The sequence below is a fragment of the Malus sylvestris genome, chromosome 5 (genome assembly GCF_916048215.2).
Source record: "Malus sylvestris chromosome 5, drMalSylv7.2, whole genome shotgun sequence".
Classification (NCBI taxonomy): domain Eukaryota; kingdom Viridiplantae; phylum Streptophyta; class Magnoliopsida; order Rosales; family Rosaceae; genus Malus; species Malus sylvestris.
Genome location: NC_062264.1, coordinates 13,546,591 through 13,690,769, shown reverse-complemented (window position 1 = coordinate 13,690,769; position 144,179 = coordinate 13,546,591). Strand labels below are relative to the sequence as shown.

Sequence of the window (144,179 nt, the reverse complement as noted above, 5' to 3'; positions counted from 1 at the left end):
GCAGTGGAATTTACAGTATCTTGGACTGTCGGTACGATTCATCTCTTCCGGCTGTCTGCACTCAGGCAAACTGATCACCTTCTTGTCCAACAGGTCATCCAACATGGCAACCACATCAGAGTCGGGGAATGGATAAGTCTTCTCTTCAAGCTCATTCAAAGTGCGTCTACGCATCTCTTGATCACGAAAAGCTTCGGTTTGAATCGCTTTGCCTCGTGTGGAGATTTTGACGGGAGCTGTGTTGACCGTCATTGTCTCTTTGGTGGGTTTCCATGCAGCCTTTTCCACCTTTGTCCCAAGAACTTTGTCGTCCTTGTAGTCGGCGATCGGTTCTTTCTTCCCATGATGGGCGATGCTCAACTCCATGTCATGGGCGCGAGTGGCCAATTCCTCGAAGGTCCGTGGTTTAATGCCTTGAAGGATGTATTGTAAACCCCATTGCATGCCTTGGATGCAAATCTCGATTGAAGAGGTTTCCGAGAGCCTGTCTTTACAGTCGAGGCTTAGAGTGCGCCATCTGTTGATGTAGTCAATGACTGGATCGTCCTTCCACTGCTTTGTGCTCGTTAGCTCTAGCATGCTCACAGTGCGGCGGGTGCTGTAGAAGCGGTTGAGGAATTCCAGCTCCAATTGCTCCCAGCTGTTGATGGACTCAGGCTCTAGGTCCGTGTACCACTCAAAGGCGTTTCCTTTCAGTGAGCGCACAAACTGCTTGGCTAGGTAGTCCCCTTCGGTCCCGGCGTTGTTGCAAGTTTCAACAAAGTGGGCCACGTGCTGTTTCGGGTTTCCCTTTCCATCGAATTGCATGAACTTTGGCAGTTGATAACCCCTCGGTATCCTTAAGGCATCAATCTTCTTTGAATACGGCTTCGAGTACAACCCGGAGGTATTTGAGCTCCCTTCGTACTGTGCCTTGATGGTGTTGGTGATCATCTCCTGCAGCTGCTGGATAGAAAGAGATCTCATGAATGCCGCTGCTTGGTCTGGCTCCGGCTTCACATCGATTCTCTCCACCGTAGGCTCATCTTCTGGGTTAGGGTTCTCGCCATCCTGTGGCTCCAGTCGGTTGATGAGTGCAGCGATTTGCAAATCTTTTTCTTCCACAATCTGTGTTAGCCTTGCAATCGCTTCATTCATTTGAGCCAGTTGTTTTTCAATGGAGGTAACGCCGATAGTCATAACTTATGCGACCAATAGACGTGACTTTCCTTTAGACATCCAGGATGCTGATGAAGAACGTCGTTGGCTGCTTTAGGATGTCATCTTATGTGCCTCAGCATCATGCTTCGGTGCCCCCAGCGAGGTCAGGTTGATGACGAACTCGCGCCTTTGATGCTCCCCTTGCTCCTTTAGCGGCACCAACTTTGAAGTGGCATGTTGAGGAGCGGTTGTGGCGCCAATGGATTGTCCTTTTGCGGCAGAAGTGCTTAGGATCCTTCCCTCAGTGGTTGCGAGAATGACTTGTCCCTTGCTTGATGCCATTGACTTTGAGGTGTGTTTGGATTCCTTGAACGGAGAAAGAGATGAGAGGTAGAGATTGTCCCACTGGGCGTGCCAAATTTGTAAACACGAAAATTTCCTGAAACGAAAGAGACAAGAACAACGTGCACAAAATAATATTTTGTATTTGATGATTTTGGGTTACAATCTCTCTCTATTTTGATCCTCTGATTCGATCTCCGTAAGGTGTTGATTTGTGGATGTTTCGTTGATCCAAGGGCCGTCGAGGCTTGATTTTGGATGAACCGTTTGAAGTTTCTTCAAGGGCCGTGGACTTGATCTTTGAAGGTGGATTTGAGCGAATCTTCAAGGAGCCGTTAGGGCTTGATCTTGAGGATGAGTGTTTCTTCAAGGGCCGTTGAGGCTTGATCTTGAATAACGGTGATGAGCGGATCTTCAAGGGCTTTTGGGCTTGATCTTGAAGATGGATGATTGTTGATCCAAGGGGCCGTCGGGGCTTGATCTTGGAAGAATGATGAACGAAGAACGAAGAACGAAGAACGACTTTCTTCAAGGGCCGTCGGGGCTTGATCTTGAAGGAGGATTTGATGAAGAACGAAAAGGGCTTTCTTGATCTTTTGGGATTTGCTTGAGAGCTTCGGAGTTTCAGAGCTTCAGAGCTTCAAGGTGTAATATGAATTCCTCCCCCAAATGAATGAATATAATATTGAATTTTCCAAGGCCTAATTTTGAATATAATATTCCAGATGAAATAAGTCGTTTCTACCAGGTGTTGACACGTGTCCTGTTTGATGACTTTTCCAACTTATTTCGATTTTTTGTTTAGATACACGCTACATGTAAAATTTATGTAATACATGAGCGTTGAAACTTTGATTTATCGGTCAACATTTATTTACCGAAATTTCGATGTCTACAATAATATCTATACCTATCAAAGGATTCTACATGAGAAGAACCCCAAATATCAAAGTGAACAAGCTCAAAAAGTTTACTAGTTCTAAAATTAAAGGAAACAAAAGGAAGTCTAGTGGCTTTTGACATTTGACAAGTTTCACACTCCAGTGTATTTTTACAAAAAAAAAAAAGGAAACAACTTGTTCATCACATGTTCTGAGGGATGGGCAAGGCGTTGATGCCAGAGTTGGTGTTCCTGAACTTGACTTAAGTTGACACTGAGCTTTTTGACAAAATTGGACTCCTTTGAGAGATAGTAGAATCCATTCAAGAATAACCCTTCACCAATCTTCTTCTGAGTAACTCGGTCTTGAAACGCAACATTATGAGGGGAAAATATGGCAAGACAGTCTAAGGTTTTTGTGATTTTTCCTATTGACAAGAGATGAAAAGGAAAAGAAGGTACATAGAGAGCAGTGGAATCAGTATGCTCACTTAGCAATCTAATATTTCATTTCCCTAGAATAGGTTCCCCTTTCCCATTTGCGACAGATACATGAATTGGATCAATAGTTCTTTGAAAATCGTGGAAACTAAAGGGTTTATTAGTTATATGATCAGTGGCACCAGAGTCAATAATCCAAAAATCATGTGTAACATTTGCATTAAGAGCAGTGGAAATGGCACTGATAATACCTGGAATATTGCCTTTCGATGTGTTCTCCGAGTCAGCCAAGAATCCAACAAATTTCCCTAGCATTGTAGTAGGGTTTTCAAGTGTCATTTCATCAGGTTCAGTGCTTCCTTGCTTCTTTTGAAGAAAAGCAGCAAACTCGTTGATCAAGGACACATGATTTGTTGAGAAATTGGCCATCTCATCAGTTGAGGAACAAGCTGAATGAAATGCTTTTGGAGTGACTCCACTCTTCCTATCTTTGATCATCCTGCATTCCCTATCAAACATAGGCTTTAACTCCGGATGAAGAATCCAACATTTTTCTCTCAAATGTCCCTTCATGTTGCAATAAGAACATTTCTAGTCTGCTTTCTTGCCAAGCACCCTATCACCAGTTGCTTTGTGATTTGTCATGAAAGACCTAGCTTTAGAGTTGGATTTGGGCTCAACGTTCATCATTCTTCGTCGAGTTTCTTCTCTCTGGACTGCATGACACACAGTGGTAAAGGAGGGCAGCTCTTGAGTCATTAACAAGTGACTACACAGGTCTTCATACTCCGCTCCCAAGCTTGCTAAGAGTTGAAAAACCTTATCTTCATCAGCCCTCTTCAGTAGCACAGCGGAATCAGTCGTGTGTGGACGATACATATCGAGTTCATTCCACATGGATTTCATACTTCCAAGGTGTTGAACAAATGAGTGATCACCTTGCTTTAAACTAGCCACACTCTTCTTCAGTTGAAAGATGTGAACTGAGTTGTTTTGGCTGCCATACATGTCTTTGAAAGATTCCCATAGGAGAAAGGAAGACTCTAAGTAGCTGAAAAGCTCAGACAGTTTTGGCTCCATGGAGTTAAGTAACCCGGAAATGACCAGCTGATCAGTAGTATGCCATGCATCGTAAGTTGGTGAAGTGGATTCTAGGGGCTCAGAGCTTCGATTGATAAACCCTAGCTTCGATCTTCCTCATAGAGCAAGTGACACAGCTCTTGACCAAGGAAGGTAGTTGAACTTATTCAGTAGCACCGAGCAGAGTCGTTGATTTGGATTGTTCTCAACCCTTTGGGTTAAGTTTGGGGAGGAGGATAAGGCACTGTCGGCACTAGACACATTTTCTTCTGCCATCTCTATCGATGATGAGCAAATGAAGAAGTAAAAAAAAGAATAGAGTCCGGACCCTATGGTTCCTGCTCTGATACCATGTTGAGTTTTGGTTTCAATATTTGTTGTATATTTCATTATGAATGTTACAAGAGAGTGAAGGCAACTCTTATAGAGAGCCAAAAGAAAGCTACAATATATTATATGATAACTATTCAAACACAATCCCTAAAATCTGCCCTAACAAGTGGAAAAGCAAAAACCAAATTACAAGTAAAGAAGCTTTTACAAGCAACTAAGAAAGGTTGATGTAAGGTGAATGACAAGCTATGGAAATGTTGATGTAAGGTGAATGACAAGCTATGGAAAGTGAGGTTGATGTAAGGTGAATGACATAAGCTATGGAAAGGTTGATGTAAGGTGAATGACAAGCTATGGAAAGTGACTTTAGCCTATGACTTAGCTAAAGTGAGGATGACAACTCATACATGCAACCCATCCATACAAACCGGTTTCAATAAAATCTATTAAGATAAAAGTGTATTTAAGATTGTGAATATTTTCATCTTATGTCTCTTCCAATGGGAGTGAAGGAAAAAATTGACTATGTTACTTTATTTGAGTAACATTAATGCATCCATTTAACAATTGAAAAGCAAAATCATGCTTGTATGCACTAAGAATCTAAACTTCATTCCTTACCTCTTTGCTCCATGGATTTCTTGGAGTTTGATGCTAGTGAAACACCCCCCCCTCCGGGGGGCAGCGCCATGCGGCCGGCCTCCTATAGATAAAAGGAGAGTTTTTGTTCTCTCCAATTCCCTCATGAAACCACTAATGAAGTTGGTGCTATAATTTCATTATATAGAGACTCACAATTGAGTGGCACAAATGAAATTAAGTCTAAAACCCCGGCCTCTATGCCCAGCCATGTGAAATTAGTGGGCTTTGTGCCCTTTTATGATTTAAGTTGTCACACAACTTAAGTCATTAGGCTTGACTATTCAATACTCATTCAAAACTAATCCGAGGTCTAAAACAAACGTATAATTTGATTAATTAACTTATTTATTAATCTATAAATAAATAATTAAACTATTTAATTGTCCTTATATTCAACTCCGTTGTTTTCTTCAGTCTCAACCCTAGACAATGTACAATCCATTATGCAATGGGAGTTAGAATTTCCATGATTAGCTCGTGAAGACAACTGATAAGTAGAAGAATCGTCAGAATTTACCTCATGTATGCCACCATCTTGTACCAAACTGTTAGAAGAATCATCACTGGACGAACCATCATCAGGCAACTCGATAGACATATCAGCAGCAGGCAACCGATCATTAGAAAGCAATTCGTCAGACATACTAACACGCAACTCGCTGGGCACATCTGATCCATCGTCAATAGAAATAGTTCCGGGAATAACAGGTGACCGATCAATATCTGTAGTCGACTGATCAGTATCACGCAACATAATAGGTTCTGTTCCCAACTGATAGGAGCATATTTATGCGACTTAGTTGGCTTGTTCTTAAGCATTTATGTTGTTTTTCTTTAGTTATTTTAGTGTTTAAAGTCATTTTCGTGCAATTTCAGGTTTAGAGACGAAGTATGCAAAGAAGTGCAAAATGGAGCATTTTAGAGCAAAATTGAGCTGGAATGGAGTGTATGCTAATGGAGCACAAGGAATGGACGAGTTTGAAGGTCAAAGGAGCTTAAGAAATGAAGAAATGAAAGTGAAGAACAAAGAATTCAGATTTGGAAACCAAAGTTTCTAAAGTTGGAAGTTTCTATTCTTAGAGGTTTCCATTTTCGAGAGTTTCTATTCTTGGCTTTGGGCTTTTAGATGACCTAAACCCTAATTCCTTGTGGACCCTAACCCTAGCCGCACCTAGGCCTCTAGAATATCTGATTTCCTTGCCTTGCAAGGCATTCTAGAAGGCCCATCTCTAAACCCTAAACCTAGCCGCACCTTAGGCCTTATTTCCACTAAAAATCTGATTGTTTTAACCTAATTTCTGGTGGATTTGGGCTTCTAGAAACCCTAATCTGATTGCTAGGGTTTTGAAGTGCCTATATATACTCATTAAACCCTTTTGGCCGGAGATATCACCTCCCATATACATCATTCACGTCAGAAACAAAGAAGCTCTCTTTTCCGCACCTTTCCACCACCATATTCCATATTTTCTGCCCAAAATCATCCCTAGCCGCACCACCCATCAACCCTACACCTTTCCATACCATTCCCCATCCATTCTACACCATAAATACCACCCAAAACCTGTTCTAAAGTTCTCTGCCGTAGCAAGGAGGAAGGAGAATTCTTGGATGCGCTTGCTGCCAAGTTGGAGCGTTCTAGGTGTTTTCTTTCTTTGGATTTTAATTTCTAAATTTATGTATCTTTGCTTTGCGAGTATGAGGAACTAAACCCCCCCTTGGCTAGGGGGGGGGGATTCGAAACCATGTTTATGCTTGCTATATGATTTGATTACTTCTAATTGCGTTTCATAAGTTGTGAATTCAATTTACTTATCTACAAGAATTAAAACTGATTTGTGTATGTTGGTTGAGGGTCGACACTTAATTTGCATAAATGAATTTGATGCTAGGATATAAGGAAATTTCACCTAATCGTTATGGACTTATATTCATAAGTAGTAAAGGTTGATGATCTCAATCGCGTTAAGTAAATTCTTGGCATAAGTTTCATGCAATCATAGTAACAAGTGCTTCGTCAATGCTTATGGTTTTCATAGAACTGAATGATTCTTGCTTGTATCTCTATTATGCAATCATGTAGGGGACTTGTGGGGAATGCTTTGGGTTGTCGTATGCAATCATCCAATTCAATAACGTTAGGAAAATCTGAAGGTTAATTTAAGCGGACCTAATTAACTTGGGGCGTTGAGAATTCATGGGTTATTGAAAAGCAATTGGAAATCGTTTTGAATGCAAGTATAACATGTGTGGAGATGAACCCCTTAGCTAGCTTTCTATCCATTCAATTCAATCAAATTCGTTTTAAAATCTGTTTTGATTTACAAGTTTATGTTTTGTTTTCAATTTCGTAAAAACCAAATCCCCCTTTGTTTTCAAGTGTCAAATTAGTTAGAGAGTGTGTTAGTTTGTGTTTTTAAGTGTTTTGAGTCAAGTTAAAACCTATTTTCGTCAAAATCTTGTTTAGAGTTCAAAACTGCCCAGAAAGTGGTTTTAAGGCAGTTTTGAGTGTTTTTGTGTTATTTTGAGTCTTTTGGTTTGTTTTGGTGTTTTAAGTTATAGTTTTACATTCTTTGAGTCTAGTTTAGTGTTTTAAACTTTGTTTTTACGTTTTTGAGTCAGTTTTCAAGTGATTTAGCAATCCCTCCTAATCCCCGGCCTAGAACGATCCCTACTTACATACTTACTACAATTGATAAAAAGAGGGTTAATTTGAGTGCTAGTTAATATCATATCAAATTTTGGCGCCGTTGCCGAGGATTAGCAACTTTGCTAATCCCTTGGATTGTTATTTTCGTTTTTCTTATTATATCAGATTCTTATGTTATTTTGTTTCTTGTTTTAGGTACTTGTTTATGACTCGGAGTTCTAATCCGGTTCACGAACATATTTTAGACTTTGACGACGATTTTGAGCGTGAGTTGAGACGAAAGAGGAAGAACCCGGAACCTAGTGAATCAAGTGCAAGTTCCGAGTCCGTTTCTGAATTTGAAGAGGAAGTGGAAGACATGGCAGTGGACAACCGAACGATCAAGGAGCTTTCCGCTTCGGGATTGGATAATGCCGCACCTCTATGTATCCATACCCTAGGGCGGCTCCGGACAAAACTGCCGAGTTCGAATTGAAGTCAAGTTTGTTACATCACATTCCGAAGTACCATGGGCTGTCCATGGAAGATCCGAACAAGCACTTGAAGGAGTTTGAAGTCGTATGCTCAAGCATGACTCCGGTGAACGTGGATGAGAGCATCTTGAAGATGAAGGCCTTCCCCTTTTCTCTCCTAGAGAAGGCGAAAGATTGGTTGTACGAATTGGCTCCCGGAACTGTCACATCATGGGAGAGCATGAAACGAGCTTTCTTGGAGAAGTTTTTCCCAACTTCTCGAGTCATCCTCCTACGTAAAAGGATAAGTGGCATTCAACAAGATGAAGGTGAATCCTTTCCTACTTATTATGAACGTTTTAAATCTCTTGTTGCTTCATGTCCACAGCATCAAATGAAGGAGGAACTACTTCTACAATACTTCTACGAGGGACTTCTACCAATTGAACGTCAAATGCTAGATGCCTCAGCGGGAGGAGCATTGGTGGACAAGACCCCTACGGCTGCAAAGATGTTGATTGCTAATCGAGCGTTGAACGCTCAACAATACGAAGGTGTTGGACAAAGGAGCATGCCACGGCAACATCAAGTCAATGAGGTAAGTGCCATAACCGAACTTCAAAATCAAATGGCTAACCTTACTACGTTGCTTTCTCAGGTGGTGGAAGGTCCAAAAGTCAAACCCGTAGCTTCTTATGGCATATGCTCCATGCAAAACCACAATACGGACAAGTGCCCACAATTGATCGAGAATGGAGGGTGGGAGACACTCAATGCCGTGGGATATGGCAACCAATACCAATCACAAGGTGATCCGTTTTCCAATACTTACAATCTCGGTTGGCGTGATCATCCGAATTTCAACTGGCGAGACCCCCAACAAGGCCAACAACAAAGCGGATTTAGGCAACAACCCCAGGGTTTCTATCAAAAGCCGTTGGCACCACCACAAGCCTAAGCACAACCTGCCTAAAGCAATGCAGGTAATTCAAGTGATAATGATAAGATTTTTCAATTACTTATTACCTTGACGCAGGAAGTCCAAAATCAAGCCAAAGAGAGGCAAATCCAAGACAAGAGGGTGGACAACTTGGAGAAGCAAGTGGGACAAATTGCCGAGTTCATAGGGCAATTTCGTGAGCAAGGAAGGTTGCCTAGCTCAATGGTGGTCAATCCGAAAGGTGGATTCGAATCTGCAAAAGCTATGCATTTGCGAAGTGGAAAGCAAGTCGGATCTGACCTCAAACCATCCAAGTCACGTTCCAACGAGGAGGAAAAGTTGAGAATTGAAGAGGAGGAGCAAAGGCCACTCACGGCCAAGGTGGAACCAACAATGCTGCAACCACCCAAGCATTCCAATTCGGCCACCATAGGTAAGGAAGGTCCAATTCAAGTTAATTCTAATGTCATTCCTCCGAATGTACCGTTTCCTAGCAGATTTTTGCAAGCCAAGAACGAAGAAGAGGAGAAAGACGTTCTCGAGACGTTTAGGAAAGTGCATGTCAATATCCCACTCCTTGATGCTATAAAGCAAATCCCGAAGTATGCCAAGTTTTTTAAGAAGCTTTGTACAACAAGGAAACGGATACGGGAGAAGGAGGTGGTACACGTAAGTGAGAATGTATCTGCATTGTTGCAAAGAAAGTTACCACCTAAATGCAAAGATCCAGGTAGTTTCACTATCCCTTGTGTTATTGGCAATACGAGGTTTGATCATGCTATGTTAGATTTAGGTGCATCTATAAATGTCATGCCATATTCTGTTTATGCATCTATGAATCTAGGAAAGCTTAAAAATGATGGTGTTATTATTCAATTAGCCGATCGATCTAATGCATATCCCAAAGGAGTGTTGGAAGATGTTTTGGTGCAGGTAGACCATTTGATTTTTCCTGCAGATTTCTATGTGCTTGATATGGAGGACTCAACCCACTCTCCACCATCACCACTCTTACTTGGACGACCATTCATGAAAACGGCTCAAACCAAGATTGACGTGGCCAAGGGAGCAGTAACTATGGCCTTTGGTGGTGATATGATTAACTTTAAGATTTCTGAATCGGTTGAGAATACTAATGATGTTCGTTCTTGTTGTGCTATTAATGTAATTGAAAATATAGGGCAGGAATGTTCAACACTAGTCAACAAGAATGTACCACAACCCACCATCGAGGAAGGAATTGGAGTGAACAACAAAGAGTACACGGCCCCAACCTTGAAATCACCAAATCTGGCCGAGTGCACCCCTTGTGCATATGTCCATAGTGCTACCACTTCTTTGCCGTACAAAGGTAAGCCACCTATTCCAAATTCGATTCCCATTTCAACTAATAGGTTGTTACCTTGTATGGTGCAGGTACCTAATCGAAGACAACGTGGTGGGAGAGTTCGTGTTGATTTAGAGACGCAAAACATGACAATAAGAAAGGATCATTATCCCATCCCATTCAAGGACCCAAAGAATGAAGTATTTCGTAGGACAGGTTGTGGAAAAACCCCTCCATGCCGTGGGGTTCCATAAACCTTCAATGGAGCATCGTCCGGCTGCAAGACGTTAAAGAAAGCGCTACTTGGGAGGCAACCCATGCATTCAACAAAGGAAGACCGAGAAAGCACTCCAATTCTAGATTTGCGTTCCTAAACCCTTCTCTTTGTTGCTATTTCGTTTCTGCCATATTAGGTTGTTTAGATGTTGTTTGGTTTGTTTGTTTGTTATTTGTGTGCATCTATGCTTGAAACATTGAGGACAATGTTTGATTTAAGTGTGGGGGGGTAACCAAAGTGTTTTGATGCAAATTCGTAGGGTTTATCACTCATAACTTCTAAATGTTGTTCCTTGCTGTTTTTAAGTGTTTTTAAGTGTTTTTAAGCTGTTTTAGTGTGTTTTGATTCAAAAATCCGAAAATCCCATAAAAATTTGAAAAAATTGTTTTAAAAACCCAAAAAGAGTTGTTTTTGTGTGTTTGTTTGTGTCTTAGGGTACCTTCCAACACAATGATGAGGATTCGGTTTGTAATTGCATGATTGTTAAAGCGAGTTATAAACATGGATAAAAGTTTGATTTACTCTTTGGTTTATGCTTGGTTGTGGTTATAACTTATGAATTCACATGTAATCATAAAGAAAAAAAAATTAGTTTTTGTAACATGCTTGAAGGAAGGAACTCAAACAAACGCTACAACCTTGTGAGACTTGAGCCTAAACGTTTATTTGGAGAGTTAAAATCTGTGCATTGTTGTTTTCTAAAGTCGTTGCATGATCTCATTATTCTTTGCTTGGTTATTACTTAGAAGGCGTTTCATCATTTAGTTCCAAATGCTAGAACTCATGCCAATTTCATTCAAAACATGTTATTGAATTACATAACACATATTCAAGATGAAGTTAGTAGTTACCACCATAGCCAAAAAGCCTTCATTCCATGCAGTCGTTTTTGTAGGTTTTAACCCCGTTGAGCCTTGTTTTCTTCGTTAACCCACATTATCCTCACCTAGCCTAGATTAGGACCATCCATACCTTCGTTCTTGAAGCATAGTAATGAATGACTCAAAATGAATTCCTTTTGGTCATTGTTGGCAGAAAACAAGTGTGGGGGAAGTGAGTTTTGTTGTGGGTGTGCCAAAGTCTTGAATGAGGCACGAAAAAGAAAAATTTCGTGGGAAATAAAAAGAAAAAAAAAAGAACGAAAAAGTTGTGAAAAGAATGAAAAGGAATTGAAAAGATGTGAAAAAGAGTTCTTAAGTGTTGTTTGTTGAAGGAAGGGTCCAAAACAGTGAATTCGGCCCTAATTGTTGTTGAATCTTCCCTTTGTGTTTAAAAGTTAATTTCTGCAGGCTAATGGGAATTCTGAGTACGATTTCATCGTTTTGCTTACTATTGCTTAAAGAACGTTTGTTTTCCCTATCCTTTCGTTGTTAGCCAACTCCCCTAGCCCCGTTACAACCCTTGACTTTAATCTTGAGTGTTATGTGTTTCAATTTGTGGAGTTTAAAATTGGTATGAGCATATGGTGTCACTGGTTCTCGCATCTAAGTAGTAGCATTCCATTCATGAGATTATATCTAAACATGCTTATTAACTCCGAAAAGTGCTTTCTTTGTTATACATATATGTGAGCATTCGTTTTCATATTTACATCAATCTTCTCACATATAACTAGTATAGGGTGTGTAGTCAGAAAATCTGAGTGAAAATTGAGTGCATATCTAGTAAGGAATTGAGCACATTCTCTAAGGCATGTTACTACATTCAAAATCATGTTTTAATTGGTTAAATGTGAACTAGTACATGGTGACTATGATTAAGTATGTGCTTAAGTGTGAAGATGACTAAAATCTATGGGAGTGATGATTTTTAACATGTCATGTGCATTGGAAATCCCTGAGGCAAATGTTGGAAGGTTTAGATTGTGTTTTTGTTTTGTTTTGTTTCTTTGTTTTGCTCGAGGACTAGCAAAAGCTAAGTGTGGGGGAATTTGATAGGAGCATATTTATGCGACTTAGTTGGCTTGTTCTTAAGCATTTATGTTGTTTTTCTTTAGTTATTTTAGTGTTTAAAGTCATTTTCGTGCAATTTCAGGTTTAGAGACGAAGTATGCAAAGAAGTGCAAAATGGAGCATTTTAGAGCAAAATTGAGCTGGAATGGAGTGTATGCTAATGGAGCACAAGGAATGGACGAGTTTGAAGGTCAAAGGAGCTTAAGAAATGAAGAAATGAAAGTGAAGAACAAAGAATTCAGATTTGGAAACCAAAGTTTCTAAAGTTGAAAGTTTCTATTCTTGGAGGTTTCCATTTTCGAGAGTTTCTATTCTTGGCTTTGGGATTTTAGATGACCTAAACCCTAATTCCTTGTGGACCCTAACCCTAGCCGCACCTAGGCCTCTAGAATATCTGATTTCCTTGCCTTGCAAGGCATTCTAGAAGGCCCATCTCTAAACCCTAAACCTAGCCGCACCTTAGGCCTTATTTCCACTAAAAATCTGATTGTTTTAACCTAATTTCTGGTGGATTTGGGCTTCTAGAAACCCTAATCTGATTGCTAGGGTTTTGAAGTGCCTATATATACTCATTAAACCCTTTTGGCCGGAGATATCACCTCCCATATACATCATTCACGTCAGAAACAAAGAAGCTCTCTTTTCCGCACCTTTCCACCACCATATTCCATATTTTCTGCCCAAAATCATCCCTAGCCGCACCACCCATCAACCCTACACCTTTCCATACCATTCCCCATCCATTCTACACCATAAATACCACCCAAAACCTGTTCTAAAGTTCTCTGCCGTAGCAAGGAGGAAGGAGAATTCTTGGATGCGCTTGCTGCCAAGTTGGAGCGTTCTAGGTGTTTTCTTTCTTTGGATTTTAATTTCTAAATTTATGTATCTTTGCTTTGCGAGTATGAGGAACTAAACCCCCCCTTGGCTGGGGGGGGGATTCGAAACCATGTTTATGCTTGCTATATGATTTGATTACTTCTAATTGCGTTTCATAAGTTGTGAATTCAATTTACTTATCTACAAGAATTAAAACTGATTTGTGTATGTTGGTTGAGGGTCGACACTTAATTTGCATAAATGAATTTGATGCTAGGATATAAGGAAATTTCACCTAATCGTTATGGACTTATATTCATAAGTAGTAAAGGTTGATGATCTCAATCGCGTTAAGTAAATTCTTGGCATAAGTTTCATGCAATCATAGTAACAAGTGCTTCGTCAATGCTTATGGTTTTCATAGAACTGAATGATTCTTGCTTGTATCTCTATTATGCAATCATGTAGGGGACTTGTGGGGAATGCTTTGGGTTGTCGTATGCAATCATCCAATTCAATAACGTTAGGAAAATCTGAAGGTTAATTTAAGCGGACCTAATTAACTTGGGGCGTTGAGAATTCATGGGTTATTGAAAAGCAATTGGAAATCGTTTTGAATGCAAGTATAACATGTGTGGAGATGAACCCCTTAGCTAGCTTTCTATCCATTCAATTCAATCAAATTCGTTTTAAAATCTGTTTTGATTTACAAGTTTATGTTTTGTTTTCAATTTCGTAAAAACCAAATCCCCCTTTGTTTTCAAGTGTCAAATTAGTTAGAGAGTGTGTTAGTTTGTGTTTTTAAGTGTTTTGAGTCAAGTTAAAACCTATTTTCGTCAAAATCTTGTTTAGAGTTCAAAACTGCCCAGAAAGTGGTTTTAAGGCAGTTTTGAGTGTTTTTGTGTTATTTTGAGTCTTTTGGTTTGTTTTGGTGTTTTAAGTTATAGTTTTACATTCTTTGAGTCTAGTTTAGTGTTTTAAACTTTGTTTTTACGTTTTTGAGTCAGTTTTCAAGTGATTTAGCAATCCCTCCTAATCCCCGGCCTAGAACGATCCCTACTTACATACTTACTACAATTGATAAAAAGAGGGTTAATTTGAGTGCTAGTTAATATCATATCACCAACTCTGCCTGTAACACATCATCCATACCATCTATTCGAATCTGCACTTCACTCCCCCTCTCCCCCTGAAGTGGAGAGTCGAAAGAGGGCTTCACAAAATACGAAACTTCCTTATGGAAGGTGACATCCATGGTAATATAAGTTTTTTTAGTCGGAGGATGATAACACATATAGCCTTTCTGATTGTTAGCATATCTAATAAAGACACACAGGAGAGCACATGCATCAAGTTTACTCCGCTGATGAGAGTAGACATGCACATACGCAATACACCCAAACACTTTCGGAGGAAGCTTTGATACAGAAACAAGAGAAACATGTTGTTGTAGCACATCGAACAGTGTTTGAAAATCAAGAACCCTACTTGGAACACGATTGATCAAATACACAGCAGCCAAAACAGCATGACCTCACAAATGATTAGGAACACATTTATCCAACATCAAGGAGCGAGCAACTTCCATTATTTGACGATTCTTCCGTTCTGACACACCATTTTGTTGGGGTGTAAACGGAGTAGTCGTCTGGTGAATAATACCATGATCACAAAAAAAACATGCCAAAGTGTGATTCACATATTCTCCCTCGTTATCAGACCTGAAGACCTTAACTTTGGTCTGAAACTGAGTAGACACCATTGTACAAAATTCTTGAAGAAGTAACGGAACATCACTCTTATTCTTCATCAAGAACACCCAAGTTAACCGAGTACAATCATCAATAAAAGTAACAAACCAACGGAATCATTAGAAATAACTTTCGCTGGACCTTACACATTAGAATGTATCAAATCAAATGGCAAAGTAGCTTTAGAATCACTTACAGGAAATGAAGCACGATGACTTTTAGCCATGACACATGTTTCACACTTCAACTCTGAATCACCACAAGTGCGAAACAAAGAAGGAAATAGATGTTTCATATAATTGAATGATGGATGTCCTAATCGTCGATGCCACAACCAAATTTGATGTCTGTCATCCACTTTAGCACTTAAAACTTGATGATTATTTGAACCAGAAATAACAGTATCCTCCATAGTCAAGATGTACAAACCCCCTATTCTTTTACCATGACCAATTATCTTTTGAGTTTGAATATCTTGAAAATAACAATACGTAGGGTAGAAGTGAGCAAAACAATATAAGGTATCAAGAAGTTTTCCTACCGACGAAAGATTGCACTTAAGATCAGGAACAAGTAAAGCACAGACCAATGATAAGGTTGGAGTAAGAGAGATAGTGCATTCACCCTTCACAGGGGAATGTGCTCCATTTGCACTAGTAACATACGGATCACGAACATAGTCACAAAATTCATCAAACACTCTAGGGTCACTAGTCACATGATCAGTGGCCCTAGTATCTATTATCCATTTATTTGTTCCACCAAGATGCATAACAACACTATGATTATATTGAGCCATTGAACAAAAATCACAAACAATAAAGGCACAAAAGATACGTAGCGGAATGAAAACAATTTACCAGAGACTGTAGCAAAGCACTGTTCACGGCACTGTAGCAATCACGGTTTACGGCACTATAGAGGACCATTGTTCACAAAGTAGACTACTGTTTACGCACTGTACTGTAGCGCGCCACTATTCACATTTTTTTTTTTTTTTTAAGAAGGAAATCACAAAAAATGTGGGCACAAAATTAAAGCACACAGGTCACTAAGAGCGAACTGCTTTGATGCCATATTGAACTAAACATGGTAAATACCAATATTAAACTAAACATGGTAAATGCCAAAAATATATATGACAATATTTGGGAATTTCTTATATATTCATTAATCTCCAAAGTGGAGTATATATAGAAGTTACAATTGGTATTACATATGTACTTCACCAATGTGGGACAATAAAATACTATTTACACTCTAACTAATATATAACTCGCAACAATTATGAATTATAATCAAGTTGATGGAATATGCAAATATATTGATCTAATCACATGTTCCTAATAAAATCTCGGGCAAGCAGATGCTGCTAGGTAAGATAAGCCATTATTCTTTTTCCCACTTCTTTTGTTTGACTGAAGTATTATTCTTTTCACCTTCTTCATATGCCATTATAAATTGATAAATGTGAATGAATTAGTGCTATCTGTCTCGGGTCACTGGTCACCAAAAGGTGTTACCGGGTTCTCTAAAGTTGTGTGCTAATTTTCCTATGTGCGGGAAATGTCCCAAAACGAAATTTACTATCAGAACATTCAATTTTCTTCATGTTTTAGGGTTCCATGTTTTGTAATTGTATAATATCTTGAGGTATACCGAGTGAGAGAGACACCATGAGAGTGAGCAATCGAGTTTCCTGGTTGTTTTGAGGACACCTATTGAGACCACCAAAAATCTGAGAGGGGTTGAGATGAGTGAGATTACCAATGAGTATGTGACAAGCCTCCTCGTCATTGTCAGCAAAGAGGAGATGGAAAAATATTATTCTTCTTTCTGTGGATATTTTGATTGTAAATTGCAAAAGCTTTTAAATGGCATCTCTTTGTGCATGTAGAAGTCGTTGGAATTCATCTATACTAAAGTGTAATAAATTTAACAGTATGTGTTGTATCGTAAAAGCTCATTCGTTATTTGAGTTGTACATGTATGACTTAAAAATTGTAATGATCCGATGTGATTTGTTGCACACATATTAAAGGTGGAATCTCTACTAATTTGAGGGCTTGAGATATGATTAAAGTGACTTCAAGTGATAATGAATCTCTTATCTTAGTTATTGATTTAATTCTTTATACCATTTATTTTGATGTTCTACGTAATTAAGAGTTCACATTACAAAACTTGCATTTATATTTATTTCATTGCATGAATGAGTATATTTTTCTTTTTGAATAGAAATAAAAAAATAATTGAGGTTGTCTTAAATTTCAGGTAGATGGATCATGAGCCCATTTCAACAACACTGATATTATCTTTACTTGGCTACCTGCTCAATCTGTTAGGTATGAAGTTTTAATACAAAAAGTTTCGGTAATGATTAGAAAGAGATAATTCTATTTAAAGAACTTGTTCTCAAATTTTTTGACGATGTGGAATAGAGAAATTCTAACCAGCTGTGGTAATGTACACACGTTCTCTTATTCAAAATGAGTACGTTATCTTCAAAGAAAGGGTCGGTCGTTCATCGCCCCACGTAGAAAAAGATAAGGAAAGAAACAGTGTTACTATATTTTATCTTTTTTGTCATTATGTTGTACGGATTTGTTACAGGGATGGAAGAACTGATGAAGAGAGAGAGGAGTAGTGACTCACGTTTCTGTTTATGCTATGAAAGTGATGGGAGTAGAATTCTCTCTATTCTTTTTTTTTCCTTACCTTTCCTCCTTTTTTATCTAAACAGTCACAGTAAACATTTTATATTAACTTTTTATAATAAGATAAAAATAAAATAATAGAACATGAGGGGAGGAGATGAAAAGAGAAGAGAAGAAAATTGTAATTCATCTATTTAAGCCCTTACCACCTCAAGTTCTCATAAAACATCTGATACCCACATGATTAAGTTTCTCTTTCACTCTCTCTCTCTTTCTCTCTCTCTCTCTAAATTACACTTCTGCGAATATTAGACACCACATTGGTCCCCTCCACATCTCTTTTCTCTGAGAAGATGGCCGGGCGGAGAGCTGAAGATAATGCCCTCAGCCAACAACCCGGGAGCAGAGGCCTCTCCGAATTTGACTCCCCAAAGAAACCCAAAAGAAACAAGTATGCCTTTGCTTGTGCCATTTTGGCTTCCATGACTTCAATCTTGTTAGGTTATGGTAAGTATGTAACTTCATACTTTGCTTCCTCAAATTTGTTTGGGTATTGTTATTAGCTCTCCAAAATAATAGTATTCACTTTTTCCTCTCTTATACTTTTTTATTGAAAAGAGTACAGGATAAATATCTTGCAATCCAAATCACATTTCGTTTGTTTTTTATGGTTTTTTATCATACAGTACTTGGGTGCGACAGAACATCTCAAATTATTATAATTTGTTAAAAACAATTTGTTGTCATCAATATTTTTTGCAACAATATAGTTTTGCATGTGTTGATGTCGGTTTTATTTCATCTACAGACATTGGTGTGATGAGTGGAGCTGCAATCTACATAAAAGAGGACCTTAAAATTTCCGACGTCGAAATTGAGATCCTACTCGGTATTATAAACGTCTATTCCCTCATCGGCTCTGCCGCTGCTGGAAGAACATCCGACAGGATTGGTCGCCGGTACACCATAGTCCTCGCTGGGGCCATTTTCTTCACGGGAGCTCTTCTTATGGGATTCGCCACAAACTATGTCTTTCTAATGGTAGGCCGGTTTGTGGCTGGGATAGGCATCGGGTATGCCCTCATGATCGCTCCTGTCTATACCGCCGAGGTCTCGCCAGCGTCATCTCGTGGGTTCCTCACATCTTTCCCAGAGGTTGGTTTATATGCATCCATAACAGCTGTATTATTTTGCCTGAAGCGAAACAGCCATAACTAGAGCTTATCACAAGTTCATAACCCAAACCACAGGTAGAATGTCGGCGAGACCTAATACAACCATTCACCTTGAACACTTTAAGGAAAATCATCGTAAAAGATATAAGGGCCTGTTTGGTATCCTTCTTGGTTTTAATTTTGTCATTTTCAAAAATGATGAATGTAGTTAAATTACTTAATAGTCATTAGTTTTAAAACAAAAAATTGAATTTAAGAAGAATACCAAACAACTAAGTATTTTCGATATGTCGGAGTTATTCTTTTGTGTGATTTTAAGGATTTTCTTTTTCTTTTCCTCCAAAAAAATAAATTTAAAAAAAAAAAAAAAGGTTAACATTTGTACGAGAAAATGTTGGATAGGTATAAAAAGATAACTTTGGACAAAGACTTTTTTGCACTTTTTTTCTCTAGTGCACTCATATTTTTTTAACATGTGAATTGAATAGATTTAAAAATCAAATTACGTAATAGATGATTAAAATATTTATAAAAAATAAAATAAAAATGCAAAAATCACTTTGAAAAGCTTCAATTCATTATTAGTTAAAGAAAAGCAGTTTTGGAATATACAAATATGAATTGATTTTGTTTTTAGTATGAATTGATTATGTTTTTACTAATTGATTTGTGTGAATGTATACTAGGTCTTTGTCAATATAGGGATACTGTTGGGCTACGTGTCCAACTATGCGTTCTCGAAGCTTCCAACTCACTTAGGGTGGCGGCTCATGCTCGGCATCGGCGCAGTCCCCTCCGTTATTCTCGGCGTCGGCGTCTTAGCCATGCCGGAGTCGCCGCGCTGGCTCGTCATGCAAGGACGGCTCGGGGACGCGACACGTGTTCTCAACAAAACCTCAGACTCCAAAGAGGAGTCCCTGCTTCGGTTAGGAGACATCAAGGAAGCTGCAGGAATCCCCGAGTACTGCACCGACGACGTCGTTCAGGTCGTCAAACGCAGCCAAGGCCAAGATGTCTGGAAAGAGTTGTTCCTCCGTCCAACGCCGGCGGTTCGTCACATTTTAATCTGCGCCGTCGGTATCCACTTCTTTCAGCAGGCCTCGGGTATCGACGCCGTCGTTCTGTACAGCCCAAGAATCTTTGAGGAGGCTGGGATAACCAACTCCGACCACAAGCTACTCTGCACTGTAGCCGTTGGATTGGCCAAGACCATTTTTATCCTGGTCGCCATGTTTTTGATTGATCGGATCGGACGGCGTCCGCTGCTTCTAACCAGTGTGGCCGGGATGGTATTGTCCCTCGGATCTCTCGCTGTGGGCCTTACGATCATCGATCGGCACCAGGGGGCTAAGATGACGTGGACTACCGCATTGTGCTTGACCATGGTATTAGCGTACGCTGCGTTCTTTTCTATCGGGTTGGGGCCCATCACGTGGGTTTATAGCTCTGAGATCTTTCCGTTGAGGCTACGCGCTCAAGGATGCAGTATCGGAGTGGCGATGAATAGGGTTGTGAGTGGGGTTCTCTCAATGACGTTTATTTCATTGTATAAGGCCATCACGATGGGCGGAGCCTTCTTTTTTTACGCGGGAATTGCTACTGTTGCATGGGTGTTCTTCTATACGATGCTTCCGGAAACACAAGGTAGAACCCTAGAAGATATGGAGGTCTTGTTTGGCAAGTTTCATAAGTGGAAAGAAGCCAATGCACTGCTCGAAACCAAAACCCAAGTCGATCATGGTGGTGATGGCAATAATAGGAGTGGTATGATCCAATTAGAAACAAAAGGTCCTTCTCTTTAGATGTTGCAGTGTGACATGTACTTGGTGATGGTAGTGGATATTGCTCTTGTCAAAAATTGATGTACGCATCGATTATATGTAACTTGCACGTACCTCTTTTTAGTCGATTATATAAGATAAAAGCGCTTTTGACTCTTAAAGACAAAGGAAATAAATGATGTGTATCCAATTTATGTGTCATTTGTATTCAACTAGAACATACGTCATCTTAATCTACTACTATAAAATAGGGCTTGTCCTACGAAAACTTACCTGTCAAACAAGGTTTCATTGGTTAAACAACCTTTTCTCGATGAAATCCTCAATTCGTAGGGCAAATCCGGTCAACAATTAGAGGTTGCTGAAAACCTTTCCAAGATAGACAGAATTCGTAGGGCAAGAAATTATCCGTCGAGCAAGCTTTTGACGCCGAAAGAAAAAAAATGGCGCGCAATGCATTGATGTTTGTAGGACGAACACCTAGTTCTCGGCTAAGTAACCTTTGCCCCATGACCACTTTCGTCGGCTTACAATTTTGGATTGTTGGGCAAATGATGACGATGACGTGTTAAAAAAACAGTGGTAGAACCTTTACTCCACGACGTCCTAGTGGTTGTCCGATGAACCATTCCATTGGGAAAACCACTACTTCTTTCATTAGGTCTGTCTTTTTCTTTCTCCCCATTTCTTCGTGGCGGTATGGTTTTGGTTTTTTTTATTTGTATATTAGTATAAAATATATTGTTTTATATATATTACATTTTCCAGGAAATATAAATTTTGTGTATATTATATACTTGTATGGAATATAAGAAATATTTGGAGAAGTTTGGAATTAATAGAAATTATTTTCAATTTTTTTTTCAATAGATGCCCACCGCATTGATATTAGCATTAATCTTGGTGGAAGAAAGAGGGTTGAAAACATGTTTATGGCGAACCTCTGTGTTCATTCAATATTGATTCACGAGATAATAACCCTTTTTTTTATTAATGAAATAAATTTGTTTAATATTATAATTTTAATATAATAAATTTAGTTTTAAATAAATTAAAAATATTTACTTTTTAATATTAAATAAATCTTGCCCGACCACAGAAGTCATCAGGCAAAAGATTTTTTTTTTTAAGGTTTTATATTTTGAACAAAAAATTTAAGTTTTACCCGAGGAAAGATTTTTGTCGGGTAATAGATGTTCGTCGAGTTACTTTGGTCAACACCGACTTGCCTGATGGACCGTTCACCAATGGTGTCGTCAAGAAAGGTTTAGTTGCCTAACGGATGCCCATGGCCGCACGTGTTATGAGACGAACCACTATTTTAGGGGAGAATATTTTTTGTCCCACAAGTGAGTTTTTGTCACAGCCCGTTCTGAGAATTATTTATCGTGGTTGTGAAAAGATAGATTTACCCTTAAGCGTTGGATGTGTGTTTATGTTTTGGGTTAAGGAATTGGGTCAATTAGTTCTATTCCTAACTAATTGGACCCAATTAGAACAAAAGGATTAAACAAATTTGATTGGTGCGTATTTTTGGACCACACACACATCCATACCCCTTTCTCTCTCTTCTCTCTCGTGCTATCTCTCTATCTCTCAAACTCTATCTCTCTCCCTCTCGGCATTGTGTATGGACAAACACCAAACCCATTCAAACTTCGTAGATCGAGGACGTTGAAGGTACCATCGTGCTCCTGAACACATCTAGACCATTTTCAGGTAAGGACAACTTTGTCTTCACGTCGACACCATAAACCCAATTGGGGGTACTGTTCATGCAAACGTTAAATCTTGTGTTTTTGAAAATTTCAAGCTCACATGAAGCTTAAGGAGGTCCTCACGAGTCTCAGGGTACTTCGTTCGAAGGAAATGGACGTCGGAAGGCCGAGATCGAAGCTATTCTAGGTAAGCCGAACTATCGAACTTTCCCTAGGAAAAATGTAGCAGTTTTTAGGTCTTAAAACTGTTATAACGTGATTGTGGATGTCCCTAGCTTCATTCTGGTACAAATTTCATGAAAAATGGTTAAGAAACGAGCGAGAATAGACGTTTTAAAGTTTTACCTAGTTTTCCGACGACCGGCGACTCGCCGGAGAAGATGACGGCATATTCTGTCAGTTTGGACGGAATATGTTGACGTCGTCAGTTAGTTTTAATGGAATCTGTTAGATTTTAACGGAATATTCCCTAATGACAGTTAGGGAATCCGTCAGTGCTCCTGCGCGTGAGCCACAAAAAAATTATTTTAAAAATATCACGATGTTCATGAGGTTATGTAGGTCACGTTGGTATATTCAAATACCAAAATTGAGCAATGTATGAGAAGTTATTAGCTAGTTTTGTCTATGTGCTTTAAAATAACGTTTTTATAGTAAATTCGCATATAGGTGAGACTTATCCCGAGGACGAGCGTATCCACGGGCGACTCGGGGGCTACAACCCTTCGACATACCAGTGAGTAGGCTTTTGTTTTCAGTATATATTTATATACTTGATATATTTCCTAGAAATGCATATTTAAGGAAAGTACGCTTTGAAATTTTATGCCAAATGCTTTTATATTCTGAATACGCATTTCATGGTTACATATACATATAAATGTGGTGCTGTGGAGGCACATGTAAGTTCAAGTAAGTTATGTTTGGCTATGTGAATCATCGATGATGTGGTATGTGATGGATTGATGTTGAGCTCATAAAACTGCACCTAGGGTGATTGTGATTTAACCAGAGATATGAAGTACATGCCTGTTTATTTATGTCACCTCCCGCATTATATGCTCATATTGGATCCAACTTAAGTGCACAGACTTGTCATACAGACCTTAATTATGGTTCCGACTCGTAAGTGACTAGCGATTTATCGCCCGGCTATTATGAGAGAGTAAAATTGAGCATAACTATATTACACCCAATCTTGTCCTACAAACCTTTTTAGTGGTTCCAACTTATGTGCAGTATATTGCCATATAGGTCATTGTAGTGACTCCGACTAAATTGACTTAGAGCTATGAATTCAGCCGTACAGACTACCATAGGGGTTCCGGCTAACATATCATATTTCTATGAAATTATTCTTACATGAATTGCTTACTCTGTTATATATTGGCATGGCATATATTTGAATATGATTATGTGAAGCATGAATTGAATTGATATGATTTCATATATATATATATATATATATATATATTATGTATATGCTTATGTTCTGATTCTGGGAAAAATTATACATGTTTTACAGCGAAGGGTTAGATATGTTGATAAAGAAAATGATTTTATAAAATATTTGTTTTTGCCCCCTCACGTTTTCTGTTTTGCGCCCCTCCAGGTTTTAAGTAAGCTCGTTGTTGGTGGCTTAAGGACGTCGGCAATTCTGACTTATCTAAATAATAGTAGGACATTCCTGGTACTATATAACTAGTACTTGTTCTACTGGACTGCACCTAGACTTTTATACTCTGAATATGAGTGTTTACTGTTGTAACTAACTCCTATCACTCTCTGTTTAGTAGTGCACTCTAGTAATTCAGTTTTTAATTATTCGTATAATTCTTATCTTTATTGCTTCTGCACTGTGCACATGGCTACGTGACTCTCACGCCAGCATGCCTTGATCTCGGTTGCGGTGTGTCAGTTTGGTATCAGAGCCTAGGTTTAGCAGTCTTGTATAATTCTTGAATATTCTAATCCTTGTTATGTCTTATGTCAGAACTATGCCGCCTCGTAGAGAGCCCCATCAATCAGCTGAATCTAGTTTCCTTGATATTGCTCAATTAGAGGAAGTTATAGTTTCTGCCATTCCGACAACATTCTATACTCCCAGATGACACCTCTTAAGACAGTTCATAATCTAAAGTTAACTCACTTCATTGGAAATGAAGGTCATGATGGGGTAGAAAAATGGCTGAATCATGTGGAGAAGACCTTTCAGATGATGCAGAGTCAAGGGAATCTTTCTTCTGATATGTGGGTTGAGATGACTACCTGGTTTTTAGGAGAACAGCTTGCATCCTGGTGGAGACAGGATTCTTACAAGTTGACCCCAGCAGAGATTGTGGACTGAGGAGTTTTTAAGGAGTTGTTTCTGAAAAAAGGTTTGTTCCTCCTGCGTATATTGATAGTAAGAAACAGGAGTTTACTCATCTAAAGCAAGGAAAGATGTCCGCTAATGAGTATTACAGGATGTTTACTGATCTGTCGAGATATGATCCGGAGGTTGCTGCTAATCCGGTATAGATGCTTCGCCGTTTCAGTTTGGGTACTAAGAAGAAATGGCGTTCTATAGCGACATCGACTCACTGTGCCTCTTACCAGGAGTTTTATGAGATTCTACTGAGGATTGAGGCCTCAGAGAACATGCCTAGTGAAAGTGAGGATGAGGAAGGAAAGAATGGGGGCTAGAGACAGGATGACAAAGGAAAATGGCAAGTATTTCAGGGACCTCGCAAGACCCAGAACTTTAAGAGGAATGGTGGTAGTTTTAGCTTTTCTTGCGGAGGATTGAGTACTAATATGCAGATGAGAGGTGGTAGATTCACTGGAGGTTCGAGGTTCCAGAAACAGAGATATTTTGGTGGTTCAGATGGATCTGGTGCTCCCTTATGCGCTCCCTTATGCCGCAGGTGTAATAATCGCCATAGGGCTACCCAATGCCCTCAAAATCAGCTTAGACCCCAGCATCCTTCTTTCCCACCACCTGCACTGACCCAGCAAGCTTCAAGATCTGGTGGTTATTCTTAGACTGAACGAGAAGGTGCCTACCACTATCAGGGTGACGCCACTATTTACACCTCAAGACAGCAGCAGTACTCTTAGGATCCTCAGTATCAGAGTGGGTATCCTCAGTATCAAGGAGGATTTATGTCTTATCAGCCACATTCAGCCGGTGGATCTCAGTGGTACCAAGGGGGACAGCCCCAGCAGGGAGAGATTGCTGCTAGTAGTGCAGGATCTTCGAGGCAGTCGGGTCAGCAGAGGCAGGGACGTGGTATTCATGCCAATAGAGGTCGCGGTGGACGATAGCAGAATCAAGGGCGTATCCATAACATGTCACTGCAAGATGCCCAGAATAATCCAGATTTAATTATGGGTACGTTAAATATTATTGGTCATTTTGCTAGAGTATTGATTGATTGTGGTGCTACAGATTCTGTTATTTCTCATACATTTGCTCAAGTGACACAACCTCATCCTACACCTCTAGGATATAATTTAGAATTTTCTATGCCTAAAGGGGATAGATGTTTTGTGGATCAGGTATATCCAGGATGTTATAGTAGAGGATATTATTATGCCAGCTAATCTTATACCGTTGGATATTATGGATTTTGATGTGATTTTGGGCACTAATTGGTTGCACTATAATCGTGCCAAGATAGATTGTTATGGGAAGATAGTCACATTTCATTGTCTTGGATTACCTGAAGTTACATTTGTAGGAGAGCCTAGTGGGGTGAGGCATGGTATTATTTCAGCCTTGAAAGCAATGAGATTGTTGTCGAAAGGTTGTCAGGGATATTTGGCTCATGTGGTGTTGAATGATGATGCTCCTTGTAGTGTGGAGGATGTTCGGGTGGTCAGATATTTTCCAGATGTATTCCCTGAGGATTTGCCTGGATTTCCGCCAGATAGAGAGGTGGAGTTTGTTATTGATCTGCTTCCAGGTACGAATCCCATATCCTTAACTCCTTATAGAATGGCTCCTGCTAAATTAAGGGAATTGAAAGTCCAGTTGCAAGAGTTAGTGGATAAAGGTTTTATTCAGCCGAGTACTTCACCTTGGGGAGCTTCAGTTTTATTTGTGAGGAAGAAAGACGAAACTTTGAGGCTGTGCATTGATTACAGGCAATTGAATCGGGTAACCATTAAGAACCGTTATCTATTGCCTCGTATAGACGATTTATTTGATCAACTCAGAGGTGCCTGCGTATTTTCTAAGATTGACTTGAGGTCAGGATACTACCAGTTGAAGATTAAAAATAAAGATGTCCCTAAAACCGCATTCAGGACTCGCTATGGTCATTATGAGTTTCTTGTGATGCCATTCAAGTTAACTAATGCACCAGTAGCTCTTATGGATTTGATGAATCGAGTATTCCAGCCATATTTGGACAGGTTTGTTATTGTCTTCATTGACGATATTCTGGTATATTCTAAGTCTAAGGTTGAACATGCTAGACATTTGAAGTTGGTGTTGAGCAGTTTAAGGGAACACCAGCTATATGCTAAGTTTAGCAAATGTGAATTTTGGTTGAATCAAGTGGCATTTTTGGGACATGTCATTTCTACTCAAAGCATTCAAGTGGATTCTTAGAAAGTAGCAAATGTGGAGAATTGGGAGCAAGCTTGAACCATCACTGAGGTACGTTGTTTTCTTGGCTTAGCAGGCTATTATAGACGGTTCGTTAAGGATTTTTCAGTGATTGCTTTGCCATTGATGAGGTTGACTCGAAAAGATGTTAAGTTTGAGTGGGATAATAAATGTGAGCAAAGTTTCCAACAGTTTAAGTATTATCTCACTCATGCACCTATTCTAGCACTTCCTGATGATAGCGATAATGATGAGGTTTATAGTGATGCTTCTTTGAATGGTTTGGGTTGTGTATTGATGCAACATGGTAGGGTAATTGCTTATGCTTCGAGACAGTTGATACCTCATGAGAAGAATTACCCTACACATGATTTGGAGTTAGTAGCTATCATCTTTGCCTTGATGATTTGGAGACATTATCTTTATGGTGAGAAATGTAAGATCTTCACAGATCATAGTCTCCAGTATCTGTTTACTTAGAGAGATCTTAATCTTCGACAGCGGAGGTGGATTGAGTTACTTAGTGACTATGATTGCACGATTGAGTATCATCCTGGTCGTGCAAATGCAGTGACGGATGCACTTAGTAGGAAGACTCCAGCCAAACTTAATGCCATTTATGATTGTCACATTCCTCTTCTAGTAGATTTGAGGTCCATTGGAGTGGAGCTAGGAGTGGAAGATCGAGTAGAAGCCTTGCTTGCTAATTTTCAGGTTAGGCCAATTTTGGTTGACCGTGTACTTGAGGCTCAGATGAATGATTAAGAGACTCAAGAAATAATTCAAGCTAGGAACCAAGGCAAAAAGAAAGATTTCGAGATTCGAGAAACTGATGGCATGCTTATGCAGGAAAGCAGAATGTATGTGTCGAATAATGCAGAGTTAAAGAAGGAAATTTTGGATGAAACACATATTTCGGCATATGCGATGCATCCAGGAGCTACTAAGATGTATCATACCATTAGACCATTTTATTATTGGCTAGGTATGAAAAGAGAAATTGCCGAATATGTGAGTAGGTGTGCCATTTGCCAACAGGTTAAAGCTGAAAGAAAGAAGCCGTTTGGGTTGATGCAGCCACTTCCCGTTCCACAATGGAAATGGGAAAATATTACTATGGATTTTGTATACAAGCTTCCTCGCACACAGAATGGTTATGACGACATTTGGGTGGTAGTTGATCGGCTTACGAAGTCAGCACATTTTATTCCAGTAAGGGAGAATTATTCGTTAAGCCGATTAGCTAAGTTGTTTATATCACATATTGTGAAGTACCATGGTGTGCCAGTTACTATTATCTCGGATCGGGATCCTAGATTTACTTCCAAGTTCTGGATAACATTCCAAGAAGCTCTTGGTACAAGATTGCTTTATAGTATGGCATATCACCCTCAAACAGATGGACAATCTGAAAGGACTATTCAGACATTAGAGGATATGTTGAGATCTTCAGTTCTGCGGTTTGGAGATAGTTGGCATGATTGTTTGGATTTGATAGAGTTCGCCTACAACAACAATTATCATTCAAGCATTGGTATGGCACCATTTGAGGCACTTTATGGGAAATCTTGTTGTACGCCTCTATGTTGGTCAGAGGTTGGCGAAAGAGTTTTAGTCGGCCCTGAGATTGTGTATGTGACTCTCAAAATGTTCAAGTAATTAAGTCTAACCTGAAAGTGGCCTAAGATCGACAAAAGAGCTTAGTAGACAAGCATGCCACTGATCGGAAGTATGATGTAGGTGATTGGGTATTTCTGAAGCTATCACCTTGGAAAGGTGTTGTACGATTTGGAAAGAAAGGAAAGTTGAGTCCTAGGTATATTAGACCATATATGATGACCGAACGAGCCGGTGAGGTTGCTTATAGGCTTGAGTTGCCTCCAGAGTTGTCCAAGGTGCACGATGTGTTTCATGTTTCGATGCTTCAACATTATGTTTCAGATCCTTCACATGTGATTCCTCCTCAACCTTTGGAAATTAATCCGGATTTGACTGATGATGTGGAACCAGTGACTCTATTGGATTTGAAGGATAAGGAACTGAGGAACAAGACCGTACGCCTAGTGAAGGTATTATGGAGAAATCATTCAGTAGAAGAAGCTACTTGGGAGACAGAGGATAAGATGAAAGAGTTGTATTCACGCTTGTTTTATGATTATTAGTGCATGTAGTGGTTGTATGTAATTTTGAGGACGAAATTTTATAAGGTGGGGAGATTGTCACAGCCCGTCCCGAGAATATTTATCGTGGTTGTGAAAAGACAGATTTACTCTTGAGCGTTGAATGTGTGTTTGTGTTTTGGGTTAAGGAATTAGGTCAATTAGTTCTATTCCTAACTAATTGGACCCAATTAGAACAAAAGGATTAAACAAATTTGATTGGTGTGTATTTTTGGACCACACACACATCCATACCCCTTTCTCTCTCTTCTCTCCTATGCTATCTCTCTATCTCTCAAACTCTCTCTCTCTCCCCCTCTCATCATCGTCATTGTGTGCGGACAAACACCAAACCCATTCAAACTTCGTAGATCGAGGAAATTGAAGGTACCATTGTGTTCTTTGCAAGCCCAGGAACACATCTAGACCATTTTCAGGTAAGGACAGCTTTTTCTAAATCACATCGAAACCATAACCCCGATTTGGGGTACTGGTCATGCAAACGTTAAATCTTGTGTTTTTTGAAATTTCAAGCTCATAGGAAGCTTAAGGAGGTCCTCACGAGTCTCGGGGTACTTCGTTGGAAGGAAATGGATGACGGAGGGTCGAGATTGAAGCTATTCTAGGTAAGCCGAACTATCGAGCTTTCCCTAGGAAAAATGTAGCAGTTTTTAGGTCTTAAAACTGTTATAACGTGATTGTGGATGCCCCTAGCTTCATTTTGGTACAAATTTCATGAAAAATGGTTAAGAAATGAGCAAGAAAAGACGTTTTAAAGTTTTACCCAGTTTTCCGGCGACTCGCCGGAGAAGATGACAGCATATTCCATCAGTTTGGACAGAATATGCTGACGCCGTCAGTCAGTTTTAACGAAATATGTTAGATTTTAACGAAATATTCCCTAATGGCAGTTAGGGAATCCATCAGTGCACCTGTGCGTGGGCCGCGCGTGAGGCCGTGCCCTTCCCGGCGCGTGAGGGCGCGTGAGCCACATAAAAAATATTTTAGAAATATCACGATGTTCGTGAGGTTGTGTAGGTCACATTGGTATATTCAAATACCAAAATTGAGCAATGTATGAGAAGTTATTAGCTAGTTTTGTCTATGTTTTTTAAAATAACGTTTTTATAGTAAATTCGCATATAGGTGAGACTTATCCCGGGGACGAGCGTATCCACGGGCGACTCGGGGGCTACAACCCTTCGACATACCAGTGAGTGGGCTTTTGTTTTCAGTATATATTTATATACTTGATATATTTCCCAGAAATGCATTTTTAAGGAAAGTATGCTTTGAAATTATATGCCAAATGCTTTTATATTTTGAATACGCAGTGCTCTGGAGGCACAGGTAAGTTATCTTTGGCTATGTGAATCATCGATGATGTGGTATGTGATGGATTGATGTTGAGCTCATAAAATTGCACCTAGGGTGATTGTGATTTAGCCAGAGATATGAAGTACATGCCTGTTTATTTATGTCACCTCCCACACTATATGCTCATATTGGATCCAACTTAAGTGCACAGTCTTGTCGTGCAGACCTTAATTATGGTTTCGACTCGTAGGTGACTAGCGATTTATCGCCCGGCTATTATGAGAGAGTAAAATTGAGCATAACTATAATACACCCAATCTTGTCCTACAGACCTTTTTAGTGGTTCCGACTTATGTGCAGTATATTGCCGTTTAGGTCATTGTAGTGACTCCGGCTAGATTGACTTATAGCTATGAATTTAGCCGTACAGACCACCATAGGGGTTCCGGCTAACATATCATATTTCTATGAAATTATTCTTACCTGAATTGCTTACTCTGTTATATATTGGCATGGCATATATTTGAATATGATTACGTGAAGCATGAATTGAATTGACATGATTTCATATATATATATATATATATATATATATATATATATATATATATATATATATATATATATATATTATGTATATGCTTATGTTCTGATTCTGGGAAAAATTATACATGTTTTACAGCGAGGGGTTAGATATGTTGATAAAGAAAATGATTTTGTAAAACATTTGTTTTTGCCCACTCACGTTTTCTGTTTTGCGCCCCTTCAGGTTTTAAGTAAGCTCGCTGTTGGTGGCTTGGGGATGTCGGCAGTACTGACTTATCTAAATAATAGTAGGACATTCCTGGTACTGTATAACTAGTACTTGTTCTACTGGACTGCACCTAGACTTTTATGCTCTGAATAGGAGTGTTTACTGTACTAACTAACTCCTATCACTCCCTGTTTAGTAGTGCACTCTAGTAATTCGGTTTTTAATTATTCGTTTAATTCTTATATTTATTGTTTCCGCACTGTGGACATGGCTACGTCACTCTCACATGACGGCCAGCATGCCTTGATCTCGGTTGGGGTGTGTCAGTTTTTATTGTAGTGATCGCGGCTACATAGTATTAACGGGCTTCAAACTTCATAGACGAGGAGAAAAGGGTTAGCTTTGGATATGTATTGTACAAGTTTGTTTTCCATTAGCAAGGGGGACATTGTGTTTTCCATATGTATGGTACATGCTTGTTTTTCATGAGCATGCAAAAGAGTTTGTTTTGGAGATTTCTTGGAGGGCACAGCGAATTTGGGGATCATTTTGGCGAATGGGTTGGAGACAAGTGGACACGGTGGCCGGGAGGGAAAGGGGTTGCCCCGGAGAGGTGGAAGATGGTGAAGTCACGAATTCTTTGGGAGCTTACTAGCTTTGGGTTTCATTGGAACTCTGAAGTTAAGCGAGTTTGGGCGAGAGCATTCCTTTGATGGGTGACCCACTGAGAAGTTCTCGTTTGAGTTCCCATAAACAAAACTGTGAGGGTGTGGTCGGGGCCCAAAGCGGACAATATCGTGCTACGACGGAGTCGAGCCATAGATGTGGTAGGGGCCCGGGTTGGGATGTGACAATTTGGTATCAAAGCCAATCCCTAGTTGGAAGTGTGCCGACGAGGACGTCGGGCCCCTAAGGGGGGTGGATTGTAACATCCCACATCGCCTAGGGGAGTAGATCATGTAAGCCTTATATGTATATTCCTATCTCTACCTAAGACAAGGCCTTTTGGGAGCTCACTGGTTTCGGGTTCCATCGGAACTCCAAAGTTAAGCGAGTTCGGGTGAGAGCATTCCCATTATGGGTGACCCATTGGGCAGTTCTCGTGTGAGTTCCCAAAAATAAAACCGTGAGGGCATGGTCAAGGCCCAAAGCGGACAATATCGTGCTATAGCAGAGTTGAGCCCAGGATGTGGTGGGGGCCCGTGCCGGGATGTGACAGCTTGTGTGCAACATTAGCCAATTAACTAAGTACTTACGGATTTAGACAACATAGACTGAATTGATGATTTGTAATTTAAGTTTAGAGACAACATTGATTGAGTTTCAAATTAAAAGACAAAAATGATGATTTTGATTAATTTCAATGACCATTTGTGATAAAAACGCTTGAAAACTATTATTCACACTTTTGTTATTTTTATAGGAGTAGGATTCTCTCCCCTCCTATTGCCATCCCCTTTCATCCCCTCTTCTCACATTCTTCTTTTTGCCTTATTCTCTATATAAAAAATTCAAAACAAGATGTAGACGTGGCATAATCGCAACTGTTTAAATAGGAGGGGATGGAATGGGAGAGAATCGTCCTTCATTTTTGTATGCATGTGACTGTGTATGAGTTTGATGAAACAAGGAGAGGTAGATATCACATTTCTTAGATAATCAATCAAAAGGGTCAACTTTAAGCCACTAAGGCCATCTCCAACCGAAGGGTCCAGAGGGCCAGAGGGTCGAAAATAGCCCTAAAATCGTCTCCAACCGAGGGCTAGGCCAGAGGGCTCGAGAATCTGGAAGGGCCCCACGGAATTTCAAAGGGCCAAAGGGCTGGCTGCTTCCGGCCAGCCAGCCAGCCTCGGGCTGGCTATTTTGTTATTCCTGTCGGTTACCGACAGGAATACATGCTATTATTTAATATACTAAATAATGGTGTATTCCTGTCGGTATAACCGACAGGATTTTAAAAAAGAAATTCAAATGAAACGGCTACTAGCCGTTGCATTTGATTTGATTTTTTTTTTTTACATTATTATTATTATTTTTTATTTACAAAATTTTTCATATAACTTCTATTTTTTCCTATAACTTCTATTTCACAAAATTTGGTTCATATTTTTTTTTAAATTCCATTTTTTTCCTATAACTTCTATTTCACAAAATTTGTTTCATATTTTTGTTTTCCTATAACTTCTATTTCACAATATTTATTTCATATTTTTTTTAAATTCCATTTTTTTCCTATAACTTCTATTTCACAAAATTTATTTCATATTGTTTTTTAAATTCCATTTTTTTCCTATAACTTCTATTTGACAAAATTTGTTTCATATTTTTTTTTAAATTCCATTTTTTTCCTATAACTTCTATTTGACAAAATTTGTTTCATATTTTTTTTAAATTCTATTTTTTTCCTATAACTTCCTAAGTCATTATACAACATTAAATTAAATTAAGTAACATGAAACAACATTAAACAATATGAAACAACATTAAATAACATTAACCAACATAAAAATTATACAACATGAAACTTAAACAACATTTAGTTGTAATTTTTAAATAATAAATTATGTTTGGCCCTATGACCCTTTGGCCCTCGGTTGGAGAAAGAGGCAAATATGGCCATGTACTGTTCATTAAAATATTAATATCTTGGAGAATCTTGGAGGGCCAGAAGGCTAAAACGAGCCCTTTGGCCAGCCCTCGGTTAGAGATGGCCTAAGGCCATCTCCAACCGAAGGGTCCAGAGCGTCAGAGGGCCGAAAATAGCCCTAAAACCGTCTCCAACCGAGGGCTAGGCTAGAGGGCTCTGGAATCTGGGAGGGCCCCACGGAATTTCAAAGGGCCAAAGGGCCAAAGGGCTGGCTGCTTCCGGCCAGCCAGCCAGCCCCGGGCTGGCTATTTTTTTGTTTTATAGTTTCCCTATTGCTGTCGGTTATAACCAACAACATTAAAGAAGGATTTTTTAATACTGTCGGTTATAACCGACAGTAATAGGTATTCATAGGCAAATTTTTTTTATTTACTATTAGTGTCAGTTATAACCGACACTAATAGTTTGAATTTTTTTTTAATATAACGGCTAACTAGTCAGCTACCCGTTGGGTTTCATTTGATTTTTTTTTTTCACATTTTTATTATTATTTTTTATTTACAAAAATTTTCATATAACTTCTATTTTTTCTATTTTTTCCTATAACTTCTATTTCACAAAATTTATTTCATATTTTTTTTAAATTCCATTTTTTTCCTATAACTTCTATTTCATAAAATTTGTTTCATATTTTTTTTAAATTCCATTTTTTTTCCTATAACTTCTATTTCCCAAAACTTGTTTCATATTTTTTTTTCAATTCCATTTTTTCTATAACTTATATATCACAAAATTTGTTTCATATTTTTTTTTAAAATCTATTTTTTTTCCTATAACTTCCTAAGCCATTGGATTTGACGTCATGCTGATATCACTTAGTCGTTGGATTTGAATTTAAGTTGTAGTTTTTAAATAATAAATTATATTTGGCCCTATGGCCCTTTGGCCCTCGGTTGGAGACGGTTTTTTGTGAAAGGGCTAAAACGAGCCCTCTGGCCCTCGGTTGGAGACGGAGGCAAATATGGCCCTGTACTGTTCATTAAAATATTAATACCTTGGAGAATCTTAGAAGGCCAAAAAGCTAAAACGAGCCCTCTAGCCAGCCATCGGTTGGAGATGGCCTAAGATTTAGGCCATCTCTAACCGAGGGCTGGCCAGAGGGCTCGTTTTAGCCCTCTGGCCCTCCAAGATTGTCCAAGGTATTAATATTTTAATGAACAGTACAAGGCCATATTTGCCTCCATCTCCAACCGAGGGCCAGAGGGCTCGTTTTAGCCCTATCACAAAAAACCGTCTCCAACCGAGGGCCAAAGGGCCATAGGGCCAAACATAATTTATTATTTAAAAACTACAACTAAAATGTTGTTTAAGTTTCATGTTGTATAATTTTTATGTTGGTTAATTTTATTTAATGTTGTTTCATATTGTTTAATGTTGTTTCATGTTACTTAATTTAATTTAATGTTGTATAATGGCTTAGGAAGTTATAGGAAAAAAATAGAATTTAAAAAAAATATGAAACAAATTTTGTGAAATAGAAGTTATAGGAAAAAAATGGAATTTAAAAAACAATATGAAGTAAATTTTGTGAAATAGAAGTTATAGGAAAAAAATGGAATTTAAAAAAAATATATGAAATAAATTTTGTGAAATAGAAGTTATAGGAAAAAAAAAATATGAAACAAATTTTGTGAAATAGAAGTTATAGGAAAAAAATGGAATTTAAAAAAAATATGAAACAAATTTTGTGAAATAGAAGTTATAGGAAAAAAATGGAATTTAAAAAAAACCAAATTTTGTGAAATAGAAGTTATAGGAAAAAATAGAAGTTATATGAAAAATTTTGTAAATAAAAAATAATAATAATAATGTAAAAAAAAAAATTAAATCAAATGCAACGGCTAGTAGCCGTTTCATTTGAATTTTTTTTAAAACAATCCTGTCGGTTATAACCAACAGGAATACACCATTATTTAGTATATTAAATAACCGACAGGAATAACAAAACTATAAAAAAAAAATAGCCAGCCCTCCAACCCTCTCTGATCCCATGGGGCCCTCCCAGATTCCAAAGCCCTCTGGCCTATTCCTCGGTTGGAGACGGTTTTAGGGCTATTTTCGGCCCTCTGGCCCTCTGGACCATTCGGTTTGAGATGGCCTTAGAAATGAAAAAGAAACACCACCACAAGATTACAAGGACAAATTGTATGATTTTTTCGGGTACATATGAAAAATAATATTTTGGATTGGACAAAACTCCAATAATTGTGTAGGGAAGACATTGAAAATAAAAAAGGGATTTTATTTTTACCTCGTAAAATAGGGTGGTCCATTCTTATTTCTGAGTGCAGACAAAGCTAAAGGGTCGTCTAACCAAAAAGTAGGGCTATTGACATTAAGGTAAAATGGGGCTGGATGATCAATGCGCCTCTCCATTAGATTGGCGACAGACGTGGGCAATAGAAGCATTAGTGATCATGGACATCAATGCTTTAGAACCCTTCATAATGTGTCCAATGAAAGAGACGTTGACACATGTATCCTTTAATGCCGTGATAATCTGAAGTGAGTCGCTCTTAATTCAAATATTGTGAAAGCCCCGTGTAGAACCAGCATGAGACCTTCTCTGAAAGCCACAACTTTTGTTAAGAGTCTGAAATGTTGATACTAAAACCCCAGAAAAGGATGAACAACAATAAACGAAAGGTTTATGTTAGAGAGATGAGTACAAGAGTGAATGTCCACAATGGATATTCATTCACACAGAGAATATGACTGTTAAATTTAATACAATAGTCATGTTGGCTTGTGAGCTCAATACATTCAAAAAAGACCGTTGCAGGAGAGAGTGAGCACACACTCAAATGCAATCTCAGCCCTCCATTACATCTAGCCTATGAGCTAGATACATGTGTCCAATTCCAGCTTGTACACTAACTAAAAACACATTGTGCAATGAGAAAATTACAAGTGTAAAATTTGTAAACAGGTTTATAATCCAACACTCCGCTGTAAACTCTTCACAGATTTCACTCCAAGCAAGTTTCTTAAGTAGTTTAATATCTCCTTAGCTAGTGTGCAGTGAATATGTTAGCAACTTGCTCATTAGTTGGACATTATAGAAGATCAATAACTCCTTGTTACAAAGCTTCTTTGATAAAATGATATCTTCTCTTAATGTGCTTAGCCTTTTGGTGTAAGACTGGATTCTTGGCGATTGCAATGGCTGAAGTGTTATCACACTTAAGTGCAGTAGCTTCTGTTTGCATCTCACCAAAATCTTCTGGCACAAATCGAAGTCATATTGCATATGCAGTTGCTTCATAGGCACAGATGTATTTTGCTCAGCTGTAGACCATACAACACAGTTTTATTTCATATATGACCAAGAGAACATTCCACTCCCAAAGGTGAATGCATAATCTGAGGTGATTTTCATATCATCATCTGAGGCACTCCAATCATTGTCATAGTATCCAATTATAACATTTCCCTTCCCATTTTCATACTACAAACCAAAATTCAAGGTTCCTTGTAATATCTTAGTACTCTCTTAGTTGTACCAAAATTTTTATGTGTAGGACAATGCATAAACCTGGCAAGTAAGCATGCAGTATACATCTGGCTTTGTTTCTGTGAGATTCAACAAGCTACCAATAATCTTCCTATATTGATTTTCATCAGCTACACCACTACCATCATGTTTTCTCAGTTTATCATTTGGAACCAAGGGAATACTTACAGACTTGCAATTCTTTAATCAAAACTTGTTAATGAGATAAGCTACTTTCTTTGATGGATGAATGTGGGACCATGATTTTCCAAGTCCGGAGTAAGTCTGATCCGAATACAGTTACCTAAGCACGCCAGGTGGATAATTGATAACATATTTATTTGTGGCATTATCTGAGCACACCATGTGGATAATTGAGACGGCAATTGCAGCCAGAAAATGAAAATTTTAGGGGAACCTTTTCCCCCTAAATCCTTTGATCTTTGCAAAAGACAACTAAAAAAGGATTTTAATCCCAAGTTTTCACCTAAATCCCCCCTAATTGTTGTCAACACAACTCATTAATTTTCATCTCCCATCTCTCTATTCCTAGCTTTCATTACATCTTTAATACTCCCACTCCCACATATGTTTGTCCTACACCCGATTCCAAATCTCATCAACCAATCATTGTGAATACAATCCCTTGGAAAAGAAACAAAGTCTAGCAACAAGCAGCCACACTTAGGGCGCAGTGGTTGTAGGCGTCAATAAAACTGTATGTTTTCATGTATACATCGCTCAAACCACTCTCTTTTCTTTTGCAAGAGAAAACACGTTCAGCTGGTTGGGGAAATCAAACATATTCATCATGATTTAAGAAATGTTGAAAAGGCAAACCAAGAATTAAAAACAGAGGCAACGAGGATTCTTGCCTTCCTCCACCACATGAAATACTTGAAAAAACTCAACCAATAGAGAAATCCAAGGGTTGCACCTACGCTAATGATGAAGTGGAATTGAGGAAGAAACTTGTTGTGCACGAAGGGGTTAATTTTTTAAGTTTTATGGTCTACTTGTGCCGCCCAATTATCACACCATTCATGATGTAACTGTACACGATGTCCTTACATTTGGTAATGATACACTGAATTAAGTTTCTATGCGTGGGATTAGAATAGAATATTATGGCTTAATTTTCCATGTATTGCATAATTGGGAATATATTACATACAATCCTTGTTCTCCAAGGTAAAACTAAAAAAGGACAAAAGAAATATCCTTCCTAATAAAGGACTCTAATATTTACACAATATTTACATTCCTATTCTAAAACTAACTCACGCAACACTCCCCCTCAAGTTGGAGCATAGATGTCACACATGCCCAACTTGACAAGTGAGTCACCAAAAACTCTTCTACACACGGCATGAGTGAGAATATCGGCAAGCTGTTCTTCTGAGTTCACAAATGGTACTGACACAATCTTCTTCTCGAGCTTTTCCTTAATGAAATGTCGATCAACCTCCACATGCTTCGTTCTGTCATGTTGTACCGGGTTCTCTGCAATTTCTCGTGCCGACTTATTGTCACAATACAACTTTATAGCCTCCTTTGGTTTGAAACCAAGACCCCAAAGCAACTTACGTAACCAAAGAACTTCACACACTCCATGTGCCATACCTCTGAATTCGGCCTCTGCAGAAGACCTAGACACCACATTCTGTTTCTTACTTCTCCAAGTAACCAAATTTCCACCAACGAACGTAAAATATCCAGAAGTAGAACGCCTATCAGTCACATCACCGGCCCAATCAGCATCAGTGAACCCCTCAATTTTTAGATGACCAGAATTTCTATACAAGATTCCTTTCCCTGGGGCGGACTTTAAATACGCCAAGATACGCATAACAGCAGCCATATGATCCACACTTGGCGAGTGCATAAACTGACTCACCACACTTACTGCATAGGCTATATCTGGACGGGTATGAGCTAAATAAATTAGTCTTCCTACCAGTCTCTGATATCTGCCTTTATCCACTGGTTCTTGATCCGGATAAATCCCTAAGTGATGTTTCTCCACAATAGGCGTATCCACAGGTTTACACCCAAGCATACCTGTTTCCTTTAACAAATCAAGAACATATTTACGCTGAGACAAGAAAATACCTCTAGATGACCGAGCAACTTCCACGCCAAGAAAATATTTCAAATCTCCCAAATTCTTCATCTCAAACTCGGCGGCAAGGTTTTGTTCTAGCTTCATCATCTCTTCCGAATCATCACCTGTTATTATCATGTCATCCACATAAATAATTAAGGCTGTCACTTTACCACTTCCCCGTTTCACAAATAATGTATGATCCGAGTGACTTTGATAATACCCAATTCGTCTCATAACTTGGGTAAATCTACCAAACCACGCACGAGGCGATTGCTTAAGTCCGTAGAGTGACTTTCGCAACCTACATACTCCGGTTTTCCCTCCGGCATCGTACCCCGGAGGAAAATCCATATATACCTCTTCTTCCAAGTGCCCATGAAGAAAAGCATTTTTCACATCAAACTGTTTTAGTGGCCAATTCAAATTTGCAGCTAAAGAAATCAGAACTCGTACTGTATTCATCTTCGCTACTGGAGAAAATGTCTCCTGATAATCAACACCATAAGTTTGAGTATAGCCTTTTGCTACTAACCTTGCTTTATACCTGTCTACCGATCCGTCTGCCTTGTATTTGATCGTAAAGATCCATCTACACCCAACAGGTTTCTTTCCTTTAGGTAGCTCCGTTACCTCCCATGTATCATTCTTATGTAGTGCCATCATTTCCTCATCCATCGCAGCAGCCCATTTAGGATCCTTCAAGGCCTCCTCAACTCGGGTTGGTGCTTGGATTGCTTCCACATTGTTTACCCAGGCTTGACATTCTGGTGCAAGGTTTGAGCATGACACATAATGAGCTATTGGATACTTCACTTTTCCTTCAGGAGAAAACCTGTCAGGAGGAACACCACGATTTTGCCTTGGCGGCAACTTATATGTACTCATAACATTATCTGGATTAGTTACATGAGCATCAGTAGTACTTACCTCAGAAATATTCAGAGAAGACATATTGGGTGGCACTATTGAGCTTGAGAGAGAGGGGGTTGCGGGTTCGGTAGCTAATGGTTGCTGGAGCGGTGGAACTGTTTCGGCAACTCCCTGCTGACACTCTACATCGCACTCGGCAATATGTTGTTGAGAAGACTCAGCTGGTTCGGTGCTACCTGGCTGAATGATACTCACATTCTTGGCAGTTTCTTGCTGAGAGCTTTCACAACTGTTTTTGTCGATAAATACTCCCCCTGAGCTACATATTTCCAACCACCCAAGATCACCACTCATATTCTCCCCCTGGTGATCGGAAGGTGATGGAGTCGAATCATAAAAGATCTCAGATTCAGAAAAGGTAACATCCATAGTTACATACATATGACAAGTTTCAGGGTGGTAGCACTTATACCCTTTCTGTTGAGGAGCAAAGCCCAGAAAAACACACCGGTGAGCACATGGATCGAGCTTACTACGATGAATCTTGTGAATATGAACATAGGCTACACACCCAAACACACGAGGAGAAAGAGTATTAGTTGATACTACTGGAACAAATTCTGTCAATACTTGGAGAGGTGTACGAAAATCCATAAACCGGGATGGCATACGGTTAATCACATACACGGCATAGGTGATAGCTTCAGGCCAGAACCGTTTAGGTACAGATGCACCAATGAGCAAGGCACGAGCAGTTTCCAGGATATGACGGTTCTTTCTTTCAGCAACCCCATTTTGTTGTGGGGTATGAGGGCAAGTAGTCTCATGTAGAATTCCTTGATCCCGAAGAAAGCCGGACAACTCGGACCCAATATACTCACCTCCATTATCAGAGCGGAGAACCTTAATAACAGAGGAATATTGTGTTGTAACCATTTGAGAGAATGATCGAAACACCATACCCACATCACTTTTATTCTTCATCACATAAATCCAAGTCATACGAGTGCAATCATCAACGAAGGTAACAAACCATTTAATTCCAGACAAAGTACTAACAGGAGAGGGACCCCAAACATCAGAGTGCACAAGTTCAAAAGGAAACAATCTTTTATTCATACTAGGAGGAAACGAAACGCGATGACTCTTCGCGAGAATACATACCTCACAATGTAAGTATGATTCTTTTATTTCATGAAATAAACTAGGCAACATACGCCTCAAATACCCAAACGAAGCATGTCCTAACCGACGATGCAATAACCAAACTTCATGTAAATTATTGGTACGGGATGCTCGAACTACATTAGCTCTGCCATAAACGACATCATCCACATAATATAACCCCTCTCTCTTAGTGCCACGCCCAATTATCTCCTTGGTCTGAATATCCTGAAGCAAACAAAACAGTGGATACATAAGTACAACACAATCTAATTGCTCAGTAACTTGAGGAATAGATAACAAATTATGAGACAACGAAGGAACAAGCAGGCAGTGATGAAGGGAAAGGGCTGGCGTGAGGTTCACAGTGCCGGCCCCCAAAACCGATGCTGTTGTTCCGGTAGCAGTTGCAATACACTTCCGTGAACTAGTTGTCATACTAGTAAATAAATTCTTATCAAAAGTCATATGATCGGTTGCACCCGAGTCTAGAATCCAACCCGTATTCACCATTGTAATAACTCACGAGATAGTAATACACAGCAATCACAACACCACACCAATTATAGAACCACACGCTGCAAGAAAACACACAGAGTTCTCGTTCCAAAATTGCAATTCACACGGCAGAGCAGCAGACTATCCTCAAATTGCTTAAGTACAGCAATAATTCATGTCAAAAAGAAAAAAAAATATTGAAAGTAAGAAGTCAAGGCAACAATTGAAAGCTTCAATTGCTACCAAGAATCCACGCTGCAATCCAGACAAAAGGCACAAAATCCAAGGTGCTACAATCCACACGGCATAGCCAGAAGCTAATACATGGCACGACCAAATTGTTACAGCAACTGAACACAGTACACCATACACGGAACAATTGCAAAAGCACACAGCACCACACACGACAGCAGCAAGATCTCACTGCTGCAAATCCAATATACACGGCACAATTCACAGCACCCACGATTTTTGATAAAACACAACTTACGGTAGCAGCAAAACAAAGCTGCTGCAATTTGAATAGGCACGGCAGCAGCAAAACAAAGCCTGCTATAATTCCAACAGTCACGGCCCAACTGATTTTTGCAAGAGGCAGCGCAGGAACAAGTCGGACAAGCACAGCAACGGAAGAAAAATATCGTTTTACAGTTTCTAGGGTTACGGCAACTTGGCTCTGATGCCAAATAGAATTTTACGGCTTAATTTTCCATGTATTGCATAATTGGGAATATATTACATACAATCCTTGTTCTCCAAGGTAAAACTAAAAAAGGACAAAAGAAATATCCTTCCTAATAAAGGACTCTAATATTTACACAATATTTACATTCCTATTCTAAAACTAACTCACGCAACAATTAGTACATGTTTTTTTCCCCTCAATTATTTCTACAATGTCTATAAGATTGGATGTGGTAGTGGGATAATTACATGTTTTTGGAACACAAATGTATGTACATGTCTTTAACATTAGATGTGGGAGTTGGTTGACAACATATTTTTTGGTTCTCAAATGTTCAAACTATGTGTTTAACGTTGCCTATGGGAATGGTGATATGTTTATGTGTACTTGTCAGATTTTGTGTCAATGGTCAATATGCAAATTTATTTTGTGCTTCTGAAAGGACCTAACCGACAAGACTACAGTAGAGTGGACACAAATATTTATAACTGCCAAAAAACCCACACACATCCAAAACTATCAAATGTCAGACCCCATTAAATGTGACTGTACACGAACTGAATAATTCCTAGCAACCACAACACATCCTTAATGTAATTATAGAAAATTTTTAAGGATTTCGACAGAATTTGAAACCAATTGGTTGTAAACTGTATACGAACTGAATATACCTACAACAAACCATTATATATCTATCTTGTCCATCCAGATTTTTGTTGGTGTAGATAATTTAACGACATACTAAATTGATCTCCTATAAATACAAGCCAAGGACAATATAGGTCCCAACACTTACTTCGTCACAACCATGGCAACCATAGATGTCATGTGTGATTTGGAGAGTGATGTTGATTTCGATATTTGGACCGATCAAATTGCACAAGAGAATATCAAATTAGGAAATTACTCACAATCCGTCAATATGTGGCATCAAAACTGCAACTAACAGGAATCCACTTAGGTTGCGTTACAACAAAATCTTAACGAGGCGTTGTACAAATCGGCCAAGTACCAACGCCAAATACATAACCGAAATCGTAAGTATGATGAACTAGTTCTAAAAGAGGAGGAATATCTACATCGTATGTCAATCACTTTATGGGCGACAAAGCAGCTCCAACAAGAGTGTGACTCCGCTTTCTTTGATGGGTTAGAGAAAATTTCGTTTGTATCTCCATCGGAACAGCAAGGAATATGACTGGGACTACATTTTGCCCTCGCACGTGGAGAACATCGTAAGAGATAGTGATAATTACAAGGAGCACAAGTACTTAAAAGCAACTCACAAGCCACCCAAGGGTCATTAGGGTCAAGTCTGCCTTCTTATATATTTACGACTCGTTGTTATGTACACTTTGCACTTCTTTTTTTTAAGTATATCGTAGTGTCAAGCTTTTGTAAGTAACTTATGTGTTATTGTCATAAACATTCGTAAGTTATCACATATATTCATATACATTCATCATATGTCACAATTTTGTGTAGCACAATTTCCAACACTAGTGTGACAACTTTCTAAAACAACCATGGCCACATAAAAATAATAGTTCATCCCCCATCCAATTACACTTCAATGTCTACCTGCTACAAAACTTCACAACGACAACACAATGTATCACAACCTAGCACAAGTTTTACACCTATATATTTGAATTCCAAATTTATGATTTCAACCAAGTCCAGTCCAAACCACCCGCCATTATGGATTCAAATCCCTGATTTATAAATTCCCAATGGAATCGATCCCTTCACCAGATCACAAGCTCCCTTTCTATGCCCTTCTTTCACCCCGACCACAACCCTCACCTATCCCTCTCTCTGACAAAAACACACACAATGAATTAAATAAAAAAAATCAAAAGTATAGGATTTACTGGGACCCAATTAATCGACCTAAAATTGAACTCTCCCAACCTCACTAGTTCCCTCTCTCTGCCTCTATTTCCCTCCGAAGACAACCCTAATATCCCCCTCTCTTGTAGACAAAAACACCAGTGAAGGAAAAAAAAAATTAAAGATATAAGATTACTCTCCTCCTCTCTCGTTGACCAAAACAGCCCCAATGAACGGAAAATAAAAAATTAAACGTTTAAATTACAGCGTCGCAGTCACAATGCAGTTTCAGATCCTCACCCTAGCTGCGTGTCCCTGCCTCTCTTTCTTTTCCTCTTCAATGCGCAAACATATCCCTCAACTCCCTGCCTCCTACTTTATATCAGACAAATATATACTCACCGAATAAAAAAAATTAAATGTTTGAATTACACTAGATCACAAACCCGGTTCTACCTGTGAGCTCAGCGAATCACCACCCGATGGCGTCCGCACGCAATGTGAGCTTTTAACGTCTGCACCTTAAAAACGACCATCATTAAATAAGGCCCGACACTAAGGAAGACATAACAAAATAAAAATGCCCTAAAATTAGGAGGGAAAGGCCCCAAAAGAAGGAGGGGCAAACAGCCCAAGTTAAAGGGGGAGTCCCAAACCCAGAGTACACAGGCCTAAGTTACCAAAAAGACTAACCGGGATAAAGAAGGAAAACCCTAGTCCTTCTCAACTATGTACGGTCCGCAGCTGAAAGACTTTCATAATCCATATCATGAGATACTAAGATGATAGTGTACTCGTCTCATATAAGTTATATACTTTTTATACAAGAATCTACCGAGACTTTGAATCTACCGAGACCGTCATATATTTGAAACTATCCAAACAACACAAACACGTGATGATCAAATGAGCCCCCTTTTCATTCTTCGTAAACAGTAACTAACTGTATTTTACACTTATTTCCGCTAATAAAATAATAATAATAATAATAATAATAATAATAATAATAATAAATAAATAAATAAAAAAAAAAGTTGCCTTGAACATCCATCCATATTCGCATTTTTCATTGGTTTGTGGTGAACAATACAGGTGCCAGTGCGGGCTTTACTTTATGTTTTCCTTCTTTACTTTGTGTCAATATCCACTAGCAATCATATGTCCTCAAATTTTGTCTAATTATTCGCCAAAATTGTCACATTTTAAACAAGAAAAAGAACAAATAAACATGAAGCAAAGAAAATAATAAATAAAACTGAAATTTAATGACCGACAGGCGACATTTTCGGACGAAAATTGGATGGAGTGAGTAAACGTGACAATAGAGGAAAACTGCTTTCATAATAATTCAAGAGAGAAATGGACAAAAATAAAAGTCTAGGGGAGGATTTTTTTTATTTTTATAATAAACAATATTATCTACATCAAGGGAGTGGAGGCTAAACCTAGCATTGGTGTCGTATTTCTCGTGTTTATGTCGTTTTCGTATCATATCCAATATCTTAACGGGTCGTGTTGTATAACACTTTTTTTTTAAATAAACGGGTAATATGACTCATCCTATTACTCATTTAAGAAAATATATTTTAAATTAATAAATAAATGATATAGAATCCAATGTAGCGGTTTAATCTCACATAAGTGAGACTAAATCCTATGGTTATTGTTTAAGTAGGGTGTTTTTTTTAATTATGCAGAAGTGTTAAAATTATGGTGTCGGATTTTGGAGTTGACCTTTTCATGAAAATTGTAAAGCTTAAGTGATTGTGTATTCCTTTTTTACATTTTTTTTCCAAACTTCTACAATAGTTATCATGAGTTTTATTTATTTTGCACCAAATAAAAACACTATTCATGAGGTTGGAGGGTCTAAAATTTAAACGACGATATAACTATCGTCTAAGCGTAGATGATGCATGTCACATCCTGGCTCGGGGCGAACCACTTCCCGGGCCCATTCCACCACCGTAGCACGATATTGTCCGCTTTGGGTGTTCACGCCCTCACGGTTTTGTTTTTTGGGAACTCACACGAGAACTTCCTAGTGGGTCACCCATCATGGGATTGCTCTCGCGCGCTACTTGCTTAACTTCGGAGTTCCAATGGAACCCGAAGCCAGTCAACTCCCAAAAGGCCTCGTGCTAGGTAGAGATGAGAATATACATATAAGGATTACTCCCCTAGGCGATGTGGGATGTTACAATACAATCATGAGCGTTTATACATTCATTTAAAATTTTCACAGTTGTACATTAATGACACACCCCAACCGAGGTCAAGGCATGCCGGCCATCACGAGAGAGTGACGTAGCCATGTGCACAGTGCGGAAGCGATATAGATATCAATTATACGAATAATTAAAAACCACATTATTAGAGTGCACTACTAAACAGAAAGTGATAGGAGTTAATTACAACAGTAAAGACTCATAATTCAGAGCATAAAGTCTAGGTGCAATCCAGTAGGACAAGTACTAGTTACACAGTACCATGAATGTCCTACTATTATTTATATAGGTCAGAACTGCCGACGATCCCGAGCCACCGACAACAAGCTTACTTAGAACCTAGAGGGGTGCAAAACAGAAAACGTGAGTGGGCAAAAACAAATGTTTTACAAATTCATTTCATTAATCAATATACTAACCCCTCGCTGTAAAACATATAAAATTTTCCCAGAATCAAGACATAAGCATATACATATATATATCTGAAATCATATTAATTCAATTCATGCTTCACATAATCATATTCATATGTATATATGCCATGTCAAGATATAATAGAGTAAACAATTCAGGTAAGAATAAATTTAAAGAAATATGATATGTTAGCCGGAACCCCTAAGGTGGTCTGTACGGCTGAATTCATAACTCAACTCAATCTAGCCGGAGTCACTACTATGACCTATACGGCAATATACTACACATAAGTCGGAACCACTGAAAAGGGTCCGTAAGACAAGGTTGGGTGAAATACAGTTATGCTCAATTCTATTCTCTCATAATAGCCGGGCGATAAATCACTAGTCACTTACGAGTCGGAACCATAAATAAGGTATGTACGATAAGACTGTGCACTTAGGTTGGATCCAATATGAGCATATAGTGCGGGAGGTGACGTAAATAAACAGGCATGTACTTCATGTTTCTGGCTAACTCACAATCACCCTAGGTGCAGCTTTATGAGCTCAATATTACTTAATCACATATCACCTTTCACATATCATCAACGACTCACATAATCAAGCATAACTTACCTGAACTCACCTATGCCTTCACAGCACCACATATATATATATATATATATATATATATATATATGCAACCATGCAATGCATATTCATAATATAGAAGCATTTGGCATATCATTTGAAAGCATACTTTCCTTAAAAATGCATTTCTGGGAAATATATCAAGTATATAAATATATACTGAAAACAAAAGCCCACTCACTGATATGTCGACGGGTCGTAACCCCCGAGTTGCCCGTGGATACGCTCGTCCTCAGGATAAGTCTCACCTATTTGCGAATTAACTATAAAAACGTTATTTTAAAGCATATAGACAAAACTAGCTAATAACTTCTCATACATTGCTCAAAATGGGTATATGAATATACCAACATGATCTACACAACCTCACGAACATCGTGATATTTTTAGATAAATTTTTAGGTGGTTCACGCGCTCCCACTCGCCGGGGAGGGCACGGCCCACGCGCATCATCTTCAACCTCCAGACTCCGGCGACCGTTACCGTCGTCGGAAACTGGGAAAATCTTTAAACTCACTAATCTTACTCGTTTTTCAACCATTTCCTACGAAATTAATACCAAAATGAAGCTTAGGGTTCATAGATGTTGGAAATGTGCCCTAAAACCAATCATATGATGATACTTTATGGACATTTCACATGTTAAACTAATCTAGTTTAATATCAAGGGCAAAGATTATTGTTTTAAGCCGTCTCATATAAATGTTATATGCTTAAACGATAAGTCCAAGGAATATGTAATTAGGAGAATGTAATTTAAACAAGTTAGATTTATGAGACCATTCTCTTTCGTACACATATCCTAAACGTTCCTGATCATGCCAATTGGGCATTGACAATCCGTTAAGATCAGTACGTGTTGTGTCTTCTCTCAGGGAGAGTTACTAGTCTCTAGTCATTGGTGTGTGTGACATCAAGACAAGTACGTAGGTGCTCAATAGAGAATGAGTTCACTGAACACGATCAACAAAGAGTTCTCATATTCATGTCACATGAGAACTCATGGTTGGGATAATGCAAAGTAGTCATTTGACCTGAGGCATCATAGTTGTCTTGTGGTTAGGTATTTGATCTTTGATTATGTCAAAGTCACCCCATCCGCGGGTGTCCACGGCATCGTCGGGGTTAAGCCACTTAGCCATGGAGGCAAGTGAATGCGCAACAAGGGATCTCTAACCTTCAAACCGTTTGTGGGAGAATACTCTATGATATGATTAAGAATCTCTGGCCAGAGTATGAATGAGATTTAGGAAGTCGTTCCAAATCACATTCAAGGTAATCATATAAGCACACGAATCACATTGGATAGTAGACATGAATAAACTATCAAACCAAACAATGTGGTCAAGAGTATTGTATTAGAGAAAGACCGTATTACATTTGTAATCCTAAACTGAATAGGTTCTCCACCTCTTCTGATTAGCTTGGGTAACCATGATATGCTACTAGGTGTCACTCATGGTTTGTGGAAGCCCTAAACGTGTATAATCACTAAAGGGAGAATTGAAAGTAAGTTTCAATTCACAATCGATTTGAAATGGTTCTAATCGCCCACTGCCTCGCTAAAAGGAACCTAATGGATCATACACCGTGTAAGGTGGAGATTGAAGAAACAATGGAGATGAGTAAGAATAATTAAATGGTTTAATTATTTATGGCAAGGATTAATTAATATGTTAATTAATCAAACGAATAAGTTCGTTAAAGACCTCGGGATAGTTTTGGACCTTAAGGCCCAATGGGCTTCGAACGTCAAGCCCATTGACTTAAGTTGTATGACAACTTAATGAATAATGATTCACAAAGGCCCAATTAGCCCAATAATACCCTAAGGCCGGCCATTTAGACATAAAGTGAGTTTTGGACTTATTTACAAGTTTGCCACTCCAATGAATTAAGGTATAAATATGACTTTATAGCCAAAATTCATTTAGGGTTTCTTTTAAAGAATTGGAGAGAACATATCTCTCCCTTTTCTCTCTAAGAGGCCGGCCACCCTTGGAGGGATTAGCTAGTAATCTTTCTCCTCCAAGGTCACTCATCTCTTCTTCACATCTTACCTTGGTGTGGAGACTTAGAGGTTCTCTATTTTGAGAACTTGGAGAAACATATTCTTCCATCCAAATCCATGGATCTAAGAAGCAAGGAATGAAGGCCCTCTCCTTGGGTGATTAGCCTTTGCTTATGCAAAGAGGAATCTACAAAGGTATAAATTTCTCAACTCACTTTGATTTGAGTTGAGTCTTGGTTCACCAATCTACTAGGCTTTGAATTTCATGGTTAATGTTTTGTTTTTAAGTGCATACAAGCATGATTCCGCCTTTTAATTGTTAATTACATGCTATAGATGTTGCTTAAATGAACATGTTTTTCACAAAATTTCCTTCAATAGAATCACGTTATACCTATTTGAACACAAAATCACGTCGAAGAAAGCTCGAAAATCCGGTGACCTTTGCAACTACTCGAACCTGGGCTTTCCGACGTCCAATTTTCACCAACGATGCACCCCGAGCATCGAGGGAAGGTCCTTGAGCTTGCTATAGTCCTGAAAATCGAAGAAATTCACGGGTTTAAAAGTTGGTGAATAGTGCCACCCTCGGAGGTTCGATTTCCATGGTTTCTTTACTTTCAAACTTAGCCAAAACTCATCTAAAACGCTTAGGAGGAAGAGGAGATACCTTTAGGAGCCTTGAAATGGTTTGAAACCTTGACAATCACCATGGTGGTACTGTACCTCGACAGACCTCTCGGTTTCAAGGGTTTTTCTAAAGCTCTACGTTCTAAAATAGTATGGATGAACTCGTATCACCTCGAGGAATACAATGGTGAGCTTAATACCTTCGATCCATGAAGTTTAAGGTGATTTTGGTGCTTGTCCGTACTAGTTCGAAGGAGAGACTTATCCGTACTAGTTTGAAGGAGAGAGAGTGAGTGAGAGTCCGAGAGAGATGAGAGGGTACGGGAGAGAGAAGAAAGAGAGTGTGTGTGTGTGGCCTAGGATTGGTCAACCACCAAAAATACCATAACTTAATCCTAATTGGTTCCAAACAATTAGGATTTTAGAATATTGACCCAAAACCACAATTACCACATTACGCAACTAACATCCAAGGGTATTTTCGTCAATTCACGCCGTCGATAAATACATAGTTGGGACGGGTTGTGACAATCTCCCCACCTTATAAAATTTCAGCCTCGAAATTATACATAACAAATACATCCACTAATAATCATAAAACAAACGTGGATACATCTCTCTCATCCGATCCTCTGTCTCCCAAGTAGCTTCTTCCACTGAATGATTTCTCCATAATACCTTCACTAAGCGCACAATCTTATTCCTTAGTTCCTTATCCTTCCAATCCAACAGAGTCACTGGTTCCTCATCATAAGTCAAATCCGGATTAATTTCCAAAGGTTGAGGAGGAATCACATGTGAAGGATCTGAAACATAATGTCGAAGCATCGAAACATGAAACACATCGTGCACCTTGGACAACAATGGAGGCAACTCAAGCCTATAAGTAACCTCACCGACTTGCTCGGTGATCATATATGGTCCAATGTACCTAGGACTCAACTTTCCTTTCTTTCCAAATCGTACAACACCTTTCCAAGGTGATAGCTTCAGAAATACCCAATCACCTACATCATACTTCCGATCAGTGGCATGCTTGTTGCTAAGCTCTTCTGTCGGTCTTGGACCGCTTTCAGGTTAGACTTCATTACCTGTACATTTTGAGTAGTCACATCCACAATCATGGGGCCCACTAAAACTCTTTCGCCAACCTCTGACCAACATAAAGGCGTACGACAAGATTTCCCATAAAGCACCTCAAATGGTGCCTTACCAATACTCGAATGATAACTGTTGTTGTAGGTGAACTCCATCAAATCCAAACAATCATACCAACTATCTCCAAACTGCAGCATTGAAGATCTCAACAAATCCTCTAATATCTGAATGGTCATTTCAGATTGTCCATCTGTCTGAGGATGATATGCCGTACTATAAAGTAATCTCGTACCAAAAGCTTCTTGGAATGCTATCCAAAACTTGGAAGTAAATATGGGATCCCAATCCGAGATAATATTAACTGGCACTCCATGATACTTCACAATCTGTGATATAAATAACTTAGCTAATCGACTTAACGAATACTTTTCCCTCATTGGAATAAAATGCGCTGACTTCGTAAGTCGATCAACTACCACCCAAATGCCGTCATAACCATTCTGTGTGCGAGTAAGCTTGTACACAAAATCCATAGTAATATTTTCCCATTTCCACTGTGGAACGGGAAGTGGCTGCATCAATCCAAATGGCTTCTTTCTTTCAGCTTTAATCTGTTGGCAAATGGCACACCTGCTCACATATTCGGAAATTTCTCTTTTCATACCTGGCCAATAATAAAATGGTCTAATGGTATGATACATCTTAGTGCCTCCTGGATGCATCGCATATGCCAAAATATGTGCTTCATCCAAAATTTCTTTCTTTAACTCTGCATTATTCGGCACATACATTCTGCTTTCCTGCATAAGTATACCATCAGATTCTTGACTCTCGAAATCTTTCTTTTTGCCTTGGTTCCTTGCTTGAATTATTTCCTGGGTCTCCTCATCAATCATCTGAGCCTCAAGCACACGATCAATTAAAATTGGCCTAACTTGGAAATTAGCAAGCAAGGCTTCTTCTTGATCTTCCACTCCTAACTCCACTCTAGTGGATCTCAACTTTGCTAAGTGCATTAGCCACTGCATTTGCACGACCAGGATGGTACTCAATTGTGCAATCATAGTCACTAAGTAACTCAATCCACCTCCGCTGACGAAGATTAAGATCTCTCTGAGCAACCAGATACTAGAGACTCTTATGATCTGTGAAGATCTTACAGTTCTCACCATAAAGATAATGTCTCCAAATCTTCAAGGCAAAGATGATAGCTGCTAACTCCAAATCATGTGTAGGGTAATTTTTCTCATGAGGTTTTAACTGTCTCGAAGCATAAGCAATTACCCTACCATGTTGCATCAATACACAACCCAAACCATTCAGAGAAGCATCACTATAAATGATAGGAGCATATTTATGCGACTTTGTTATCTTGTTTTCTTGCATTTACGTTGTTAGTTATTGTTTATTATAGTGATTTAAGCTAGTTTCGTGTGTTTGTAGGTTCATATGGCAATTGAAGCAAGAAAGTGCATTTTGGTGCATTTTAGAGCAAAAATGAGCTTAAATGGAATGTATGCTTATGGAGCATAGGGAATGGACAAATTTGAAGGTCAAATGAGTTTAAGAAATGAAGAAATGAAAGTGAAGAACAAAGAAGTCGAAATTGGCAACCAAAGTTTCTAATGTTGGAAGTTTCTATTCTTGAAGGTTTCCATTTTTGAGAGTTTCTATTCTTGGCTTTGGGCTTCTAGATGAAATAAGCTTTCTAGAAACCCTATTTTCCTTGCCTTGCAAGGCTTTCTAGAAACCCTAATTCATTGTGGATCTCTACCCTTGCCGCACCCTAAACCCTAGCCCATTACTTGTGCTGATTTCTCTAGGGTTTTGTGGTGCCTATAAATACATATTTTAGGGTTGAATCACCTAATTTTCGTCCATACTTCCGGCCACACCATTCTACACATCCAAAAACCTCAAAAACACAATTCTAGCCATTTTTCTTCCTTGCCGCAAGCCATCCACCACCATTCTTCCATATTTTCTAACCTTCCCCCATCCTTTTGCCGCAACACTTCCATTCCACCAAAGAGAGGAGCTTTGCCGTGACCTTTGGAGAGGAGGAAGGCTTTGTCGCATGCAATCTTCAACCATTGGAGTTTCTAGAGTTCTTTCTTTCTTTGTTTCTGTTTTCATGTTTAATTTAACTTGCTTTTCAATTATGTTAAACATGTGGAACTAATTTCTTTTTAGTTAGAGGTGAATTTGAAGCCATGGACATATGTTTTATATGATTTGATTTCTTCCAATTATGATTTCAGAAATTGTGAATGTGATTTACTTATCTATTTGATTGATAACTTGTTTATGTATGTGGGTTGAGGGTCGACACTTAATTTGCATGCTTAAACTTGATGCTAGGGTATAAGGGAATTTCACCTAATCGTTATTAACTTATATTCATAAGTAGTGAAAGTCGCTAGTCACGATTGTGTTAAGTAAATCCTAGGCAAGAGTAACATGCGTATCCCATAGTTATGAATGCCTCGTCAATGCTTATGATTTCCATTGAACTTAATGATCTTTGATATGTGTCTCTATCATGCGTATTCCATAGTTAGGGTCCTTGATAAGAATAATTTGGTTGTAATGCGTATTCCATTCAATTCAATGAATCTAGGGAAATCTGAGAATTAATTGGTGCAATCTAGTTAATTTGGGGCATTGTCATTCATGGTTTGTTGAAAGAGTAATTGGAGATTGAGTTGTATGCATATGTTCATGTGTGGATACGGAACCCTCTAACTAGCTTCTCACCATTCTATTTAATCACAATCTGTTTTGCTTTACATTTGTTTTTAAAGTTTGAGTTTTAAAGTTTTAATTTCGTCAAAATCATTCCCCCATTTATTTTAAAGTGTTAGATTAGTTAGAAATCCATTTAGTTGTGTTTTTAAGTGTTTTGAGTCAAGTCATAGTCCAAATTCGTCCAAACTAGTGTTAGGTACTCAAAACTGCCCAGAAAGTGGTTTTAAGGCAGTTTGGGCCTTTTAGTTGCTGTTTTGAGTTTTTAGTTTGTTTAGGTGTTTTAAACCCTAGTTTTGCATTAGTTGAGTCTAGTTTAGTGTTCTACATTATATTTTTATGTTCTTGAGTCAGTTTTACATTGATTAGCATCCCTAGTTAATCCCCGGTTAGAACGATCCCTATTTGCTCATATACTACAATTGTCATCCATAGGGTTTAATTTGTGTGTCAAGTTAATTTTCACATCAATAAACCTCATAATTACCGCTATCATCTGGAAGTGCTAGAACAGGAGCATGAGTGAGATAATACTTCAACTGCTGGAAACTTTGCTCACATTTATTATCCCACTCAAACTTAACATCCTTTCGAGTCAACCTCGTCAATGGCAGAGCAATCACTGAAAAATCCTTAACGAACCGTCTATAATAGCCTACTAAGCCAAGAAAACTCCGTACCTCGATGACGGTTTGAGGTTCCTCCCAATTCTCCACAGCTGCTACTTTCTGAGAATCCACTTGAATGCCTTGAGCATAAATGACATGTCCCAAAAATGCCACTTGATTCAACCAGAATTCACATTTGCTAAACTTAGCATATAGTTGGTGTTCCCTCAAACTGCTCAATACCAACTTCAGATGTCTAGCATGCTCAACCTTAGACTTAAAGTATACCAAAATATCGTCAATAAAGACAATAATAAACCTGTATAAATATGGGTAAAATACTCGATTCATCAAATCCATAAAAGTTGCTAGTGCATTAGTTAACCCGAATGGCATCACAAGAAACTCATAATGACCATATCGAGTCCTAAATGCGGTTTTAGGGACATCTTCATTTTTAATCTTCAACTGGTAGTAACCCGACCTCAAGTCAATCTTAGAAAATACACAGGCACCTCTGAGCTGATCAAATAAATCATCTATACGAGGCAATGGATAACGATTTTTAATGGTTACCCAATTTAATTGCATGTAATTAATGCACAGCCTCAAAGTTCCATCTTTCTTCCTCACAAATAAACTGGAGCTCCACAAGGTGAAGTACTAGGCTGAATAAAACCTTTATCCACTACTCTTGCAACTGCACTTTCAATTCTCTTAATTCAGCAGAAGCCATTCTATAAGGAGTCAAGGATATAGGATTCGTACCTGGAAGCAGATCAATAACAAACTCCAACTCTCTATCTGGCGGCAATCCAGGCAGATTCTCAAGGAATACATCCGGAAAATATCTGACCACACGAACATCCTCCACACTACTAGGAGTAACATCATTCAACACCACATGAGCCAAATATCCCTAACAACCTTTCGACAACAATCTCCTTGCTTTCATGGCTGAAATAATACCATGCCTCAGCCCACTAGGCTCTCCTACAAACGTAACTTCAGGTAATCCAGGACAATGAAATGTGATTGTCTTCCCATAACAATCTATCTTGGCACGATTATAGTGCAACCAATCAATGCCCAAAATCACGTCAAAATCCATAATATCCAACGACATAAGATTAGCCAGCATAATAATACCCTTTACTATCACTGGACATCCTGGATATATCTGATCCACAAAACATCTATCACCTCTAGGCATAAAAAACTCTAAATCATATCCTAGAGGTGTAGGATGGGGTTGTGTCAATTGAGCAAATGTATGAGAAATAACAGAATGTGTAGCACCACAATCAATCAATACTCTAGCAAAATGACCAAGAATATTTAACGTACCCATAATTAAATCTGGATTATTTTGGGCATCTTGCAGTGACATGTTGTGGATACATCCTTGATTCTGCTGTCGTCCACCGCGACCTCTGTTGGCATGAATACCACGTCCATGCCTCTGCTGACCTGACTGCCTCGAAGATCCTGCACTACTAGCAGCAATCTCTCCCTGCTGGGGTTGTCCCCCTTGATACCACTGAGATCCTCCGGCCGAATGAGGCTAATAAGACATAGATCCTCCCTGATACTGAGGATACCCACTCTGGTACTGAGGATCCTGAGAATACTGCTGATGTCCTGAGGTATAGTGAGTGGCGACGCCCTGGTAATGGTAGGCACCTCAACGTCCAGTCTGAGTGTAACCACCAGATCCTGAAACGTGCTGGGTAGGTGCAGATGGTGGGAATGAAGGCTGCTGGGGTCTCTGCTGACTTTGAGGGCATTGGGCAACCCTATGACCCATCTGTCCACATGTAAAACATCCATTGCTGCCTCTCCTACACTCCCCAAAATGCCGATTATTACACCTGCGGCATAAAGGAGCACCGGATCCACCTGAACCACCAAAATCTCTCTGTCTCTGGAACCTCTGACCTCCAGTGAATCTACCACCTCTCCTCTACATATTAGTACTCAATCCCCCACTAGAAGAGCTGGAATTGCCACCACTCCTCTTAAAGTTCTGAGTCTTGCGAGGTACCTGAAATGCTTGCCATTTTCCTTTGTTATCTTATCTCTAACCCTCATTTTTTCCTTCCTCATCCTCACTTTCACTAGGCATGTTCTCTGAAGCCTTAATCCTCAGTAGAATCTCATAGAACTCCCGGTAAGAGGCACAGTGAGTCGATGTCGCTATGGAACGCCATTTCTTCTTAGTACCCAAAATGAAACGGCGAAGCATCTCTACCGGATTAGCAGCAACTTCTGGATCATACCTCGACAGATCAGTAAACATCCGGTAATACTCATTAGCAGATATCTTCCCTTGCCTTAGATGAGTAAACTCATACTTCTTAAGATCGATATACGCAGGAGGAATGAACCTTTTTCCGAAACCGCTCCTTAACACTCCCCAGTTCACAATCTCTTCTGGGGTCATCTCGTAAGACTCATGTCTCCACCAGGATGCAGGATGTTCTCCTAAAAACCAGGTAGTCGTCTCGACCCACCTATCAGGGGGAAGATTCCTCTAACTCTGCATCACCAGAAATGTCTTCTCTACATGATTCAGCCATTTTTCTACCCTCTCATGACCTTCATTTCCCATGAAGTGAGTCAACTTCAAATTATGAATTGTCTCCAGAGGTGTCTTCTAAGGAGTACATAATGCTGTTTGAATGGCAGAAACTATAGCTTCCCCTAATTGAGCAATATCAGGGAAACTAGATTCAACTGGTTGACGGGGCTTTTTACGAGGCGGCATAGTTCTGACATAAGACATCACAAGGATTAGAACATTCAAGAATTATACAGGACTGCTAAACCTAGGCTCTGATACCAAACTGACACACCCCGACCGAGGTCAAGGCATGCTGGCCGTCACGTGAGAGTGACGTAGCCATATGCACAGTGCAGAAGCGATATAGATAGCAATTATACGAATAATTAAAAACCACATTATTAGAGTGCACTACTAATAGGAGCATATTTATGCGACTTAGTTAGCTTGTTTTCTTGCATTTTCATAGTTTGTTTTTGTTTATTATAGTGTTTTAAGCTATTTTCGTGTGTTTGTAGGTCCATATGACAAAGTTGGCAAGAAAGTGCAATTTTGAGCATTTTAAGGCAGTTTTGGGCATCAAATGGATAGCTTATGAATGGAGCAAGATGGATGGACGAATTGGAAGTTCAAGAGGCTAGGAATGTGCTGAAAAAAGTGAAGAAATAAATCCTAGTCAAGGAAGATAAGAAATCAGCTCAAAAGAAGGAACATTATCCAAATCCTTATCCAACCTTATCTTATCTTATCCTATCATAATCCTATCCTAACTTAATTCCAGCTACATGGGGGATTTATTTTCAGATTAGGACACATTAAAATAGGTTTCTAGAAGCCTTTATCCACTCCTACAAAGGTGCCGCACCTTATCCCTTGTTTTTCTAGGAATCAACCACAAAACAACCTTTCTAGAAGGCCTTATCCCTTGTCCTACAAATCTGGCACCTGGACCCTTTCTAGAAGCTCTAGAACCTGCAATCCTTTTCCCTTAGGATTGTACAAACCTTTTCCCTTCAGATTTTGGTGAACCCAAGTCCTTTTCCTTCATGAATTATGCCAAATACACATTCCTTTCCTTCAGAAATTTGTGAGTTTCCCTAGCCCTATAAATACAAACCTTTGTGCAACAATTAAACCACCACCCTCTACCACAATTCACTACATCATTCACCATACATCCCTTTTGTGCCGTGAGTATTGCAAGGAGAAAAAAGATGAGCCTTTGTGCCGTGCCTATGCCCAAGTCTTTGGGAGTGCTGGAGTGTTCTTAAGTGTTTTCCATCTTTTACTTTCAATGTTTAATTTAAGTTATCTTTGTTTATTTGTGAACATGAGGAACTAATTTCTTTATAGTTAGAGGTGAATTCGAAGCCATGATCATATGTTTTATATGAATTGATTTCATCCAATTATTATTTCATGAATCGTGAATGTGGTTTGCTTATCTGTTTTATTAAGAACTTGTTCTTGTATGTTGATTGAGGTGGCCAACTTAGTTTGCATGATGAATTTGATGCTAGAGTATAAGGAAATTTCACTTAATCGTTATGAACTTATATTCATGAGTACTAAAAGTCGTTAGTCACGATTGTGTTAAGTAAATCCTAGGCAAGAGTAACATGTTTTTCATAGTTATGAATGCCTCGTCAATGCTTATGGTTTCCATTGAACTTAATGATCTTTGTTAAGTGTTTCTATCATGCGTATTCCATGGTTAGGGAACTTGATAAAGAATAATTTGGTTGTGATGCGTTTTCCATTCAATTCAATGAATCTAGGGAAATCTGAGGATTAATTAGTTCAATACAATTAATTTGGGGCATTGTCATTCATGGTTTGTCGAATGAATAATTGGAAATTGATTTGTATGCATATGTCATATGTGGAGAAGGAACCCTCTAACTAGCCTTTCACTATTCTATTTCATCAATTTCGTGTCTTCTTAAGTTTGTTTTATAAATTTCTGTTTTTAAGTTTTAATTTCCTCAAAACACAATCCCTTTTTCTTAAGTCTCGTTTTTAGAGTCAAAATATGTTTTCTTTTAATCTTATGAGTCAAATTGAGTTTTATTTTCGTCCAAATCACTTGTTAGGTCTAGAATTGAGTCTTTTCTATTGTTTCTTGCTATTTTGAGTGTTTTGAGTTGGTTTTGAGTCTATAGAGTCTAGTTTAGTGTTTTTGAGTCTTATTTGTGTTGATTAGCATCCCTAGTTAATCTCCGGTCTAGAACAATCCCTACTTGTTTAATACTACAATTGTCATCAATAGGGTTCAATTTATGTGTCAACTTAATTTTCACATCAACTACTAAACAGAAAGTGATAGGAGTTAATTACAACAATAAACACTCCTAATTTAGAGCATAAAGTCTAGGTGCAGTCCAGTAGGACAAGTACTAGTTACACAGTACCATGAATGTCCTACTATTATTCCAATAGGTCAGAACTGCCGATGATCCCGAGCCACCGACAGCAAGCTTACTTAGAACCTGGAGTGGCGCAAAACAAAAAACGTGAGTGGGCAAAAACAAATGTTTTAAAAATTCATTTCATTAATCAATATACTAACCCCTCGCTGTAAAACATGTAAAATTTTCCCAGAATCAAGACATAAGCATATACATATATATATCTGAAATCATATTAATTCAATTCATGCTTCACATAATCATATTCATATGTATATATGCCATGCCAAGATATAATAGAGTAAACAATTCAGGTAAGAATAAATTCAAAAAAATATGATATGTTAACCGGAACCCCTGAGGTGCTCTGTACGGCTGAATTCATAGCTCAACTCAATCTAGCGGAAGTCACTACTATGACCTATACGGCAATATACTGCACATAAGTTGGAGCCACTGAAAAATGGTCTATACGACAAGGTTGGGTGAAATACAATTATGCTCAATTCTATTCTCTCATAATAGCCGGGCGATAAATCGCTAGTCACCTACGAGTCGGAACCATAAATAAGGTCTGTATGACAAGACTGTGCACTTAGGTTGGATCCAATATGAGCATATAGTGCGGAATGTGACGTAAATAAACATGCCTGTACTTCATGTTTCTAGCTAACTCACAATCACCCTAGATGCAGCTTTATGAGCTCAATATTACTTAATCACATATCACCTTTCACATTTCATCGACGACTAACATAACCAAACATAACTTACTTGAACTCACCTGTGCCTTCACAGCACGACATATATACATACATACATACATACATATATATATATATATATATATATGCAACCATGCAATGCATATTCATAATATAGAAGCATTTGGCATATCATTTGAAAGCATACTTTCCTTAAAAATGCATTTCTGGGAAATATATCAAGTATATAAATATATACTGAAAACAGAGGCCCACACACTAATATGTCGACAGGTCGTAACCCCCGAGTTGCCCGTGGATATGCTCATCCTCGGGATAAGTCTCACGTATATGTGAATTAACTATAAAAACGTTATTTTAAAGCATATAGACAAAACTAGCTAATAACTTCTCATACATTGCTCAAAATGGGTATATGAATATACTAACGTGATCTACACAACCTCAAGAATATCGTGATATTTTTAGATAAATTTTTAGGTGGCTCACGCGCCCCCACATGCTGGGGAGGGCACGGCCTTACACGCAGCCCACGCGCATTGTCTTCAACCTCCAGACTCCGGCGACCGTCGCCGTCGCTGGAAACTGGGAAAATCTTTAAACTCACTAATCTCACTCGTTTCTCAACCATTTCTTATGAAATTACTACCAAAATGAAGCTTAGGGTTCATAAAATCACGTTATACCTATTTGAAGCTTCAAATTCCACGAAATCACGTCGGAGAAAGCTCGAAAATCAGGTGACCTCTGCAACTACTCGAACCTGGGCTTTCTGACGTCCAATTTTCACAAACGATGCACCCCAAGCATCGAGGGAAGGTCCTTGAGCTTGCTACGGTCCTGAAAATTGAAGAAATTCACGGGTTTAAAAGTTGGTGAATAGTGCCACCCTCAGAGGTTCGATTTCCATGGTTTCCTTACGTTCAAACTTAGCCAAAACTCATCTAAAATGCTTAGGAGGAAGAGGAGATACCTTTAGGAGCCTTGAAATGGTTTGAAACTTTGACGATCAACACGGTGGTATTGTACCTCGACAGATCTCTCGGTTTCAAGGGTTTTTCTAAAGCTCTACGTTCTAAAATAGTATGGATGAACTCGTATCGCCTCGAGGAATACAATGGTGAGCTTAATACCTTCGATCCATGAAGTTTAGGGTGATTTTGGTGCTTGTCCATACGAGTTCGAAGGAGAGAGAGAGAGAGAGTGAGAGTCCGAGAGAGATGAGAGGGTATGGGAGAGAGAAGAGAGAGAGTGTGTGTGTGGGGCCTAGGATTGGTCAACCATCAAAAATACCATAACTTAATCCTAATTGGTTCCAAACAATTAGGATTTTAGAATATTGACCCAAAACCACAATTAAACCACATTACACAACTAACGTCCAAAGGTATTTTCATCAATTCATGCTGTCGATAAATACATAGTTGGGACGGGTTGTGACAATTAATGATTGTGATTTTTTATTTGTTTTGAACTCCCTTAAAAATACTATTCACGAGAGTTTGTATGGCTTTAAAAATTCAAATGCAATGTACCCATCAATTCGAACACGTGCGTCTGCATATTTTTACAAATTTTTCCCACTTGTAAATAATTATAATTTTTTAATGTATTTAGTATTTTTAAATTACTTGATATTTATATTTTTTTAATGTGTTTTAAATTACGTAAAACTATCTCAACTATGGGTTGAATCACAATCTCATACTTTATATTTTAAACAGTGTAATGTTGCAATGTTATATCCCAATTTATGAATTCGTTGCAATATCAAACCTCTATTAAATTTTCTGTTAATTGTTAAGTGATGATGTGGCAGTGCAGGACCCACTCCTTCTCAAACTGAAATATTAAATTAATTAATTATTTAACAATTAAAATTAATTAAAAAAAATTCTCTTTCTCACCCACTCACTCTCCTCTCACCTGTCTTCCTCATTCAATTCTCTGCTCTCACTTGCAGAGAAACAATGGCAGCCATGGCTGCCGTGGCCATAGAATCCAAACTCCAAACTCCAAACTCATTCTACCCCTCAAAACCCAACAAATTCCATCTGGGTCCCTCCTAAAGTCCCCGAACAAGCTTCCTTTCCACTACAATGTCACCCCCGCACGGTCACCCCTGCAGTCGGAACTTTGTCGCAGAAAGTTTCGATGGTTACCAACACCGGAAGCAAGCTCTCCTGGGCTCACTGCAACAAAATCCGAAACTATAACAACATATTCGATCCGACCCGGTCCACCTCCTACTCCCTCATCCTATGCTCCTTATCCACCTGCACGAACCTGACTCGAGACTTCACCATACCCGCTTCCTGCAACTCCAACAAGCTCTGCCACGCCACGCTCTCCTATACCGACGCCACGAACCGGAATTCGGGTGCAGGGATTCAACTTATCCGGCGGGATTCCCGCAACGGTGAACCATTTGACTCATCTTCTCATATCTTCAGCTCGAGGCGCACTGTTTTTCAGGTTCGATCTATGGCTGCCATTGTAGCACTGCAAGTGAGAACAGAGAGTGAGTGAGGGAGACAAGTGAGAGGGGAGGTAGTGAGATGGGAGTTTTGTATAATTTATCCTTTTTTTAATCTTACTTTCAAGAAGATAAAACGTTTAGTATCACTGAATGAGAGTGAATACTTTGTTTTTTCGTTGACTCTAAAATTGAAAGTCTATACTATATTAGTTGATTTGAGTTTTTGACAACATATCAAGTAAAATTTATCCCGATAATAATAAGAAACTCTCGTAATAAAAATAAATGAATAAAACTTTAACTTATGTAGAATAATAATGCAACAATACATATTTAATTTACAATATATACATTATGGCTATTGAGTTTTATGGTAAGCTTTTTCAATAGTTTAAATTATTAAAATAATTTTTGCCTTAACGTCTTGAAACGGGCTACTTGTGCATAAACCTATTAAGAATCCATTATTACAAGTTCTTATCGTATGACCCTGTTTGGATCCAAATTTACACCTTCGGCCCGTGTAATCAAGGCCGTTAAGTAAACATAGTTCTCAACCGTCAGATGGAAAAGTGGAGATAATTTTTATTGTTAAAGGATAATATTATGATTTTTAATCATAATAGTTATCTTTAATAATGAATTTGTTTGGGCCTAAGATTACACAATCGGCTCGAGTGATCGAAGCCGTTTAGCGTTACAGATTTTCTTCCTTGAGAGATGCATATGCGTGTGGGTGAGGGACCTTTCATGCAATTTGTGTATACGTGGAGTGATCAGCACAAAGATGTGAAAAAGGATCTGCATGGATGAGAATGGATCAAGTTGGAACTTGACCAAGCAAAAAGTTAGTGATAAGTGCCATCTAAAATGAGATATAATTTAAAATGGATATGGTCTTGGGGCATGCGAAAGATAGAGATGGTAAAGAATAAAATAATATTTTTTTTATTCTTTACATAATCAAAACAACAAAGTGCATTGAATATTGCCAAGATTGCATCAGGATAAATATTTGAAAGCCGAATTTGATGGAAGGTCAGGTTCTCAAGATGTCGGCAAGTTGTGGTTGATGTGATAAGGTGTGGGATTAGCAACAGATAAAGACTTAGAGTCACAGTACAATTGGGATTGGTTTCCACGACTTGAGCATGCAGATCTCTATAAATACTAAGCGACAGACCATTCAAAGAAGGACCTCACAAAAATCAATACAAAATTGCCCTGCGCAAACTCTCACAACTTGAGATCTTTTTCTTTTCCTTTTTCGCTGACACATCTTCCGTTGGCATCAACAGCACTGTGGAAGCAACCGGTGATATCTTAAGTCGGCATAGATAGCTCTGTCACCGTAGAGTCGGTCGGTCTCGCAGTATCTTCCGTTGGCATCAACAGCACTGCGGCGAGAACGGTCGATTGCCTATCCAAGTCTCGGTCGAGAAGGGTTTTCGAATCCTTGTTGGTCGAGGTCATCTCATTAGCCTTCTCGGCGAGGTGAGGTGTTACAGTTATTACATTCGGCACATTGTAAGCCGAATTCGGTTCGTGAACTTTGTAAGAAATAGCAGCCTTGTCTTCAGGCTCGAGAACCCAAGAGGCCGAGACGCGTTCCTTTCTCGGCCGCAATCGCAAGACGCAGAAGTCAGTAGCGCGACCCAACGCAGCATCATCAAATTTACTCCTCGGCCGAGCCTCGGCCGACGAGTTGGCACGCCCCGCAATCACCGAAGGACGTAGTTAGCTTAGAATATATTCGGCCTGCGCGCCACGTAGGCTTTGTAATTTCTAGGGTCAACATTTTGGCACGCCCGGTGGGATCCAGTGCTAATACTACGAAGTTCATATGATATATCAAGATTCCAATCTGGCTCAACGTAGCCGATTGTACGAGCTCCTGGAGGAATTGAAAAAACATAATGAGGAATGTAAAAAATCTTTGGAAGCAGAAAAAGTTCTTCGTGGCCATAGAGAGATGCAAAAGTCATTCGCTTGCGTGTTGAAAATAAAAGCTCCTGTTACCCTGCAAGGGCAATGGGTAAATGAAGACAGGGCTCGATTTAATGCCTGGCTAGATGAAGAAAATTTTCCTTATGTTTCTGATTACAGATCAATTCCATTTGAAAAATGGTTAGGCCCAAAGGCCGGGGGGCAATTTTTCGCTCCGGCCGTAATCACACATCGGCCTAAGAAAATTGGCAATTTGGCCGAAGAACAAAGGCCACCTATTTTTTCGGTCGAGACTGAAAATATGGTCGGCCAAGAAGAAAAACCTAGGCCACCTATTTTTTCGGTCGAGACTGAAAGTGTGGTAGGCCTAGAAGAAAAAGTGAAAGTTTCTGAGCCACAAATCGACTCAAAAAATAATTCGCCAAAAAAGTACTCCAATGACGAACAAGGCCGAGACATAGGCCTAGCCAGAAAAACCACGCCAATCGATATGATTATTAGTGATGAAGCCGATAAGGAGGAATCTCATTCGGCCAAGTTATTTGAATTAAAAGCCGAAATTATGCCTGGGGGGCATAATAATTGTTCAACACATTCGGCGGCCGAAAATAAAAAATATTTCACCAAGTCAGAAATATTTGGAGATCATTTTTTATTCGGCTCAATGCAAAATTTGATTGGTTGTGTTGATATACAAAAATCTCGGCTTGGAATAAAGCATCGTTGGCCTCCTCCTAATTATGATTCGGCCACTTTTGTTTTTGTCTGCTAAAAAAAAAAAAAAAAAAAAAAATATATATATATATATATATATATAAAATAAATTATTTTCTTAAACATACGGCTATGCAAGCCAATGCATAAGAAAATTAAGGGGGCAACACAGATATAAGAGCATTTCGGCCTAAACGGCCGAGGCCGAATAAGAACATTGGTACTAGGCTTGCGCTCGGTCAACCTTTAGGCCGAAGTCAAAGAGACATTGCATGGAAGACATCATCATTACAGCCAATAGGCCAGGATTTGAGTTTATGGCTTTGGTTATATAATATGCCAACTGCATGGCTGGCATATCACAGGTCATCAGGCTACTTTTATGGATATATATATATAGGGCTGCATTATTAAAGATAGAGACATGCAAGACAGATACAAGACATGGGTTTATATATATATGCAGGAGTGGATGGTTGAATGACAAGCCAAGCTTGGGCCGAGCTCTAGGAACGATTTTTTCTCGACCTCGGCAGTCGAGAGCTGTGGTAGCTCTCTCATTTTCTGCTCTCTACAGAGGAAGATTACAACATTGGCAGAACTGAGGTGCTTTTAAGGCTGAGGAACATTTCCAAGCTCGGCGAGGCATTATTGCTGAGTGCTGGTCCTTGACCGTGTGGTCATTCGGCCTACCACGTATATATATATTTCTATGGCCATTCGGCCTGGAGTATTGGTGCTCGGCCATGGGGTCATTCGACCTGCCATATATATATATATATACAGAAATGTTATTATGAACAAAGTTTCTTTTTTGGCGGTACAACCAGATTTTGTTAGTTACACACCATTAGTTTTCTTAACCATTCGGCTTACGAGCCGAAGCTCAAGAAAACTGGGGGGCAATGTTTGGATCCAAATTTACACCTTCGGCCCGTGTAATCAAGGCCGTTAAGTAAACATAGTTCTCAACCGTCAGATGGAAAAGTGGAGATAATTTTTATTGTTAAAGGATAATATTATGATTTTTAATCATAATAGTTATCTTTAATAATGAATTTGTTTGGGCCTAAGATTACACAATCGGCTCGAGTGATCGAAGCCGTTTAGCGTTACAGATTTTCTTCCTTGAGAGATGCATATGCGTGTGGGTGAGGGACCTTTCATGCAATTTGTGTATACGTGGAGTGATCAGCACAAAGATGTGAAAAAGGATCTGCATGGATGAGAATGGATCAAGTTGGAACTTGACCAAGCAAAAAGTTAGTGATAAGTGCCATCTAAAATGAGATATAATTTAAAATGGATATGGTCTTGGGGCATGCGAAAGATAGAGATGGTAAAGAATAAAATAATATTTTTTTTATTCTTTACATAATCAAAACAACAAAGTGCATTGAATATTGCCAAGATTGCATCAGGATAAATATTTGAAAGCCGAATTTGATGGAAGGTCAGGTTCTCAAGATGTCGGCAAGTTGTGGTTGATGTGATAAGGTGTGGGATTAGCAACAGATAAAGACTTAGAGTCACAGTACAATTGGGATTGGTTTCCACGACTTGAGCATGCAGATCTCTATAAATACTAAGCGACAGACCATTCAAAGAAGGACCTCACAAAAATCAATACAAAATTGCCCTGCGCAAACTCTCACAACTTGAGATCTTTTTCTTTTCCTTTTTCGCTGACACATCTTCCGTTGGCATCAACAGCACTGTGGAAGCAACCGGTGATATCTTAAGTCGGCATAGATAGCTCTGTCACCGTAGAGTCGGTCGGTCTCGCAGTATCTTCCGTTGGCATCAACAGCACTGCGGCGAGAACGGTCGATTGCCTATCCAAGTCTCGGTCGAGAAGGGTTTTCGAATCCTTGTTGGTCGAGGTCATCTCATTAGCCTTCTCGGCGAGGTGAGGTGTTACAGTTATTACATTCGGCACATTGTAAGCCGAATTCGGTTCGTGAACTTTGTAAGAAATAGCAGCCTTGTCTTCAGGCTCGAGAACCCAAGAGGCCGAGACGCGTTCCTTTCTCGGCCGCAATCGCAAGACGCAGAAGTCAGTAGCGCGACCCAACGCAGCATCATCAAATTTACTCCTCGGCCGAGCCTCGGCCGACGAGTTGGCACGCCCCGCAATCACCGAAGGACGTAGTTAGCTTAGAATATATTCGGCCTGCGCGCCACGTAGGCTTTGTAATTTCTAGGGTCAACAGACCCAATAACGACCTGATTAGTTATCGTGTTGACTCGAAACCCGTTATTTTCATGTCATGTTAACGGATCATATAAGTAATTGCCAGGTATAGTGGGGGAGCAATAATGTGGTTCAAATTCACCTTTTGCAAGAATCGAACTTAAAATCTCTTACTTACAAGTGAAGATGAATACTATTATACCATAGTACTAAGTGACAAGACGACGGATTAATAGTGCAATACAAGTTAATACTATCAATATTACATTAAGGAAAGAGGGAAAAGGTTAAACCCAAAAAATAGTAAGTTAAAGAGGAAGATCAAATGGTCCTATTCAGCAAGAAGTATAAATTATTGTGGGAAATCTACAATAATACTAAAAAGAATCCAAATCTAATCTATACTAAAACTCAAAATCAATTGTGTTACTGTTCATAACCATAGTGTGCTTCCTATTTTGCCCTCAGTTAGTTTGTATTATTTCAAGTCTACCACTAAATCGCACTCATAGAGACTAGGTCCAGATATATCTCTTCTTTTTGCTCCATTGTTAAAGATATGGCTTCAATTCAATTCCCTCCCCTTTTCCCTTGAACGGGAAATCTAAGACCCATACCTCAAGAATCATGTCGCCCCTCTCTTTGGCTTGCCGCTCTCCTTATCTCCCGATGATTCATTCTCCTCATTGGATTCTATTTGGGTGAGTTCTTGGTTGATACTCACCCCCATGATTTTTCAATTTGGTTTTTTTAGGTGTCTTTAGTCGTCGTTTTGATCAAATTTTTCTGCGTTTTTTTCTTTCGTTTGTGGTTTTTTTTTTTAATTTTTTTGGGGGTTTGATGAATGAATTTGTGTGGGAGTTTTTGAAGTTTTGTTAATTGTGTTGTATTTGGGCCCCTAGGTAAGCTTAGAAACCTTTGTAGATGTCGCATGCATGTAGTTTTTTCTTCAAACATATGAAGAATTGTTAGTCTGCTGTACAATTTCCTCTGCCACCCTTGGAAAATCAACATGCATAGACATTTTAGAATTCTTCATTTAAATTTGCAGGGTTCAGGACAGTTTTTCTTTTAAAGTTATGGGTTCTTTTGATATGATTTTTTTTATTTGAATTATTCATTTAATTTTTGAGATCTTTTATCAAATCTCCAAATTGACTCATAATGATTAGGCTTGAAACAGATGTTGTAAATCAGTTTTGGTGGAAGAGTTGTTTCGCAGCCTCAGGAAGAACAGAGGAATGTTTTTGAAATAAGGTCTGATCGAAACTTTTGTATAAAATTTCACAATTTTTGAGTTTTAAGCCATTCAAATTGGTTTGTTAAGTAGGTTACCTATTGAATTTTAAGCCATTCAAATTCACATCAGCCTACATTAATATATTAAGTAGTTTATTGTTTTTTGGGATTTTCTGTTTTTCATGGTTTCCTAATCCTTTGTCCGACTTGAATGTGTAGCTAAGCATACCAGCAAATCAAAAGGTTTTTTGAGACGGAGGGGTGCTCTAGCTATTCCAATAGTTTCGGTACTGCTGGCATTGGTATTAATCATTGTGTTTGCCTGCTAGCGGCATAAGAAAAAGAGTAAAACAAAAGGTATGAGAAGTAGTCACCCCTCTGAATTGTTTAACGGTTTGATCTAAATAAAAGCAATGCGATTTCATCTTAGTGAATGTCTACAATTAATAGCAGCCACAGATAACTTCTCACCCATTAACAAACTCGGCCTAGGGGGTTTTGGCATTGTTTATAAGGTGAATCCCAATTCAGAAGTCCTACACATTTTAAAATTGAATGATTTCTTCTAAGCATTATACAGTAATTTTGTTCTGTTTCTTCAGGTCTACTGTTTTTTTTTTTTTTTTGGTTTTAAAGCATGAAAGCCTAATAGTAATACTGATTCATTACTTCAAGGCCACTTGCCAAATGGTCAGATTATTGCTGTAAAAAATGTAGATTGCACTTGAACAAGGTTTGTTTCTCGAATCACATTCATTAGTTAGATTATTAATGTGCTTCGATTCGATAGGGGTTTTCAATATGATTTTGTAATTTCCCTTGATTAGAGAAGAAAGCTTAATAAATCACAAGAAATGGAGCGATTGGAAACATGGCTGCAAGTGATAAGCCAGAGTCTTTGTTTTAAATAACTATACTACTTTTGTATTGTATGCATGCGTAACAAAAATCCAAATCGTAATTGACGTAGCCATCATAGATGACACCACCCAGCTTTTCAATTCTTAATCTTTCAAAGGTGCAGCTAGGTTTGTGATCTTTAGATAGCTTAATTGCCCTTCCCCGCTACCCCAACATAGCTCGACAGTCCCCAACATTAGCTATTAGCATGGTTCTGAAAGAGTACAGCAGCATTCGCAATAAAGTAAACATTGTAGACGCAGATTTAATCATTGTTGTTTCAACTTTTTCGATGATTAATCAGCGCCAATAATCGTATTTACAGATCTTAATGTTGATTATCATAGACAGATAGTAAGTAAGAGTATATTTAATAAGATGGCTTTTGTCAAAAAGAAACTAGGGGAAATTTCGTTTGTATGAGTATGGTTGTCCCCCCATAAAATGCTCCAGAGGAAGGCAAATTTTTGATTTCACCAATACGATCACAAAGATTATGTACGCAAATATACTCATCCTCCATGTACTGTTTAGGTCCTTTCTCAGAGCAGCTTCCTGAACATAATACAAATATGAACTCGGCTGTCTCACTTACTGGCGACTTTAATTCCATACTTCCAATATCTGAATCCTAGGAAAAATGAGAGCATAGAAGAATAATAAGTTAATTTTGTTCTTCTTCTTTTACATAGAGGTCCATTAAAGTACACTAATTAAAGCACTTTGTTTAAAGCATTTTGTTTCGGTTAAGGATTATATCATTGACCTCAGAAAATTCTTCATATGCACATAAATATGTATTGCATGCTACAACAGATCAATAATGAGGCATGCAGTGCAGTTTCGTCAAGGAAATTGAAAGGTAGTATTAGGCATCCTTATGTACTTGTTCATACCAATAGTAGTATTAGGAATGGTGATAGGGATTTTACAACTTATATGAAAGGGCTAAAAAACTCCTATTATACTTGCAAGAATCACAAGGTTGTTGTAGTATAAATGGATTTCGCAAGGTCGTTCTCCACAGAGATTATTAAGTAATTCGAAACAAACCAAATTTCAATTAATTATTGTAAAGTAGAAATTGAGGTGATTGATTTTATAACCTATTTAAAATAAAAACGAAATTAATTAATTAAAATAAATAATCTGCAATATTAGAACTAGGGGAAAAAGAAAACAGTTTTGGAAGAATCAAATTAAGAAAGCATTAGGGTTCCACCATCACCTAGCAATCCTATGAACTTTTACCAATTACTTATGATCTACACATGCCGCTTTGAAGGTTAGGTTTTCCTAATTTATATTCTACTTGGAACCTCCAACATAGAACGTATATCTAACTTGCAACTCGTCTGGACGTTCGGATCAAATCTGAACATGAAAGATTCATTATGCTTTATGAAAATCCTTTGAAAAACCATGCAATCCTTAAGACGTGGTGTTCATCCTAAGTGAAATTACAATTATTAAGCACAAGAAGCTAGCGTCAATTTCAGGGAACCTTCCGACCAAAATTGCATCAAATTACTTTTCTAAAGATCCTAATAGTGATCAGGCATTAAGACAATTAGATAGTTTTTATCTCGGTGATTAATAATTCAAAGTATGCATGCAATCAATCATAAGCAATTAAATAAAAATCACATATTCATGCTAAAGCTCAAGGCTTCGCCCTAGCAAAAGGAATTAGTAACGCATATTCATAATTAATTAGGTTTTCATCCTTATTTTTACTACTCTATTGATTAAAACCTTATTACTTTTCAATTTTTTATCAAGGTCCTTTGTATTAATAATATCATTAATTATTTCAATAATAAAATATTTTTTATTTCTAAATATATTCATTTAATATTAAAAATGTTACAATTAGTATATTTATATTTATGGCTAAATTTATTATCATATATTTTTATTTTTAGTTTGTACCCATTTTTAATTTGCAACCCTTTTTTAATTTGTACCAATTTTCCTTTCAATTTTAATTTGTACCCATATATTAATTTCTTTTTGTGCCCATATTTTTTAAAGTTTTATTTGTATTGTACCCATATTTTTTTATTTATTTGTACCCATTTTTATTTTTGCTAAATGTACCCATTTTGAAGAATGTACCCATGTTTTGATACAATAATTTTTTGGTTATTTTTTATGAATGTACCCATGTTTACACACACACACACAAAATAGTATATTTATATTTTAATATTTTTAATCCCACAAATTATGTTTTTTATTTAAAATCTCATTACTATAAACAACTATAAATTTTAATTTTTAATTTAAAAAATATAGTAACGTACATAGAAATAAATTATCAATTAATTTTAGGGACTTGGATCAAAAATTGAAAACCAACAAAGTTTCAGTCAAAGATTATTCATAACTAGGGACCGCATCCAAAGTCTCCCTAATTGAAATCATAGAAAATATTATTAAGAAAAGGATTGAAAACACCTTCAAGTAGAAAATCTCCAAAAACCCTAGCAATTCTCTCTGCCTCCAAAATTGCATAAAATAAAGCGTAGAGAAAAACTATAGACGGCCAAGCAATATATCTGCTAAGCCCCCACACAAACCCTAAAAACAGGTCCTTTATTCCCACTAGGAAACTAAAAATAATAATCAAATAAAATAGGAAACATAACCCTAAATTAAACGGTAAAATTCGCCTAAAATATGAACATCCACGTTTTGGACCCATAAGCTGCTCCAAAACTGGCCCAATATAGTTGGATTTAATGTTTGGAACATTCTGAACACTTCTCCAGAAGGACACAAACTCATCCGAGGTCATCTTGGGCTCCAAAAACGCAATTTAATACCAGAAACGTCATTTTCCAGCACCGCGCATCGCTCCTTTATTTTATCGCCAGAAAATAACCGCTTGGTGTAAAAACCCCAAATTTTGATACGATCAAGCTAAGTGACTCAAAAACGTTCTCCAACTGAAATTACTCTTAAATTCGTCCATTTGGTCCTGTTTTGCTCCAGAGGAAGTCGAAAGTCCTATATTGAAAATACAAATCAAAATATCAAAATTCTTAATATTAACCAAAATACACTAAGATTAGGGTCAAATATATAATACAAAATCTACTCATCAAATGGCATGTTTATGATTTCATATTTATGAAATTAATTTACTCATGTCTTTATCAATCGATTTACCTTTTTTTTAGAATTCTTCGTTTAAATTGTTTAGGACAAATTTTCTTTTAAAGTTATGGGTTCTTTTGATATGATTTTTTTTATCTGAATAATAGAGCAATGCTTTTGAAATAAGGTCTGACCGAAACTTTTCTATAAAATTTTGCAATTTTTGAGTTTTAAGCCATTCAAATTGGTTTGTTAAGTAGGTTACCTATTGAGTTTTAAACCATTCAAATTCACATCTACCTACATTAATCTATTAAGTAGGTTACCTATTGATTTTTTTTTGGGGATTTTGTGTACAAAGTGCTGTGTTGAAACCAGCAATGCAAGGGCGAGATCTGATCGGTTGCAGTTGAACAAGGTTTGTTTCTCGAATCACATTCATTAGTTAGATTATTAATGTGCTTCGATAGGGGTTTTCAATATGATTTTGTAATTTCCCTTGATTAGAGAAGAAAAATTAATAAATCACAAGAAATGGAGCGATTGGAAACATGGCTGCAAGTGACAAGCTAGAGTATTTGTTTTAAATAACTATACTACTTTAAGTGATGACTGTTGATATGGTATGCCTAAAAATATTTGAGGCCTAAACATTTAACACTTAATTAATTTAGCTTCAAATTATTTTATTTTCTATCATAAAAAAATTAGCCTAAAGATTTAACATTCTATAATATAGTTTCAATTGTAAAAGATAGTAAATTGAGGTTCTTTGAATCGTTATTGATATTGGTTTCTGCATTCGGTGTTAGTTTCAAATGTGACTGTTATGTGTTTTGCTTCATTTTAGCTTACTTATTGTTAAGTATTTAATAATTGACTCTTTTTTTTAGGATTCTCAGTGAATTATGTAACATTTCACATCACCCAGGAGAGTGGATCATGTATGCCTTATATGTATATTCCTATCTCTACCTAACACGAGGCATTTTGGGAACTCATTAGCTTCGGGTTCCATCGGAACTCTGAAGTTAAGCAAGTTCGCACGAGAGCATTTCCATGATGGGTGACCCATTGGGAAGTTCTCGTGTGAGTTCCTAGAAACAAAACCGTGAGGACGTGGTGGGGGCCCAAAGCGGACAATATCGTGCTACGATGGAGTTGAGCTAGAGATGTGATGGGGACCCAGGCCGGGATGTAACAATTATCTGTTGTTTGGAGTTTGAACTTTTTTATGCTATGTTAAGAGGGTGTAGAACTAGCAAACTCAATCAAATAATACAAGAAGGCCATTTTGTTGGTTCTTCCAGTGGCATATAAGTTTGTGATAAACCAAGCTTTGAAAATCAAAACAAAAGACAAAAAATTCTTGACAATGTGTGTTCCAACCGTATAAACACAGTCCAAACAAGTGACAATGTCATTACATTTGATAATTCAAATCAAATTAGTAAAGGTCAAGCCAATTTTCAGAAAAACAGAAAAGGTAATTATCTATTTAACTTACAATTTATTTTGAGTCGATTATGCAAATTACTGTGTTACTAATTAATTGCATTTTTTTTCTTCTTTTTCTCCCTTTTCCACATTTATTTATTTATTTTTAAATAGGCAATGTTGTGGAATATGTGGATTTGGGAGACAAGAATTACAAGTGCATCTATTGTGGTGCACTTTTTTGGCTAAAAGAGTCTCTGAAAGATATCAATCCTATATAAGGTGTCTTATATTGGAAATAGGATTGATAGAATCCTTAACTGAATATGATTATGATACTTGACTTGGAAGCTAAGAAAGCAAAGTTTAGGTTTCCTTTATGGATGGAAACCCAAGCTTTTAGCCTATATAAAACATCGGTCCCTATAAGCCCTGGAACACACAACATAATGCTTCTCATAGAGTAGTTGTATTCGGCTAGGTGTTTATAGAAGATCTTGGTGTTGCCGTGCTCTACTACTTTTGTGTTCGACTTCCATGGCTGCTATTGGAATTAGGTCAGTCACTCCTTCATTTGTGTTTTAATTGTATAACCTTATACAGATAACAACATAAAATCAGGTGAACCTTTTGGAGACGTTGAAGCAGGTGAGTTTCCAAAACTCATTGTTTTACTTCTTAGTTTCTCTAATTTTTGCCTTTTTATGAAACTCATTGTGTTTTACTTTTATATGCTTTCTCACTTGATTACAAACAAATATTTGTACAATTGAGTTTCAAAAAGAGGCTTACCTCACGCTCACATCTTAATTTGGTTGAAAAAAGGTTACAAATGTTTCTCTCTTGATGATATAGATTCAATTATTTCAACTGAAATACCGAATAAAAATTCAAATCCTAACCTTTATGAAATTGTCAGCCAATTCATCATTCATGGTCCTTGCGGGCAACTTAATCTAAATTCTTAATGCATGCGAGATGGTAAATGTTCAAAGCTTTTTCCCAAATAATATAAGAGTGAAAAATTTTTTAAAACAAATGTTTTTCCTGTGTATAAACGTCGTGATGATCCATCACAATTTGTTGTTAAAAATGGGATGCAAATTGACAATAGTTTTGTTGTACCTTATCATTCAAATTTATTATTAAGGTACAAAGCACATATAAATGTTGAGTCATGTTGTCAATTGATGCTTATAAAATATCTTTTCAAATACATAAATAAGGGTTCTGAGTAAGCAAGAATTACTTTCCAAGAGAATTCAAACAATGAAATACTTGCTTATCTTAATTGTAGATATATATTTCCATACGAAGCTATTTGGAGATTATTTCAGTTTCCAATTCATATTAGAGAACCTTTTGTTGAACGATTGCCAGTGCATCTGCCTTTAGGACAGACTATAGTCTTCAAAGGTGATCGATCACTTGAATCAATTGTTAATCAAAAAGCTTCAGAACATACAATGTTGACAAGCTAGTTTGAAACAAATAAAGCTTTTTGTGAAGTGCAAACATTAACTTATGCAAAATTGCCATCAAAATTTGTATGGGAATCTCAAAATAAGATTTGGAAGCCTAGGAGAAAAAAGACAATATCCATAGGCAGAATTGCTTATGTACATCCTGCATCTGGTGAATTATACTATTTAAGAATGCTTCTCAATATTCAAAAACGTGTTCTCAACTTTGACGACGTAAAAACTGTGAATGGTATAATTCAACCATCATATCAGGCTGCATGTAAGTGTTTGGGTTTACTAGGATATGACAAAGAGTGGATTGAAGCTTTAACAAATGCAGTTCACATTGCATCATGTTCTGAATTAAGACAATTGTTTGTGGGAATTGTTATTAGCACTTCAAAAATTTCATTCTACACTCCAAACTTTCTTTATTTGGAAAGAAAAATATACTTGTGAGGAGTGTAGAATAAGATTTTTGGAGTGCCAATAACATTTCCCTTGTTTGTTACAATAATTTTATTTTGTGAAACAGCAAATCCCGAACATCTTTTTGAGACTCATTGGCGAAATATGTGTGATGACATTTTGTATAAAATTCGAAAATCTTTTGCAATACCAACTTTTGAATCTACCAGAATTTGAGTTAAGAAAACGCTCTTCCATTTGAATTAGAGCAACTTTTCAATGCATCATATAGCTCTTTGAAAGATCATAATTTGCCCATGCCTAATGAAAGAAAAATGTTAGAGATTAGGAACAAATTATTGAGGGAAGAATTGAATTATAATTGTGATGATTTAGGTCATGAGCATTCTATTTTGGTAACACAACTTAATGATGGCCAAAAAATTGTGTATGATTGTGTTATTAGTACTATTAATGAAAAAAAAATCAGGCCTTTTTTTTTGTTTATGGTCATGGAGGAATTGGAAAAACCTTTTTATGGCATACAATAATAAGTAAAATCAGGTCTAAGAGAAAAATTGTTTTAGCAGTTGCCTCATTCGGAATAGCTTCATTACTTTTACCAGGTGATAGATTTGCTCACTCTAGATTCAAAATTCCTGTCACATTTATAAATTGCTCAACATTTCAAATTAAAAAAGGAACTCATCTTGCCAAATTAATTGAGAAAGCAGATCTTATTGTTTGGGATGAAGCTCCTATGAATCACAAACTTTGTTTTGAAGCATTTGATAAGTCACTTCGTGATATTTTGAATAATTCAAATAAAAGTATTCCATTTGGTGGCAAATCCTTTTTGTTAGGTGGTGATTTTAGACAAATTATACCAGTATTTCCTGGTGGAACAAAAAAAAGAAATAATAGATGCCTCTTTAAATAGCTCTTATTTATGGCCCTTTTTTCAAAGTGTTTCTGTAGACATCGAAATTTCGGTAAATAAATGTTGACCGATAAATCAAAGTTTCAACGCTCATGTATTACATAAATTTTACACGTAGCGTGTGACTCAACGAAAATTGAAATGAGTTGGAAAAGTCATCAAATAGGACACGTGTCAACACCTGGCAGAAACGACTTATTTCATCTGGAATATTATATTCAAAATTAGGCCTTGGAAATTTCTATAAATACAAGCCCATTTCATTCATTTAAGGGGACCAAAAAATCATTAGGCAAAACTCTTGAAGCTCTGAAGCTCTGAAACTCCGAAGCTCTCAAGCATCCAGGTTCCCGAAGAATCAAGAAAGTGTTCTTCGTTCATCGTTCTTCCAAGATCAAGCCCCAACGGCCCTTTGGATCAACAATCATCCACCAATTCAAGATCAAGCCCCGACGGCCCTTGAAGAAAGCACCATCGTTCATTATCCGTTCATCCAAGATCAAGCCCCGACGGCCCTTGAAGAAAGTGTTCTTCGTTCATCGTTCTTCCAAGATCAAGCCCCAACAGCCCTTTGGATCAACAATCATCCACCAATTCAAGATCAAGCCCCGACGTCCCTTGAAGAAAGCACCATCGTTCATTATCCGTTCATCCAAGATCAAGCCCCGACGACCCTTGGATCAACAAACATCAACAAATCCACACATCCAACCGTTCTTCAAGATCAAGCCCAAAAGCCCTTGAAGATCCGTTCATCACTGTTCTTCAAGATCAAGCCCAAAAGCCCTTGGAGATCCGTTCATCACTGTTCTTCAAAGATCAAGCCCAAAAGCCCCTTTGAAGATCCGCTCAAATCCACCTTCAAGATCAAGTCCACGGCCCTTGAAGAACGTTCATTCTTAGATCAAGCCCAACGGCCCTTTGGATCAATCGCACACCCACAAATACACACCTTACGGAGATCGAATCAGAGGATCAAAATAGAGAGAGATTGTAACCCAAAACTATCAAATACAAATATTTGTTTGTGCACGTTCGTTCTTGTCTCTTTTGTTTCAGGAATTTTCCGTGTTCACAGTTTCGATTGAGTAAAAATATGAGCCTTTCACAAAAAGGATTAAACAATGAGCAGAAGAAAAATATTGTTGATTTTGCAACTTGGATTTTACAGATAGGTGATGGGCATATTGGGGAAATACTTGATTCAAATGACAAGGATACATTTTGGATTGAAATTCCAGATGATTTACTCATTCATTCACACACTCATCCTATCCATTCTATTTTTTCAGCAACATATCCAAATTTTAGAAACAATTTTTCCAATTTTGACTATTTACGAGAGCAAGCTATTGTTACATAAAAAAATAATACTGTAACAGAGATAAATGATTATGCAATAAATTTGTTATTTGGTCAAGAACACATTTACTCAAGTTCAAGTTCTTTATGCTCATCTTCTGGAAATTTTGAAAATCTTGGTATAATGTATCCTACAGAATTCCTCAGCACACTTGATTTCAATGGCTTACCTTCCCACAAGTTGGTTTTAAAGATAGGAATGCTCATTATGCTGCTCCGAAACTTAAATCAATCTTTAAGTTTGTGCAATGGAACAAGATTGATTGTAACTTAGTTATTTGATAAAATTATTGAAGTTAGAATACTTGCTGGCAACAATATTAGCCACAAAGTTTTCATTCCTAGAATAACCATGACAGCAACTGAGAACAAATGGCCTTTTGTATTTAAAAGACGTCAATTTCCTACAAGGCTATGTTATGCAATGACAATTAATAAAAGTCAGGGCCAAAAGTGGGACTCTATTTACCACATTCTGTATTCACTCATGGTTAATTATATGTTGCACTATCTAGAGTTACATCAAAAGATGGCCTCAAAATTTTAATAGCTGACAATAATGAACAACCAAATAAATATATGAAAAACATAGTATACAAAGATGTTTTACAAAATTTAACAACAGGTTTCACATTGCATATATATATATATAGAATCAAAATTGTACGTATTGTCAATTTTGATGTATAGACACTTTATTTCTAACAATATATAATTTTGTTTGGATATTTACAAGAATGAACATCGTGCCCCTTCAACTCAGGTTATCCCTTCGACCCAAATTTTGTATTTCATACCCCAAAAAAAAAGTATATACTTCATTCTTTTCCATCTCAATTCTTTTATGAATAATTTTTTTAATTCGGTATCAAAACTTTCGGAATCTGAAAACAAGTTTTTACCTTGGGTGTACAGATTCATCACGTTCTTTTTTCTTTTTTAAACTTTTTCAACAATTTAATTTTGAATTTTCATTTTTTCGGCAAGTTTTCAGTTTCTATTTTGCCCCCAGTTAGTTTGTATTATTTCAAGTGTGCCACTGACCAAAACAACTCTCAACAGCCGGAATTGCACTCAACCAACTCCAGATATATCTCTTCTTCCCGCTCCATTGTCAAAGATTTGGCTTCAATTCAATTCCCTCCCCTTTTGCCTTGAACGGGAAATCTAAGACCCATAACCCAAGAATCGCGTCGCCCCTCTCCTTGGCTTGCCGCTTTCCTCATCTCGCACTGATTCATTCTCCTCATTGGATTCTAGTTGGGTGAGTTCTTGGTAGATACTTGCCCTCATTATTTTCCAATTTGGTTTTTTTGGGTGTCTTTAGTCGTCGTTTTGATCAATTGTTTCTACATTTTTTTCTTTTTGTTTGTGATGTTTTGTTAATTATGTTGTATTTGAGCCCTTTGGGTAAGCTCATAAACCTTTGTAGATGTCGCATGCATGTAGTTTTTTCTTCAAACATATGAAGAATGTTAGTCTGCTATACAATTTCCTCTTCCGCATTTGGAAAATCAACATGCACAGACATTTATTGGGAACCGGAAGACCATAGGGGTACCTACCTTTCAAAGCATTTTTGCGAAATCAAACTCCAACAACCATTTGATTAGTTCAACACAAAATCATTATGAAGACAATATATAATACACACATACATACCCATCTGATTTTTTCTTAACCTCTGAATTTCTTATCTATGTTTCTTTCTTCATTATATTTCTCTATCAATAGAAAAATGAAAACAAATAAACAGTTGAGGCTTCAGAAACTTAACATATATTACCATAACTCAACAATAAATAATTTAGTTTACTTTTAAGAATGAAATCATAAAGCAAAACGGAAAATCGAAAAGGCTCATATACTTGAGAGATAAGGATGGGACCACCCTTTTGTTCTTTCTCTTGCTCACAAGCATATTGATCTGTAAATGTATCTAAGAATTTGTGTACTGATAGGATATATGCATTATACATGTTATGTTTGTTAGTGTTTTAAAGCATTATTAAATAGCATTTTCCATATTCTCTTTAATACTTACTTGATTATTGTAAATTTGTGAATCTTATACCATAGCAAATCTTTTGAATTCTCTTTTTCCAGTGTATCCAAGGTTTGGCAGAGAGTGTGCTTCGGTGTATCATTTTGATAGCGTTTTCCGATCTTCAGGTATGAAATCCTAACATTAGTTGGATTATGAACGTTTTCAATTGAAATTTGTGTACTAAAGTGAAGTCATTGTACTACAACAGTGATCAATGTAGAAGAAAAAGGTTTGCTTCTTCCACTAACCAAAATTTGTTGTCAAATTGATAATTAGCTTTCAAATATCGATTTGTACAATTCAATTAAACTGTTATACAACCTCAATTGCTTTGTTTGATAATCTTTTACATTTTTTATAGTATTTAGAAACTGTATCTTTAATTTATAGTATGAATACATTCCTTTACCCGTCATTTCATCACTCATCATGTGAGTGGATAATGTGTAAGATAAAGAGAATTCATATATCTCCATGACGGGGCAATGGTCCTCCACCCATTATGTGGTGCCATTATACAACTTAGTTTAATGGGAAAATAGCAATTAATTAGTTTCTAATCAAATTGGATTAGTTCTAGAAGGATGAAAGGAATGTAGAGTTCAATGTGACAACATTTCAGTGCTTGAGTGATTCAGTGTTTAAATTTAATCGTTCAAGCAGTGTCTGAAGGGGTGTGATATCCACACACCCCATTTTACTTCTCACACACCTTTTTAATTTTCGGTTGTTGGATCAGATGAATTGAAGAAGATCAACGGACATAAATTATCAAGGGGTGTGTGAGAACTAAAATGGGGTGTGTGGATAGCACACCCCGTTTCTGAATTGATGAGTGCTTGAGTCTTTTAATATTTGAGTTTGATCTTTTAAATTGTACCTAAATTGCAGTCCAGTAGTGACATTTCTTTTTAGTATAAGAAAAAATGGGATTTTTTTCTTGACACTAAATATATATGCATTCTTATCACTTTTTCCCATAGCCCTTCCTCTTTATTCTTCCCTACCATATTAATTGAGTGTCTTAGGATTGTCCTTTTTTTTTCATTGCAAGTTTGTAAACATTTACATATTACCAACATAGATTTTGATATATAGACACATTTTCTTTCTAACAATGTGTGTATTTTGTCTATAGATTTATAAGACAATGAGCATCGTACCAATATGTGAATTAAAGCCTCTTAGAAACGATATGATGATCAAAGTTAGAATATGCTGGATGTGGAGACCCAAAATGTTTGGACGTCAGAACCAGTTCAATGGCTTACAATGTGTACTGGTTGATAAACTGGTGAGAAAACCATTTTGTTTAAATGTAATATAGTTAAAACTATAATTTCAAAAACAAAGACAAAGCTATAATGAACTCTTTATAATTTTTATAATGCAGAATGATGCCATTGAAGCCTTGGTCTTAGAAGCATACTATGAAATAATAGCTCCAAAGATAAAAGTTGGTTGTATATATGAGATCACATGGTTGCACAATCGTTCCAATAAACAAACGTACAAGGTCGTACCATACATTGTACATGTGAAATCTTGTTCCTGGATTTCACTGTTATAATCTATGCATTTGTATTATTGAGATTTTATATTATTTTTCAGGAATTTATATTAATTTATTTGAATTTAGGTTTTAATTAAACTAGTTATGAGGGTTAAAGTTTCGAAATTAATTATTTAAATTCCATAGACCTTTCAAGGTCATAATTTATATTTTTGAATAGAGCTCGATCTCACGAACGCATAGGTGAAAACCGTTCGTGAAATGAAGTTATAACGAAGAAATTAGAGACGTTTTAGTTGTTGGGAAATAAATAAATGTTTATAAGCTGCCAAGTGGCAGCAAGGGAGAGGGGAGAAAGGAGAGAGTGCGGGAGAGAAAAAGGGGGGACAACCCAATCAGAAAACAAGGAAATGAGGGGAAAAGAAAGACCAAAAATGGGTCATTTTTCACCAGCGAACCACCATTTTTGACCCGGTCATATCTTCTTCATCCGACTTCCGTTTTGGGTGATCTTGGTGTCCATGGAAAGCTCTTGACGAGTCCTACATCCCTATAGTGTTGGATTTCCATTTTTCCTTTCCATTTTTCTAGGTCGAAGCCACAAAGTGTCGAGGGTTTTTCGGCGAGTTTTCTCATTTTACGGTGATTCCGACAATGATTACCATCAATCAACATAACCAATAGACTCCCCTCAAACCCTGGAGCAAGGCCCAAGTATTGGATGAGGAGTCGAAGTTCGGTTTGGCGATGAATTGAGGAACACCTGTTTCCAGGGTTTCTGGCGAGTTTGGATGAAATTGGGACACTTCCCGGCTGAATTGAACTTGGCCACGGGTATGAAAATTTCTCCCCTCACTGAGATCTACTTGTCTGTAAAATTTGGTAATTTTTTAAAAATAGTTAAATTTTCCAACAAGTCGGGGCAGCCGACCGCCACCCACCGCGACACGTGTGGCGACGTATGGCCAGTGGGCTAATGATGTCTTCCTAAGTTCAATTAGATTGCTCTGATTCCATAATTGATATCTGTATGACGTAATTTGATTGTTTGAAGTTAGTTTCATTACGATACATTACTTGATCAAAATATGAATCACCAATCCGACCATTGGATTGTCACCAAATCCTAATGCGTTATAGAACATAATATTTGAGGATAACTGGAACTGACTGATCGAGAATCCGATGTACGAATCTTCTTGAATTAGATTTCTAAGTTAGTAAAATTAATTGTTAACCGCCACCTAATTCTAGCAATTGGTGGAGATCCGACCGTCGGATCGCGATGAGGTTTTAGTATGTTGTTCTTTGAGCATAATGTGGACCTTAAGAAATTATGGATCTAGATTGTGATGGGCAGATCTTCCGGATTAAATTGCTAGGGTGTGGACCCCATCGTTGACTTATGGTCAACAGGTCTTGAACCATTTGAATTACTAAAATTAGTATTACTAGAAACTCAGTGAAGCTTTGCGGACTTGTCTCGGTGAGTGACTTTAATATATGTGATATGGTGATTATCTGATTCTTTATATTAATATCCTTTGTGGATATGACTTGATTTATAAATGTGTTTTCTGTTAAAATGTGATTCTTTTATAATTGGCCATCGATCTATTTTTATTAAATGTGATTTGATTCATGGATTGGTAATATTTGTGAAAAAGTGATTCGAATTGCATATTGAAATGTTTTATAAATTGAGGCCTAGTAGGGGACTATGACCCTGCTTGGTTAATCTGTGATAGGGGGTCACTAGTGGTCCTGCTTGGTTAATCTGCAATAGGGGACCATATTATTTATGGATCGTGCTTGGTTAATCAGTGATAGGAGATCCTGATGGCCATATATACTTAGGGGTCATCATGCTTGGTTAATCCGCGAGAGGTGATCACTGCCTAACAGTTTCGTAGGTGTGACTCTACTTGGTTAATCCACGATAGGGGGTCACTACCTACTTAGTTATCTTGGTCCTTCTTGGTTAATCCGCAATAGGGGACCATGGTCCTGCTTGGTTAATCCACGATAGGGGAGAATATTTTCTATGGATCGCGCTTGGTTAATCTGCGATAGACGATTCTTATATCTTTGGTATGGCCATACATACTTAGGAGTGATCATGCTTGGTTAATCCGCGATAGGTGATCACTGCCTAACAAATGCGTAGGAGTGACTCTGCTTGGTTAATCAATGATAAGGGGTCACTGCCTACTTGGTTACTACAGGGGTGGTTCTACTTGGTTAATCCTCGATAGGGTGCCACTTCCTGTTTGTTACATATGTAGGCTTCAGCTGAACTGCGTCCCTCTAGCCCTAGTTTTTAATGCACATATGAATGATGGCTTTTGGTAATCTTGGTGGTTTGAATGAGGAAAGTTGTTGGATGTCTGGGTGACTCATTCGGAGTTTTTAGCCACTTGATTATGATTTCATAAAGTATGATTCTATACTCGATGTTTATAGATTGCGATCGATGGTCTGTTTTAATTGAATATCACATACTTGTATTATTGTTACTCACCCGAGCTTCGCAGCTTAACCGAGTTCTGATTTGCCAATGCATCATTCCCTTGATGTAGCCACTGATTTTACATATGATAGGTTTGGGTAGATTACGAGAAACCGTTTGGTATTTTGGTTTCGTTGAGTGGTCCAGAACCCTATGTTGTTGGATTCCGTTGAGTGGTCTGGAATCCTTGCTTTCGCTCATTCCCATAAGATCAGTCTAGAAACCTAGATTCGAGTTAATGGGAATTACCCATAATAGATCTTGTGAATACAAATTAGAATTATCATGTTTATTACTCATAATCCAAGTAGGGAATTATATAGAGTTCATTGGTTAAATTCGTGAAATGATATGTTATTGCATTGATTTATTAAAGGTCGTACCCATTGCACAAGGCTCCCGCTTTACGCAGGGTCTGGGAGAGGTGAATGTCGGCTAGCCTTACCCCCATTTATGGAGAGGCTGCTCCCAATATTGCATTGATTTATTAACATAATTAAATGCTAAGATCGTGCATCTTTGATTCATGAATTGATTAATTGATGGGATTGTGGAATGACGCTGAATATGATTGTTATTAGTATGTGTGGGTGCAAAAAATAAGGCTTAAGCAAGTAGCCACTTCCTAAATTTGGGGGAGTAGGGTTAGAATAAAGGGGCATGATCATGGAAGATGGAACATGGAGAAATAGAAGGAAAGTGGGACTTGGAGCCTAAGTATTTTATGCCTAAAAAGGAACTAGAATATGGAGAAAAGAGGGGATAAGATCATTATATATTTTATAAGCATTTTGAACAAATACTGACTTGAGCGTCAGAGTGTTTTCTTGCAGGTCCCCTCTTCCCTCATTGATGGCGAGCGAAGATGGAGTTGTAGGCTTCTCAACATGGTTACAAGATTTACTTGTTGGAGGATTAGAGGAACCAAAATTTTCTGCTCCAACAGTTGGTGCCGTCTATGGGAATTGAACAAAAAGCCAAACTGAGAACCGAACGAAATAGTATCCATCCCAGCTACACCATGGGGGCATGGGCTGAGACATCAAACAGAGAAGCGCTCCTACTTCCTCTCTTATAATACTTCTACCAGTTTACATATGGTAATATGATGATTATTAATTGTAGAAAAGCAAACCAATCAGATTATGAGAAAAGGCGGTTGAGTCCTTTAGCAGCAGCCAACCAACTTCGGCAGCGTACGAGCCTTCATCTTCTGTGGCTGCTCCATGGATGTTGTTCAAGCTAGGATGGGGGCATGATTCCAAGACTTCGAATAGGCGTTCAATGGCTAACGAACGATCAAAGTCACAAACTAATTAAGACCAGTGTGTAGAAAATTCTGTATTAGCAGGAAATGTTGAAAATGAAGGAAAAGCATTCAGTCGTGAATTACATCAAGCGAAGCGTTCGCTAACGACTAATGGTCACACTCAAGCTTATGTCAACAACAAGATAAGAACCCTCTTATCTAATCCATAATGTTTTTCACATGATATAGTAGATTATTCACAATGTTTACATGCAAAGATGATTTCGTTAAGGCTTATTTGCATACAAATTTCAATGTTTATTATGTAATTGCCTGATGCCCTGTATTTGCTTGAAGTTCTTATTTGGCTGAGCTGTACCATTATTATTTTTAATTCCTATAATAGGAGGGAAAGTGAAGGAAAATCAGAAATGCGTTATGGTTGTTGGACATGAGACTAACCGAGAATTTGGGCACGTCGTGTACCATGTGAACAAGGAGATAAGGGCTTATTTGCTTATTTATGTAGTATTTACCAACAATAAATGAACAATAACATTTTTATGATAATATATGATCCTGAATATCAACAATACTAATCGTGGTAATCAATTCAGAGTCCTAGTGTAAAGCAACGATTCATAATTCAACGTTGGACCAACCAACTTTACACATGTTGTCTTAGACTGAAGCGATCAGACCTGATATTCAAATACCTACAAATGAGAAACTTAAAGGAGATGTCATTTCAGATAATACTCAGATTGGCGTTGGCGGCGCGCCGGACAATACTGGCGGAGATGGGATACCATTTCACAGTCTTGACTGCAGATATTGATGAAAAAAAAAGAAGTATAAGGATGGATAAGCCTAAAGAATTGGTCATGGTTCTAGCTGAGGCCAAAGCAGATGCTATTATTTCAAGGCTCCAAAGTGAGAACAATTGAATGGGGATGCTCCTGCTACACTGTTGATTACTGCAGACACGGTGGATAATAAGGGAGAAACCATCTTGCAAGGAAGAAGCATGGAGTTTTATCAAGGCTAATCTGGTGGTCAAGCAGCAGTTATAGGATCTGTACTGGTAACCAACCTTAAAAACCGGAAGAAGAAACGGTGGTTGGCACAGAGCAGAGGTTTGTCTTTATGTCATACCAGATGAGGTGATCGATAGCCTGATAGAGGAGGAAATTACACTCAATGTTGCTGGCGGTTTGATGCTGCAACATCCATTGATTTTTCCATTTGTAGAAGCAGTGATACTGATAGGGTTGACACCGTTATGGGATTGCCTAGAGAAGTCACAAAAAAACTGATTCTGGAAGCAGTCTAACTATATATTGTTGTGGAGTGGTGATCGGGTTCTTACTCGAAACTTAGCAGCTGCTGATGAATCTACGATTTCCCAAAAACTCCTAACACCACGAGGACAAAGAATGCATGCAAGATGCAAAAGTTTTGGAAAATATTGAAAGGCTTCAACACACTCTTAGAAATTGCCTAAAAGATGAGAATTCCTTCCTTCTTTTCAATTATAAATTAAGATCAATGCAATTCACAGTCTCTCTTTGGAAGGAAAAGAAAGATAACGAAGTTTTGTTGCATACCAAAAATGTGCATGGGCAAATATTGCACAAGCATGATCAAGTCAAAAGCTACAAAGAAAAATGAGGTTACTTATTCGGCAAGCACTTAAGGCTTGAAAGCAAAAGAAATACACTGAATTTGCTTCGACAACAACGAAGTTGTCTAACAGTGGCAAATAATTCACCGGAAGAGAGCAAATAACGCTCACTGTAAAGGAGGCAAGGCCATTGAACACTAATTGGTGCAGGGAGCATGAGCTAAACCCAAAAGGGGAAGATTTCTATTCTTTATGTTTTTATTATTCTACGAGTTATTGCATGAAATGCATTTTTAGCGTAATACTTATGATATAGCAAAATGGTATAATCATCTGGTTACCATGGTATATTTGCTAATACACATATGGGCACCTAAAAGGAATTGCTACAGGCCCTGTATACTTATGATATAGGCCCTGTATAATCAAGGGAAGACATCACGTATTACAAGGAAGTGATTCATTCAAACTACATGTTGATTTCCCTATCCACATCAGAATCAGATTGTGATTTAGTAGAAAGTTAAAGAGTTATGTTTCACTCAATATCTAAATACTTTGGTCACCGTGAATATATGTTCATTGGTCTGATCTCGATCAGAGCCTTGTGTGTTCTTGATTTTGTACATGTTGGATAAAGACTTACCCATAAAGATTTTAACGTGATCAGGAGCTCTTAGCAGATACGAGTGTTTGTATTGTGCCCACCAAGGAAGTAAACACCAATGTAGGTGTGCGTTCCACGCTACTAGGAAAGCCATGTGCGATGGCTATACGGTATTTGAACGTCACTTGGTTGCGGATCAAGATTTGAAATTCATGCTATTCATTATCTAGAGAAGTGAACTCATCAGAGCATGAACGAGCCGAATAGATGGAGATGTTCGTATCATGATAATGACAGGTTTTGTGGCGATAAGGGCTTCCAGGCGAGGAGCCTATTCAGACTTCGACCTCTATCGGAAACGAGAGCCACTTAATTTCATTAAGGGTAAAATGAAGGTTGGGGTTAGCTATTACTCCAGCGAAAACAAGTAAGAAAGTTTAGAATTTTTCTTTTTTTCTATTTTTGGATGTTCATCAACTTTTATATGGTGTGTCAAACTAGGCAATGCTACTCTTGAAATTTTGCTTAGTTATTGTCAGAGAGTGAAAACCAATGCATTTGAACAATTCTGGGGGCATGAGTGTACTACCAAAATTAAGATCGAAAACCCAAGATTGAATTAATGGGTTAAAACCGAATTTAGATCGAAAACCCAAGATCGAATGGGTTAAGACCGAGTTAAGATCGAAAACGCAAGATTGAATTAATGGGTTAAGACCAAATTTAGATCGAAAACCCAAGATTGAATGGGTTAAGACCGAGTTAAGATCGAAAACCCAAGATGGAATTAATGGGTTAAGACCGAATTAAGATCGAAACCCAAGATCAAATGGGTTAAGACCGAATTAAGATCGAAAACCCAAGATTGAATTAATGGGTTAAGGCCGAATTTAGATCGAAAACCCAAGATCGAATGCGTTATGACCGAGTTAAGATCGAAAACCCAAGATTGAATTAATGGATTAAGACCGAGTTGTTGGAAATGTGCCCTAAAACCAATCATATGATGATACTTTACGGACATTTCACATGTTAAACTAATCTAGTTTAATATTAAGGGCAAAGATTATTGTTTGAAGCTGTCTCATATAAATGTTATATGCTTAAACGATAAGTCCAAGGAATATGTGATTAGGAGAATGTAATTTAAAGAAGTTAGATTCATGAGACCATTCTCTTTCGTATACACATCCTAAACGTTCCTGATCATAGGATTGCCAATTGGGCATTGACAGTCCGCTAAGATCAGTACGTGCTATGTTTTCTCTTAGGGAGAGTGACTAGTCTCGAGTCATTGGTGTGATTGACACCAAGACAAGCATGTAGGTGCTCAATAGAGAATGAGTCCACTGAACATGATCAACGATGAGTTCTCATACTCATGTCACATGAGAACTCATGGTTGGGATAATGCAAAGTAGTCCTTTGACCTGAGACATCATAGTTGTCTTGTGGTTAGGTCCTTGATCTTTGACTATGTCAAAGTCACTCTGTCAGAGGGTGTCCACGGCATAGTTGGGGTTAAGCCACTTAGTCATGGAGGCAAGTAAATGCGTAACAAGGGATCTCTAACCTTCAATCTGTTTGAGGGAGAATACTTTATGATATGATTAAGAATCTATGGCCATAGTATTAATGAGATTTAGGAAGTCGTTCCAAATCACATTCAAGGTAATCATATAAGTAAGAGAATCACATTAGATAGAAGACATGAACAAACTATCAAACCAAACAATGTGGTCAAGAGTATTGTATTAGAGAAATACCGTATTGCATTGTAATCCTAAACTGAATAGGTTCTCCACCTCTTCTGATTAGCTTGGGTAACCATGACATACTGCTAGGTGTCACTCATGGTTTGTGGAAGCCCTAAACGTGTATAATCACTAAAGGGAGAATTGAAAGTAAGTTTCAATTCACAATCGATTTGAAAGAGTTCTAATCGCCCACTGCCTCGCTAAAAAGAACCTAATGGATCGTACACCGTGTAAGGTAGAGATTGAAGAAATAACGAAGATGAGTGAGGATAATTAAATGGTTTAATTATTTATGGCAATGATTAATTAATATGTTAATTAATCAAACGAATAAAGTTCGTTAAAGACCTCGAGTTAGTTTTGGGCCGCAAGGCCCAATGGGATTTGAATGTCAAGCCCATTAACTCAAGTTGTATGACAACTTGAATAAACAAAGGGCTTGAAAGCCCAATAAACCCTTAAGGCCGGCCAAATAGAGGAGGGTAGTGAACTTGCTTTAATTGCAGGTTTGCCACTCCATTGTGAGGTGGTATAAAGGCAACTTTATAGCCATTTCATCCTTAGGGTTTTCTTTTTGGGAAAGGATGAGAACACAATGCTCTCCCTTTCTCTCTAAGAGGCCGGCCCCCTTGGAGGAGATTAGCTAGCAATCTCTCATCCTCCAAGGTCACTTATCTCTTCTTCAAGTCCATCCTTGGTGTGGAAAAATTAGAGGTTCTCAACTTTGGGAACTTGGAGAATCCTTTCAACCATCCTCATCCAAGAAATCCATGGATCTAAGAAGCAAGGAATGAAGGCCCTCTCCTTGGGTGATTAGCCTTTGCTTATGCGAAGAGGAATCAACAAAGGTATAAAATCTCTCAACTCACTTTGTTCTTGAGTTGAGTCTTGGTTCACCTTTCTACTAGGCTTTGAATTTCATGGGTATTGTTTTGTTTTGAGTGCATACAAGCATGATTCCGCCTTTAATTGTTAATTGCATGCTATAATTGTTGCTCAAATGAACATGTTTTTCCTAAAAATTTCCTGAACATAATACAAATATGAACTCGGCTGTCTCACTTACTGGCGACTTTAATTCCATACTTCCAATATCTGAATCCTAGGAAAAATGAGAGCATAGAAGAATAATAAGTTAATTTTGTTCTTCTTCTTTTACATAGAGGTCCATTAAAGTACACTAATTAAAGCACTTTGTTTAAAGCATTTTGTTTCGGTTAAGGATTATATCATTGACCTCAGAAAATTCTTCATATGCACATAAATATGTATTGCATGCTACAACAGATCAATAATGAGGCATGCAGTGCAGTTTCGTCAAGGAAATTGAAAGGTAGTATTAGGCATCCTTATGTACTTGTTCATACCAATAGTAGTATTAGGAATGGTGATAGGGATTTTACAACTTATATGAAAGGGCTAAAAAACTCCTATTATACTTGCAAGAATCACAAGGTTGTTGTAGTATAAATGGATTTCGCAAGGTCGTTCTCCACAGAGATTATTAAGTAATTCGAAACAAACCAAATTTCAATTAATTATTGTAAAGTAGAAATTGAGGTGATTGATTTTATAACCTATTTAAAATAAAAAAGAAATTAATTAATTAAAATAAACAATATGCAATATTAGAACTAGGGGAAAAAGAAAACAGTTTTGGAAGAATCAAATTAAGAAAGCATTAGGGTTCCACCATCACCTAGCAATCCTATGAACTTTTACCAATTACTTATGATCTACACATGCCGCTTTACAATAATTAATTGAAAATTTCCTTCACGAGTTAAGATCGAGAACCCAAGATCGAATGGGTTAAGATCGAGAACCCAATATTGAATGGGTTAAGACCAAATTAAGATCGAATGGGTTAAGACCGAACTAAGATCGAGAAACCAAGATCAAATGGGTTTAGACCGAATTTAAATCAAAATCCAAGAACGAAGGTTAAATTATGATCATGAGATCGTAACCGAAGGCTAAATTATGACCAATTGATTGTGTTCGAAGGATAATGTATGACTTTGTGATCGCAACCAAAGGCTAAACTATGATTGTAGCCAAAGGCTAAACTCGTAATGAAATTTCAAGTAACATGATTTTTTGCAAAAGAAATATTTTTCCTCTACAAACTAAGATGATATACATTTGCAGAGGAAAAAGGGGGCATATGTGGGTGCAAAAAATAAGGCTTAAGCAAGCAACCACTTCCTAAATTTGGGGGAGTAGGGCTAGAATAAATGGGCATGATCATGGAAGATGGAACATGGAGAAATAGAAGGAAAGTGGGACTTGGAGCCTAAGTATTTTATGCCTATAAAGGAACTAGAATATGGAGAAAAGAGGGGATAAGATCGTTATATATTTTATAAGCATTTTGAACAAATACTGACTTGAGCGTCAGAGTGTTTTCTTGCAGGTCCCCTCCTCCCTCATTGATGGTGAGTGAAGATGGAGTTGTAGGCTTCTCAACATGGTTACAAGATTTACTTGTTGGAGGATTAGAGGAACCAAAATCCTTGTTTTCACTCATTCCCATAAGATTAGTCTAGAAACCTAGATTCGAGTTAATGGGAATTACCCATAATAGATCTTGTGAATACAAATTAGAATTATCATGTTTATTACTCATAATCCAAGTAGGGAATTATATAGAGTTCATTGGTTAAATTCGTGAAATGATATGTTATTGCATTGATTGATTAACATAATTAAATGCTAAGATCGTGCATCTTTGATTCATGAATTGATTAATTGACGGGATTGTGGAATGACGCTGGATATGATTGTTATTAGTATGATTATTTTAGTTGATGGATGTGGTTAGAAAATAATATTGTGCTTTGTTGATTCTTTAATATGTTACATGCTATGTATTGTGATTTTATGTGGAGAAACATGATGATATATGCGATGGATGAAGTGGAAATATTAATGGTCATGTGGGATTGTTATGTAACCCTGAACCTAGTAATTTCGAGCATGCCAAGTTCTATTAATTGATTGATAAGTGCTATGATTTTCCACTTAAAAGTACTATGATAAAAGTTGAGGATAATGTTTGGATGAATTACGAATGGCTTGATCCCTATGTAGGGTACGTAGGCAGTCTAACGAGGAGGTTAGATGCAGCCATAAAGTACGAAAAATTACTACGTAGTTGGATCGTGAGTTGTGTTTGCACATATCCCAGAGGCAGGGTATGTTAGAGATACAGATACGTGGTGACGTCACGTGTTGATCCGGGACGTATGATGGGATCGGGACGTGACAGTACAAATGTACGTCAATGGGAAAACAACTTTCAAAAAAATACCAGAAAGACCTCAACACATTCATGAGCACCACTTTTATTTAGTGGATTACAATGAATTGTTATCCCGTGTAGATAAAGTTGAAATTCTCACAGGTAATTAAACACATTTATAAACCTACATCTATATGCCATCTTTGTTGACCAACATTTTTTCATGCTATAATCTTATGATATTGGAATGCCAAATTGTAAGATGTTGTGGGACGCATCACAGCAGTGCAACCATTAGAAGACAAAATGGTTAACAAAGAAAGACTGGAAACAAAATGTGAAGTTCACCTTCAAAACACCAAGTAAAAAAGTCAATAAAAATGTGCACAGCTTTGCCAGTTCCAGTCATGCTTTGAAAATGATTCCAACCTCAGCGAAACAACTAATGACACCAGATCAATTGGATGCAGCTGAAAAACTATTAGTAGGTCAGTTAAATATCTTGGATCCAAATCTTTATCAGGTAAAATGGAATACATTCCAAATTTAACAATGTTGTATATTTAACATTGTTGTATTGGTCTCAAAATTCATTTTTATGGGTTTCTGTTTGTTTTACGATTATTCATTCATTCAGGTTGCATATCTCTAAATTACTATTGGGATGCCACACTTTAGCAACAAAATTGGCATGAAGTTTTTGTTAATCAGTTAATTTCGTTTTTAAGAAGTATGATTCATTGATGACATAAATCAAGCATTTTAACTTAATGCTGTCTCATATTCTGTTTTCATTGCACAAACAGTTTTCATTGATCTCTGGAAAGATTTCCAGAAATTAGGTGTCCTTGAAAATTAGAAGTCTTTTTCATCTATGTGTTTTTCTTTCTTCCTAGCTATCTATCTGTTGTCCAAAGTTTCAATTATATTCACATGAGAAATTACAATTCTCATCTAATATGTAGAACAGCCCATTATAGTATTATATAAATCTTCTCATTATAGTATTATACTCACCATCCTTTAACAAATATTGCAGAACAGTCCATTTCTGTGTAGAGCAGCAATTGCACGATTTGATTTGAGTAATGGTTGGTGGTACAAGGCATGTCCAATCTGCTTCAAACAACTGATGATATTCAAAACCGTATTACTTGGTAATACAAAATTACTCTTAGTCTATTACTATATAAAACATAAACTTAATTATTCGTCTTTATAAATAATCACATCAATTTCAACTAGGTTCAAAGTTAGTTTAATTCTTGAAGATGCCAATGACAAAACCAATGCCATCATTATAGGCAAATCAGTGGAAGAACTATTTGGAATCACATGTGAAGAATTAGTCGTCAACAAAGGTTTCTGTGGCCAAAAGGAATTACCACAACAAATGCTCTGAGTAAAAGCTCAAATCAAACTTTTACAACTTAGATTTGGAAAAGTTAAAATGACACAAGCAGAAATGACTTGCTCATCCAAACTATTTTCGAGGATCAAGTACACACACCTCCTCTCTTACTCAAGAAATCTCTACCTTCATCTCCAACAGAGAGCAGTTCAAGTTCAAAGAAACGACAAAGGGAGCCAATCAGAAAGACTCTTTTCACCTCTACACCAACAAAAAATCCTAAAAGGTTAGTCTTTATAAAAAAAAAATTAATTGAGATAAACCTTTTTTCCATTACTAGATGTGCACTGATACTTTAATCTCTCTCCATTTTATATGATCCAAGTGATACCACAAGTGGATACAGTTAAGAGACCTATGCATTTGAAGAGACCGATGACGAGAATGTAGCAAACCCAGATCAAACTCCCAGTGAATAAAGTATGGATCCCAACACGCATAAATCAATTTTCTTAACAAATTTTTTTCCCATCTTGAATGAGCAGTCTCTCTAACTCGGAACTATATCTTATAAATATCGCATAATATAGTTATGAATATTTCGTTTGGGTTGTTGATGAGGCCAACAGGAAAATCTAGAGATAGAGTTGAAACTTCATCATGTTGCTCCATACTTGCCTACTACTTCCTTTCTCCTCTGGTTTTTTATGACCTAAAAAAGCAGTAATGAATGATGAGGTGGGTTTTGATTTATGTATGCAAAGTGTCCGTAAGTGCTGCTTATGATAATTTTGTTGGGGATCCTATTACCATGTACTAGCTTGGCGCCAATGAGTTTTTTATTTAATTTGAGAGAAAATGAGGAATGAGAAATTGTTTTTTGCTCATGCTTTTTTTAGGTGTGTACTAAATTGGATGGCTAATACAAAATGTGAACAAATCTTGCTTTTTAATTTTTGTGTGCCTGCAAATCATATGCAATTTAGATTCATTAAATTCTTTAGTGATCGAAGTCTATTTTTAATTTTTTTTTCATTTCATCGTTGTCGTACAAGACAAAGGAGACACCAGTAACACAAGGAGTTACTCATATGGGTGTCTTTAGTGGAACAAATCTTACTTTTCGAGCTTTGTACTGTTTTAAATGTTAAAGTCTTCCTGGGATAGGACAATAGCTTTTGAAGAACAATCCATAAGTATGACATACTAACATCCTCCATTTTTGGCATGTAATATATGAATGTAAATAGTACTCTCTGGCTATGGCGTACTACCCTCCCAATTTTTGTCAGGTAATATACGAATGTAAATAGTACTCTCTAGCTATGGCTATGGCGTACTCTCTTGCACATATTTTCTCATGTATATATGCCCTACTTTTTACACGTTTAAGACAGTTTTGAAACCCGCAACATCGCACAGGCTTCACTACTTGTTCATTCTAATAATCACAATAGTACGTTTGTCTAGTTCTTTTTCTTTCTTAGGGAGTTTCTATACCTTGTTCAAAATAACTGCAATGTATTCCCAAAAATAAAAACACAATAAATTGAAATCAAATTATGTGTAATCATGATTTCTTATTAGTATTTGGGATTCTCCAAATCCATGCCTTCCTTTTCGTGATTATCTTTCGCAAGTGAGGTCAAGCTAAATGTGAAACAACCCAAAACGAGTATCATAATTGTTTGTCGCACAAGCAACATGAATGTGACTCAAAAATATGTTTCACATGTTCTTGTTACCAAAGCAAATCAAATATGGGCATGTATAAGGTGCGGACGAAGCGTGCATACCATTTTTTTTAATTTTTATTGAGTTTGTATCTTTTGTCTGAGGCAGAGAAACAAGGAGCAAGAAGGAAACACTAGTAGAAAAAACACTTTGCGCGACGCAGCCAAATTCATCGCGCAAAGTATGTTTGCGTGACGTTAAACACAAAACGTCGCGCAAACCGCCTTTGCGCGACGACATTTTACGCGACGAAGACCGACGTCGCACAAATGAGCAAAAGTGTTTTACGCGACGTTGGTTTCCATCGCGCAAAATGCCGTCAAGCAAAGGCCGTTTACATGACGTTTTGTGCGTCCTGCAAGATTTTGGCGCCAAACCAAGATGGCTTTACTGCTTTTTTCGTTGACTTTGCACGACACAAGGCCATCTACATCATGCAAAACAGCTTTGCGTGACGCACGTTCACCAGCGTCATGCAAAAAATGCATCGCACAAAGCTGTTTTGCGTGACGTAGGTGGCATCGCGCAAAGTCAACGACCTGCGTCGCGCAAAGTCAACGACCTTTTTTTACATCACTTAATTAGTTTGGGAGGTAGAAACTACAAACTAGTTGCAGCAGCTACCTCCCTCCCCCATCTCTCTTCAAAACATTCTCCAATTCTCTCACTTCCTCAATCTTTTTCTATCCGGTAAGCGATTTGATTTTGTTTATGTAACTTTGAATTGAGAATTCAAACTAAAACTACTAAATTTGTTTTGTACAGGATTTTTGTATACGATTATCACTGAAGAACAAATTTGAAGGTATTTTCTTCATATTGCATATGGGATTTTTGTATATGTACCTTTGCCTACTTGCTATGCCCTTTTTTGGTAATGGTTGAGTTTTGTGAGATTGAATTTTGAAGTAATCTTTATTAATTTTACCTATTAGGTACCTTTGCCTACTTGCTATGCCCTTTAGTAATCTTTATTAATTTTGCATATGGGTTAACTTATATATTTACATAGAAGAAATTGTAAGAAATGTTGGTTTCCCCTTGAAATTTTCTTAATTTGTGCTATACGATTGAATTGAGGGTAAATCCAAACCGCAGGTAATTAAGAATTCTATAGAAAACCTACAAAAGCCATGATCTTCAAAGCTAATCTTATCATCACTATTAAATTCTCAATGCTAAGACAGCATGTTTTAGTTCAATAAAGAGCGGGTTGATTTTTGTGAGCCTATGCCATACTTATGTAGATAAACAATGGCTACGATTCTCCTATTAAATCCTTGTAGAAAATCAATATCGTCTTCCAATTTTAATACAATTAAGTAATTCATGATTCATTTTCAGTCTCAATCCTTTGTAAACTTGAAGACAATAAAAACATTTTTCAATAAGATTTTAACAGTACATTTATCTCACCACCAAAATTACTCGAGTGTAACTAACTAGAATATGTATATTCTATGATATAATTATTATAAACAAATAAAAACTAAGGCCATCAACATTATAGTTTAGAAGTATTAATATTTTGTATCTATTTTATTTAGTTTCACCAATTATCGTGATTTAATTTATTTGTATGCACATATTTTTGTACATCAAGTACAAAATTATTTTGTATTGTACGAAGTTAATACTACTTAACTTCGTACACTTTTTTCAAGAAAAGCTTAGTTTCCCATTTGAGAATTAGTTGGATTTTATGCATGGATACAAAAGCATGACTGCGGTCAAATTAATTCTTGAATTGTCCTATTTTTTGGACAGTTTGGGATTGCATAGTTATGTGTTGTAGTTTGTGGTTCACGGATTAGGTTTCGATAATGGAAATTTTGGTAACATTTTTTGATGTTCTTCGAGTACACGGTGGATATTATGTATCTACGACGTGCACTTGAAGAACTGTAAGGAGATGATGTCAAAATTTGCCCAAGTTGAAATTTCATCCATTGGAATCGTAAATTACGGCACATAACTGTGCATTCCTGAATGGGATAGGCCCTTACCGGAGGAATAAGGTGACAAGACAATAGTTGAAGTTGTTGTAATTCTTGTTCTTTTATTGGGATTGCAGACAAAATGGACAGACAGTGGATACAGAATCATAATAGATGTGATGTTGAGTACTTGGATGGAATATATGAAATCATAATAGATGTGATGTTGAGTACTTAGACACAACCTAGGTTCAACTCATATTCAGAGTGGGCCAATGCGTCACGCAAAGGCTATTTGAGTTTTTTTTTTTTTTTTTTTTTGTTCGGACATCTTGTATGTACATTTTCATATAGTTTATAATTAAATATTTTTTCTCGGTTTATTATTTATTGTTTAGAATTTAATTACAATATTTATTAAAAAGTAAATCAAAAATATTTTTTGTCAAAAAACAAAAAAAGTTTGCGCGACGAAGAAGTTCCATAGGTCTTTGCGTGACGTAGGTATGTGCATCGCGCAATCACACTTTGCCTGACGTCATGTGTTGCGTGACGTCATGTGCGTCACGCAAAGTGTTTTTATTACTTTCATGAAGTATAACATAAGGTTTTGTGGTATCCACTTGTGTAAATAATTTAAATTGACGATCGAATACATTCATTGTATTCATATAGGATCTAGGAGTGTAGCTATAAAAAAACATCAAAATCAGAGTTAAAACTACCGTTAAATCATGTTTTTTCGTTCATAACCGACGAAATTTTTTGTCCCATTACTTGATATTTGCATGTTTGTTTTTGGAGATTTTTGGCGTCTGTGATCTCGAAGCATATACAAACAAGTTTGACGGTTGGATCATTGAAATTAATTTCGTACAATGCATTTCCCATCAAAATGGTAGATATACTAACACTTAGAGTTTGTTTATACTTCATTAAGTATAACTGTTTAGGCCCAAAATAATAGTTTGGGCCGAGTATAGAATCATTCTCTGCCCGGAAGGCCTTGCGACAAGGGTGCTATGAATCGTTCAGTACGTCGGCCTCCAAACCTAGGTCGGCTAGGTCATGAAGTAAGACAAGTCGAGTCCTGGTGCAATAAGGAGTTTCGGCAGGATTAATAACCCGAAAGCGAATCTGGTTCAATAAAGGACTAGGTTCACAGTCATAATGAAAGTAGGATTGGTCGAGTCAGTGTTTGATCAGGAGAATAAGTCCTAGTCCGAATAGGGTTTTAACTCGACCTTGGGGGATCCGTTGCTATAAATAGAAGAGGCTGTGCATCATCCAGGCCTCTCCCAATTCAACACACAACTGCCCTGCGCAAATTTTCTCAACAACTTTGAGATTTTTTATTTTCTTTTCACTGACACATCTTCCGTTGGCATCAACAGCACTGTGAAAGCAACCGGTGACATCTTAAGTCGGCATAGATAGCTCTGTCACCGTAGAATCAGTCGGTGTCGCAGTATCTTCCGTTGGCATCAACAGCACTGCGGCGAGGACGGTTGGTTGCCTATCCAAGTCTCGGTCGAGAAGGATTTTCGAGTCCTTATTGATTGAGGTCATCTCATTAGCCTTCTCGGTAAAGTGAGGTGTTACAGTTTACTGAGCTCGACGCATTGCACGTCGAGTTATTTTATGATTGGATACTCTCAAGTGGGATTTAGAGTTCGGCATTCAGACGGCCAAACCACGTTTATTATCAATACTTATATTCGCTTTCAGTATTTGTGCTCTTACACTTTGGTGTCAATTCGGCGTGAGTTTACTCTGACGAATAACATCACTGTGACTGAATCTGACCGCAATCGTAAGAATAGTAGCCTTGTCTTCAGGTTCGAGAACCCAAGAGGCCGAAACGTGTTCCTTCCTCGGTCGCAATCGTAAGATGCAGAAGTCAGCCGTGCGCCCAACACATCATCAGCAAATTTACTCTTCGGCCGAGCTCGGTCGACGAGTTGGCACGCCCCGCATTCATCGAAAGACGTAGTTAGCTTATAGATTACTCAGCCTGTGCGCCACGTAGGCTTTGTAGTTTTTAAGGTCAACATTTTGGCACACCCAGTGGGACCTAGTGCTAAACTACGAAGTTCATGCCAATTGAAACGCGATCGGTAAAAAAGAAAACAACAATGGGAAAATCAACAGCCGATTTGCCGATTCAGAACATAGGACACAGTGTGCCACAGGCGTAGAATCCCATTAGCGCTGTAACACCTGAGTCCACGAGTGCGACTCGCCGAAAAAGGGAAGTTAATCTCGACGGTCAGTTTCGCAATCTTGAAATCCCCGACAGGAACACCTGCATTCTCAATGAAGGGATAATAGAAGATTACGATGAAGACTGGGGCGAAGGATCTGATCCACCAACAAGGTATTTTCTTCGAAAACGGCTTGATGAGCAATCTCAGACGGTTGAACAGACGTTTAGTCGAGGAATCGATAAACTTCATGACGTGATACGTAATTCCAGTGAAGCGCAAACCAGATTACTCGAAATACTGGTTAGTAAGGTCAGCGATGGTAGAACTTTCGATCTTGCCCAGCATTTGCCACCGAGAAATAATTTATTACCAAGTGCACCGGCCGAGCCAATTCCTGCTCGGCTCAAGTCAATTAACTTGGAGAGAGAATGAGGATCGAATAGTATGTCAAACGGATCCGACCAGAGAGTGGAAACAACACCCGTCGATATGACCGAGGTTCAACGGATGATCGATTCGGCCATGAAGAAAGGGCCGAAGTTCCCTAAGTTTATACACCCGTATCCAGCTTATGTGGAACAGTTGGAATACCCTAGAGGTTTCAAAATCCCAGATTTTAGCCTTTTTACCGGAGAATCATCCTTATCCACGTTAGAACATGTGGCTTGTTTCACCGCACAATGTGGAGACGTCAATAGTGATTTTCACAAGCTGCGACTTTTCAATTTTTCGTTGATCGATTCAGCGCTCGCTTGGTATATCAATCTCCCACCGAATTCCATCCAAAGCTGGGAGGAGTTGGTCGAGAAATTTCATGAGCAGTTTTATCGGCCGAGGATGGAAATGTCAGTATCCTCACTAGCAAGGATGGCTCAGGCGTCCGACGAGTCACCAATGGATTATCTTACCAGATTTAAATCAGCCAAGAATTGGTGCCGAGTACCTCTTCCCGAAGTCGAATTCGTCAGACTTGCTCTGAACGGTCTGGACATCGAATACAAAAAGAAATTCTTGGGGGCAAACTTTCGGGACATGTATGAATTAGCCCAGCATGTCGAGCAATATGATTATTTGCTCCGCGAGGAAAAGATTTAGAAAGCCCCATCTCGAGGGACGATTTACAAGAACCCCATTGTCAATTATGCATCGACCGAGGATGAATGCGTTAGCGTGGATGCAGCCGAGATAGTGATAGACAAGCCATACGTTTGCAAGGCACTGACTCAAGTTGACTCTAAGGAAGTCAAAACTCGCTCGGCCACCGAAGAAACACTAAAAACGGCAAAAGTTTATACTTTTGATATTACGAAGGCTGATGCAATTTTTGATCAACTGTTATCAGCAAGGATCATCAAACTTCGGCCTGGGCATAACATTCCCAAGGCCGAAAAGCTTAAAGGAAAGATATATTGTTGTTGATGCACAAAACCGGATGGTCTTGGTACAACGTAAATCCGACCGTGAATCTGCATGAAATGTAATTGACACAAGAGTTATCGTGGTTCACCCCAAGGTTTGGGCTACGTCCACACTGATTGTATTGTATTTCTCTGTTGAAGAGGAAGAGAGAGCTTAGAGCTTAGGGGATGTGAGGAAGCTTTGAGAGGGATGAGGAGAGACCTAGGAATTGGCCTCTGAGGATGAGAGTGAGGCCTCCCTCAATTGTGAGGGTGAGGGGTCCTTTTATAGAATAAGGACTCCTCACTTATTACATATTTGCCCCTTCCTTTATCCCATAATTACATTTAAGCCTCCTCGAGTATTTATACGAGGTCTAAATACGAGGCCCTAAATATGGTATAAACAATTGTAAATACCATAATTCAAGCAAACACACGACAAATAATTGTGTCGTGTTTCAAGATAACATCCAAAGCTGGATTGATAATGGCAAACTCAGATTTCCAGAGAAGAAGATGAATGTTGATACTGACCCATTTCCCATGGCAACAGTAAATATGGTAGATGCACATCTACCTAAGGACAAAGGAAAAGGGAAGGTCGAAGCCGTTACAACACAACACTTTCTGAATCAGAATCCTCGACCACGTTTCACTACCGATTTCTGTTCAAGCAAACCACCTACAATTCTAACGAGACCTGCTATTGTTAAGCCTGTGACCGAATACAGCATTGACGAAGAAGGTGGGTCGGCGCTTTTATGCAGAAAGTGCAAGGCAAATGTCAATTCGGAGCAAAAGGAAAAGTTATCTCCGGCTATCGTGGAACAACCTACGGCCACAACACAGAAAAAAGCGCTCAACGTAGGCTAACATCACGGGGTTTTTGATAGGCTTGGCCCTAAGGTGCAGGTGGAAGAAACACCTCCAGTCAGACGGCGCCTAGATTTTGATGCCCCGTTTTATGACAAAGATTATTACGTCCGTAATTCTAGCAGTTCGGAATCATCGAAGAGCCAAAAGACTTTCAAACCTCACGAACCTCGGGACCAGCGTTGGTATACGTATCACTCTTCGAAATGTGTGTACACCGCATTGTCCAAGTCCCAGAAACGTAGGCACCAAAGAATAGACTGCATGGCGCGCCGACGGTCAGCCCAAGAAGCTTCGGTCCCTAAATGGTGGCCGAAGGAAACAATTGCCAACGATGATGAACGACCATCTCTAACTATTATGACAGAGCTAGTTCAAGGAAAACGGCTAGTCAATCAAGATGTTGAGACCATGTTTGAGGAGGCTGATAAACGGATCAAACTTCTTCTTCGGCCTGGAGAAATGAAGGCACGTTTCGAACATTTCAAGCAAGAAGCCGAAAGCAAATTGTCCCCACCAACCACACAAGAATCCTTGATCAAAATTCGACGGAATTTATATCCGCCATTTCTCGGGGAAGCCTTGGAATATATGCGGGAATTTCATAAAAAACATTCGGCCAACGATTTATATGGTTTGCCGAAACCATGTCAAGATACCATCGATATCGTCCTCAATTGCCAAGACGTCGAGCGAATTATTCAGAAGACCTCAGACCTAGGATTGAAAGCTAGGTTCCAGCACATACGAGAGGCTCGTGTTCTTGGCTTTGAAGTCGACCCATATACTGATATCGATGCAGCCGACCTTCCTTTCTCCATGGAGGACCTTCAATATTTACGATACCACTTCGAAGTTTTTTCGGCCGTTTCTCTCTTTGGCCTCACAGCCGATGAAATTACACGAGTTGCACGGTTGGACGCCTATCTCAATACCAGGGATGCCCGTATAATGTACCAAGAGCAAGCTCGTACCCTGGCACCGATCCCAGATACAACGCCGACTTCAGACGCACCTGAGGTATCTGCACAGAACAAACAGGGGTCCGAAGCGATACTGCGAGAACAAACCCTTGAAGAAGGCGCAGAAGAATCTCTTAGTACCACTTCATCGCAAGAAGATGCCACAGTCGGTGCCCAGGAACAAGAAGAGCGAATGAGGATGATGGTAACCCGATGGGCCCATCGGTCCTGGATAACATGGAAATCAGTATGGTCCATGTTTTGCCTGCTGATTTTCAATCGAGCACATCCCAACCAAATTTCCTTGATGGTGACGTAATTGCCGAGGAAGCCGGCCACATTGATTTTGTAACTATTGCTAACGAGGACTCGACAACAAAGGATGACAACATCAAAGCAGCTTTGGCCGAACTGTTTCCTCGCTCATCATCAACTAACCTTCATCATTTAAAGCCATTGTATGTCACGGCCCATATCGAAGGGTATCCAGTCTCCAAAGTTTTTGTCGACTGCGGAGCCACTGTCAATATCATGCCTGTAAACATTATGAAGGTGTTACGTCGGTCTAACGACGAACTCATTCCCTCCGGGATCACAATGAGCAGTTTTGTTGGGGATAAATCCCAAACCAAAGGGGTGCTTCCTTTAGCGGTAAATATTGCCGGCCGTAATCACATGACCGCCTTTTTTATCGTCGACTCCAAGACCAAGTATAATGCACTGCTCGGTCGAGACTGGATTCATCAAACCAGCTGTATTCCTTCATCATTATATCAAGTGCTAGTTTTCTGGGACGGCAAGTCGGTCATTGTTCACCCGGCCGATAGTCAGCCTTTCGAAACTAACATGATCCAGGCACGGTATTATGATGACCACGTCGGCTATATTACCCTACAGGGTTTCAATGACGAAGGACGGCCGACTCGAATTTCTGTTCAAAAAGCTATTGAGGTTGGCGCCGAAACTGTCCGTCAGGATTCGGCGATACTCAGTTTAGCTAATTTCATCCCCGACCCCGATGTTTGACATCGATCGGGAAAAACGTAGGGCCGCGGTTTCATCTACTATGGAACGACTACTGGCCTATTGGTATACTATATCTAAACAACCAAATTCGGGCGTTAACCTCGTCGAGTTCCTCGCCGAATGAGATAATGGTCCTATCCCGTCTCTTGACAAAATTCAAGCCGCCCCGGTCGAGCTCGAAGATAATCGGCCCCAAGTCAAAGATCCCTTGGAGGAAATTAATGTTGGGACGGCCGATGACCCACGGCCTTTATTTGTTAGTGCTTTACTTCCCCAACCTATGAAGGTCGAACTTCGTGCCCTGCTTGAGGAATTTAAAGATTATTTTGCTTGGAGCTATCATGAAATGCCTGGTTTAAATCGTACTCTCGTCGAGCATGAGTTGCGTATTAAACCTGGATGTAAACCTTTCCATCAACCACCTCGACGCTTATCGACCGAAGTGCAACTCGGTATCAAGGATGAACTAGTTCGGCTTTTGAAAGCCGGGTTCATTCGGACAGCTCGATATGTTGAATGGTTGGCCAATATCGTTCCTGTTTTAAAGAAAAATGGTGCATTGCGCATTTGCATCGATTTCAGAAATCTGAATCTGGCAACTCCCAAAGATGAGTATACAATGCCGATTTCATATCTGTTGATCGATGTTGCGGCGAATCATGCGATCTTATCCTTTATGGATGGACATGCCGGGTACAACCAAATTTTCATTGCCGAAGCTGACATGCACAAAACTGCTTTTCGCTGCCCGGGGGCACTCGGCACTTACGAATGGGTTGTCATGCCATTCGGCCTCAAAAACGCCGGCGCCACATACCAACGAGCAATGAACACCATATTTCATGATTTAATTGGAACCATCGTCGAATTCTATATCGACGATGTTGTAATTAAATCCAAACAACGGCGGACTCATCTGGATGATCTCCGACAAGCTTTCATTCGTATGCGTCAACACAATCTCAAAATGAATCCTGCCAAATGTGCATTCGGTGTGTCGGCCGGTAATTTTCTCAGTTTTCTAGTGCATCACCGTGGAATTGAAGTGGACGAAAATAAAGCACGTGCAATCATCAGTGTTCCACCCCCGACGACGAAGAAACAACTGCAGTCTTTACTCGGCAAGATAAATTTTCTCCGCTGATTTATAGCTAACTCGGCGGGTAAAATGAAAGCGTTCTCGACACTTTTGAAACTTAAGGACTCAGATAAGTTTGAGTGGACCGATGAGCATCAGCCAGCATTTACACAAATCAAAGTCTCCCTCACGACGCCACCTGTTCTTGTTCCACCCCGGTGCGGTAAACCTCTCAAACTATATATTTTAGTGGCTGAAGCATCCATCGGCTACCTCCTCGCCCAAGATAACGATGCCGGGCGGGAGCAGGCTATTTTTTACCTCAGTCGAAATCTCAATCAACCCGAAATCAATTATTCCGTTGTTGAGAAACTCTGTCTTGCCGTGTTCTTTGCCGCCTCCAAGCTTCGGCATTACATGCTTCCGTCGGTCACACAAGTCATTACCCAGACCGACGTTATCCGGTACATGCTTACCCGGCCAATCGTAAAAGGCCGAATTGGGAAGTGGACGATGGCGTTGTCCGAGTTTAGCTTGCAATACGTGCCCCAGAAAGCTGTCAAAGGCCAGACGTTGGCCGACTTCCTTGCTCAACACCCTTCCCCCTACGGTTTTGGGGACACCGATGTCGAAATCGGCATGGTTGCAACATGCAACAACTACTGGACGATATATTTTGATGGTTCCAGTACTTCATCCTCGGCCGGCATTAGCATCGTCATTTAATCTCCTAGCCACGATCGTTGGTATTTTTCGCTCAAGTTGGATTTCGACTGCACCAATAATTAGGCCGAATACGAAGCCCTTATCATCGGCATTGGCCTCCTTCATGACTTGCGGGCCACCCGTGCCCTCGTCCTCGGCGACTATGAACTTGTGATTAACCAACTTAATGGGTCTTTCCGCTGCATGAGTTGTACTCTGGCACCCTACCACATGGTTGCCAGCTATGTGGCCAAGTTTTTCGACGGTATTACATTCGAACATATTTCCAGGATCCATAATACCGACGCAGACGAGTTGGCTCAAATCACCTCCGGTGCATAACTCCTGGGGGGCAAGCTAAGCCAAGAGATACCGGTGTTACGACAGTTATACCCGGCCTTGGTTAACCAGTAAATCCTCCGACGCGACAACGTGATACGCACCAGGGTCATGTCTTTACCTTCGTTGTTAGATCGACAAGACTCTAAAGAGGTTTGTGCTGCTGAGGCAATACCAGATGATTGGAGAAAGCCCATTATGCAGTACCTTGACAATCCCAATGGCAAACATAGTCGCAAGACACGAGTTCACGCCACGAACTATGTCATGTATCAAAATGAGTTATACCGAAAAGGCGAGGATAGACTGCTACTACTATGCCTCGGCCCCCAAGAGGGTGCTCAGGCAATCACAGAAGTACATGAAGGGATTTGCGGAGCTCATCAATCTGGACGGAAAATGCGATGGCTACTTCGACGACACAGCTATTTTTGGCCAAGAATACTAAAGGATTGTATCGAGTTTGCACGAGGATGCATACAGTGCCAGATTCACGGGCCTATACAAAGGGTCCCGGCCGAATCGTTGTATTCGATCATTAAACCATGGCCGTTTAGAGGATGGGCTATGGACGTAATCGGCAAAATTACACCATCTTCCGAGGCTGCCAAGCACGCATGGATAATAGTAGCAACAGATTACTTTACTAAGTGGGTCGAAGCGAAATCTTATGCCGAGCTAACATTTAAAGAAGTTTGCAACTTTGTGGAGGAACACATTGTGACCAGATTTGGTGTGCCAGAAACAATCATAACTGACAATGGCACAATCTTTACAACCGAGAGGTTTAAAGAGTATACGGTAAATTTGAAAATTCGGCTCGAACAGTCTACACCGTATTATCCACAAGCAAATGGGCAGGCCGAGGTAAGCAATAAAGTGTTGATCGGCATTCTCGAGAAAATAATAAAAGAAAGGCCTGGCATATGGCATTTGAAGTTGAATGAGGCATTATAGGCCTATCGAACATCGCCCCGATCGGCGACTGCGACAACCCCGTATGCACTAACCTACGGACATGATGCAATGTTACCAGTCGAGTTAAGCATAAATTCGTTGCGGTTAATTGAACAAAGTAGTTTGTTTAGCGCCGAATATAATCAGTCCATGAGACAAGAGTTAGAAGATTTGGAAGAAGCGCGACTTGATGCTTACAACCTGTTGGTGGCACAAAAATGGATTGCCGAACGAGCCTATAATAAAAAAGTACGGCAGAAAACATTCGGCGAGGGAGAATTGGTTTGGCAAACGGTGTTGCCCGTAGGACTAAAAGACCCTAGGTTCGGTAAGTGGTCGCCAAATTGGGAAGGGTCGTTTGTCATACATAAAGTATACGGCAAAGGAGCATATCATCTTAGAGATCGGACCGCTCTAGTTCATAAATTACCAATCAATGGGCAGTTTCTGAAGAAGTATTATCCGGTTACTTGGGATATGCGGGAGTAAAAAATTCATTTCATTAAAACCGATAGAGTATACAAAGTGAGCTGGTCGATCGGTTTACATAAAAGTCAAAATAAATTCAAGGCGAAGAAGGTAGAAGAGTGCCGAGCAGGGCCTTCAACTCTAACCACCGCACCTCGCCCATGATGACCTCAGCCTGCCGGTTCTTCTTCTCCAGCTTCAATTGCTCGACCCGTTTTATGTTCGCCGCATACTCGGTTAAGCAAGCTTTGCCGCCCGACTCAAAGTCCTTAGCAAGCTCGGAGGAAATGGCCGACCTGCGTTTCGCCAACTCGGCCATTTGACGGTCGAGGTCGGCCAAGGCCTCTCTTTTTACCTTTAAAGCATCGATCTTTGGACCGAGAGTATCTTGGACGGCCGTGGCAGCTTGCAGGTCTTGTTCGACCTTCAGAGCGTTCTGAAAGATATTAAAGGTCTCCCGAACCCGCTCTAAGGCAGACGATGCCTGAACGATAGCCTCGCCGCTCAGGTGACCATCGGCTTTGAGGTCGTTTAGACATGCACCGAGCAAATCAAGACCGTTACACTCGAGTACTTGCGACGCCGAAAGCGACAAGACCTCTTGCAACCGAGTTAGAACAGTTGAATCAGCAGCGTCAGTCGCGGCGGCCGAAGGACCAGCCCCTCCAGTTGTGCTGGACATGAGGGCTTTGAATTCGACTTCCCATGAAGCCTGCACAAAAAAATAAAGTTGAGCTCAAAGAAATCCTAAAAAGATAGCGAGAAGGTTTCGTTTCTTTTAACCTGTCGAGATGAGACTTCGGCCATGTCTTCAGGATCGTTGCTCGAACCTAAAGAGCTTAATGGCCGAGCCCAGTGTCTTAGGCTGCTTCTCAGTTCACGCGGCCGATGGAGGTTATCTACATTCGATGGCCACTGAGGCGGCAAGAAATATAGATAACACCCTTCGGCGCATAGAATTTTCGATGAAAAGAGTGTGCAGGCACCTGACATTTAGTATTTTCCTGGTTTAGAGTTTTTACGGCAGAAAACTAACCAAGAAAAGGCGGAATGAGGTACTTACAAAGGTCAAAGTAACCTCCTACTGAGGAATATTGAGATCCTGGTCCTGCGGATGAACGGGCATCTCCGCCGACGCTTCTGGCTCCCCGACAGGTCGTTTACCGCGGTCAGCCGTAGACGGGCCGACTCGGACAACGGCTTCGGGCACGGAGTGGAGGTCCTGGTCTTGCGGGTGAATGGAAGCTTCCGCCGCCGCTGCTGGCTCTCCGGCCGGTGGTTTGCTATGGTCGGTCGTCGTAAGGCTGACTTGGACAACCGCCTCGGACACGGGAGGAGGTTGACGATGGGAATGAGGGCGACTCGCCAGAGGCACTTCGTCGCTCCCCTCACTCTCCTCCAGAACGACGACCGAGGGTTTTGCAGAAGAAGTTTTCTCGGTCGAGGGGACTGCCTTTTCTAAGACAGGTGCAGCCTCGACCAAGGGAACAACAACTGGTTTCCCAAACTTAGAAACAGGCCGCACTTGGACTACTTCCTCGGTCAGAATTGGCTGATTCTCGACCAAGGCTTGGGCGACGGGGGAAAAAAGGGAAACGCTGGGGGTCGTCGCTCCCGTGGTTTGACTGGAGATGACGTGAATCTCCCGTTCTCCTTTCCTCGCTAACCTTTTGGCCCGTTTGGTGGGCCGAGGGGGTTCGACGGTCTGCTCGGCTTCTCGACGAAGCCGTTTACTCGGCAAAGCCTGCGCGGTAACCTTTGTCTTTTTAGAGATGACCGATTTTTTCTTGGCCACAGCTGTAGCGACCGCCTCTACCTTTTTCAACGGTCGACTACCTGAGAACGTAAAAGCATATCAGCAAAACCGATCAATAGTTCAAAATTGAAAGGAAAGGGGGGAAATAAACAGTTACCTTGGGCTTGGGAGACAGAAGCCTTCTTAGGTCAATCACCGAAAAGTTTGTCCAAAACGGTTTCGACCAAAACACCAAAGAACTCCTGGGTATACTTTTCCCACCACTCTCCAAAAGTATCGGTACTAAGTGTTTCTGGGATGGCCGGTCGGAGGCGGAAACTTTGGCATTACTTTTGAAACTCCCTCTTGGTGATATTGCATTCATTCTCCGAGGAACCAGGCTCGTGTCCACGGCTTAGGACGGTTCGTGAGGAGAGAAGGGGGACCGGGCAGCCTTGGAGGTAGCCAAGCTGTCGAGCTAGGAAGTTAGGATGGTACACTTCCCAACCCGCTCGTTTCCCATCACAACCGAGAGGAAGGTCGCGAGTGAGCACGAATGACCCCTAGGACTGACGAAGGTCGGCGTCTTCGTCCGCGCCCCACATTGATGTAGGTAGCCTGATTGAGGAAGGATATTCTCGACGACGACATATCAAGAACTCGTCGTTGGAAAGGTCATCAAGGGCGAAAAAGTATCTAAATACCTCTTCGGCTTGGTGAGAGGGTGTTGGTCGGGAGGCCAGCTGAGGCCCAAGCGCTTCCGTTGGCAAGAAATCGACGATTGCCGGCCGAAGGGAGGCGAAGTAAACTTGCAGCCAGAGTTGAAAGACCCAAAGGGGACCATTCTGGTATGGGTCGATCTTGTGAAAGGTCGTCTCAGCCAGACAGCGGAAGAGATGGGCAAGAATGTTGGAGCTAAGTGACAGGGCGTGACCACTAGCCAGGGCCTCGGCCACCGGCATGTTCTCGACCAAGCATTTGTTAGATTTAGTACAACAAATGTACTTGTTGTACCAATAGAAGAGGAAAGCCTCATGTTCCCCTTCTCGCAGAGCCTCTTCTCATCAACCGGCAAAATGGAGATAGAGGTTGTTGTAGTTGAAGAAGTTCTTGTGGAGTTTTTGAACGTCTTCTTTCGAGAGGGTTTGACCCTCACTGCTCAACGTCTCAAAAGCCCGTCTGTCGAAAAGCATCTTCAGGTCAAGGTTCGACGGGTACCCAGAGAGGGCAGCATCGATGGGGATTCCAGATGCTGAAGTTCCCAAAATGGCGGTGATATCAAGAATGGTGGGGCCAACGGGACCAAGAGGGAGGACCATGGTGTTGGTGGCCGAACACCAGAAGCATAGGGCGGCTAAGAGAAGCTCCTTGTCGAGAACGACATCCATAGATGAGAAGAGAATGGCGTCGTAGATACCGAGGGCTTTCCTTTGCTCGCCGAAGAGCTTTTCCATTCGTACAACCCAGGCTACCCAGGTTGTAGTGGTAGAAGGCCAAGAGCCTTGAGGCCTTGCCGCATCCCATCTCGACCATTCAAACCCTTGGAGCAAGGGTGATAGGCAATGCTCCTAGAAAAGTCCGGTAATGGCTGATGGTACTGCCGCTTTAAAAAGAGGACCCAAGATTTGGTGAGAAGTGCTCATGTCACTTTCAAATCGTATGGTTTTGATTGTGCTTCGATCAAGAATTTTCTGACACTAATCACATTCCCTGGAAAGCTTAGAGATGAAAGAGGCCATTGTATGAGGGTTAAAAAGTACGATGCAAAAAGGGTTTTTCTGGGTTGGGGGACTTGAAGATAAAGACCTGGGAAAAAGAAATGCGCTAGAGAGCAATGGCAAGAAATTCAGAAAATTTGAACACGTAAAAGTACAAATGAGAGGATTTCGGTATTTATAGGACGATTGAGGGAAGGGCAATCGTTCGAAATTTGAAATGAGGGGTAAAATCGACCGAGAAATTCGCTAATCATTATGAACATTCAGAAAATCCAGTTGAGAAAACTGAGGGTTTCGTGTTTCGGGGGACGCACGATTGTGTGTGGCTGCGAGATTTATGGTGAAAGACGGTTTGACGTCTGCACGATGCTGAATGGTTCGCAGATCGAGGCGGCATGGTGGTGTTCAGTGATCGGATCATATTTATATATATTTTTACTTCGAATTCACTCGTCTTTTCTTAGTTAGTTCCTTATATTTTTGAGCTATTTACGTTATTTTTGTGTTTATAGGATTTGTTATGCAAAGAAAATAAAAATATAACAAGTGAAATTTTATGTAATAAATTCGTCAAAACTGTCTGTGTAGATCAGCTTTTAAATAAAATTAATAAAAAAAATAATAATGATAAGCATGATGATGTTTGAAACATCATCATGATTCATGTTTAATGGCAGAAAGAGAAGACTCGGCATGAGGAAAAATAAGAAGAAGTGGGAAGACATGGACTAGTGGAAGAATAAAAGGAAGAGGACTGGACAACAGAAAAAGGATATAAAATAGTGGATGGTTCACTGGCAGGAGGGACGGATAGAAAAGAAAAGAAAACAGGTGGCGGGAGAGAGGCAGTAAAGCTGCCAGCGAAAAAGAAATAAAAGGGAGAGAACCGAGAGCTTGAACAAGGGGGAGAACGGACAGGACGCTGCCCTTGGCAGCGTGAGAGCAGCGTAAGACACGGGGAATTGGCTAGAGGACAGAAGCAGAAACAAGCACTGCACAGAAGCAGAAACAAGCAGGGCACAAAGAGCAAAGCTTCACTCTATTTTCTTGGTTTTATCTTCTTAAACCCATGTTTTACTTTTGGTTTAATTTGATAATAATGTGTAACTAAATTTATTTTGGCTAGAGGTTAATTCAAAGCCATGAATATATTTGTAATATGAATTGATTACCTTCAGTTGTGATTTCTGAGTTGGGATTTAATTTGCTTAACTGCTTGATTGATAACTTATTTTTGTATGTCGATTAAGGATGCATACTTAATTTACATGCATGAATTTGATGCTAGAATATAAGTGAATTTTAATCGTTATGAACTTATATTCACAGGTAGTGAAGGTTGCTAGTCACAATCACGTTAAGTAAATTCTTGGCATAAGTTTCATGCAAATCATAGTAACGAGTACCTCGTCAATGCTTATGTTTTTCATAGAACTTAATGATTCTTGCTTGTATCTCTATTATGCAATTCATGTAGGGAACTTGTAGGGAATGTTTTGGGTTGTCGTATGCAATCATCCAACCCAATAACTTGTGGAAAAACTGAAGGTTAATTAGTGCAATTCACGGTTAATTTGGGGCGTTGAGATTTACAATTTATTGAAAGAACAACTGAAAATCAATTTAGGTTGCATATGTGTCATGTGTGGAGAAGAACCCTCTAGCTAGTCCGTCACCTATCCTTTCACCTTAATTTCATGTTTTTGTCAATTCTGTAATTTATTTAAGTTTAATTTACTTCTCATCAAAACCAAACACCCCCCATTATTAAATTATATTATTTAGTTAGTTTTCATTGTTGTTAGTCTTTTAATTCAATTTCCGTTCATTTCAGTTCCTAGTGTCTAATTTGATTGTTTTCATTATTTTGAGTCATTCTAAGTGTGTTTCGAGTTATTAGAGTTGTTTTAGCCTAGTTTGTGTCCTTGAGTCTTGTTTAATATTTTTAAATTAATTTAGAATAGATTAGCAATCCCTCCTAATCCCCGGCCTAGAACGATACCCTACTTACATCCATACTACAATTGTCAAAAAGAGGGTTTAATTTGTGTGTTAAGTAATTTACGCATCAAATTTTGGCGCCGTTGCCGGGGATTAGCAACTTTGCTAATCCCTTTATTTTTGTTTTTGTTTATGTTTATATTGGTGTTTGTGTATTTTACTTTTGATATTTGATTTAATTTTCTTTCTTTGATTTTAGGTACAAATGGAGCGAGACATGGCACTTGCGACCATTCAAGCTCAATTGGCACAGCTCACTGCTCAATTGACTCATAATGCCGAACGGACCACAATGCCAAGTGTCCCTACACTTGATGTGCCCTATGGGCAAGGATATCAAAGTCCTCAATTTTCTGTCAATGAAGATGTTTGGGGATATCAAGGCTATAACCAATCAAGGGGCAACATGTTTTCCAACGCTTACAATTCAGATTGGAGAGGTAATTCAGATTATATGTGGGATGAACCTCAACAATTTCAACAAGGTGGATATTGGCAGCAAGACGAGTTCTATTCAAGACCTATGCAGCCACCACAGCATCCCCCACAACAATTCCAATCAAATCAAAGTATGCCCGTGAATTATAATGAAATTCTTGAAGGACTAATTTCTGTGGCGCAGGGTTTACGAAAAGAAGAACAATTGCCGCCATCGGAAGAGTTCTATCAGTGGCCATATGAACCGTCACAGCCACCACAACAATCAACCCAATTCAATTCAGGTACATCCTTGGATAATGATACATTTAATAAGTTACTCACCTCTTTGAATCAGGGAGTAGAAAATCAAAACCAGGAGATGCAAGACCGAGTCAAAAGAGTGGACGAATTGGAAATACAAGTTGGGCAGATTGTGGAATTCATGGCACAGATTCGAGATCAAAGTGAACTTTCCAACTCAAACATTGCAAATTCAAAGGCAGAAAGTGAAATCAATGAAGCCATCACTTTGGAAGGTGACATGAAGGATGAAGCTGTCCCAGAACCATCCAAACACAGCCCGAACATGGATGAATTGCTGCAGCAAGCAGAAGAGGAAGAGGACGACCTGGGCAGTTTAGAAGAATTCTTGCTGCAAGCTCCTCAAATCCCTATGTCATCCAACTCAGGTGAGGAAGTTCTGAATTCACTTCATTCTAACATTAGTCCACCAAATGTCCTTTTTCCTTGCAGGTTTTTGATTCCAAATATCAAAGAGAGTGAAAAAGACATTGTGGAAGCTCTTCCAAAGGTGCAAAGTGATATCCTAATTCTTGGTGCACCAAAACAAGTTCCCGATATTATTGAAATGTTCAAAGAACCTTGCACACCAAGAAAAGGGATTCAAGAGAATGAAGTGGTTGAAGCATATCAAGAATACATCCAAGAGGCTGTGCATGAGACAATCATGCCCAAAGCAGTTGAGTTTGATGACACGGGACAAGCCACAACCATCATAGTAAACCTGGCCAAGTTCAAAGTCCCGGCAATGTTCACAAATGTGGTGTTTGTCGTTGAGTTTGTGTCGGAAAAAGAAAGTAAGCCATCTTCTCCAATTTTAATTTTAACTTATACTAACATGTTTCTAATTTTGATGATTCAGGCACCCACTCTTGAATTTAAACCATTGCCGAATCATTTCAAGTATCACCTCCCATTAAAAGATAAATTTCATGCTTTGGAGCCGAGGGGAATTTAAAGGAAAGATTCGTCCCGCTAAAGACGTTAAATCAAGCGCTTCTTGGGAGGCAACCCAAGCATTCAACGAAGGGAGACTTTGGAATCGCTAACCAAATCAGATTTGCATTCTTACACCCTTATCTTTACTGCTTTCATTTTGTTTTGTTTAGTTAGTTGTGTTATTTGGTTGATTTCTGTGAGTTTGTGTTATTTAGTTTAAGTGTGGGGGAAGGTTAACCAAAGTTTTTTTTTTTTTTTTACATTGATTTAAAAAAAAAACATAAAAGTAAAAATATTTTACAATGATGTGTAAACTAATAGCATTCATTGGTCAGGTAGTGCTTCAGTAGTCGGCAGTGCTTCAGCAGTCGGCGGGGCCACAGAAGGAGGAGGCAACAGAGGTTGATTCTTTGGAGCTTCAGCAGTTGGCGCAGCTCCAAAAGACGAAGGCAGATGCTGTTGGAACAAACCCACAAACCTCCGATGATCGAGTAAAATTTGACCATCAGTGTCCTGCATCTGGTCAATTTTCCTCTTCATGTTGGTGGCATAGCTGTGTGCGAGCTTGTGCAATTGTTTATTTTCATGCTTGAGTCCTTTAATCTCCTCTTTGAGACTCTGTATTTCAGCCACCAACGATTCAACGTGACGGGTTCGGGCAAATAGGCGTTGGGCCATGTTGGACACGGAACCGGCACACTGCACGCTAAGAGCCAGAGACTCCTTAACCGCCAATTCATCAGATCGTCTAGCGAGCAGTCTGTTATCTCTAGGGGTGACAAGGTTCCGGGCCACCACCGCAGCGGTCATGTCATTTTTCATCACCGAATCCCCAACGGTAAGAGGACCAGTAGGGGATATGAAAGATGGGCGCCATATGTTGTCTGGTGAAGGCGGGGCTGCCTCTTCACCACGGTTCAAGTCAAAACGACGATCGGAAGGGCCAGACATTTTCTGAAGGTGTTGAGAAAGAAGAGATCGGACAGATTAAGATTTCGGAAGTGCAAGAAGGGAGTGTTTACAGGAGGGAGCTCAAGTGTGTTGTGGAACAAAATTAATGCCTTTATAAAAAGAAGAAATCAAGGAGGCGCTCCTCAGAAAGGCGTCCTCTCGCAAATCGAAGAGTCGGGGCTCCGTTCTCAAAAGCCTGATTCTTTTCTCAAAAGAGGAGTTTCCTTTCTCAAAAGCCGGATTCTTTTCTCAAAAGAGGCGTTTCATTTTCTTAAAGGATGGGCTTGCTCAGAAACCACGAGCCGAACCCCGGATTTCAAAAAAAATCAATTTGTCCAGACGTGTCGTCACTCGTCACATGCAACGTGCAGCTTTGCGGAAATTACGGGCAGCTTTGTCAGAAAGCGCGTAATTTGTACTATTCATCCATCCACCGGCTGCCGACAATGAGTGAGGGAATAGTTCCGGTTGTGAAGAAAAGTCCCATAAGTATCTACCTTCGCCTTCCACAGCAAAGGCACACCCTCTCAGCACTTCTTCCTCTCTGAAATGGCTTTCCAACAAACCCTCTCGAGTCACTCTGTATTTTTCATCCCCTGGGATACCCTTGCAAACAACCCATCCAGAGCACAAGTATTTCATATCATAAAGGTTGAGAGCACGAGTATCTCATATCATGCTTTCTCCCTGTCCTTTCTCCAGCCAGCACCTGCTCTCGAGTACTCATCATCTTGTGCTTTCGCTTTGTTTCTCACTTATAAGGGAAGTGAAGATGATACCTCGAAGCATGTGGAGACAACGTGCTGATTCATCCTCAACTAAGGACAAGGAGAAAGAGAGCAAGAGGTGGGCACTTGGAAAGATTGAAGAAAGAAACAGACCAACACCTCTCCCTCGTGCCTGCCCGTCGTGCAGAAGAAACAAGCAGAGAAGAATGCAGCTTGCACAATCATCCCAGCGGAAGGAGTCTGAGATGAAGAACAAGAGAAGCTGCCACATCTGCTTGGAGAACAAATAAGGAACTGCAACATTCCCAAAGAGCAAAGCCTCGCCGTACAATATCATCAAATCATCACTTGCAAGTAAAAAGCTAAGTGTCACCCAGTTCAAGAGGAAAGCTGTGGAAAGTCAACAAGCACGACCAATGATCACTTATTAGTTCTATTCATTGTCTTTTATCGTGATTTTCAATTTTTCGTTTGCAATTTTTTTTTTACATTTTCTTGCGTTACTTAACTGAATTATTTCTTTTCTTTGCAGGAACTTTTGGTTCTTTCCACCCTTGAAGTTGATTGCAGAATTTTAGCTTGGGGGGTCATCGCTTGATTTTACTGCAAACTATGGAAGTTTTCAGTCCAATTGCTTTATTTTGTTTCTTATTATTATTTATTTTATTTTTATTTGCATTATAGTGTTTTCTGACATTGGGGACAATGTCCAGTTTAAGTTTGGGGGTAAAGAGTATAAAAAAATGACCAAATTGAATTTTTTTGTACCTTCAACTACGAACGAGTTTCATTTGTTTCCATGTTGTTGCTTTTTGTTTTCTTAATTAGTTTTGTTTTCTTTAAAAAATAAAAAATTAAAAAAAAAATTAAAAAAAAAAAATCGGAAAATTTAAAAATCCAAAAATATTGTCTTTTTTCCCTTATTGTTTTGAATTGTTTTTTTTTGTTAGTTTCCCGACCCAATGATATAATTGGATCAAATTTGAACCATGATCATCAAGAACTTAGTTAACATGTGTTTTGTGAAATTCCTAATTCTCTTGTTAGTTTTGTACATGTTTGACCATCTTTGAAAAACCAAATGCACATAGCCTTGTTAATGTGAAACTAAAGTATGACTTAAAGCTTCATATGTGAATTTAGTGACCATATATATCCTATGTGAGTTTTTGAGCCTATTGAAAGTGTGTGCATTTTTCATACACTCCTATTCTTTCATGTGTGATGAACTTATGTGAGATACATCTCTAGAACTTGCGTAACAATCTTTCGAAATGTTTGTCATTGATTGCATGAACTTGGAAATGATAGAGGCATTAGGTTTACCACTATGGCCCAAATAACCATGTTTCCCAAAAGAAAAATGATATCATTAGATTGCCAATTTGAGCCGTGTATGTTGAGCCTTTTATTTCTTATCACCAGATATGTCTACCCTTATACCTAAAACATTTTTCCTTACCCTTTCCAAGCGAGCAATGCGAGATTGTCTTATGAGGAACGTTTGTGAAGTACTTTGAAGGTGTTTGGCAAAAGAATAAGTGTGGAGGTATTTCATGTTTGTATAAATAAAAAAAAACAAAAAAAAAAAGATTGTACACAAAGAAAATAAAAAGTTGTTCAAGTTTCAGTTTAAGGGTGTGGTTGGAGGTGCTAAAAGAATCGTTGGAAAGATTGAGTTCTTATAAATCTAAAGAAAAGAATTGCTTGCAATGTAGCTTGGAACTTTTGTTTACCTATTCTTTCATTTCAATAACCCTCTCCCTAAACCTCATTACATCCAATAAAAGTCCTCTTGATTTAAGTTTTGCAATTATTACTGTGGAGAAGTGATCTTTATGCAAGCTTATGGTAGAAATTTCACATTTGATTCTTTGAGCGAAACACATTAAAACTAAACACATGTGTGATTGAGTGCATATCCCGTGAGAAGGTTGCTAGTTTGCATATGATGATTTTAAAAATATAAAAATTTTGAAATTGCATTAGCATGGCTATCTCACACACTACACTTCAAGGATGATTCAAAGATTACTGCTAATATTTGAATAAGGAAGATGAACTTGGATTAGTTCCTTGATGCTAGCTATGGTTCTTGATGATTTATTTTCTTGAATGAAATTCTATGAGGGTCACATAGAGGGAAGCTAATGTTTTTCATGTTATTACTTTTTCTTGTTTTCTTTGTTTTGCTCGAGGACTAGCAAAAGTTAAGTGTGGGGGTATTTGATCGGATCATATTTATATATATTTTTACTTCGAATTCACTCGTCTTTTCTTAGTTAGTTCCTTATATTTTTGAGCTATTTACGTTATTTTTGTGTTTATAGGATTTGTTATGCAAAGAAAATAAAAATATAACAAGTGAAAGTTTATGTAATAAATTCGTCAAAACTGTCTGTGTAGATCAGCTTTTAAATAAAATTAATAAAAAAAAATAATAATGATAAGCATGATGATGTTTGAAACATCATCATGATTCATGTTTAATGGCAGAAAGAGAAGACTCGGCATGAGGAAAAATAAGAAGAAGTGGGAAGACATGGACTAGTGGAAGAATAAAAGGAAGAGGACTGGACAACAGAAAAAGGATATAAAATAGTGGATGGTGCACTGGCGGGAGGGACGGATAGAAAAGAAAAGAAAACAGGTGGCGGGAGAGAGGCAGCAAAGCTGCCAGCGAAAAAGAAATAAAAGGGAGAGAACCGAGAGCTTGAACAAGGGGGAGAACGGACAGGACGCTGCCCTTGGCAGCGTGAGAGCAGCGTAAGACACGGGGAATTGGCTGGAGGACAGAAGCAGAAACAAGCACTGCACAGAAGCAGAAACAAGCAGGGCACAAAGAGCAAAGCTTCACTCTATTTTCTTGGTTTTATCTTCTCAAACCCATGTTTTACTTTTGGTTTAATTTGATAATAATGTGTAACTAAATTTATTTTGGCTAGAGGTTAATTCAAAGCCATGAATATATTTGTAATATGAATTGATTACCTTCAGTTGTGATTTCTGAGTTGTGATTTAATTTGCTTAACTGCTTGATTGATAACTTATTTTTGTATGTCGATTAAGGATGCATACTTAATTTACATGCATGAATTTGATGCTAGAATATAAGTGAATTTTAATCGTTATGAACTTATATTCACAGGTAGTGAAGGTTGCTAGTCACAATCACGTTAAGTAAATTCTTGGCATAAGTTTCATGCAAATCATAGTAACGAGTGCCTCGTCAATGCTTATGTTTTTCATAGAACTTAATGATTCTTGCTTGTATCTCTATTATGCAATTCATGTAGGGAACTTGTAGGGAATGTTTTGGGTTGTCGTATGCAATCATCCAACCCAATAACTTGTGGAAAAACTGAAGGTTAATTAGTGCAATTCACGGTTAATTTGGGGCGTTGAGATTTACAATTTATTGAAAGAACAACTGAAAATCAATTTAGGTTGCATATGTGTCATGTGTGGAGAAGAACCCTCTAGCTAGTCCGTCACCTATCCTTTCACCTTAATTTCATGTTTTTGTCAATTCTGTAATTTATTTAAGTTTAATTTACTTCTCGTCAAAATCAAACACCCCCCATTATTAAATTATATTATTTAGTTAGTTTTCATTGTTGTTAGTCTTTTAATTCAATTTCCGTTCATTTCAGTTCCTAGTGTCTAATTTGATTGTTTTCATTATTTTGAGTCATTCTAAGTGTGTTTCGAGTTATTAGAGTTGTTTTAGCCTAGTTTGTGTCCTTGAGTCTTGTTTAATATTTTTAAATTAATTTAGAATAGATTAGCAATCCCTCCTAATCCCCGGCCTAGAACGATACCCTACTTACATCCATACTACAATTGTCAAAAAAAGGGTTTAATTTGTGTGTTAAGTAATTTACGCATCATTCAGCAACAAAACCATGATGATATGACGGTTTAGGGAGCTGCACGCTCCAAACGTCATTATTAGGGATTAGCCCTATAGAAGAATGCCACGTAGAATGGTGGTTAGCAGAATCAAGATCGTGTAATCGTGTTCAATAAATGCACCTCGGAATGAGAGCATTTGAGTTTTGAGTTTTAATTTCTCTTCTTCAAGGTCGGAGCTCGGCCAGAGGGTTCAGGCCGAAGGCCTCAGAAGCGAGGGGGCAATGTTTAGGCCCAAAATAATAGTTTGGGCCGAGTATAGAATCATTCTCGGCCCGGAAGGCCTTGCGATAAGAGTGCTATGAATTGTTCAGTACGTGGGCCTCCAAACCTAGGTTGGCTAGGTCATGAAGTAAGATAAGTCGAGTCCTGGTGCAATAAGGAGTTTCGGCAGGATTAATAACCCGAAAGCGAATCCGGTTAAATAAAGGACTAGGTTCACAGTCATAATGAAAGTAGGATTGGTCGAGTCAGTGTTTGATCAGGAGAATAAGTCCTAGTCCGAATAGGGTTTTAACTCGACCTTAGGGGATCCATTGCTATAAATAGAAGAGGCTGTGCATCATCTAGGCCTCTCCCAATTCAACACACAACTGCCCTGCGCAAATTCTCTCAACAACTTTGAGATTTTTTATTTTCTTTTCGCTGACACATCTTCCGTTGGCATCAACAGCACTGTGAAAGCAACCGGTGACATCTTAAGTCGGCATAGATAGCTCTGTCGCCGTAGAATCAGTCGGTGTCGCAGTATCTTCCGTTGGCATCAACAGCACTGCGGCGAGGACGGTTGGTTGCCTATCCAAGTCTCGGTCGGGAAGGATTTCCGAGTCCTTATTGATTGAGGTCATCTCATTAGCCTTCTCAGCAAAGTGAGGTGTTACAGTTTACTGAGCTCGGCGCATTGCACGCTGAGTTATTTTATGATTGGATACTCTCAAGTGGGATTTAGAGTTCGGCATTCAGACAGCCGAACCACGTTTATTATCAAGACTTATATTCGCTTTGAGTATTTGTGCTCTTACACTTTGGTGTCCATTCGACGTGAGTTTACTCTGACGAATAACATCACTGTGACCGAATCCAACGACGACGATTCGTGAACTTCGTAAGAATAGTAGCCTTGTCTTCAGGTTCGAGAACCCAAGAGGCCGAGACGTGTTCCTTCCTCTGTCGCAATCGCAAGACGCAGAAGTTAGCCGCGCGCCCAACACATCATCAGCAAATTTACTCCTTGGCCGAGCTCGGCCGACGAGTTGCACGCCCCGTATTCATCGAATAACGTAGTTAGCTTATAGATTACTCGGTCTGCGCGCCACGTAGGCTTTGTAGTTTTTAGGGTCAACAATAACATAAGCTTTTGTGGTATCCACTTGTGTAAATACTTTAAATTGACGATCAAATTAGTTCATTGTATTCATATAGGATCCAGGAGTGTAGCTGCAAAAAATCATCAAAATTAGAGGATAAACTACCGTTAAATCGTGATTTTTTGTTTATAACCGTCGAAATTTTTTGTCTCGTTACTTGATCTCTGCATATTAGTTTTTTGAGATTTTTGACGTATGTGCTCTCGAAGCATATACAAACAAGTTTGACAGTTGGATTGTTGAAATTAGTTTTGTACAATGTGTTTCCCATCAAAATGATAGATTCACTAACACTTAGAGTTTATTTATACTTTCATTAAGTATAACATAAGATTTTGTGGTATCCACTTGTGTACATCCTTTAAATTGAAGATTGAATTCATTCATTGTATTCATATAGGGTCAAGGAGTGTATCTGTAAAAAAACATCAAAATTGGAGTTAGAACTACCGTTAAATCGTGACTTTTCGTTTATAACCGTCGAACTTTTTTATACCGTTACTTGATCTCTGCATGTTTGTTTTTTGAGATTTTTGGCGTACGTGATCTCAAAGTATATACAAAAAAGTTTGACGGTTGGATTGTTAAAATTAGTTTTGTACAATGTGTTTCCCATCAAAACGATAGATTCACTAACACTTAGAGTTTGTTTATACTTTCATTAAGTATAACATAAGATTTTGTGGTATCCACCTGTGTACATACATTAAATTGAAGATTGAATTCATTCATTGTATTCATATAGGGTCAAGGAGTGTATCTGTAAAAAATCATCAAAATCGGAGTTAAAACTACCGTTAAATCGTGATTTTTCGTTTATAACCGTCGAAATGTTTTGTCCCGTTACTTGATCTCTGCATGTTTGTTACTTTAGATTTTTGGCGTATGTGATCTCAAAGTATATACAAACAAGTTTGACGGTTGGATTGTTTAAATTAGTTTTGTACAATGCGTTTCCCATCAAAACGATAGATTCACTAACACTTAGAATTTATTTATACTTTCATTAAGTATAATATAAGATTTTGTGGTATCCACTTGTGTACATACTTTATTGAAGATCGAATTCATTCATTGTATTCATATAGGGTCAAGGAGTTTATCTGTAAAAAAACATCAAAATTGGAGTTAAAACTACAATTAAATCGTAATTTTTCATTTATAACCTTTGAAAGTTTTTGTCCCGTTACTTGATCTATGCATGTTTGTTTTTTGAGATTTTTGGCGTATGTGATCTCGAAGTATATACAAATAAGTTTGACGGTTGGATCGTTGAAATTAGTTTTGTACAATGTGTTTCCCATCAAAACGATCGATTCACTAACACTTAGACTTTATTTACACTTTCATTAAGTATAACATAAGATTTTCTGGTATCCACTAATGTACATACTTTAAATTGAAGATCGAATTCATTCATTGTATTCATATAGGGTCAAGGAATGTATCTGTAAAAAATCATCAAAACCGGAGTTAAAACTACCGTTAAATTGTGATTTGTCGTTTATAACCGTCGCAGTTTTTTGTCTCGTTACTTGATCTCTGCATATTTGTTTGTTTAGATTTTTGGCATATGTGATCTCGAAGCTTATACAAACAAGTTTGACGGTTGGATCGTTGAAATTAGTTTTGTACAATGCGTTCCCCATCAAATCGATCAATTCATTAACACTTAGAGTTTGTTTATACTTTCATTAAGTATAACATAAGATTTTGTGGTATACACTTGTGTATATACTTTAAATTGAAGATCGAATTCATTTATTTTATTCATATAGGGTCAAGGAGTGTATCTATAAAAAATCATCAAAATCGGAGTTAAAACTACCGTTAAATCGTGATATTTTGTTCATAAATGTCGACCCGTTACTTGATCTCTGCATGTTTGTTTTTTGAGATTTTGGATGTATGTGATCTCGAAGAATATACAAACAAGTTTGATGGTTGGATAGTTGAAACTAGTTTTGTACAATGCGTTTCCTATCAAAACGATAGATTCACTAACACTTAGAGTTTATTTATACTTTCATTAAGTATAAGATAAGATTTTGTGGTATCAACTTGTGTACATACTTTAAATTGAAGATCAAATTCATTCATTGTAATCATATAGGGTCAAGGAGTTAATTTGTAAAAAAAACCATTAAAATCGGAGTTAAAACTACATATAAATTGTGATTTTTCGTTTATAACGTTTGAAATTTTTTGTCCCATTACTTGATCTATGCATGTTTGTTTTTTGAGATTTTTGGCGTATGTGATCTCGAAGCATATACAAACAAGTCTGACAGTTGATCATTGAAATTAGTTTTGTACAATGTGTTTCCCATCAAAACGATCGATTCACTAACACTTAGAGTTTATTTACACTTTCATTAAGTATAACATAAGATTTTTTGGTATCCACTAGTGTACATACTTTAAATTGAAGATCGAATTCATTCATTGTATTCATATAGGGTCAAGGAGTATACCTGTAAAAAATCATCAAAACCGGAGTTAAAACTATCGTTAAATCATGATTTTTTGTTTATAACCGTCGCAATTTTTTGTCCTGTTACTTGATCTCTGCATATTTGGTTTTTTAGATTTTTGGCATATGTGATCTCGAAGCATATACAAACAAGTTTGACGGTTGGATCGTTGAAATTAATTTTGTACAATGCGTTTCCCTTCAAAATGATAGATTCACTAACACTTAGAGTTTGTTTATACTTTCATTAAGTATAACATAAGATTTTGTGGTATCCACTTGTGTACATACTTTAAATTGAAGATCGAATTCATTCATTGTATTCATATAGGGTCAAGGAGTGTATCTGTAAAAAATCATCAAAATCAGAGTTAAAACTACCATTAAATCCTGATTTTTCATTTATAACCGTCGACATTTTTTGTCCCGTTACTTGATCTCTACATGTTTTTTCTTTGAGATTTTTTCCTTATGTTATCTCGAAGCATATACAAACAAGTTTGACAGTTGGATCGTTGAAATTAGTTTTGTACAATGCGTTTCCCATCAAAACGATAGATTCACTAACACTTAAAGTTTATTTATACTTTCATCAAGTATAACATAAGATTTTGTGGTATCCACTTGTGTACATACTTTAAATTGACGATTGAATTAGTTCATTGTATTCATATAGGATCCAGGAGTGTAGTTGTAAAAAATCATCAAAATCGGAGTTAAAACTACCGTTAAATTTTGTTTTTTTGTTTATAACCATCAAAATTTGTTGTCCCTTTACTTGATCTCTGCATGTTTGTTTTTTGAGATTTTTGACGTATGTGATCTCGAAGCATATACAAACAAGTTTGACGGTTGGATCATTGAAATTAGTTTTGTACAATGCGTTTCCCATCAAAATGATAGATTGACTAACACTTAGAGTTTATTTATACTTTCATTAAGTATAACATAAGATTTTGTGGTATTCACTAGTGTACATACTTTAAATTGAAGATCAAATTCATTCATTGTATTCATTTAGGGTCATGGAGTGTATCTGTACAAAAATCATCAAAATCGGAGTTAAAACTACCGTTAAATCGTGATTTTTCGTTTATAACCGTCGAAATATTTTGTCCCATTACTTGATCTCTGCATGTTTGCTTTTGCCATTTGTGGCGTATGCGATCTCGAATCATATACAAACAAGTTTGAGGGTTGAATCATTGAAACTATTTTCGTACAATGCATTTCCCATCAAGTTCAATGGTATATATATTTACTAAGTAGATTTTATTTTATTTATTTTGTAGTTATAACACTTAAGAGATTGAATGATATATATGTAAAAAAAATTATTATGGGTTTTTGGTAGAAAAATATGTTATTGTGGGGTTTATGTAAAAAAAATAAAAAATTTGAACTTGAAAGAAGTAAAGTCACATTTTCAGTAAATGTTTTAATAATTTTCTAAAAAAGAGAGCCTTGCCCGATGCTTTAATGTAATCATCGTGCAAAACCACATTGCGCAACGTCAGAGCACCTCCAGCGAGGGAGGTTGCTCGGGGGCCAGTGGGTCAAACAGTAGCAAATTGCTGGGGGGATGACCTCCAGCGTATGGAAGCCCGAGCGACAGGCGAGGCCCGAGGAGCAGGCCCGTCGAGGATTGCCAGCCCGAGAGCCCGAGGGCTGCGTCAGGCGCGTGCGTTTCACGCGCGCGTGGGCGCGAGTTGTCCGACAAAAAAACAGGGCAGGGGCCCGCGATTTCAGTTTTGAAAAGTTACCGTTGGGGAAGCCACGTGGCTTCCCCATGTCCGTTTGATTGAAACGGTCCTATTTTATGGGCCGTTGGATTTCCAACGGTAAAAAACATTTAAAAATCTAATTTAATTTCATCCGTTTGATCTAAGATCAACGGTCCACGTTATTAGGCTTTGTAAATTAAAAAAAAAAAGAAAAAACAGTTTAAAAATCTAAAATGTTACCGTTGTGACATGTGGCACAATCTGGAGTGTTGGAATTTAAATTTTTTTTAAATCCAACGGCAGAGATTAATTAGGTGAATAAAAATTAAAAAAAAATGTAAAAAAATTCTTAAAAATCCGAAAAAAAATTATGAAAAATTATAAAAAATTTTGATTTCACTTCACCTATAAATACCTTCTCATTATCTTCTACCCTACACCACAATTTCATATTTTCTCAACTACTTTCAACCACATTCCTATCTTTCTTTCAAAGTTTCAATCCAATTTTTTTCCAACAAAATGACTACTCAACCAGGTACGAATTGGACGCTTCTTGAAGATGTTGCGTTGTGTACTAGTTGGGTTCAAGTTACTCATGATTCGATTACGGGTAATGAGATGCAGTTGCGAGAAATGTGGAGTCTTATTCATACCAATTATCTTGAGAAAATGGGTGGGCAAAGAACTAAGGAATCGATGTCCAGTCGTTGGAAATTACTTAGTCAATCGTTTAGTACGTGGAGAGACGCCTTGGCACAAGCTAGTGGTAATCTTCGAAGTGGGGAAAATTTAACGGATCAGGTAACAATATATTATTTATTTGTTAGCTACTTTCATTATATTTATTTGTTTGTATTATTTATTTGTTATCTTCTTTCATTATAATTATTTGTTAGCTACTTTCATTATATTTATTTGTTTGTATTATTTGTTACCTACTTTCATTATAATTATTTGTTAGCTACTTTCATTATAATTATTTGTTTGTATTATTTATTTGTTACCTACTTTCATTATAATTATTTGGTTGTATTATTTATTTGTTACCTACTTTCATTATAATTATTTGTTAGCTACTTTCATTATATTTATTTGTTTGTATTATTTATTTGTTACCTACTTTCATTATAATTATTTGTTAGCTACTTTCATTTATAATTATTTGTTTGTATTATTTATTTGTTACATACTTTCATTATAATTATTTATTTGTTACCTATTCTCATTATAATTATTTGTTTGTGTAGGAACTTCAAGCACAAGCTTGGTATGGTGCCAAAACCAAAAGCAAAAACAAAACATTCACCCGGTTTGAATGTTGGAATATTGTCAAAGATTGTCCTAAATTTAGAGTTGTGCATGTCGGTCCAGAAGTTTTCATGAACAGCACCCCTCTACACTCTACACCTGAGCATGCCTCGCATGATCATGATGAAGATGATGAAGAAGTGCCTGAAACGCCCCCCGTTGAACAAGCGTCGGGGTCGACCCGTTATCCAATTAGGCCTCAAGGTAAGAAGGCTTCAAAGAGAAAAGGTAATGCTTCCAAGAATGATTATGCAAAGTATATGGAAGATCTTGCCCGCCAAGGTGAATTGAATTTGGCCCGGGAAATGGCTAAATTTGAGGCTGATAAGGCTAGAGAGGATGCAAAAGCTGCAGCTTTTGAGAGAAAATTTGAAGCTGATGAGAGAGAAAGAGAACTACTTCGGCAAGAAAGGGAACATAGAAGAGAAGAAAGAATGGCTGAACGAGATCGTGACATTATGAAGGAGCCTTTAGAAGGGAAGTCTCCAGACTCTAAATATTTTTGGAAGTCAGAGAAAGCGGATGTGTTGCGAAGGAGGCGTGCAAGAGAAGCGAGAGCAAGAGGAGATGGTCCTAGCACCACAAGAGAAGATTATCCTAGCATGACAAGAGAAGATCATCCTAGCACCACAAATTGGTTAGGTGATGGTTATCATCCATTCACGAACCCATAATTTTCCAATCAATTCGGGTTGTAATTTCTTATTCGGGTTGTAATTTCTTATTCATTGAATAGAGTACTTTATGTTGTTTCCAATTTATTGAACTTAGTACTTTATTCAAAACACATTTAAACACACCAAATAAAATAACATCAACACACCAAATAAACACACCAAATAAAAACAAACACCAAATAAAATAAAATTACATTTCAACTCACTAAATGAACTAAAAAAACACACCACATAAAATAAAATAAACACACCAAATAAAAACAAACACCAAATAAAATAAAATTACATTTCATCTCACTAAATGAACTAAAAAAACACACCACATAAAATAAAATAAACACACCAAATAAAATAAAATTACATTTCAACTCACTAAATGAACTAAAAAAACACACCACATAAAATAAAATAAACACACCAAATAAAAACAAACACTAATGAACTTAAGTATCGTCAGCACCCCTCAATTCCCACTGGTGCTCTATCAAGTCAAGTTGGCGGGCATTGTGCATATTTGACCTTTGAAGTGCAGTATATCGTTGGATGATCCTTTCATTGTAACGTCCATCCCTTTCTAATGGCTCATGTTGCACGGGCTCATCGGTGGCGTCATGAGCACAATATATACGTGTTCTTGAATTGTTCATCGTGTCTGGCTCATATTCATCAACGGCTTCATAATCGTACTCATCTTCCACAATCATGTTGTGAAGAATGATGCACGTCATCATGATGGATCGAAGCGACTCTACATCAAACAATCTGGCAGCACCCCTGATGATCGCCCAGCGAGCTTGGAGGATACCGAAACAACGCTCCACATCCTTCCTGCACCCTTCTTGACATCTTGCAAAGTGTTTTTCCTTTGCACTGCGCGGACGTGGCACTGTTTTGACAAATGTTGACCACCTTGGGTAAATGCCATCAGCTAGGTAGTATGGCCCGTCGTACATACGTCCATTGACCTCATACGTGACTTTTGGTGCATTTCCTTGCAGGACATCGTTGAACACTGGGGATTGGGCAAGGACGTTGAGGTCATTTTGAGCTCCCGGAACCCCGAAAAAGGCGTGCCAAATCCATGTATCAAAAGATGCCACCGCCTCCAAAATGATACTTTTTGATCCTTTTCTGTCCCCATAAGCGCCTTGCCATGCACTTGGACAGTTTTTCCAAGTCCAGTGCATACAATCAATGCTTCCAATCATCCCTGGAAAACCTCGCATCTCGCCTTTCTTCAGAAGCCTTTGCAAGTCCATATGAGTAGGTCTCCGGAGGTACTCTACGGTGTAGATAGATTCGATTGCCGAACAAAACCTCATGAGGGACTCAAGAATGGTTGATTGTCCCATCCTCGTTATCTCGTCCACTTGGTCTGCAGCTGCTCCATATGCAAGCATCCGCAAGGCAGCAGTAATTTTTTGCTGAGGCAGGAGACCCATAGCACCAAAAGCATCCGGCTTTTGCACAAAGTAAGAATCATGGTTGCAAACAGCGCCCATGATTTTGTTGAACAAATGTCGTTCCATTCTAAAACGACGTCGGAAGTATGTTTCAGGGAATGCACTGTTACGGACAAAATAATCGTCCAAGAGCTCCTGACCTCGTCGTTGCCTGTTTCTATCAATGTTTACAGCACGGTTGGGCCTGCAGATATGAGCCACAGCTTGGACGACTCGACGGGATTGTGAGGCTCCTGCCATTCTTGATTCGTCATCTCTCCGTCTACGCTCGTCATCCTCTTCCATCTCATTTTGGGCCCAATCCCTAACATTGAACATTCCTTGTGATTGGTTAAACAATTCTTCCTCTTCTTGCTCGATTTCCCACATCATCTTTGAAGAAGAAGAAGAAGACATTGTAAAAAGGAAGCAGAAACTATGAATAATGATAGGGATTTTGGTGAAGAATGAAGCAAAAACTATGAATAATGATAGGGATTTTGGTGAAGAAGGAAGCAGAAACTATGAATAATGATAGAGATCTTGAGAAAATTGGTGTGAGATTTATGAGGATGGATGGGGGATTATATGGAGGATTTAGAAGGGATTAGGTTGTAGATAATGCCACGTGGCATGCCGTCATTCGTTAAAAATCTGGTGGAAATCTATCCTCAAAGATTGTAATCGGATTGTGACACGTGGCACGACGTGATTGGTTAAAAATTTTATCAGAAATCCATCACCAATAATTGTCTTTTCAGATAATGACACGTGCCTTGACACAACGATTAAAAATCTTATCGGAAATCCATCACCAATAATTTTCTTTGCGGATAATGACACATGGCGCAACGAGAACGATTAAAAATCTTATCCGAAATAACAAATATAATTATTTTGAATTATTTTATAAATACAAAAATACAAAAATTTTATTGCTATTGGCTTTTCGGATAATGACACGTGGTGCAACGAGAACGATTAAAAATCTTATCCGAAATTACAAATAAAATTATTATGTATTATTTTATAAATAAAAAAATATTAATATTTTATTGCCAATTGCCAGGGATTCAGTGCAGGGGTGGAGATGCAAAAGGCAATTGACAGGGGAATGCACTATTCATTAAGGGCAGTTACTGTTCACTAGGTGGATTAAATAGTGAATTGCCTGGGGAGGGCTCCTACACTGGAGTTGCTCTCAAATTGTATGCCTACGTCGCACCAGTTGATAATTTTGGCGGTGAATAATGAAAACTAGGCGCTTTTTTTTTTTAATTTTCAATTTGGGAACCTTGAACCCCGTAGACCTCTTTCTTCCCTCTCGCTCCTTCTTTCCCGCAGACACATCTCCTCTATGTTTCCCGTATAAATCTCTCTTCCCGTAGACGCATCTCCTCCTCCCAGAGTCCTCATCTCCTCTATCTTTCCCTCTCGCTCTATCTTTCCCGTTCGGGAACCTTGAACCCCGTTGACCTCTCTTCCCTGTCGCTCATCTCTCCCTCTCTCTTTCCCGTATCTCCGCTTCCCATAGTCCTCATCTCCTCTATCTCTCCTCTTCGCAACCTTGATCCCCAAATCTTGAACCTAGACTTGTCTTCCCTCTCTCTTTCCCGTATACCTCTCTCTTCCCTCTCGTTCTAAACGACGGGCAGCCACACGAATCTCGAAGCCGACGCGAATCAAGTCCCAAAATCAAGGTAAGGATTTTTGATGCAAAAGTTGGTCTGCTTACTGAATTTAGCTGATGCAAATGTTGGCCTGGTTACTAAATTTAGTTGGTCTGATGCAAAATTAAGGATGAATTGATTTAATTAATTTATTGAATTTAGCTCACCTGATGCAAATGTTGGTCCGGTTACTGATTAATTTATGAATATCTCTGATTTTATGAGATGGGTTTTGTTTAGTTTGAGGTAGCAGATTGGATTAGGTTTTAGTTCTTAAGCTTCACTGGGTTTGGGGCCAATTAATGTGGGCTCTTGCTTCGAGAATTTAAGAATTGTTCTGTTTCTTTTGCCAAATTTTGGGGATTACCTGAATCTTCCTTTTTCAGTACTCACTGATCAGATTTTGTGGTACTAATTTTATGAAATATCATTTTATTTAAGCTTCTAGGGTGTTTCATATAACCAGCATTCGGTTTCCCGATCTATGTAGGGGAAGTACTCAGTACATACATTATGAGTAAATAAAAGGAGCTACAAGATCATCCCTTGTTAAATGGAATGGTTGAGATCAAAAGTTATCTTGTCTATTAGATTGAAATGGTTGGCTGTTGAGATAGATAGCAGAACATGAAGAAGCGAATAGTAGCATTCAAGGATATGCTGCTTAGTGGTCATCTGGATGGTTAACTCCAGTGCAGTAGAAGATTCATAATTCCAGATGAGAAGTAAGAAAGGCGGATTAAGGCTGTGTCTAGGGTTATGAATAGTTATGGACTTGGATAATGACTTAGTTGTTCACTACTTGACATCAACTGATTTATGATCTTTCGGTTGATTTTAATGATTTTTACCTTGTGTTGTGTTAGTTGAAATAGCAATTGAGTCTCCAACATTCGAAGGCTTGACGTTTTCCTGCTTGTCAAAATCTCTATAAGAATTCGTTCACTTATCACTACTTCAATTGGTTCCTACTTCAATTGTCAGAAACTCTAAGAACAAGTTACAATTTGTTTTTTGTTTGTGTTTTGTTTTTGCAGATACATTGAAAGGCTAATTTTATGCAAATTCAATATTAGACAAGCGTACAACAGACGAATCTCTAATTCAAAGGTAAAATTGTATAGGAGATTAAAAAGTGTAATGAATTTTATTGGCTTGGTCATCCACAAAATAAAAAACCTAATATATATACAACTTTCATGAATTGTTTCATGAACAAAATTCAAAAGGATCTCAAAATTCACAAGCTATTGAAATATTTATCCCAGGAATCCGAAGTTCACTTGTCTCGCATACAGATATTAATCAAATTAAAGCAAAGCAACGAATATAAAGCTAGGTATGCGATGCTAATTATTTAATAATTATGAAGTACTCTAGGGTTACCCAACCAACATATGGTGATGATTTTGAACTACTTACCTGAAATTGACAGATTAGGATAGGTCTCTTGGTTTAGGTTTGACTTTTTTAATCAATCGTGCTGCCTTAGATTCATTACACTTTTTAATTTTCTGTTAATGTTTGTTCAGTTTTTTTTGCTTTTTTCACACATAAGTTTATTTGTTCAGTTTTCTTGCTTTTTGCTTCTAGTTTCAAATGCAAGAAAGGATTAGTTTCTAATGTTATATTTTTATGGTTCAAAAAGTATATAGATGTCGCGGTTGATCACTCGTCGTAGGAGTGTGATCAATGCGCCTCCCGCATTATCACCATCTACTGCTCCAGCCATGAGTGCTCCATCAACGTCATCAGTGTCGATTCAGTTGCTCAATGCACGGTGGCCTCACTGGCGCTGCAGTGATTCGGAAGCTTCTGTTCACAATTCCTCGTCATCCAGCCACTTCGTCCTCAAAGCTTGATCCCCAAACCTTGATCTTGCTCCACCTTCGACCTCCCAACCACTTCGTCCAGCTGATACCTAGTAGTTTGATGTATCAAACCTAGAAGACTACTTATTGTAGTTTTTTTTTTTTTTTTTTTTCCAAACATCTTGTATGTACATCTTCATATAGTTTATAATTAAATACTTTTTATTGGTTTATTATTTATTGTTTAGAATTAATTTACAATATTTATTAAAAATTAAATCAAAAATATTTTTGTCCCAAAAAAAAAAAAAAAAAAGAGTTTGCGCGACGAAGAAGTTACATAGGTCATGCAAAGTGTCTTTGCGTGATGTAGGGAAATGCGTCGCGAAAAGTGGGTTTGCGTGACACACAATCCTACGTCGTGCAAAGACACTTTGCGTGATTCATTTCCTACTTCTCTCAAAGTGGGTTTGCGTGACATAGGATTGTGCGTCACGCAAAGTATCTTTGTGCGACATACATTATTTCTTCGTTGCGCGTGCAAACCCTGCTTTCATAGGCTTGGTGCGACACTTGGCACTTGACGAAGGTTTGTTGCGTAATTTTTTGCGTGACATTTTTTTCACTTTGCACGACGAAGGACCTACATCACGCAAAGTGTTTTTTATACTAGTGAAAGAAGGATTTTTGTGCACGTTGAAGAGGAAAAGAGAGGGGAAGAGAGGGAGTTGGAGTTGGAAACGAATTTGAGGTGGATTGAACTTTTGAACGAGCATCATAATTGTTTGTCGTACAAGCAACATGAATTGTGACCCAAAAATATGTTTCGCATCTTAAGCAAATCAAATCTATTTCTTCTGTGAAAGTGATGGGAGCTTTTTGCTTATAGGTCCTATTAAAATCTTCCCTTTAACTCAAAGAGGTGTGCTATCCACACACTCTTTGTTGATTTTTATCCTTTGATCTTCTTCAATTCATCCGATCCGACGACTAAAAATTAAAATGGTGTGTAAGAAGTAAAAAGGGGTGTGTGGATATCACACCCCTAACTCAAAACCCAAACACTCAACAACATAAATCATGAATCTCTCTCTCTCTCTCTTTGAATGGCAGGCTGCAATACGAAATCATTTTGATATGCAATTCTTGTTAGAGTATGGGAAGAAAATATGTTTCATATTTTATTTTTATTGTTCATTTAAACAAACGATATTAAGGGCTAGTTTGACGTCTATATTGGCCTATCTTGGACAATCTACTAGATTCATTGACTGATGAATAAAAATATGATTGTCAACTTGCATATTTTGTCCAAGTGAAGGTAGAAGATTGATAAGTCATGAAAGCCCTAGCAAACAAAAATTAGTTATGAACAATCATAAAACCAAATATTATTAAAAACATGGATAGCAAACACCTTGTAAATAAACTTGGATCTTCAAAACCTAGCTAAGTTCCAAATAGATGCGTTCTTCTCTTCCTCCCCTCCCTCAAACCCTAATGGCTAAAAAGCCTTATTTATACTACTACAAAATAAAATCCTTGCTAGAAAAAAGTCTTCTAAAAACTAGGAAACATAATAGAATAAGATAACTAGGAAATACATTCATACTCTAACTTTGAAAAATTTGTCCAGCCACAAAGAATCCCATGTTTATGGATCTTCAGGGCTCCAAAACAAGCCAAAATGACTTGAAGTAAAGCTTGAAATGTCCCGAACATAGTTGCAGAATACCTCAAACCCAAAAGATATCATCTTGGACGTCAAAAAGCCCAAATAAGCTCAAAACGTTAGTTTGACAACATTGCATGCTGCTCCTTTATTTCATCGTCATATATAAATCGTTCAGTAGAAAAATCTGAAACTTTGATACAATCAAGCTGAGAGACACACAAACATCCTTCAATAAGAATCACTCCAAAATTCGTTTGTTTGAGTAGTTTTTTCTCAAGAAGAAGTCAAATGTCCTACATTGGAAATATAATTCAAAGTATCATAATTCTCACAGAATAACTAATAAACTAATACTAAGATTAGGGAAAAATATACAATATGAAGTCGACTCATCAGGCACCCTCTGCCTTTGCCGCTCAATGTTCGTGAACCCAAAAGGAGAATTGAAGAAAATGACACTACCCTCTCCGTCGTCAACGTGGCATGGCTTATCGGTCCCTGGAATCCAATTTTTTTTTTTTTTTTTAACGTGGTTGACATCAGCATAACATTAGATCACTCAGGCACTAGGCTAGTCCAGAATTGCCTGACTTGGTAGTCTAGTAGTCTTGGGCTCACATGTAGCCGACTAATTGGATTGAGGTTTTGGGGAATTCAATTTCCCAATCGCTTTAGTAATTGGGTAGGGGTGGACTTGCTCTAAGAGCATCTCTGTTGGCAATTAGGTAGGGGTAGACTTGCTCTAAGAGCATCTCTTTTGGGAAGATGCAAATTTGACATGCAAAAGGAAGTTCTACTCTAATGAGATAAATGTAAATTTAAGATCCTATTTAATTTTATCTCTTTGATTGGCAAGTCCCACTATCAAAAGATGTAAATATAGGTTTTTATTTATATTTTCAGCCAAGATATATATTTTACATCTCTCAATTGGAGAGTTTTCTGGCCAACCAAAAATGTAAAGTACATATTTAAGACATTTGGCATCTCCAAGGGGAATAGCGATCATCATGACAGTTGATAGTATAAAGAAATTTTAAGTGAAGTAAACATTTTTTTTGTGAACCTTATGTAGAAATACGATTCCTTGATTGATTATGTGCATTTGTTGGAAATTATATATATTATAATTAATATAATAATATTTAATTTTTGTATGAATGAAAAATAGGAATCATGTGTCATAGTTGAATTCAAATTCATGAGTTGTATCTGTTTGTTGGAACTTTAGGCAACAATCATAATGTTTCAATAATGGTGGCTTGAGTTCTATATAAACTCAAGCATCCCACCCGTCTAATAGAATTAAGAGAAGAGTTTTCTCCAATTTCTTAGTAAAAATCCGAGTCGTGTTTTGAGAATATAGAATATATGAAGTTCACCAGAGTCGAAGATTGAAATTCTTTGACTTCAGATTATAGATTGTTAAATCTTAGGAGACGGACACCTACTGAACTACAAACACAAGAGCAGGGGCGAAATTCTATCTTTAGGACATTGCATTTATGCAAACCTCAAACTCCAAGTTTGTCAGTTTTTCTAACTTTCTCTCTGGTTGTTTGTATTAATCTCATACATAAATTAATGTTGTGAATTTTTTTATGATTATTATTAATAGAATTCTTGTGTTATTTTCATATTTTCTAATATTGCTCCAACATAAATATTACAGTATATACAGTACTACTAAGCCCATATGTGGTATAAATTCTAAATTAATTACAATGAGCATACTTGGCATATAAGGAAAAAAAAATTAATAAATAGGGAAAAAAAAAAAAGGTCTACTGTCGCTCGGCGGCACTCCCCGCCCCCAACAAACACCACCACCCCACTTTTTAGTTCAGATGACACCGCTTTTCCTTCTCTTTATGTTTCTCTCTCTCTTTCCTTCCTCTTTTTCTCCCTCTCGTTCCTCTCTCTATCCTCGTTGGTACGGCATGCCTACTAATCGAAGCCCATAATTGCCCGTAATTAGACAGCTTTAGTCCGACAAATTAAGCTTATGTTTGTTACCTATACTACTTGCCTCCCAAGTAAGAGACCCCTATTTATGTCAAATTACAATATCTTGGGGATTAGACAACATAATCATACTCTTAGAAAGATTAGATATCTCACTCCAATTTAATAGGGACTACTCTCTTAAGATCTCTATAAATACCCTAGCTTGGGTATTTGTCTGGAGAGAACAAATATCTCTTTGATCTCCATTAACTTCTCTCTAATTATCTATACACATATTATCACCGTTCATCTACGCGAAGACATGACGAAGCATCTCCTAAGTCTAGGCACCTTCGTCAAGGATGATTCACAATGTTACACATCACACCATTCCTTCTCTAGAACTAGATCAGTGATTCGATTGTCCAATCCCAAAGATATGCATGCAGCCTGATCGGGATTTATTCAAACCCCAAATCAACTCCATTCACCCTTCGTTAGAGTTAATGGGCAATCCCGACTGAATATTGCCTCTGTCAATGGATGTGTACAAAATTGGTTTCAACACCGAACTCTCACAAGCATACAAAATCGTTTAACTTTCGCATTAGTCCACATAGTCTATATAGTATATTTCTTGTCAAACTGATAACAAAATACCATTTCTTCTCAAACTCCAACACAAAACCAAGACATCATTTTGACAGGTTTGTGGTGTTTTTTTATACCTCTCATTATCTATCCCAAATACTGAAGAATAAAAATGAATATTTAATTTGGCTTCAGATAGCACCATATAGTAAAAATAAGTAAAAAGCCATTACTAACCTGGTATTTTGCTTTCTACAATAGCAACGTCGCTAGATATATTAATTTTTTGGGTTAATTGCATTTGACATCATAAAGTTTGGATTGCAAATGAGTTACCGAGTTTCAATTTTGCATTTTACACCACATGATTTTTGAATTACACCAATTCAACCTTTCCGTCAATTTCATCTTCTAATTATATGTCATGTGTTTCTGTGGCATCAAGTTGGCCCACATTGTCAGCACTAACTGACCGTCAATTTTAATGTTTAATACTCTACTCTTCTAATCCTTTTATCAAATGAACAGTCAATGTGTGCTTAAAATGTGGGCCTAGTATGTATCATATTAGCACATAATGTATAATTACACAATAAAATTGACGAAAAGATTAAATTTGTACAATTCAAAAACCAAATGATGTAAAATTGAAAAATTAAAACATTGTGACTATTTTTCGAATTGACCCTCAAACCTGATGTAAAATACAGTTACTTTTCCTTTAGGTAGCGTTTGGTACGCAGACGGAACGGGACGGGATGGGACAAGATGGGACGGAATGGAACGGAACAGATGTTCTGTGTTATGTTTGGTACTCGCAGGACGGAACATGACAGTTTTTCCATCCTGCGTTTGGTAGCGCATGGACGGAACGGAATCAAAAGATTAAAATGACTAAAATATCCAAAACCTTTCTTACGGCAACACAGAACATCGCCACTGCTGCTTTTTCTTCTTTATCTTCCACTCTCTTCTCTCACCCTCCAAACCCAACACTCCGCCACCCCTTCTCTTCTCTCACCCACTACAACCCGCCATATCCACCATCACCGCACCTGGTAAGCGAGTTCTCCCGCATCCTCAGCGACCACATAAACCCTCAACACGACTTGGAGCTCTCCCTCAACGCTTTGTCTACCCAAATCTCCCCATATTTGGTTGAGCAAGTTCTGAATCTTCTAGCCTGCTGGCAATTATGAATCTTCCATGATATTTTGCTATAGCTCCATTCGAATTTTTAGCACAAACCCATCAAATTTTATTATGCAAATTGCAAAACCCACACCCCAAATCAATTTTTAGTCCCTAATTTTGGTCCTTTCAATTGTGGGTTGTTGTTGTTCTGGGAGTTCAGGTTCTGCAAACATTAGAATTGGCCCCTTGACGCTTTAAGAGTGCTGCAGAAAGAATGAGAAACAACATAAGTGAGATTTTGCTTGGTTATGATCACAAGAACAATATATGTTGCAAGCAAGAACAAGAAAAAGAAAAAGAAGAAGAAAAATCAGAATCAAAACAGTTCAAATAGGGAAGAAAAAAATAGATACTTTGAACACAGTTGGACGACTAAATTAAACAGATTCGAAGAAAAAAACAGAGAGATAAAATTGAACGACTAAATTAAACAAATTAAAATAAAAAAACAGAGAGATAAAGAATAATAATAAGAAGACAACTGGGTAATGGAAATGTCAACCACATAAAGCTCTTATAGAGAACAAATAAAAACATTTGAACAATTGGTTTTCACTATAATGCCATCAAATTACAAAGAATTTTTTTTACAAAGAAAGGGAGACCGAGAGCTACAGAAAAACAGATCGAACCTGGAATGGAGATGCAGAGTTGAAGATGCTACGAAAGAGGATGAGGAGGAAGGTTCGCAGAGCTGCTACACGGAAGAGTTGCAAAGGGGAGATGCAGAGTTGCTACACGGAAGAGGACAAGGAGGAAGGTTGCGAAGGGGAGATGCAGAGGTGAAGAGGCTACACGGAAGAATACACGAAAGAAGATGAGGAAGAAGGTTACGAAGAGGAGATGCAGATGTGAAGAGGTTCACATCGGCTGAGAAGAAGAGAAGATAGTTTTTAGGGTTTGTTGTATGATTTTGATGATGTAAATTTTGAAAAAGACAAGGGGCATTTTTTTCTTAAAATGTTGTAAATTTTTGTCCCACGGACGTGGAACAAGTTGTTCCACTAGGGGGAGCTGGAACAAAAAATCATCAAAAACTTGTCCCGTGGAACGAGGCGTTCCACTCATTTTAGGCGTACCAAACGTGGGACGGAACGCCTCGTCTTACTACGTTCCGTCCCGTCCCGCGTACCAAACGCGACCTTAGATATGATATAGAAGGTTCAATTAAAAGATTATAATTTTCAGTGGCAAATTATAAAATTGTCCATGGCAAAGAGTGGTATGTACTTTGTCAATCTTGACCAATATTTGGCGTGTTTCCGACCAAAAAGAAGGTGATAATTCTTAAATCATTTTTATTGTTTAAACATTTGGATTGGAGTGGAGTAGTAGGCATACTACAGTACCTAGATGGATGATGATTACCGTTGTGATGGAAACAATAACAGATAGACATGTTTCGCATTTCTAATGAAAAGTTTAGGGTTTATCCAGTTATATAACATGACAGCACCCGTGGAGATAATTAGGGGGCGTTTGTTGTGCCGGACTGTCTCGGACTGGACTAGCTGCAGGGACTAAGCTGGACTGGCTTAGACTAGACTAAGCTGAACTAACTTAGTGAAGCGTTTGGTGCAGTGTCGGACTAAGAAGCAGGATAATAAAAACAGTACTATTCACCAGATTTGTGTTTGCTTACACTAGGACTACAAATTTTTGCCATTGTGTAATAGTGTAATGCTACAAATGTAATGAGAAGATACTTGTGTAATAGAGTAATCCTAAACTTTATGCAATAAAATCGAACATTAACTAATGATAGTTTTCTTGGATTATAGAGTTTAAGAAAACGGAACTCATATTAGATATTTGTCTGAAGCAAGCAAAATTGCCTTGGAAAATGTCACTTAAGTTCTTCACGTGCATGATATATGGTGTTCTGGTTCTCTATTGGGTGAAGATGACTAGGATCCAATGGTGGTAGGGTTTTGAAGGAAGGGGAAACGTGAGTACTAATACTTTGGTTTCAAGAATCCTCCAAGTGTACCCAACAAACCTTGCTCAAAAGAAAAGAAGATAGAAAAGCATGGTAATTAAACAGGCTCTTTTTCCATGTTGTATAATTCATAGCTGACTAGCTTAACAAGCAAGAGCAAGTACATAAGAAGATACTTGTGACAAGTCAATCTTTGCCATTGATTGACTCTTAAAACATCATTCACTAAACTTTCATCCAGGATATTTTACAAAATACCAATGAACTATAGTATACCATTCCAAAGTAGATCTCCATAATTTACAAACTCCTAGTTAACATTATACGGCTGATATTGAAAAAAAAAAAAGTTTTTGTCCAAGAATCAAATTCATATTCAAAATGTTCTACTCTTATACATCTATTATTTATCCCATATATTCTTCCTCTATTAACATAAAAATTAAAACTAAACTCTAAATACAAAATGCTTATTAAACGACTGTAAACGTGTGTCTAACAAGAGTAGTCAGTGCTAACTATGTAGAGAACAGACTAGCATGAGGATTGCTGTCATTGCTAGGCATTGCATGTCAAGAGGGAAATTAAAGGACACCTGTAATGTAGTAGCCTTAGCCTTATCCTTCCGTTTATGCTCCTCTTCTCTGCAACCAACAACCACAGAATATTGCAGTTCAACATACAAAACATTCACATTGTAATATAATGGTTATAAACCAAGTAGATAACCGTAAACCTCTGTTTAACCAAATGTGCAGAATACACACACACACACACACTCACAGACCAACTAAAGATACACACACACACACACACAGAAACACACCAACTAAATACACACACACGCAGACACACACACTTACAGAGCACACACACACACACACAGAGACAAAAAATGATGTTGTAAATGGATTTTTGCTCTGACAAAGGGAGCTAATTGGGGTACAAGGTTTACAATTCACCCCCCATTCCCCCCCCCCCAATCATTTGAAGGATTTAATAACGGCTCCGCTGTCCCCAGATTCCACCATTAAATTTGATATCTCAATACTCACCTACCCTTAAAATTTGTAATGGCTCTCTATCTGTTACTTTTTCAATAATTCAATGTTATTTCTTGTACTTCCATTGAAAAGGTGGACAATTGAACCAAAACTAAATAATAAATCAACCACAAAAAAAACATCCATTCTAGTTCAAGATCAAAAGATGAGCAATTAAGTAAGGACAAAAATAGTTCAAACCGGACACTGATCTTTTGAATGAAACTAAACCGCAACATGAGGAGAAAAGCAGAGAGATTGTTGCAGGGAGGACTTCCAGTTGGAACAAAAATTCTAGACTAACCCTACCCCCTTCCCCGCCTCACCCTCTCTCACTCCCCCCCCCCCACGTTAATGAGTACGCACAAACACACAGAAATTACACACACACAAACACACACAAACACACACACACACACACACACAAAAAAATTACACACACACACACAGAGTACACAAACACACACACCCCCCCCCCCCCCCCCACGTTAATGAGTACACACTTACACACAGAAATTACACAAACACACACACACACACACACGCAGAGTATACAAACACACATACACACACACACATGGGGGAATTGATTAGGTTCCCACAAAACAAAACAAAATAATTGAGGTAAATCTTATACTCTAGAACAACAAACTTTTAGAAGAACTTAAAAATACTATCCATCATGCTAATATCATAGTTTTGTTTTTTATTTTTTCATTACCGCAATCATTATGGTCCAATCATTGAAACTTTCATTAAATTGCATGCTAAAGTGTAGAGCCAAAATATGTCAGGCAGGCTGCTACAAGGATAGTAAGACCCAAAAGTTCCATCTTACCCGCCAATAGCTAAATGTTAAATTTCTTGAACAACACAACCTATATGCCAAATACCTGAACAGCTAACTAACGTTGGACATTCGTTGTACTCAATCAACATATATCCCAGGACCAAGAAAGTTATAAAGAAACAAAATGAAACAAGAATTAAAAAAATGAAAACAAAAACTTAAGAGAAAAGAGAAATGCACAATCAAGTTATCCATGCTTAGTGACATTAGAATATGCAAACAGAATAATTGACCTCATCATCCAGAAAAGTTAAGCTAGAGAAACGCAAATGTTTCGATATGAGCTAAAGCATAACAAAACAACTATGCCCAAAGAAACAATAGCGTGACGTCTTATGTTCGATTAACCTAATTTGGCAGTGAAAGGCCTTCTAGTGGATGACATAACTTTAACACTAAATCGAGAAGAGGAAAATCTTCTGCACTAACTCATCAATTCATCCTAATTTGGCAGATAGAAACATACAGTGAAAGAGGTGCTTGGAGAGAGTATGCTTGGAGACGAGGATTTTTGGTAATGACACACACATAAATTACACACACACACACACACACACACAGATTACACAAACACACATGCACACACACACACACACACACACACACACAGAGTACTCCCATTGTTGAAACCCCATTTTTTTAAAATCGAAAACAACATGTGGGTAGGACTTCCAAGTTTGACAACTTTGACATCCTAAATTCCCAAGTTCCATCTCATCTTATGAAAAGCCCAAATTCTAATTTCAATTTCACCTAAATATCAAAACCCTAATTTGTTCAAGTGCAGATCTCTATGATTCAAAAATTCTCAAACCCAAAACAACAAAATCAAATAAAGCTCAGTAAAATTACCATCTGCAACACAAATACACGAAATTAATAGAAGAATCGAAGTTTACCAGACAACTTAGATGAGGGCGAGCAAATGCAGAGATCGGAAGACGCAGAAATGAGGGTGAGGAGGACGAAGATGAGGGAGCACGGCAAGGACGACATTGAGGGAACATAGAGATGAGGACGAAGGGAAGACGCAGAAAATCTCTCGGTTTACTCTGGCTTACGAATCCGCCCAATTTTGGGGTTGCTCGTTAAAAACGGCTAAGGAGGTACTTAGTCCAAGTGAGTCCGGGTTAAGCTCATTAAAGCTAATCCGGATGCACACCAAACGTCGGACTATACTCTAGTCCAGTCCAAGCCCTCTTAATCCTGTCAAACAAACGTGCCCTTAAGGCCCACAAGGGTCGACTCTGCTCACTATCTTTAAAATATGTTTTCTTATAATATTATATTTGTTGAAGATGATCTTAGATTATGATTGGGTAAATTTTAGATATATTTGGGTTCTGGTTATTCATTTTTTGTAAGATTGTATTTACTTGGGGAACAAGTTAATCTTCTCCTCATTCTTTACAGTAAATAAAGGCACCGTGTGGGAGAATAAGAACACAC

At 38.3% G+C, this 144,179-nt stretch overlaps 3 protein-coding genes, 2 long non-coding RNA genes and 2 pseudogenes across 7 annotated transcripts; 6 read left to right on the top strand and 1 right to left on the bottom strand.

The window, feature by feature from the left end:
- Nucleotides 1–17,883: 17,883 nt before the first annotated feature.
- Nucleotides 17,884–20,829, top strand: LOC126624126 (putative polyol transporter 1). The gene is made up of 3 exons (XM_050293145.1): nucleotides 17,884–18,190; nucleotides 18,492–18,838; nucleotides 19,545–20,829. The coding sequence occupies exons 1-3, from the start codon at nucleotides 18,037–18,039 to the stop codon at nucleotides 20,658–20,660; spliced, it is 1,617 nt and encodes a 538-aa protein (XP_050149102.1). The 5' UTR covers nucleotides 17,884–18,036; the 3' UTR covers nucleotides 20,661–20,829.
- A 47,578-nt stretch (nucleotides 20,830–68,407) lies between these two features.
- On the top strand, nucleotides 68,408–74,814 carry LOC126620694 (uncharacterized). 3 transcript variants are annotated; one of them, XR_007622601.1, is made up of 6 exons: nucleotides 68,408–68,575; nucleotides 69,058–69,131; nucleotides 69,333–69,470; nucleotides 73,477–73,533; nucleotides 74,009–74,601; nucleotides 74,727–74,814. It is a non-coding gene; the product is annotated as an uncharacterized LOC126620694 (long non-coding RNA). The 3 variants fall into 3 exon arrangements; XR_007622600.1 differs by lacking the exons at nucleotides 73,477–73,533; nucleotides 74,009–74,601; nucleotides 74,727–74,814 and adding an exon at nucleotides 73,534–73,665 and having other exon boundaries at nucleotides 68,409–68,575; nucleotides 69,333–69,846; XR_007622602.1 differs by lacking the exons at nucleotides 73,477–73,533; nucleotides 74,009–74,601; nucleotides 74,727–74,814 and having other exon boundaries at nucleotides 68,414–68,575; nucleotides 69,047–69,131; nucleotides 69,333–69,708.
- Nucleotides 74,815–80,611: 5,797 nt separating this feature from the next.
- Nucleotides 80,612–95,319, top strand: LOC126622566 (uncharacterized; annotated as a pseudogene).
- Nucleotides 86,784–87,537, top strand: LOC126620693 (uncharacterized; annotated as a pseudogene).
- A 31,637-nt stretch (nucleotides 95,320–126,956) lies between the features above and the next one.
- Nucleotides 126,957–130,469, bottom strand: LOC126621026 (protein ALP1-like). Its single transcript, XM_050289393.1, has 2 exons — nucleotides 128,987–130,469; nucleotides 126,957–127,106 (listed from the first exon to the last, which is right to left on the bottom strand). The coding sequence occupies exon 1, from the start codon at nucleotides 130,425–130,427 to the stop codon at nucleotides 129,012–129,014; it is 1,416 nt and encodes a 471-aa protein (XP_050145350.1). The 5' UTR covers nucleotides 130,428–130,469; the 3' UTR covers nucleotides 126,957–127,106; nucleotides 128,987–129,011.
- On the top strand, nucleotides 127,103–128,648 carry LOC126621027 (uncharacterized). Its single transcript, XM_050289394.1, has 2 exons — nucleotides 127,103–127,384; nucleotides 127,831–128,648. Exons 1-2 carry the CDS (start codon nucleotides 127,103–127,105, stop codon nucleotides 128,563–128,565), a joined length of 1,017 nt encoding a protein of 338 aa, XP_050145351.1. The 3' UTR covers nucleotides 128,566–128,648.
- Nucleotides 130,470–131,291: 822 nt separating the features above from the next.
- On the top strand, nucleotides 131,292–133,724 carry LOC126620885 (uncharacterized). Its single transcript, XR_007622711.1, has 3 exons — nucleotides 131,292–131,710; nucleotides 132,718–132,790; nucleotides 133,329–133,724. It is a non-coding gene; the product is annotated as an uncharacterized LOC126620885 (long non-coding RNA).
- The last annotated feature ends 10,455 nt before the right edge of the window (nucleotides 133,725–144,179 follow it).

Excerpts from the sequence above, each read along its gene's own strand:
- LOC126624126 (XM_050293145.1), top strand. The coding sequence starts at position 18,037 with ATGGCCGGGCGGAGAGCTGAAGATAATGCCCTCAGCCAACAACCCGGG. Across the intron at positions 18,191-18,491 it reads TTCAATCTTGTTAGGTTATG|ACATTGGTGTGATGAGTGGA; the intron begins GTAAGTATGTAA and ends TTTCATCTACAG. Across the intron at positions 18,839-19,544 it reads TCCTCACATCTTTCCCAGAG|GTCTTTGTCAATATAGGGAT; the intron begins GTTGGTTTATAT and ends AATGTATACTAG.
- LOC126621027 (XM_050289394.1), top strand. The coding sequence starts at position 127,103 with ATGACTACTCAACCAGGTACGAATTGGACGCTTCTTGAAGATGTTGCG. Across the intron at positions 127,385-127,830 it reads GGGAAAATTTAACGGATCAG|GAACTTCAAGCACAAGCTTG; the intron begins GTAACAATATAT and ends TTGTTTGTGTAG.
- LOC126621026 (XM_050289393.1), bottom strand. The coding sequence starts at position 130,427 with ATGTCTTCTTCTTCTTCTTCAAAGATGATGTGGGAAATCGAGCAAGAA.